This window comes from Pogoniulus pusillus, chromosome 6 (assembly GCF_015220805.1).
Source record: "Pogoniulus pusillus isolate bPogPus1 chromosome 6, bPogPus1.pri, whole genome shotgun sequence".
NCBI classification, from domain to species: Eukaryota; Metazoa; Chordata; class Aves; order Piciformes; family Lybiidae; genus Pogoniulus; species Pogoniulus pusillus.
Window position 1 is genome coordinate 18,170,466 of NC_087269.1, and position 144,179 is coordinate 18,314,644.

The following is a 144,179-nucleotide window of genomic DNA, read 5'->3' on the forward strand; positions in this document are numbered from 1 at the left end:
CCCTGGCGCAGCCTGAGGCTGTGTCCTCTTGTTCTGGTGCTGGCCACCTGAGAGAAGAGAGCAACCTCCTCCTGGCTACAACCACCCTTCAGGTAGTTGTAGACAGCAATAAGGTCACCCCTGAGCCTCCTCTTCTCCAGGCTAAACAACCCCAGCTCCCTAAGCCTCTCCTCGTAGGGCTTGTGCTCGAGGCCTCTCACCAGCCTTGTCGCCCTTCTCTGGACACGCTCAAGCATCTCAATGTCCTTCCTAAACTGGGGGGCCCAGAACTGAACGCAGTACTCGAGGTGTGGTCTGACCAGTGCAGAGTACAGGGGCAGAATGACCTCCCTGCTCCTGCTGACCACACCACTCCTGATGCAGGCCAGGATGCCACTGGCTCTCTTGGCCACCTGGGCACACTGCTGGCTCATGTTCAGGTGGGTATCAATCAGCACCCCCAGATCCCTCTCTGTTTGGCTGCTCTCCAGCCACTCCGACCCCAGCCTGTATCTCTGCGTGGGGTTGTTGTGGCCAAAGTGCAGCACCCTGCACTTTGAGCTATTGAACCCCATCCCATTGGCCTCTGCCCATCTGACAATGTAGACATTGTCATTGTTTCCTTTTCACAGCCTATAATCTAATTCTTTCCACCAAAATATTCCAGCTAGCCTCAAACTAGCACAAGAGGACAGCAAGCTCTAGGCAGGAACTGTTTTTCACAACACCAAGCACAGTTGCATCCTATGTGCTCATCTTGCCAACTGGAGTTAGGGTTGCACAGCTGAAGTGTACAGACTGTCACATAAGAGCACTCAATGCAGAGCCAGGAAAATGATCAAAGGGATGGAACATCTTTCCTATGGGAAAAGCTGAGAGAACTGGGGTTGTTCAGCCTGGAGAAGCCTCCAGGGAGATCTTATTCTGGCCTTTCAGTACTTAAAGGAGGGCTGTGAGAAAGATGGGTGTGGTCAGCAGGAGCAGGGAGGTCATTCTGCCCCTGTACTCTGCACTGGTTAGACCACACCTTGAGTACTGTGTTCAGTTCTGGGCCCCCCAGTTTAGGAGGGACATTGAGATGCTTGAGCGTGTCCAGAGAAGGGCGACGAGGCTGGGGAGAGGCCTTGAGCACAGCCCTACGAGGAGAGGCTGAGGGAGCTGGGATTGGTTAGCCTGCAGAAGAGGAGGCTCAGGGGTGACCTTATTGCTGTCTACAACTACCTGAGGGGTGGTTGTGGCCAGGAGGAGGTTGCTCTCTTCTCTCAGGTGGCCAGCGCCAGAATGAGAGGACACAGCCTCAGGCTGCGCCAGGGGAGATTTAGGCTGGAGGTGAGGAGAAAGTTCTTCCCTGAGAGAGTCATTGGACACTGGAATGGGCTGCCTGGGGAGGTGGTGGAGTCGCCATCCCTGGAGCTGTTCAAGGCAGGATTGGACATAGCACTTGGTGCCATGGTCTAGCCTTGAGCTCTGTGGTAAAGGGTTGGACTTGATGATCTGTGAGGTCTCTTCCAACCCTGATGATACTGTGATACTGTGAAATGTTCTAGTAGGGCCTGTAGTAATAGGACAAGGGTAATGGTTTTAAACTGAAAGAGGGCAGATTCAGATTAGATACAAGGAAGATGGGTTTTTATGATGAGGTTGGTGAAATACTGGAACAGGTTTCCCAGAGAGGTGGTAGATGCCCTATCCCTGGAAATATTCAAGGTCAGGTTGGGCTCTGAGCAACCTGATCTAGTAGTTGTCCCTGTTCATCGTGGGGAATTTCACAAGATGGTCTCTGAACACATGGACCTGATGGAGCAGGCTGAGAGAGCTGGGGTTGTCCTGCCTGGAGAAGGGAAGGCTCTGTAGAGACTTAAAAGCGCCTTTCCAGCACCTGAAGGGGACCTGCAAAGAGACTGCAGAGGGACTGTTTACAAAGGCCTGTGGTGACAGGACAGGGGGCAATGGTTTTAAACTAGAGGAGAGCAGATTTAGATTGAGGGTGGTGGAAAACTGGCACAGGTTGCCCAGGGAAGTAGTCAAGGCTCCATCCCTGGAGTTATTCAAGGTCAGATTTCACTAGGCTCTGAACAACCCGATCTAGTGGAGGATGTTCCTGCTTCCTGCAGGGAGGTTGGACTAGATAAACTTTGAAGATCACTTCCAACCCAAACTATTCTAAGAAGAAGCCACTGGTAGCAGTCACAGAACAAAAGCTTGCCAAAGCTCCGCTGTAAGAAAAAGGAACACATAAAAGGAGTCAGCAAGCTACACCAGGGAGGTTTATATTTGATATTAGGGAAAATGTCTTCACCAAAAGGGTTATCAAGCACTGGAGCAGGCTGCCCAGGAAAGTGGTTGTCAGCATTTCTTGAGGTATTTAAAAGTTGTGCAGGTGTGGTTCCAGGTTAATGATTGGACATGACGGTTTTAAAGGTCTTTTCCAACTGAAATGATTCTGTGATTAATTTTGAAATCCACTGCAGACAGGGAATCCTGGTTCTCTTTTATCCTCCCCTTTTCTTCTGAAGAAAAGCCCTTCTGTATCCCTAAGCACACAAGTCCAATCCCTACCTTCCTCTTTTGACCTCTAGATATACTTTTTTTTTTTATTAGTTCTGAGAATTGTTTTGCTTTTAATTAGGGAGTGAATTTATGTGAAGGCGAATTGCCACGCACTAAGAAATAGTCATTCCATCTAGAGAGAACCCAAGAAAGGGACAGTTAGCAGCATTCAGGGAAGTATTTTTGTAGGACCCTCTGCTAACCTCATTGCTTTCTGGTTTGTTCTCTAAAGAATTCATTAATCCACTATGCTTTGCCTGCATCTGGGGCTAAACTCTAGCAGTTGCTCTGTCACCTGATGACTGCTGCCCAGCAAACAAGGGCCAATGGGTAAAGGATAGGAGACTTAAGAGATGAAAACAGATTTAATGAAGCAGTAAAACTGATACCAATGCAAATATAAAGAACATAAAGTTATACTCAACTCATCCCAGCAAAAGCACAGCAGTCCTCAGGAGAACAAAGAGGAGAAAAAGGAGCTGAAGCAAACAACTCTCAGTCCTCCTCACCAAATTTCTCCCCTTTATATTGAGCATGATGTTTATGGTATGGGATTACACCTGTTAGCCAGCTTGGGTCAGCTGCCCTGGCTGACTCAGAACTGCTAATGGCCTGCATCCCATACCTGGCCCACGATCCTGTGAAGCCAAGACATCCACCCATTGATTTAAATTTAGCCAATGTAAACCAGATATATTTAGGGAAAGCTGCAGTCAGAACCATACGATCATCAATTTATGTGCAGAGTGGCAACAAATGGGTAACAAAGTTAAAAAGTAATGAGATGTTTAGTAGCTGGGCAAAGCACCAAAATAAACATTCTGATAAAAACACAGATTCAGCAAACTACCAAACCCAACATGCTCTTGGGAGTTAGGGTTTATTTGGGTTAACTAAGTAAATTTGCGAAGAATGTTGTCAAACTGTTATAATACTATGGCACAAGACACATCCAAGGACAGTTCAACATGATTTGGATGTCAGAATATCAGGAAATCAGAGAGAAAATCAGAGAGAAAATGCTGAGCTACAACCTGAGCTACAAGCTCAGTTACACTTTGCCCCCATCACACCAGCTTAGAAATCCTTCTAGAAGAGCTGCCCTTTCTCGCAATCTGTACCACTAAACCTAAATGTAGCAATGGTATTTGTGCTCCCAGAACCCTCAGCTGCTGTTCTCCACATTGTGCCTTCACACTTTGTGTGAAATTGCTTTCATTTCAGGAATCAGGGCTCACATTTTGGGGAAAAAAAAAAAATACAGTGATCCAAGTGTATGAAATACTGTGCCATCTTAATGGGACATGGCAACTTGGCAAATAACTTCTCATTAGCTAAGGTTTGGGCCAACCTGTTTCTCATTTTCTGCCGCAGGGCAGGAAATGTTAGATAAATAATACTTTTTGTTTTGGGGAATGTGGCCTCATTATATTTGGAGAATCGAGTGCCAGTGCTGCTAGTGACTTGGGTGCAGATTCTGAAGCTCAGCTCTCCCTTATTTCCCGTACCTCAGCTTTGAATCTGCTCTGTGATAATGAAAGAATATTTTAAGTGGCCAACACTGATGCACAATCCATTGCAACCTGCAAGTGAAGTAAAAGGATATTCAGTAGCATGTTTTTTTCTTGTGTATGTAGGCTGCATATAGAACTACATTTAATTATGTATTTTGGGATAAAGAACATGTGAAAGCAGACTACAACTGCAATTATAAGTCATGGTTGGCAGACATATTTCCAGAGATAATAATCTTTTCTAGGCAGAAATGAGACTTATGTGGCCCCAGACCACAATCAATTAACCCCTCCGCCCCCCAATTTCTAAAGAAATTGCATCAGCAGTTCTAAATGAATCCAAGTGCACAGTGCTACCAACATTTTTTTGCCTTGCCTTCCTCCTTTGCTTATGTTTCTTGCCTTCTCTTGAGCCTGTGTGAGCAGACAGTGACAGGAGCAGGACTTTCATCCAGCTGCAACACAGACTCTTTGTTGGGTTCAGTTTTTTGGCAGTCTAGGTCGAGATAATGCCAGATCAACAGTGTTAGTTTTGAAAGTGCTTTCAAATCACATGCAGATCAAATACATTTTTACTGCTGAAAAGAAATAATTTGATTTATATTGCAGCAGCAGCTCTGGAAGATGTAAGCTCCAGTGTGCTAACCACACATCCATGGTGTGGTCCCTGTTGCCTAGAGCTTGCAGCCTGAAGCCCTGCACTGGCTGGTGGATTCTTGGTCTTGTGCAAGAGAAAGACTTTGGATAGTTAGGAACAGGGCTGAAAAGACCTATCTATATGCTTCCAGCTATAATGCTTGGGCCAGAGCAAATTTTACAGCCTTAGAACTCAGGATGAAGTGACAGTTGGGAAAACACCATGTCAGGCAGCTCTTAGGAGTAGCTTTAGTTGGAAGCAAAGGCTGAGTGCTGTATGGACAGGGAAAATGGTCATGGGAAACTGCATGGCAGTTTTCTTAAATATGTTTGTTGGCTATAGCTGCTTTAGTCTATCAAATCAACATTTCCTAAATTAAGAATGATTGGTATAAACAGAGCGTGGTCTCTATGGTGCTGTTTATGGTCTGTGTGGTGCAAACATTTATGATCATTCTAAAATTAGTGATTTTTTCTAAAGCAGGCTTTTGTTTAATGTATCTCATGGCAGTTTCTATGGTAAATACACAGTTTTGTCGTTCAATAGAGAAACAGAAGCAACATAGAAACCTGCTGCAAACAGTGCTACAATGGTGGCTAATCAATGGAGGGTTGTTCTCATTTTAAACTATGCTTGCTTCTTGAGTGCAGTATGTTCACCTTCAGCCATAACTGGGTAGACATAATCTTGAATGTGGGTAGGTCCTCCAAAATGCTTTGGCAAACACTAAATTTGCACATGACTTAGTCTAGGTAAAGAGCTGCTGTTGTGGTGTTACTGCATATGAAAATATAGATAAATAAACTAAATAACAGGCTTAGATGGAAACAGTTTTCCTGCTTGGAATTCTCTTTAGGCTCAGTGATCAGCTCCATCTGTCAGTTAAAAAAAAATAAAATAATCTCATTAATTATTCTGCGAAGTGAATGGTTGAAACTGAGCTGTCCCAAGACAGCTCTTAATGTCATTTAGGATGGGGTTTAATGTTAAGAGGAGTACTGGCAGCATAGGTGCTTCTGCAGCTGCAATTGCTGAGATTTTCACAGTATCACAGTATTATTAGGATTGGAAGAGACCTCACAGATCATCAAGTCCAACCCTTTACCACAGAGCTCAAGGCTAGACCATGGCACCAAGTGCCACGTCCAATCTTGCCTTGAACAGCTCCAGGGACAGCGACTCCACCACCTCCCCAGGCAGCCCATTCCAGTGTCCAATGACTCTCTCAGTGAAGAACTTTCTCCTCACCTTCTGACAGTCCAAGGTCCTGGCATCAGCATTATTGTGATAACACAAAGCAGATATTCCATTTCCCTCAGAATTAAAAAGTTTTCACTTCCTTGATGTAGGCTTTTTCCTTCCAGCTCTTACTTTGCATCTCAGTCTCTTGTTCAAGAACATGTGATGGAAAAGGAACAGTAGCAGTTATTTTTAACAGAGACAAGAGAAACACTGGCTTATTTTGAAGGATTTTGAAATGTGGAGTTCCTTTTGCACCTCCCTGCGATTTAATATGTTGCTCCTTTGTGCAGTTCTGGATCTTTCTGATTCTTTTTTTGGATAGCAGTCCACACTGTTTAGTGAGCTGTATGCTGCCTGAAATGATTGTCCTTAGCAACTTCTCAGGTCTAAAGCACTGTAGTTTGGGTTTCCTTCTTGTTGGTTGTTAAATGCCTTGGAAAAACACATTGCAGGTACTCTAACAGCAGCAGCTTACAAGTCCTTACGTACAAATCTGAAGGAACACCTAAATATCTGTCAAACCCCAGAAATACAGGATTTGCTGATGTACAAATCTGAAGGAACACCTAAATATCTGTCAAACCCCAGAAATACAGGATTTGCTGATGTACAAATCTGAAGGAACACCTAAATATCTGTCAAACCCCAGAAATACAGGACTTGCTGATGTACAAATCTGAAGGAACACCTAAATATCTGTCAAACCCCAGAAATACAGGACTTGCTGATGTACAAATCTGAAGGAACACCTAAATATCTGTCAAACCCCAGAAATACAGGACTTGCTGATGTACAAATCTGAAGGAACACCTAAATATCTGTCAAACCCCAGAAATACAGGACTTGCTGATGTACAAATCTGAAGGAACACCTAAATATCTGTCAAACCCCAGAAATACAGGACTTGCTGATGTACAAATCTGAAGGAATACCTAAATATCTGTCAAACCCCAGAAATACAGGATTTGCTGATGTACAAATCTGAAGGTACACCTAAATATCTGTCAAAACCCAGAAATACAGGACTTGCTGATGTACAAATCTGAAGGAACACCTAAATATCTGTCAAACCCCAGAAATACAGGACTTGCTGATGTACAAATCTGAAGGAACACCTAAATATCTGTCAAACCCCAGAAATACAGGACTTGCTGATGTACAAATCTGAAGGAACACCTAAATATCTGTCAAACCCCAGAAATACAGGACTTGCTGATGTACAAATCTGAAGGAACACCTAAATATCTGTCAAACCCCAGAAATACAGGATTTGCTGATGTACAAATCTGAAGGAATACCTAAATATCTGTCAAACCCCAGAAATACAGGACTTGCTGATGTACAAATCTGAAGGTACACCTAAATATCTGTCAAAACCCAGAAATACAGGATTTGCTGATGTACAAATCTGAAGGAACACCTAAATATCTGTCAAACCCCAGAAATACAGGATTTGCTGATGTACAAATCTGAAGGTACACCTAAATATCTGTCAAACCCCAGAAATACAGGATCTGCTGATGTACAAATCTGAAGGTACACCTAAATATCTGTCAAACCCCAGAAATACAGGATTTGCTGATGTACAAATCTGAAGGTACACCTAAATATCTGTCAAAACCCAGAAATACAGGATTTGCTGATGTACAAATCTGAAGGAACACCTAAATATCTGTCAAACCCCAGAAATACAGGATTTGCTGATGTACAAATCTGAAGATATACCTAAATATCTGTCAAACCCCAGAAATACAGGACTTGCTGATGTACAAATCTGAAGGTACACCTAAATATCTGTCAAAACCCAGAAATACAGGACTTGCTGCCATACTTACGTGGCTCTTGAAGACTCTATAATTCAGCACTTGTGTGGTAACATGATACTGAAATTTCACCTGTCTCTTCTGTTCAGTAGTGTCACTTACATGTAAATAAACCATTTGCAGCTCACAGATTTCACTGTTTGAAAAACAGGCCTTTCTTTATTCCCTGATTATTAATAGTATGTACATAAAGCAGCCTGTACTTATTTGAAAGCATATATAACCCCTGGTGAGCTGTGGTGGGTAGAATGCTTCTGTGACATAAACATGGTAGTTTCTACAGCCAGAACCAGCAGTACTATTTCAAATGTGCTGAGAAGGGGTTATGCTTGATTATGCAGTGCTAGGTTAGGGTTTTGGTTTGCTGTAACAGAGCACATACCTTGCTGTGATCTTCAGCCATGGCCAGAGTTTCTGGCTATTAAAAAGTAGTTGCAGGACTGATAACATTAGTCATACAAATTTTCTTTCTTGTCCTTCAGCCTAGTAGATTTTATTCCCCCTCCTGAAAAGAAACAACAACAACAACAACAAACCACCAACCAAACCCAAAACCAAACAAAACCTGCTGGCATTTTAATTCTTACCTTCATCACATTAAGAATGGAAAAGTAGCTATAGTCTGTGTCTTTGCTTGAAATTTTACTGGTGTCATGCACAATTGTTTCTCACAAGTTAATTTCTTAGTAATTTTATCACTGTTGCTGAATAAATTTTGTTTCAGCATGTTTGGGAAAACTGACAAGTGTTTGCCAAACTATCTGTAACAAACTATGGAATGAGTTGTCAGGTTTGTTGGAGTCATGAAAAAGGTTTACCTTTAATTACAATTCAAGCATTGCAATATGAATGATTTATCTACTAAAAAACCACCTCACAGCTTCCTAATCTGGTCTCAGCAACTGGCCTCCTCTCCCAAAGCCAAAGGAATCACTTGTGCTTCAGGTAATTGAGGTCTTGGGTCACTTTCTGCAGATAGCAATTGCTAGATCATATGGAGAAAATCGCTGAGCTCAGCTGTAGAATTTGCTCCTGCTTCCATCACCTTGTATTATTTTTGCAGCTGCTGGATCTATGTGTGCTGCTGCAACACCTTGCAGGACTGACTCTGGCTGTAATGAATACTGCATTCTGTTCCTTTCCTCCTCTGGCAGACACTGTATGTACACAGCTAATTTAGTCCACACATTACTACTGTGCTGGGTTTTTTATGCTGGGTTTTTTTTCCTTCCTAGCCATCCTACCTCTTTCTCCTTTTACTAACATCTGCACATTTTTTAAGTGTTTCTGATTATACCCATCTTCATCTCTTTTCCATCTGCTCTTGCAGCTCCTCTTTTGCCATGAGCTGCATTTCCTGTATTTCTCTCTCTTTGCTTGTTAGCATCCCCTGTCAAGATTTGCTGTTGCCATTGTGTTGCTGCTATGTGGGAATCAGCCCTGGAGGGAATGGCTGCATTGTGCTATGGGTAAAATGAAGTCCTCCCAAATTAAATCAAGCTCTATTTTGCTTCCTTTCAAAGGACATTTTATTTTGCTGCAATCCACTGCAGAACTAAAGGAATTGAGTATCAAGACCATCAGAAGATTTCTGGAGTTTGTCTGCATAAAATGGCTTAGACTATTTTCTTAAAATCAGGCAAACATCAGGAAACCTCTTAAGAAGTACAGCAAAAGCTTATGGAAGTACAGAGAAAGCCCATCTGAGAATTAAATTTTATTGATTGGAGTAGATGAGGATCGACTGTTGTCCAACATCTTGAGAAATGGCTGGAACTGGTAGGAGAATTGAAATTTCCCTTTCTGGGACATTGCAAAAGAAGATATAAAGGAAAAACATCTAGCAGCTACTCAGGAAGGTAGAAAGACACAGAAGCCACTCAGGCTTGAACAAAGCAATTCTGGGTTTTGGGGATCAACTCTTGCTTTTTTAGATACCTGTATAACGCCTGGTCATGTTCAGTGATGCTGGATGCTGTCCACATGCCCTTTGCCCTTCTTGCATTCTGTCTTACTGAAAGTCATCAGGGAGATTAACTAAGGAAATATGTATCAGTGGTTCTGCAGGCTCTGCAGAAAGAAACTGGGGAAGTAAAATGAAGAATATCGAGCATCTCCTAGGAGAATTGAGGGCCTTAGCCTCTGTTCCAGGCCTGAACCATAAGAGCTGAAATATCCTTCCCCATTACCACACTACTTTCTTTACCTTCTGAGTTGCCATCCTTCCAATATTATCAAGTAAAACAATAGCTTATGTTATTTCTTGCATGCCTGGGTAAAATGGAGCTGTAGGAGCTGCCCTGGTAATTTCTGGGAACCAGCCCTGTAGTCTAAAGAACAAGTCCCTTGCTAAGCTGAGTTTCTAATTGAAGTACATCACATCTGACAGTAAGGGCTCTCCTGACTGCTGACTACATGAGCAGCACTTTATGGGAGGCTCTATAATGATTTACAATAAAGTTTCAGTTCCCTCATTTGCTCAAGACATAGTGACCACCACAGAAACAAGCCTCACATTGCTGTTTCTGGGAAGATAAAGTTGCCCCTTTGCTGCAGACTCTGCTGTGAAATGAAAACCAAGGCACCAGCTACACAGCAACAGCCCAAATCCCAGTGAGCAGGGTCTTCAGCTGCCAGTGGACCATCCTTGGCAGGAAGGAAACATGAGAAGAGTGAAGATCATGGACTTGTGGAACCAACATCAGTCTCACTCAAGTTTGTTCACTGTTTAATGTGTAACTGAGAGACTTGAGTCTGCACAATCTGCCTTTCATTTATGTTTAAATGAAAATATCTGGCATTTTTGTCACCCAGTATGCTTTTTTGTTATGCCACCTGCAGTACCAAGAGGCTGAATGCAACTCATGCAATTTTTTTTCAGCTGAGAGCTACCAGCTTTGCTCAGCTGTAAACTCTTGTGGACTTTGTTCTCTCTGGTTGAGAATAACTCAGTCCTATACACTTTTTCTCAAGCTACACAATCCTTTCCCCACATGGCCATGTAAGCACATCCACAGCAATATATATAGGAACAGAGCACTGAGAGGAAGCACTGGAATCTGCTGCTCACTCCTGCAGTAGAAAGAATGTGATCACATGGAGCACACCAGATCTGGTGTCAGAAAGATAATTTGTGCCCTCTCTGCAGAAGTAAAAATAAATAGGGTTCAGGCTAAGTTCAATAACCCAAGGTTGCATATGAGCAGCTTACACAGTTTTCCTGGGAGATGAGGTTCATTTTTAGTTCCCTCTATGAGGGAAGCTGTCCCAGTGCATGGATGTAGGGCACAGTGCTTGCACTGAAGTGACTCATACTTCTTGGTCGTGACTTTAGTGGGATTTTGTGAGCCATGACTACAGCATCTTTCGACAGGACTGCCTTGAGTCACTGGTCTGTCTATTCAAGATCTATAAATCTGTGAAACCTGAGCAAGTTTATAGAATAGACTGTTCCTGTTCATGCACCGCATTATGAATCGCAAAGTGCAACTGTGGGTAGACTGTCAATTAATTTCTAAATTAGTCTCTTTTGAATAACAAACATGTACTAATAAATAGTAACTACCTTTTTGCCAGATCTTGCAAGGAAAAGCTACTCAGTATAGAAATACCAAATGAGAGTAGGAAACAGCTGTGAATTACTACAAACTTTCAAATCCCTGACCAAATTAGGTCATCCAAGCAGCATCTGTTCTTCTTCTGCCTCTTTTGCATTCTCACTCGCTCCCTTGTTATGTTGCCTATAAACACAGACTGCAGAGCAAGGGCAAAACTAAGTGCTCTATGGTCCTCCACTCAAACCACTTTAGCTAATGTCAAGTGCAGAAGCAATTTAAATTCATGTATGACAATTTTCCATAAAGACAGAGAGCTGACAAACCGTAAAGCAGCCAACCCACTGCTAAAATTCAGCCTGCCTGAGCTGACAAGCTGAATGATTAATGTACACTTGCAAATGGGAATGAATCTGTCCAAAATGGAAGGAACCAGGCAGTAATCACTGATGGGAGAAGCAGGTTCTAAAAAGAATTTGAGATCACCAACTAATTGGGACCAACTAATTGGACACCTTATCATTGCTTATGAGAACCTGATGGTTGATGGTGAGAAGTGAAAAAGAACGAGCCCGTGATTGGGCTTTGAGAGGACAAGATGCAACAGGCAAAATCTGAAGCACAGGAAATTCCCCCTAAACATAAAAACCCCCTCTCTTGCATGGTGGGGTGAGAGAATATTAGAACAGGTTGCCCAGAGAAGCTGTGGAATCCCTGTCCTCAGAGGTATTCAAAGTTGTACTGGACAGAGCCCTGGGCAACTGGCTCTAGGCGACCCTGCTTTGAGCAGGGGGCTGGGGCAAAATGATCTCCAGAAGTCCCTGCCAGCATCCACCTCTCTGTGATCCTGTGAGGAGTTGACTGTGCTTTTTTAGTTCCCACACAGAGTTCACAAAATGAGATTAGAAGGACTACAAAATTACTTATGTGACAAGATTCAGGAACTTGGAGCTGACACTAAATGATTTGAGTAAGACACAAAATTTTGACCACCAGACTTACTGGAGGCATTTGCTAAGGTCTATGGTGGATAGTCTCTTGAGGGCAATTTTGAAATCAAATTAGACATTATTTTAAACTTTGTAATTTTGTTCTACTAGGACCTAATTCAGTAAAATCTCTGGTATTGTGTTTAGGTTCTTTTAAATAATGGTCATTTTATTAATGTTCTATTCTATACAAAGCATATTCTTATACTTTATAAAAGCACATTGCTGCTTGGGGCGTATGCTCCACTGACCTTAAGTATCCTTTCAGCTCATGGTTTTCATTACAATCATTCAGCCACAGAAAAATGAAAAAAACTTTTTTTTCCCCACCATGTAGGAAAGCTCTGTGATGATCAGCTGATGTATTTTTTTTAACTCCATCAATGTGTCCTTGAAGAAATAAAAGTACCTATGAAAAAACAAAATACAGCAGAAGACATCCCTGCACAACCCATATCTCTCCCTGGAGTACCCTGCACTATTGATCTTCACTGGGAAAATGGCACTGGCCCATCTTTTAGGCTGTGGTTTTAAAAAAGATTTAAGGATGAAGGAATCTAATGTAAGTACAGCTGCAGCCACGATGCCAAACTTCAGCAAAACCTGTTTGTACATTTATGGAAAGTTTGGCCACCTCCTCTTGAAGAGTGTGCTGGTTTGAGGCTAATTGCAATATTTTAATGAGAGAAGTTAGATCATTGGCTGTGAAAAGAAAACAACAGTGATGTCTATATCACCCTTTGGTTTTGCTGAGAGATTGAAATAGTCATAACAATAACAGAGTCTCTCAATTTTTGGCCTGTGTGCTTTGCTGTGTTTTGCCTTAACTCCTTTGCTTGGAAACCTATGCAACTTGATCTAATAATTTCCTTCTAATCCCTTATCAGCTCTGGCATCTCACCTCTGCTTAGCTTCAAAATTAACCATGTAAGCTTTTAATGAGGGCTTATTTTGGTTCTTTCTGAGATAACAAAGGGTGGGAAGAAGGAGGGAGATGGTTGGGAACCCTCCTGGGCAGTCTCAGTGTTTGGGAGGGGTTTTGAATTTCTGTTATTACTTCTAACTTGTATATAATTGCAAATACTTGTATATATTGTGTACATATGCTTACAAGTATATGTTGTCCTGTAGGTATAGCTTCATTTTAACTTCCAGCCATCTGAGTTAACCTGGTGATTCCAAGTGGGGGGGGGAGGAGGAACTCCCTAGCTAGAGAGAACGCTATGGTGTGATGGGCACAGAACCAAGGCTTACAAAGGTTTTGAGTTTTAAGCTAGGTTGAAACCTGAGGACATGTGCATCTGAGTGGTGCCTTTTCTGGTTTACTGTGTCACTGGGACAGCAGCCAGTGCATGCAGCATGCTGCACATGAACAGAGTGCCTTAAGGCCTGCTATAGTGCAAGAATTTCTTTCGTAATCCGCACATCGATTGGGCCTATGCAGCTGTCCATCTATAGTCAGCTGTGAGAATTCAGGTTACAGTGCCCAGTTTGTTCATAGCCTGCTGCTATGAAAAGCAGAACACCCTTCTCATCTCTCCTTACGACTGGCAATTTTCAGAAGTGAAGCTTGTTGGCATCTTCTGTGCATTACTTGGATAGTCACCGCCTCAGCTCCACAAAGGCATGCAGAGGACCTGGAGAGCTGATTTTAACAGCCTTCTGTCAGGCAGACAGACCAAATCCTTTTAGACATAAAGAGGACATTTTTAGGATAACTAATGTTCAATCAGTGACAGGTCAGACTAAGTGATGTATTTTAGAGAATTGCTGCCCAGAAAGGAAGGCCAACGAGAGCAGGGAAAGAGAACTCTCAGCTCTACAGACTCATGTTAAATACTGTCAAACTGTTCCAAAAACAGAAGAGGTAAAACTAAGTTGGCTAAAACCACCAAGTACATTTAGTCTTTTTTTTTTTTCCCCTATAAGCAAGATCTTAGACTTGAGTTCTCCCTCTTGTGAAAAGAATAAAAGAAGTTGTTCACTTTGATACATTTTTCCTTTCTGCAGATGAGGAAGATGATTGTAATGTAAATGATTGCAGTCTTTTGCCCTAACTGATGTGGCTGGAAACTTGATTCTAGATGGGGTTGCATGACAGAACTATCTCCCCACAGAAGCAAATCTCTGCATTGCTGATGCTTTGGAGCACCCTGAAATAGACCTTTGAATTTGCAAGAATCAGGGCTTAGGAATGGCCAGTGCATCTTACCAGCTTTGCCCTCTATCTTTCACTCAACCTTCATTAACAGAAACCCAAGCAAAAATAACACACAAAGAAAGAGGAATATAAAGAACGTTTCTCAGTCTTACACACCCAGACTCCCCAGACATCAAGTGAAAATTATTGGGGAAGCTGCAGAAAACGTGCTGTGAGAGTTCAGAAAGGGTCTAACTCACTCTCTCACGTAAGTGGATTTCTAAACATCCAGAAAGGGTAAATTGTGTGCTGGGATTAGTGCTTTGTTTGTGTGATTAACCCACAAAGTTCATTTTGTAAAAGAAGTGCAAGCAAGCACCGCCATTTCTCTCTCTAAATCCGAGTCTGATGACTAGCAGAGGTCTGTACCGGCTCCTCAGGCTGCCAAATGATAGGTTCCCTGCCAAACACAGAGTTAAAAGTGTAGTTCACAGTGTGTGAAAAAGAATTTTTTTTCATCCCTCCCTTTTATTGGTAAATAGAAAAGAAAATAGGGAAGGGGCAAGGGTGGGAAGGGAAGGGGAAGAAAGAAAAGGAAAAGAAGAAAGAGAAGTAAACCCCTCCCACTGCTAACTTATGGGAAAGAGAAATGGGAGAGGGAAAAGGGAAAGGGGAAAGGGAAAGAAGGAAGAGAAGTAAACCCCTCCCACTGCTAACTTATGGGAAAGAGAAATAGGAGAGGGAAAAGGGAAAGGGGAAAGGGAAAGGGAAAGGGGAAAAGGGAAAGGGAAAGAAGGAAGAGAAGTAAACCCCTCCCATTGCTAACTTTTGGGAAAGGGAAAAGGGAAAGGGAAAGAAGGAAGAGAAATAAACCCCTCCCACTGCCAACTTTTGGGAAATGGAAACGGGAAAGGGAAAAGAAGTAAACCCCTTCCATGGCTAACTTGGAAGGGAAAGGGAAAAGGGAAAGGGAAAGAAGGAAGAGAAGTAAACCCCTCCTACTGCTAATGGAATGGAAAGGGGAAGGGGAGAGGGAAGGGGAAAAGAAGGAAGAGAAGTAAACCTCTCCCACTGCTAACTTTTAGGTGGTTTTCTAAAATGCACCAGCACAATGCTTAGCTAGAAATGGTGAAAAGAATTCTTGCAACCCATCAAAGATGACATTTTTCCTTTTGTTTTTTTTTTTTCATAATAAATCTAAACTCAGCTGCATTCAGAACCCAGGGAGCACAATTTTCTTGATCAGCCCCCATATGTTTATTAACATCCAGGTGGGTAAAAATATATACAGGTTACCCACGTTTAATGGATCAGAAAGAAACTGTAGTGTCAGTTAAAATTTAACAGTTGCCTTCTCGCTTGTGTGGCTTCAGACTTTGAAGCCATGCCCAGAATAAAGTAGGAGTTCTTTGCGAGACTAACCTGATTTGAGCATGGTTGGAGGGCAACCTTTGAAGGACTGCCAATACAAATGGTCTTTGATAACATCTGCCTTGAGCATGGTGAAATATCCCTTGGATCCAATTCACTAAATGCTTCTGTTTGAGGACCTTTCAAGTTAAAAAGAAAAACCAAACCACACAAACCACACGATTTTAGTGAAAAGTTCACCCTAGTCTAGATTGTTGACCTAAATTGTGGATTGCCCAAGCAGAATCTTTTATCACTTAATCTACATTTGCTGCTACAATCACTCCTTTAGATCTCTGCTTCAGCTCTCTTATGATGAAGAGTGATGAAGGCTGTGTGCAAAACTAGTTAGATTTGCTTGCTGGAGCTGGGATGTAAAGGCACTGGCATTCCAATTCCCTATTTTTCTCCTTTCTTCCCTAATAGAAAAGTATCATTTTTTACTCTGAAAGTACCACAGAGGGCAGATGTCATAGTATCACAGTATCACCAAGGTTGAAAGAGACCTCATAGATCATCAAGTCCAACCCTTTACCACAGAGCTCAAGGCTAGACCATGGCACCAAGTGCCACCTCCAATCCTGCCTTGAACACCCCCAGGGATTAGATACTTCTAATTAAGAAAAAAAAAAAAAAAAAAGACTCATTCAGTCTAATTTGGTTTTATTGATTCTAAAGTAGTTGTGTGTGTGTGTGTGCATTAATCACTTAGTGTCTTGCTCTTTTTCTCTCTTTTTTTAACAGGAGATTAGGCATTTACCAGTTTTCCTCCAAACTCATTGAAGAATTTTGGCTCTGTCCAAGGCAAGAAATGCTGCTGATAGGTTGGCATGGAGTTCATGTGGGGAGTTTGCTCAAGTCATGTATACTGTCAGCACCAAAAGCTGTGATTCCCAGTGTTAACAGCAGACAGCTACTTAAACAGGCAGAGCCATCCTCCATCCTAAAGGTGTGAGTTCATGCTGGGCAGGAATCCACCCCAAGGTTTCATCTCCACATTAAATCCTCATTCTAACAGCCCCAGGGATGGCGACTCCACCACCTCCCCGGGCAGCCCATTCCAGTGTCCAATGACTCTCTCAGGGAAGAACTTTCTCCTCACCTCCAGCCTAAATTTCCCCTGGTGTAGCTTGAGGCTGTGTCCTCTCGTTCTGGCGCTGGCCACCTGAGAGAAGAGAGCAACCTCCCCTTGGCCACAACCACCCTTCAGGTAGTTGTAGACAGCAATAAGGTCTCCCCTGAGCCTCCTGTTCTCCAGCTAAACAATCCCAGCTCCCTCAGCCTCTCCTCGTAGGGCTTGTGCTCAAGATATGGGCAGCTATAGCTGTGCAGTAGAGAATTTTAGTCCACACCAAACTTTAGATTTCTGGTTTATGCAGTACTTTGTCAAATGGGAGCCTGAACATTCACTGTAGGCAGCTTTGCTGGGAAGGTGGAGGGAAGCACAAGGTACAGCTCTTTAGTCCATTTTTCTCAGTGTTTTTTATGCTGATGTGCATATTTGAGGAGGTTTCATCTGGAAGCCCAGGCCAAGCATTTCCCTTCATTTGGTACAGGATTTCCCAACCTTCTGAAGGGTGCTCCTCTTGCCTCAAGAAAATAATGTCCCTGGCACTATACAGCTGAAGCCCTGCATGCTTCCTCTCCATTCCTGTTCCATCTGGCATACTCCTGAGGCATGTCAGCAGTGGGTAGCACTTTGTTTTGTCAAATACACCACCTCAGGTTGCCATTTAAAAAAAAAAAAAAAAAATCAACCCCTACAAATTTCTCTTTCAATGTCCCCATTTTAAGAGGTTGTTTCCAGGGTTAATATTGGTATTCATTACACCTGTATGCCTTGTGTATGACATAGACTTCTCCTGCTATCATTTCAGTGAAACATTATCATGTTTAAATCCAGTTATCACTAACTCAAAACTCAGCCAGCAGTAGATGGCTTGTCTGTATTTTCAGAGGCTAGAGTGGAAGTATCACAGGTGCAACTCTCTGTCTCTGCTTCTGATAGTTAGGTGTTGACTTCATTCCCAGGAATGAAAGAATGAACCCTCCCCTTTAGCTCAGGTGCAGGGCCCCTTGGCATCACCGAAACATTACAGGGATCTCTGGAGCCCTGGTTGGAGATGCCATGAAGCAAACTTCCACTAGACTAAAGAATCTCTGCTTTTGGTAAAATGGGCTCTAACCACCAAAGCACATCAGCACATATGCAGTGCTCCAATGCCAGCTGCCCAGTTCAGCAGCATACATAAGCTTGGATTTTGTGATACAACACTTAACCAACGTAGGCATGCAAGGAAACAGTAATAAACCCATAAACTTTGCCTTTGGCCTCTTCAGCATTGATGTTACTTCAGCCAAAAGCAGAGATGATCTTTCTGGTTATGGAAGAAACACAACTCTTAACAAAATCTTGTGCCATGTATGAACAACACAAAATGTTTATGAAATGTAAGGTTCTTCTTTTTCCTATTATTTTAGAACGTGTTCTCCCACTAATGTCTTCCAGAAACATAGAGGACAATCCTGCTGCAGCTTAATAAGGTATTCCTTTGCTCTGTGCTTTGTGTATTTCAATATGCTTTCCCAGATTCCACTGTCAGGAGATGGCAAAACAAAAGTGTAAACAGTCTGAAGTTTAACGACCTAAAACTGTGGCATGAAGTAGAAGTCTTCCCTTCCTCCCCAAACAAGCATTTCAGTTGGCCTCTAAGCAAGTATTTAAACTTCCTTGAAGGCAATATTGCCAAAGTTAAAGTGCCTTTCATTCTATCTTCACACCAGTAGCTATTATAAATGTGAGCATCCTGGAACTTAATAACTGGCAGGCTCCTTTTAACTAAAGAAGCTACTTTGTATACTTCAGTGTGGGGTAAATGAATATTGCTGAAAGAAAGGGAAAGACAGAGCTAGGGAAAATATCCGGCCACTGAAAGCAGAGGAAACCCATCTGAGAGTACCTGTGCCTATCATATCTTTGGTATCAAAATGTCCTTGCTTTCAGCAGGCAGAGAAACCTGATTTTGAGTTGAGCCAACCTGCTCACACGCCCCATCTGTTTCACGACATCTCTCTTTCCTTTCCCCTAGTCACCCAATCTAGAAAGTCCAGGTGAGCTCCAGCTAAGCAGGGACCGCCCCCGGGACATGGACTCTTCTCTGACTGCAGTTTTCCCCTTCTGAAGTAGGTTCAGGATTTTCTTCCCCAAGCATACCCAACAAAAAGAACTTTTTGGAAGCTCTGCAGTCTTTAGAACTGATTAAAAAAAAAAAAATCTAAACCACACCCCCCCAGACAAATATGCATCTACAGATCATCCTTCTATACACTGGTTTGGATTCATTCTAAGTGAACTGAACAAAGTCTTCTTTTGGACACTGGGCTGTGCCTACGCTGGCATTATCAGGCTGGTGGAAGGTGTCCCTGCCCATGGCAGAGGAGTGGTTGGAACCAGATGGTCTTTAAGGTCTCTTCTGACCCAAATCATTCTGTAATTCTACACTGTTTTGCACATCTATTTGTCCCGGCTAGAGAGAGAAGTTGGTAGCACAGAGATATATGTTCCAGCTTCCAGACTTGTTCTGCTAATGCAATGCTAATAGAACATGTCCTGGACAAAGCTCTTTCTTTGGGGAATATGAACAACCCTTCTGCTTAAATATGCTGAAGATCTGAACAAAGAATTATTCCATGTGTAAGCAAAACCTGTTGCTGATTTAAGAATGCTTCTAAAAAATCTGAACGTGGATTAATCTTAGAAAAGAATGTTCAAGAACACCCTTCCTGGGCTGAAAAGGTGATACACTAATACCTATCCAGCAGCATTCTTTATTGATGCTATTGGGTTTCAACAGCTGACTCAAAGCTGTGTGTTTAGCAGCCCTTAAGCATGGAAGTGGCAGCGCCATGCTATTTTAAGAGATTGCAAAGGATGCCCAGAAACACAAAGCTTGTTTCTTAATCTGTGAAGACATAGTTGGGAGCTGGCCCAACTAGATGCAGTGAAATATGAAACAACCATATAAAGGCAAAGAAAGGCTGTTGTAATCACTGGCTGAGGTAAACCTGTATTTGTAAGAAACACATAAACTCAGCAAATGGAAGTTGGCAGCTATGTGTGTACAGCTAGTTTTTCCAAGGAAGGCCAAAGGAAAACTGGAGTGTGTTTATTCTGGCATCAAGATACCTTACCTCAGCTGAAAGCTCAGCTATATTTTTAACTAAGTCTAGAATTATCTCCATTCTATTCAGTATACTATTGTTATTTACAAATATATATACATTGTTAAAACAAATCATAGTTTGTTTTTGAGAACAGTTAATTCTGGTGACGTTACCTGAGTGCTCAGCAAGCACCTCCTGCAGTTCTCCATTGTCTGGTGTCCTTCATTATCCAGCTTTTACTAAAACTCTGCACTGCTCCTACTCTGTCCTATGTGGAAGCTGAAGCCTAGGGAGATTGCACGCTTTACTGTAGGGTCAACAATTCCCAACCTCGTTGCAGCCTCATTTGAGAACATTGACAACATACCACAGTTCTCAGGTAAAGGCTATTGGCTTTCAAAAAAAGAGTGATAATGAAGCAGAGCAGTGTTTACAAAAGTAATGTCACACAGAAGCTATGCACCTCAGGGAATGAGTTGGCTGCACTAAACTCAGAAGCAAGATAATCATATTTACCTTATTACAGAGAGATCTGTGTCTTCCCTCAGTTACAGAGGCTTTAGCTGGAGAAATTACCTGGAAGCTGCAATGAGGGAGACTTTGAGATGAGAACGTTACTGCAGTTCAGTGCCCTCAGGCTCAGGTCAGCTGCTACTACATCTCCTAGATAGCTGGGAGGGCTAGGGGAGCCACCAAGCCACAACCAGAGCCATACTCCAAGTCCAACATATCCCATCTGCTCCCCATGCCTCAGAGGGTTGTGCCAGCTGCTGTCTAATCTAGGTCACACAAAACCCCCTGATACAGAGCCAGATGCTGAGTCCAGATCTCCAGAGACTGATGCCTTCATCATAACCCCTCCTTAATTCCCTATCGAATTACTTGCACTTATTCTCCAAGGTGTATGTAAGCCTGCAAACAGAAAAAGAAGAGCAGGAAAAAAATGTAAAAGAAACTGAAAGTCTGTGATTCCTTAATGGAAAAATCTTACCAAAAAAATAAGGCAGAAAGTAAGATAAGCAGACATTATAAAAGCTGCAGAATTTCGTTAAGAATTATTACTTGTTCTTTCCCTTCAGAGTTGTATCCCTGCCACAGAATGCTGCAGCAAGCCTGAAAAGACCAGTTACAAAGCATTCAATTATCATTTGGTTCTTACCTGAAGAAAGCCAGGGAAATTATTTCTTCCTGCAAATAAGCAATTTCACACTTGAATGAGAGAGGGCTCACCTTGAACAAAGTTCACTATCATAACTGAACAGTTCTCTGGAAGATGTTTTTGCATTTCAGGTGAAGTACTGCAAGATGGAAAAGATTAATACCTTTGAATCTTTAGATATTTGCTCATTAAATACATGTTAAAACTTTTTTTTCTCTTCCAGGACACCTGCATAACTGATAGATCATGTAATATAAATGCACATTGTCATACTAAGCTCCTATAAACATCATTTTTTGCTCATAGCATGAAAAGAGTTAAATTCAGAACTAGATCTGTATCTTTATTCTGCAATTATATAGAGACATTAGTAACCAGTTATCAGTCCCAAAATAACAGTCAATTTAATGGCCTACCAGGCAGGTTTTAAATAAGTAGATGCTTTATCAACTTAACACAGCCACATACAGCATGTGGTTGCTGGAAAGGGTTTTGGCATCTCAGTGGTCCACAACAAACTCCTTTCCCAGAGAAGACAGACACAAAATGTATCAGAGCCTGAATCTAAAGTGCAGTATGTATCAGTTTTGAATTGAAAGCCTATGTTAACTGACTTCTGCTCACAGCATGTACTCTGCCTGGAAGATTTATTTTCATTACCTTCTTATTTGATTTTTATAATGCTAATCCTGAGACAAGCTTGAGAAAGCAGAACACCATTTAGATACCCACCTGGGTTTGTGGAGGTTGCAAAAGGGCTTAGGAAAAGACAATTTACCCTCAGGTACAAAGCTTTTAGATAATGTTTATTAGCAGGTCTGCTATGATGACCAGCATTAGAGAAACAGGACAGACCTCGCCAATGACATCCTTGTGCAGTTGTTGCCAGTAGTTTTTGCTATATCCAAGACCTTATGATTTGCATGAAATGCTGCCTCTTGTCATGAGCTGCTCAAGACACTGTTTTTCAGTGGCAAATTCGCAAATGAGGGATGAACAGGCCCCTATGATGTGCTATGGCTGATGTGGCAGATTAGCCACTTCCATTTGCTGAGTGGTTTTTGCTTGGTTTTGCTTTTTTGTTTGGTTGTTGCTTAGGTTTATTTTTCCCCTCCTGGCATCTGATATTGTGTTCTGAATCCTGTGAGCACTCATGGTCTTACTAAACTGGCAACAATACAGGACTGGAGAATGCACAGGGAAAGATGATGTTTTACATTGCCTGCCATTTTCCTCCTCATTTATCTGTGCTTGTTCAGGAAGAATCCTAAGTCTATAACTCTGGTGAGTGGGCTCAGCCAAAGACACTTTTCATAGAATCACAGAAACAGTCTGGTTGGAAAAGACCCTCAGGATCAACAAGTCCAGCCAATAGCCCTACTCTACAAGGTTCACCCTAAACCATACTCTCAAGCACCACATCCAAATGCTTTTAAACACATCCAGGGCTGGTGACTCAACCACCTTCCTGGGAAGCCTATTCCAATGTCTGACCACGCTTGCTGTGAAAACATTTTTCCTAATGTCCAGTCTAAACCTACCCAGTAGCAGCTTGAGGCCATTCCCTCTTGTTCTATCACTATTTACCTGTAAGAAGAGACCAGCCACAGCCTCTCCACAATGTCCTTTCAGGTATCTGTAGACAGCCATGAGGTCTCTCCTCAGCCTCCTCCTCTTCAAGATAAACAGCCCCAGCTCCTTCAGTCGCTCTTCATAAGATTTATTCTCCAGGCCCTTCACCAGCTCCTTTGCTCTCCTCTGCACCCATTGGAAGCCTCAGAAGTAGCTGCTGTCAGAATCAAGGCCTAATGTGAATCTAAATCCACATAATTAGAAGTTTAAGGTAAGAAAAGCATAAAATCTGTTTTGTCTCACTTCATGCCCTATCTCTTTGTCAGCCACAGTGTTAGTCTTTAAGAGAAGTGTCTGCTATATGCCATGACACTGAGAATATTTGAACTATGCCTCAAGGAAAATCTGAAATAGCATTTTCATTTGCCTGAAGCGTGCCTGGTAATTGCCAAGTCACACTATCACACTGCCTGCAGAGCCCTGATACCGATAGGGCAGGCTGACAGCATCGGCATGAGAGAGTGGTCCTTCAGCTGCAAATCCAGCCCAGTCACAAATAGGCTCTGGATGCTGCCTGGAGCAGCCATGGTGGGACACCTCAGTCCCTTCCCTTCAGGTTGTTGTCAGAAGACTCAGAGAAGCACAGCAGCACTGCCAAGGGAGCATTCCCTGGAATGGGCACCAAAGGTGCAGCCCTCTGTTAGGAAAAATCTCACATTGACAGACCAGACCACCTGTGGGGACAGAGGAGGCAGGCCCTACAAGAGCTATCTTTATATAATAGGTGCCAGAGGTACCAGGGTATTCTGTACTATGAGCAGCCTGGTGTCCCAACATTAAGTGGAATCTTTACTGGGTTTCCAAAACGCATTAGTTGTACTTAAAAGGTGATGCAATTAGATAATGGTCTTAGCTAATGGAAAAGAAAAGCTTTAACATTAATTAAAGAAACTATAATATAAGACAGGGTATGTAACTGTAGATTAAATTCTTTCAAGAGGTTCTAAGCACAGAGTTTTAAGTTTGGGGTTTTGTTCTCCTCCCCCCCCGCCCCGTCTTAGTTGTGAATGTTCTTCTGAGCAAACACTCTTTCACATTAGAATGAGAATTTAATGTGGAGATGAAACCTTGGGGTGGATTCTTGCCCAGCATGAACTCACACCTTTAGGATGGAGGATGGCTCTGCCTGTTTAAGTAGCTGTCTTCTGTTAACACTGGGAATCACAGCTTTTGGTGCTGACAGTATACATGACTTGAGCAAACTCCCCACATGAACTCCATGCCAACCTATCAACAGCATTTCTTGCCTTGGACAGAGCCAAAATTCTTCAATGAGTTTGGAGGAAAACTGGTAAATGCCTAATCTCCTGTTAAAAAAAGAGAGAAAAAGAGCAAGACACAAAGTGATTAATGCACACACACACACACAACTATTTTAGAATCAATAAAACCAAATTAGACTGAATGAGTCTTTTTTTTTTCTTAATTAGAAGTATCTAATCCCTGGGGGTGTTCAAGGCAGGATTGGATGTGGCACTTGGTGCCATGGTCTAGCCTTGAGCTCTGTGGTAAAGGGTTGGACTTGATGATCTATGAGGTCTCTTCCAACCTTGGTGATACTGTGATACTGTGTGATTAAGGCGATGAGCTATACAAGTCCATACTGAGATAGCAATACAAACATGTACCTACAGAAACTGCAAAGTTTACACATTCTGGACAGTGATTTACTTCATTAATTCATCCTGATCATTAAAAAAATGTAACTGTTCAGCAGTAGTCAGTAGTTCTGGAAGACAGTGTTCCTGTGGAAGTTATTGCTTGCAGCTCAGTGGCTGGATCTGTACAGCCTGCAGCGGCTGCATCCTTAAGCTAATTGTGCAGAAGACAGCAATGAGGAGTTCAGGTTGGGAAACGGCCAAATTAACCTCAGGCAGAACCTCATCTGGAGGTAGGGGAATTATATCAAAAAGTGATTAGGCACAACTAAGCCCAAACATAGAACAGAAGCAGCTAATTTATGGTGCTATTAATTCCTACTGCATAAGGCATATGTAAAAAAACTAAATGCATGTTGCATAAATACCCCTGGGAAACAGGCTCACAATTGCTCATTTTCTTTGTTTTCTTTGCTCCTAGCTATAGTCAGAATCACAGTATTCCTGAAACTGATTATGATCACTCCCATCAGACTGTGGAGTTAAAAGAGTTATTTCACTCATCTTGGCAAAAATCAGTTCATTAAAGAATGAGAGGTGCACAGGATTTGGTGCATGGGGAAACCCAACAGGAACACTGTTTGCCTTCTGATACTTGAAAACAAATACCTCCTCAGTTAAAATAGAGTATTTGTGTTTCAAGGGTATTCTAAGAAGTAACTTAATAATAAGGTAGTTTTAGAACTATTTAGAAGCAGTAATATCTTTTAATGTTTCTACTGTGCTCTACACTTTGGCTATAAATGCTCACAAAACATCCAAGCTTGATGGGGGGGTGGGGGAGATATTAGAAGTTAGAGCTTTAGAAATGCCTTTTCATTGTGCAGACTCCAATTCTAAACACTAAGTTATGATTTTCATAAATAAGGAAAGAATGAATGACCAAGTTTTCAGGCTTGGGGAATGTATTTTGTCAACTAGTGAGCATATAAATAGTCACACTAAAGTCTTTGCCAATCAGGCTGTCAAAATGAAATTTCTACAGTCAAAACTTGAGCTCTCTGTTGACAGCATTTTTACAAGTTGACAAATATGGGATTCATCCAAAGCCTCCAGAAATCAGTGAGTGTTTTCATGGAATGGAGTAAGGATGATATGCTTCATAGTGCAAATGACAGAGCATTCTCAATGCCTCTCTGCAAAACTGCTTGAAGCTTCATAATCCAAATGGATTGTTTTCGGCTTAGAAAGCATGTAAAAACCTTCAAAAAGCATCATGGAGAACCCAAATACATTTTTTTCAACACTGTACTCTTCAAAACTGTCTTTATTTATCTGCATAAAAAACCCCAAAGCAACAAAAAACAAAATGACCAAAAAAAAACCCCAAACCAAACCAACAAGAACAACCACCACCACAACAAACAGCTAGAAAGTAGAACAGAGAACCAGAAGTCAGGAAATCTAGGTTAGGTTCAATCCTGTATGTGATTTTGTGCAAAATGCTCTGTTCTTCTGTGATGAAAATGGTTTAAAAATGGCATAGGCATGCTCTCCTCCAGCACTTAAAGGGCAAAGGTTTTCTTACTGAAAAAAACAAGAAGCATATAGCAAACAGAGCAATGAAACTTATTTCTTTAGCTATTGGCAATCCAGAACAGAGTTTTGCAGAAGAAATGGCCTAGAAAGCATTCTTCAATGTCTGTTGGCTTCTGCAAACATCCACTAAAAGAAATACATCTACAAATCTCTCCATATGCTATCAAGATGGAGATTTTAAGATATTTGTTCACACAGAACTACTGTACCTAGTGTGGGGATGCAGGGTGGAATGTTGAGAAGCAGCAGTAAGAACTGGTGGTTAGGTCTCTTGCTCTCACATAAGAAAATGTTTGCTAATAAATCTGTGCCAGAAAATAAAGCCTACATCTGATGGGAAGGACGAGTCCATGAGCCAGAGGTTCCCTGCTTCCTCCACTTAGTGGCTCTTCAGCTCAAAGACTGACTCTACACCAGTCCTCCTTAGTGAAAAGGCAGATTTCTCTGAGAAAAGAATCCTTCCAATGGGTCAAAGGCCAGGCAAGACCTTGTTTGAAGACTTTTAAAGTTATATAAACAAGCTCAATACTGCACAAAGACTATAGTGTTGGTATCACAGTAAACCATGCCATTGTCCAAGTCCAATAATAGAAAAGAAGCTAGTGTTTTGCAATTACCAAACAATTTACCCTGATGCCTTTCACAGTAAGGTGGTATTTTAGTTCCTTGACTTACCACACTTTCCAGAACGCTTTCCCATTCTCAGCCCCTTCAGGTTATACTGGGTCTTGGAAGCAGGATGGAGGGTTTCAGGGATGACTCCTGAGCATGTTTCATATTTTGGTTCAGCAGTCAAACTAAAGCATTTTTGGAAAATAAAGATAGATTGAATCAAGATAAGAGTGCAGTAAAGGGTTCTTTTATTTTCCTGAGGTGTGGAAGCAAGAGGTCTGGTTCACACTGAATCAGAAATTAAACTTTTATTCCACAGGGGGATGTTTAACTAAAGCAACCACAGAAGTTAAAGACTAGAGCTCATACAGCATTCATGACAGTGGGAGAACACAGCTCCCTCTGATCAACTCAAGTGTGCCTACCTTGTGTAAGAGAGGGCCCCCTCTGCCTGCTGCAAACCAGATTGAGGAGTTCACAGGCTACCAGGTTCAAATCCTGCTCCCAGAAGACAGTCAATATTCTGGCCACCTGAGTGTTGGATGGAAAGGCATGACACCTTCCTCCTTTGTAAGCAGATTCTCCTCACAGTGCTCACAAGCTGAAATTAGCCATTAAATTTTATCAGCAAGTTTTGATCAAATAAAATCTCAGATAGGTTCTGAAGGCACAAGGGAGGATTGCTATAGGTTTGAATAACTCTTAAGTATGCAAACCCCTGTAACTATATTTTATAAACCCTTTATCAAATGTAATTTTAAATGTATATTAGGTTATCTGGCTGCAAAAATCAGACACACCTGCTATAAAACTAAGCCATTCATTTTAGTAAGTCATTAGTAAGTGCATGCTTACACTGCTGGCTAAATTTGATACTGAAGGCAGGGAATAGTTACAAACTAGAGCGTTGCCCTAGAGTTACCTTCTGCTTTTTTAATTCCCTGCAGCCAGAGCCATCCTATCTCCTGCTTGTGGGCAGTCTGGGAAACACACCAATAAAAACACTGAAACAAAATAAAAACCCTCTGCCTTCCACCATGCAATAATAAATAAACCTTTTTCCATTATATGCAAGTTGCCAAAGTGCAGTTCAGTATTTTCTGTGTTTTTTTCCATCACAAGTTGTCTATCATAACAAAAATAGTTGAGGGAGGCTTGGAAGGCTGTTAGTTTCACATGATAATATAGACATGCAATGCCCACCATGCACTGTATGTTAAGATAATGTGAGACACATATATTTAGCTGCTTTGAACTGGCAGTATTTAGCAATTGTGATGAAGCTCTGATCTAAACAACACATTTCCACATTCTTTTTGTTACACCACTACTAGGTTTGATAACTCTTCGTTGCCTGGCTGATTTTAACAAGTGATAACAACTCCAAATTGAAGAAGAGGGAAGCATTTAAAGCTGAAGCAAAGGGCTGCAGCCAGCCTCTATGAAGAGGCAGCCAGCTTGCTACATCCCTGGCCAAGTGCTATGAGAACCACTGCCAAGCTCCAGTCCTCTGCAATGGCTCTGCTGCAGCAGCAAGCTGTGTCTGGCTTTGAGTAAACAAGATCTCCCAGGAACATTGGAATCAGGCTTGGTTAAAAGTGGCTCTGTCTAGACAGATTTGAGATTGATATTGTTAACTGTTCAGCTTTCTAAATACTGTCAAATAGGGCAGAATTTCATATGGTCCAAAGCAAATCTTGCCTTTCCCTCCCCCCCCATCTCTTATGTGCTCAATTGCTGGATTTAAATCTGAATTCTGACAGCCAGAACACATGTGAGGTTTGTAACTGGTAGAAATTAGGTGAGCATGGGCTAGGACAAGATCAATAGGGTCAAAAACCCAAAACACTCTCAAGGTCATCCAAAGAACAAGCTAACTGCCAGGAAAAAAAGGAAGAAGACATCAGATTACAGCTCTGAAACTCTTTAGTATTAACCCACAGGGATTTTTCTCCTAGATAGGTTGTTTTCAGTGAGTAGCCTCTGTGTAGCTCCTAAGAAAGCATATCAGCTCCCTATGCTGCATCCTGCTTCGTCCTGCCACCACTGTTGTTTTTAACAAGTCTTTTTTGTTTGCTTGGGTTTTTTTTAAGCCAAAGACAGATTTATAAGTTGCACCCTAGACACACAACAGCTCTTTATAATTTCTTAGCAGCTTTATTTGTGAGTTCTTCATTATTATTAGAATCACTTTGATTTCTGAAAATGTGCTGCATGTAGCTAGTATAAGGACTGTCAAGAGAGCCAGTCAAATAATTCATCTGTGTAGGAAACAACTCAGTTCTAAAATGTCTGTTAAATTCCTCTGTTATCCTGTGTCTTGAGAAAGTACAAAATGAAACCTGAGGTCTAGTAATATATATATATAATTATTTTTTTTAATAGAGAGGGGAAAAAATCCTTCATAAATAGCTTAAGGGATGATTTCCTAATTTAGTGAAATTCAAAGTTAAAGTTTCAATTCCTTTCTTATGCTACAGTTACATATCTGTTTTCTTATGAATGACAATAGCGATCTTGAACATAGTGAAAGTCAACATCACTCTGCAAAATGCACATTGTTGCTATGAGAAGTATAAGAACAAATTAGCCAGGGGTATTGCATGGCAGTACATATATATATATATATATATACACACACACACACGCATATGTATATATATACTGCCATGCAGTACCCCTGGCTAATTTGTATATACACACACACACATACATACAATTACACATATATATATATATATATATATGTTATATATATATATATAAAATTTAGAAATAGTAATAATACAGAAATCCAGAGCTTCCTCCTGGACAAAGAAACTGCCCAGAAGGAGCTCAAAGCCAATCTGTCTCTCCCAGACAGAATCATAGAGTCAGAACAATGAGCAAAGCTCTCCTGTTATCTGGAAATGTTAGCCAGGGTTAGTGGAAGAGATTAGAGGTCTGAAGAGGACCAATGCACTGAGGCAAAGAAGGGACAAATTGTTTATGCTTTGGCTTTTTATCCCTTTTAGCAAACCAGTGAATAATATAGGCTTTATAATTATTTTCTTTTTACAACCAATGATCTAATTTCTCTCATTAGAACATTCCAATTAGCCTCAAACCAGCACAACAGGCAATCAAGAACAGAGCTCAAAACAGAGCCTTTCCACATGACCACTTGAATAAAAATCCACTCCAGATGCATGTCTCACATTTTGGTTATATGCCTACTTTACACACACCCCCTAAAAAAAAGGAATGAGGAATAGAGCACAATCTGAAGTTGTGCTGGGGGAGGTATAGGCTGAATGTTAGGAGGAAGCTCTTCACAGAGAGAGAGATTTGCTATTGGAATGGGCTGCCCAGAGACACAGTGGAGTTGTCATCCCTGGAGATGTTCAAGAGAGGACTGGATGAGGCACTTTGTGCCATGGTCTAGTTGATTGGATAGGGCTGGGTGCTAGGTTGGACTGGATGACCTTGGAAGTCTCTTCCAACCTGGTTGATTCTATGATTCCAGCATAGCTGAGTTGCTGCCTGAGCAGCTTTGTTTGCAGTATGATGTTTGACTCTGAAAATCAAGTACAGTAAAAAAAAGTTTTACTGACTTTTCTAAACTAATTTAAATTGAGATTTTAGTTCTGGATGTGTGAGGAGTTCTCCATGGGCTACTGAACAAATGGAGTTCATTTTTTGAAAGGGGAAATTCATGGCTACAGAATATTTTAGTGTAGGAAAGCTATTTTTAAAAAGCTGTAAAGGTGTGAAGCCCATCACAGTAGAAACTGGGCAAGCATGGGCTAGGAGATGAGCAACAGGATGAAAGCAAAATTGTCCCAGGTAATTAAAACACAGCTGGTTGTAACAGCCCAGGACATTTCAGCCTCTTATCTGGCAACTAACAGAGCAAATGAAAATAAATCATTAACCTGGAATCCTTGTCACAGATTTACAGTAACCTCCAGTAGGAAATGCTACTGGAAAGAGTTTTCAACTTCTAGAATATGCCACTTGAGTTAACAGTTTCATGCATTTCACTGAATATACAGGAATAAGATACTGAATAGGTTCTGAATCCTGAAACAATAACACTCAAGAGAAAGTGCAATAAGGTGTTCATACGCAGCAGGAACAAGTGTGTGGTGTTACTTTAAAAGCTTCAGCTTGAATGAGTACCAAGTGGTTTCAATGCTTGGCAAAGCTTTTCTTACACTGTAAACACTGCCACAAAAGTCAGAATTCTGAAGGAAAAGTGATGCAGAACAATTTAGTGATTTCAGTACAATCAGACAAAGCAGTAAATACTGTGCAGTGGTGCGCATGGGAATGTATTACAGTTTACTCAAGTTTTAACTTTATCTAACATAGTGATCAAAGTAAGGAAAAATTATTCCAGTTTTTAAACTCTCCAAGATTTTAATCAACAGAAAAATTGACCTTTGCCAGCTAGGGAGGTAAAATTGTATTTCTGCAACTCAAAAGCAATTCTGCAGAGCTCCTGCATAAGAACAATCTTTTCTTCCAGTACTAACCAGCTCTTTCCTGCGTTCATCTCTGTCCTGTGTAAGCCACATTTACCTGCCAGTCTGTTAATTTTTCTAACACTGAAGTGAGATGTTTAAGAATTAATGCATTTAGTATTTCAGAACATGTCTTGTTAGGGATTTTCAAAAAATCTGAGCAGGATCCTCCTCCATCTTGGAATTCAGAAGGATTTGGGCAAAGATCCATTTGTAAAGTCAATGAGCAAGGTGGCAAAATCAAATGCTTCCTCTCTTTACTGGGACACATGTTGCTAGCTCATCTATGCCATTCTTTCCTACTAACCAAGGCCAATTATTAACCCCCAAGCAGTGTACATACTGCCACCACAACCCTTGAAAATAAGATGTGCGAGGTTACATATATCACTTTAAGACAACCAAACCCAAGCCCCAGATGCCTGACTTTAAGCTACACTGCTTTCAAAAAGTCTCTGCTTTGGCTACTTTATATCCATCCGGATTGATTTTACAGGAGACAAAAGGCAGTTCTTGCCCTCCACAGTACTGCTACTGACATGAAAAGAATACCAAAGCAAATGAGTGTTCAAGCCCCCTGCTGGAGTGAAGAGATTGAGCAATCGAGTAAACTCACTCATTGACAGAATTGGAACAACTTACATCTAGTTACAAATAGTTCTGTTCTGATAACGGGTACAGAGACCAGCAGAGGCTGGATTGGTATGATCCATGTGGGAGTAGACAGAGAGACTAGTGTAAGGAAAGACTCTGGAAATAGATGCATTTCTCCTGGTTAACATGAAAGCATGCTATAGAGCTGAATAGAACAGAATACAATCAAACAGGTTGGAAGAGACCTCCAAGATCATCCAGTCCAACCTAGCACTCAGCCCTATCCAGTCAACTAGATCTTGGCACCAAGTGCTTCATCCAGGCTTTTCTTGAACACTTCCAGGGATGGTGCCTCCACCACCTCCCTGGGCAGCCCATTCCAATGGGAAATCACTCTCACTGGCAAGAACTCCCTCCTAACATCCAGCCTATACTTCCTCTGGCACATCTTGAGACTGTATCCCCTTTGTTCTATTGGTGGTTGCCTGGTAGAAGAGGCCACCTCCCCACTTGGCTACAAGCTCCCTTCAGGTGGTTGTAGACAGCAATGAGGTCACCCCTGAGCCTCCTCTTATCTAGGCTAAATAACCCCAGCTCCCTCAGCCTCTCCTCATATGTGTTGCTGAAGCAACACATAAACAAGAAGCCCATAAAATTAAACCTGACCATCTTAAATCTACATAATCCAAGACAGATCCTATGGGGATAACATAATAGAAGACTATTCATCGATTATTGCAAATATAAAATCATGAAAATTGACACCAAAAAGAAAAATGGTAAACGAAGCCTTGCTGTGGTAGAACATAAACCTCCTGAAACATGCAACAAAATCACTTAGGTACGCATTCTATTTTGACACACACAGGTATTAACACCAGTACCGCAGAGGAGTCCAGGACTGAACTTAGGCTCTGCCCAACTTACACAACCTTCTCTCATCCCTTCCAGAGTTTAATGACAGTATCACAGTATCACAGTATCACCAAGGCTGGAAGAGACCTCACAGATCATCAAGTCCAACCCTTAACCACAGTGCCCAAGGCTAGACCATGGCACCAAGTGCCACATCCAACCTTGCCTTGAACTGCCCCAGGGACGACGACTCCACCACCTCCCCGGGCAGCCCATTCCAGTGTCCAATGACTCTCTCAGTGAAGAACTTTCTCCTCACCTCGAGCCGAAATTTCCCCTGGCGCAGCCTGAGGCTGTGTCCTCTCGTTCTGGAGCTGGCCACCTGAGAGAAGAGAGCAACCTCCCCCTGGCCACAACCACCCTTCAGGTAGTTGTAGACAGCAATAAGGTCACCCCTGAGCCTCCTCTTCTCCAGGCTAAACAACCCCAGCTCCCTCAGCCTCTCCTCATAGGGCTTATAAAAAATAATGACCCTTCCGCATGACCAACCAGATCCCCATGGACAAGACCCCTTTGTCTTCCTTGACCAAGTTTTTTTTGAATCAAACATCTATTCTGCAGTTAGGAATGCAACTGTAATAAACTTGGCCATACCTGTTGCCCTGTTTATATTTTGCAGAAGGACATAGGGGGATTTAAGGACCTTAATGATAATTAAATTAACAATTTGAAAGGTGCAGATCTGAGGGCCCATTTTTTGCTTGTTAGTCTAAACAACAAACACATTTGACTGAATTAGAACATTTCTAAGACAAGTGAAACAGCTGTGGCAGTCCAAGCTGATCCATTATTATTTTCCTAGACACTATGAATCTTTTAAAAAGCAAAACATTTCAACAATACTTACAGCACAGATCCTGGAGACCTGTCATTATGGAATGGAAAATTACTTGACCCAAAAAAGAAGTTTTCTTTGAAGACAACTAGGTGACAGCAAACTACATGCTCTTACAGCCTGCCAGTTCAGGACATAAAAATAGAGGCTTTCAGGGAACTTCAGGATATTTTTTTTTTCCCAGGGAAGGACTTTGAAAGAACATTTAATACCACAGTTGTGAAAAATAACAACAGACACATCATTTACAGTTGGAGGAAGTGAGACAACACCACCACCAGCTAGCACTACAGAGAACAAATCTCACCACTCTTAGCCAAAAAGTCAGGAGGAAATGCTGCATTTCAATTTCTAGGCCCAGCAATAGCCATCTGATCCTCAGTTGGAACAGGACAAAGCAAGCTAGTTTTCCAATATCTTCCTAAATATCAGTCTTGAAGCTATTGATTATTGCTTACCTCTGAACAGGCAATCTCCTCTCTTTAAGACCTTGACAGAGTTTCTCATTGATCCCAGTAACACACTAGGAATGCTTCAGAGAAAGGAAAGATGTTTTTAAAACCCAGCACTAGACAGAAGCAACTGCTTCTCCCTCCACCATAACCACCTGTTTGAAGCCAATTTATATTTGCTGATTTTACTAATCAGAAATTATTTGTGACACACATTAAAATGACATAACTTTCTTCTTCGTTATTTGTACTTCAAGTATCTACTGTTAAGAAGAAACTCTGACACCCAATTAAGTGGTTTCAATCCTCACCTTTGCTGCCACCTGTAGGTAACATGGGTGGCAGAAAGGAGAAAAGGAGCAACTTCGAATGTGGTCAGGTGTCAGTCCTGTGTCCATGTTCTTGTTACTTGCACCTCCTCATTTTAAGATTAAAATCAGTGAGGAAAAGACAAAACATACAACAGCTTGGCTTTGCCTCTCCTTGTACCTCAAAACAAGCTTGCAACTGAGGGGAAAAAGAAGTAAGGAAAATTGAGAATCCATGCTATTTTACAGCATCATTACACCATGGTATGCGCTGGAGCATCCATGATTTTGACTATAAATGCAGATTATAACTGTGGGTGTATGTCTGGTAGTTGAAACTCAGTTTCTTTTCAGTGAGCCATGCAATTTTTTAGCAAAACTGTTAAAGATTTTTTTTTTTTCAAAATAAAAAGAAGAAAAAAACCCCACATAGTTTGATCAGATTTTACAATCCATTATGATCAGCTTTGGAAATCTGAAATTAAACAAGTGAGGCAAGAAATTGAAATACTTGATTTAATGACTGCACAATTTGAATACATAAAAATAGATACTTGGTAATGAACAAGTTCATACAAACCAGATTTCTTTCGTATGGTACAAAACAATGATGAATATAAAAAAAGATCTGTTGAGTTACAGGGCAAGACAAAAAGAACAGCAAAACATCATCGAGGAAAAGTTTGTAAATGATCTGATGCTTATTTAATAAATACAGTACAACGCTTTCATTTAACAAATACAAAATTTACTGTTTAATTTATCAACATCAGGAAATATATAAAATGTCATTAAATGACACTCTTATTTAAAAACTAATGCAAATACAATAGCCTTCTTAGAATTCTGAGGTAATATTACACAGTAAATCAAAAAAAGCCTCAATAAATAAAACTAAACCAAAGGCAAAGTGCAATTCAGTGAAAATAAGATAACATTTTTATTTTAACAATAACAGATAAATAGTTATTAAAAGTGGACTTAAGCCATTAAAAAAATACTCTGGCTAATTTGCCAGGTTTTCAGGTAAACTGTAGAGCTATTTATTCACAAGCCAACCTTCTATGGATTCTACAGGGAGTGAAAAGGGGGAGGTGTTTGTTTCCAGATTTCTTACCTACATCCACATTCAGCTGTTAGAAATGCGACATTAGTTGAAACTTTTGAAGCTATCTCATTAATTCAGTGCAAAGTTGCATTTATTTCTCAACATCTGAAACCTTGTAAATTAAAACTTAATTTAAAATAATCTCCATTTGGGAGACAATGTAAAATGCACAAGTTTGAAGTGCTGCTTTTAACACTCTCCATGCTAACCAGGCTGAAGTCAATGGCAATTTCATCACTGGTTTTGAGGAGAGCACTACGAGTATAGTGCCCAATCTTTTAAATCATCCCACTATTTATCTGCCTTGAATAAAGCAGCAAACCCACCACTACCTTCTCTTGGAAATGGAATAAAACTTACACAGAACTATTTAAGAAGTCCAGAATGTCCCTGGAGAATTGATGAGGCCCTGGGCAGCCCGATCTAGTTGGAGGTGTCCCTGTTCACTGCAGGGAGCTTGAATGAGATGACCTTTTTGAGGGTCTCTTCCAACCTGATGCTATCTGTGATTCCACAACAGCTTTGAAACAATGGATGAGACAGATTATTTTGCTCATCGTGTGTAAATCTGTTGGTATATGCAAATAGTATGGAGAGGGAAAATAAGAATATTTTACTCTTATTGATGAGAAGTAATTGAGTACAGACACTATGAGATACTGAAGCATCCACGCCCCAGCAGAACTCAATGGGAAAAGCTGACGAATTAGATGTCAAAGTGTTTTGAACAATCTGGGCTTCATTCATCTGAAAGAAAGGTCTACAGAACACGCAGCAGCTATTAAAAACCCCAACATAGTTATAAATTCTTTACAATTAATGAATAAAACTCAGACTTATAATTAAGACTGCATTTTTGATGCAGTTTATTTTCCAGCTCCTAATTTACTAACTCAGAGCCGGCATACCAGAATTCTTTTCACATACTTTGTGCAGCAAAACCCACAAAGCATTGTCTTTAAATGCTGGCCTTCAAGTTAATGAAAGCTTCAGCATTCTACTGAAATGCTATTCTATACACTTTTGTCACCAACTTCAACAAGTAGTGGGAAATTTGGCCACAAAATGCAACAAAGCTGCTGCCATTTTTTTCAGCATGATACGTTATCCCAGTTTTCCCTGTGTTGAGGATTTAATTATTTTTAGTGAAATATTTCACTCTGTGTGGATTCAAATACCTAGTTTTGTTTACTACAATCTGCAGTAAACCTTATTATTTTGCTGTCAAAAGAATTAACTTACAATTTGTTTAAAACATGTATCGTGATCTAGAATCTCCTCAGGCTGAAAAAAAAAAGACCCTTTAAACATTCTTGTTTAAAAGCTGAATATAGAACATTTAAAACTTCTTATTCATAAAAAATATTCTTTCTAGCAATAAATGGCACTATCAAAACCTTATTTCTTCACAGGCAGTTATTTACATGCTGCTTAGACAGCCTGTTTCATTGAGAAAGAAAACCAGAATACTAAAACTGCATACATTTTATAAAGACTAAAATGTCTATTTACTCTTGTGAAAATATGGCTACATGCTGTAATGTTGCTTTGATAGGGGTTTTCTTGTGGTCTGTGGTGGTTTTTTTCCTCCATTTGTTCTCTTTTTTGTTTTCTTTTTTCTTCTTCCATTATTCAGGTTAATCAAAAACTTTCTACCACTGGGATTGGCTAATAAATAAATATTCTCTATACTATCTCCCAGTGGAATACCTGCGATGTAAAAAGAAACGTTATTACAGTGCTATTAAGAAAAACTATAACTTAGAAATTGTCATAGTTGTGTTTCCCTCATCAAATAGACTATAGCTTTGTGTATGAAGAAAGTAACTTTATGTGACACAGCAAGCAGGAAATGTATTGCCACCCAAGGGAAAAAAAGTCACTTCCTATTAAAAAAGAACAAAACAGAAAACCTAAGTTGGGTAAGACTGGCAGATTATTGAGAGATGTAACAACAAAAAGCTTAAAGGCACAATTAGAAGAGTGAATGCTACATAAAAATGCTGGTTTTGAAGCATTTAATTTTATTCTAGACCAAACCCCTCTGCATTTGAAATTCCAATGATCAATTTTTGCTTCAGTTCCTTCTTGCTCTTGTAAGGAGGGAGACAAAGCTGATTGAAGCAGGTATGAGCCACAGGTAACCTAAAATGATTAAAAAAGGCAATAAAACACATTAATAATAATACAATAGAACCATAGACTGATAGGTGTTGGAAGAGACCTCCGCAGATGGAGTCCAGCCCCTCTGCAAAGCACGTCCACTTAAAGGGCAGGTCACATAGGAACACGTCCAGGGTACACTCCATCTCTTCGTCTAGGTAGTTGATGAATATGTTGGTCAAGACTGGACATAGCACTGACCCCTGGGGAACACCACTAGCTACAGGTCTCCAACTGGACTCTGTGCCATTGATCACAACCCTCTGGGCTTTGATGCTTAGCCAGTTCTCAATCCATCTTACCATCCGCTCCTCTAAGCAGAACACTGTCAACTGCCTATATGTCTGCAGTTAAATATTATATAAATAAACTCTGTACAAGGAACATTTATCCTAATATTGTTGGTTCAAGTTCTGTTGAACCCAAGACACCACTGTCACATGCATCTCAGGTCAATTTGTTTTGGAACTTGCATGGAACTCCCTCCCCATTTATTTTGTTAAGTTGTAAACATCTCCTTTCAGGTTTTGCAGACTCCAGGTACAAAGGACTTCAGAATCAGTTTTTCTCCAAGTACAAAATCTGGGTACAATACAAAGCCCCAATATGAAGAAGGAATGTGGGCACTGCTGAAGATTTAGAAACATCTAGATGAACTGGCTACTATAAGGATACAGAACTCAAAGTTCAGCCTGGCAAAATGCATCCTTACAAGCATACTCAAGCCCTGGCAAGACAATAGTTTGGGAAGACAGATTTTGGTCTTAGCCAAACTGACATTTTCAGTTGCAAGCTTATTTTGAGAGCTGAGTTTGAGTATATATTGCAGATATCTCTTAGGATTGCCTGACTGAAACACTGGAACTCTGCTCCTTACTGGAATGGATTGGTTTGATGGGAACTGCTCTACAGTAGCAGAAGCATTTGATCTGCTACCTGTATGAGATGTCATTAACATCCTGCCTCATAGCCACAGACAATAAGCTACAGGACTTTCTTGGCCTTTATATTCTCGAGTAACACATGGGACAGAACTGAGGTTTCAGACTTGACTTTGAGAGAGAGAGGAGAAAGACAAGCTCAACCTCACACTGAGCAAGCAAAGATCTGTTAATCAGACTGGAGTCATGCGCTTTGGCATATGAAAAGTTAAGACAGATTCAACACATTTACGATAATTCATGGTGATTCACAGCACATTTTCATTAGCTCAGCTGTCACGTTAGGAACAATGAAATAAATGATCTATTTGAATTGAAAACATGTCAGGAATCTTTATAAATAAATGTTTACATTTGAGTCCAAGAATTCTAGACCGGTGAAGGAATTTGGTATTAGATGGCTACCTGCAAAGTTAATGCAATCATAGTATTTTGATGACAAACTAGAAGAGTCCATGCAGTTTCCTTCTTATATATTAGACTGGGCTTATTTAAAAAGATCTTCAAGATCAACAAAAGCTCTCAGGAAATAATTTAAGAAGGAAATGCTAAAAACCTAGAGAACTACTTACCAATTAGTAGATGTTTCACTCTTTGAAATCTTGAAATTCAAATCAGCCATTCCTCCCACAGGTACTCTATCACTTCCTGTAGCAAAATGTAGCAGCTTCTTTTGAAGATCAAGAGAAAATCCAAGTACTACATCCCAAAAGTATCTATGGTGAGGGCAGAAGGAAAGAGATTAATTTAAAAATGGTGTAAGGTACAAATTATGACAGGACAACATGAGGATAGCGATGCAGCCATAGATACTGCATGATGAATGCCACTTACCAGGAATTTAATTAACTTCACATTCAAGACATCAGTTGTATCCTAACATCCAAGGTTAAATTAATTTCCAAGGACTTCAGTACAGTGTACTACAAATTTTGGAATGATGCCTTGTCAAATGATGCCCAAATTTACTTTTCTATAAAAATATACACACCTTCTACTCATTAATATGAATGTCCTTATATTAAAACAGAATTGAAACAGAAAACCAACCAACCAACAAACCAAAACCAAACCATGTTTAGAAGACTGGATAATAAAGATCCAGGTTTCACTATGCACAATTACAAGCTACACTCTTTCAACGTGATCACCACTTTTAAAAGGAATTCAGGAATACATTATGCCATTAAGGATCCACCTCTTCCTACCTGTAGATGATTTAATAGTGTCTTTGTTGTAACTGGAAATAGAGTTCTAAAACTTCAGTCATTCTCAGGTAATCTTGAAGGTACAATTCCTGAGAGTCTACCATTCTATGATGTTTTAAAACCTCAGTAACTAGAAGGGGAAAAAAAATTAACCTACCGTATAGTAAGATCACTTTTTTGGTAGCCCTCATATTGGGTACTTCGCTGTAAAGCTGACATATCCAGCTCAGGACTGCCACAGACAAGAATTTCAACCTCTTCTGGACGAAGCAGCTGCCAGAAATTAAGGATAAAATACTCAATTACTGGATATCACATTTGATCATATTTCATTTGTTTCTCACTTCTTTTTCATTTTCACACTACTCTACTGACTTGCTTGACATCTGATTAGATGACAAATGGAAGGAAGACATTTAAGTTTGAATTCTTAATTTTGGTTACAACTTCCATTTCATCATTTACACTGAAAAGCCTGATGTAGGTCGATGAGCAGCAGTTCATGAGAGAACTTGAAGGTTAGTTGTACACACTTCTATGTGTAACAAATACCCATAGCAATAAACTCAATAACAAGCTAAATGTACACCTGCAGAATCCACTTATTTACTGTAACGTTGTTAAACTCTGTTAAAGTACGTCATGGTATTTTAATGAATTTTGATTCTCCTTCCAGAACCTTCCCTGCAGTTAGGCACATCTCACTTTGCTGCAAGTGTGTCATACTTGGCTAATCTCACAGGAAGGAAGCAAATTGTAATTGCCTCTTATTTCTCTTCTTGCAGCACAGGAAATGATGCAAACGACAAAATGGCATTCTAATAGCCTAACAGGAACGAATAAGGAAGAATGTTTAATCTCAGCCTCACAGAGTGCTCCTCCTGCAAAAATGAATAGGTGTTTTCACAGGAGTCACTCACAGGAGAACCCTTGTAATCATTCACACGAGAGCCCATTAAGTTCCTGTGAATGCATCCTAATAAATCTGTGCTGTGGAGTTTTATTTGTCTGTTTTTGATGCAACACTAGAGAGACCAGTGGATTACCTGCTTAATATCTTCTGCTTATGCTGGGTTAATCAACTACCTTGTTTACTATAGATACATCATTGCCACATATTTGAAACAGAAATGAAGAATTCTGTTTGACTTTATTCTTACCAGTAATGCATATGAAGCACAAACACTATGAAATCCGTAATAGAAAGCTGCAAATTGTTTGTAGATTGATTTGTTGAGAAGAAAATCGACATAGAGCTGAACATACTCTAAAAGAAAATAACATTGTGTTATGTCATAATAATTTTAAATCATAATTTGTCTCAAATGGTATCAGATTGAGAAAAAAATTGATTTAATTTTAGATAGTATTAAATTGGTAGGCACATCAGAAAGGAATACAGAATTTTCATGCTTTGTTAAAGAAAGCCTAGGCTTATAAGAAGCAAAATGAGGACAAATTAAATCTACCTTTCCTATTCTGATTTGTGACTGGAATTTTATCTCCATTTGGCTTTAAGTTGTATGATTTTATAACACCAAATTCTTCCTGAAAAACCTGGAGAAAAAGGAGGAGTCAAGCTCAGTACTGGAAAATACATTCATATACTCACAAAAGTCTGCACTTGTTATTTCTTGTAATTGCCCTCTCTTCTTTAGCACATGCTGTAATTGTGAGGGTTGTGGGGTTTAAAATAAGTTAAACATTACAGCTTTTGACAAATTGCTCAAGAATTCAGTATTCAAAGTAAAATAAATGACATCTTTACACAGTGGCATACATGAAACAGATTTGCAGCCTCTGGAGCCACAGAGCTTTTCATATAAGAGAAGAATATAGAACCATCAAATATAGTTAAGAAGTTGGGTTTTTTTTCATTGTAGCTCATATAGGAACACAAAAGTATCTGCTTTACAGAAGTTTTCATATGTTCTGCTAATAAAGCAATTCAAAGTTGAGTTAAAAAAGGCCGATACTAATCCAATACACATTCATAAACCAACAGGTGCTCTAGAACAATGAATAAAAGGAATTGTTTTGCAGCAAGATTAATTTCACAAACCAGGTCCCTGATTGCAAGGCCCTGATGTGAGAGCTGAAAAATCACTAGCAGCTGGCCATGCGACTCCAGCACTCAGATCCACAGTATAAAATCCCATAGCCAAGTCAGACTGCTACCCATGATTAGAGAGTTCTTGAAGAAACCTTTTATGTCCATGCACTTTATATTCCAAACAATCAGCAACTGCACAGTAGTAGGCCATTCTCTTGCCAAAACACTGGTAAGATTTGCTGTACATGCATGACAATCATTTACAATTGTGTATTTAAGTGACCTGAAAAGTTGAATAAAAATCCTCTTCAACATTGCCTTCATAGGACAGAAGTTCACTTAGTCCATGGGCCAGTTCCTACAACACGAGTAAAAACATTTTAGTAAAGCTACAAAACTAAGTGATGCACTTTGTAAAGAGGTACCAGAACACCACTTTACACAGAAAGTAGCTTGGAAAAAAGTTACATGTTCAAAATGTGTGCACAAATTAAAACTCACTGTGCATGTGTTTGAATGTATTTCCTTTTATTTCAGTATAAACTGGTGGGGTTTTTTTTAAATGTTTACTAAGCAAAATGAGTTTGCTCATAACAGATTTTAGCACTCTAACTTCAGGTAGATCAATAAAAAAATCTACTGTGCTGGAAAACATGGAGAATTTCTGTTTTCAACAGAGTAAGATTTTAGCAGTGTGCTGAAAATAATGCTGTTTCAAAATACTTTACAATTTCAACACTATAAAACAAGTTTTATATCAGCAGCTTAGCCTCTTAAAAATGTAATACTTACAGGCATAATCTGAAACAGGTCATCTAATGTGACATCACAGATGCCTACAAGTGTGTTATGATCACATGGAACAATGGGAGGACTCAGTAATTTCTTGTAACAGCAAGGTGGGAAACGAATATCCAAGGTGATGCTATTATATACAGCAAGTCCCATAAGCTACATATGTCAAATGTTAAGGGTAAATCACATATATCCTCATTATAGTTAATATTTTAAGTAACTTGGAAAAGATATTTTCTCAGTATAATATATGCTAAATGAACAGAAGGAATGGAAATTACATATTTTTTTTACTCACAATTTTAAATGCAATTTCGAATTACAAATAAGTACAAGTTAAAATCATAGAATCATAGAATCAACCAGGTTGGAAGAGACCTCCAAGATCATCCAGGCCAACCTAGCACCCAGCCCTAACCAATCAACTAGACCATGGCACTAAGTGCCTCATCCAGTCTTTTCTTGAAGACCCCCAGGGACGGTGCCTCCACCACCTCCCTGGGCAGCCCATTCCAATGGGAAATCACTCTCTCTGGGAAGAACTTCTTCCTAATATCCAGCCTATACCTACTCTGGCTCAACTTGAGACTGTGTCCCCTTGTTCTATTGCTGGTTGCCTGGCAGAAGAGGCCACCCCCCACCTGGCTACAATGCCCCTTCAGGTAGTTGTAGACAGTAATAAGATCACCCCTGAGCCTCCTCTTCTCCAGGCTAAACAGGCCCAGCTCCCTCAACCTCTCCTCATAGGATTTGTGCTCCAGGCCCCTCACCAGCTTTGTTGCATTGACAGGACACCTGAGAATCTTCATCATTCACGTATTTCTAGAATAAATTGTTCCAGAGCATTGTTATGGAAAAAAAAGTTTTTAAAGGGAACTATAGATACATTTTTAAATAAAAAAAAATCTAGACAGCTATCAATTTTTCTTTACATGAATCAAAAAGTACAAAGAAAAATGTGCAAGGACACTACAGCTTATTAGCTAGCACATTTAAACTTATCTCAGGAAACAGATCTGTAATTATGCCAAAAATTGGAAGAACAGAGTTGATTATTCAGCTTCTCCAGTTTAGTTGGAAGAGACCTGCAACAATCACCTGGTCCAGCTGTGGTCAGTAAAATGGGGGCATCGTGAACTCATCTGAGTGGAGTTATAAGCACACATTAGGAATGAACAGTTGTTTGAGGACTTTATAAAGGAGCAGAAGCAAAAACCTAGGCAATACAGTTATCTCAAAATAGCATGTGGCTTCCATTCAGCAAAAATAAAGAAAATTTAAAAAGCCACACTGATAAACAGAGACTTAAATGAAATATTAATACATGCAGGCTTATTTCTGTCCATTGAAACTCAATGGTTTAGTACATAAAAAGTACAATTTATAAGCAAAAAAGCTTATAAATAAGCCTGTTTAGTCTCAATTCCAGTATTTTCTGACTGTGAAATGTACCATGTGCCCACACTTCACCATTTTCTTCCCATTTTTAGTTCACTTGATTGAATGACACTCTTTTTATAGCTCTGAAAGTGAGCACCCCGGGCTGAGGCTCCCCCAGCAGCTGCACGCACACCGCCTCACCTCCTGCCCCACCAACTCACCCCGCCGCGGCCCCCGCAGCGCCGCCTAGCGGACACAAAAGGATACGGCTCCGACCAACCGGAATTCAGAGTAGTTATCACATTTGAAGCTGCTGAACCAGTGGCAGTGCGAGTCCTTGTGGTAGGTGAACATGCCTACAGAATAGGAACGGCGGCCTTTACAAAGCCTGAGCTTCAATAACAAGTCATACACTCCCTCTCCCTCTTTCTCACAGACACCCTTAAGAGTATTCCTAGGAGTGACTGCATCTCCGTACTTGTTCTCAGCCCACAGCAAGAGCCTGGGAGAGAACCACCAATGGCAGCACAAACCCAAGGTGGGCCCAAGCCCACAGTGAGTGTACAACCAAAGCTCTGAGCAATGCCAAAGATGTCTTGTGTCCAGTAGCTCACCACATCTGTTTCAAGATGAATTTGGAGAAATACTTTTAAATGAAAAAAAAAATCAAAACTCCTTCAGATTAGATTAAAAAAATCAGCTGATATCCCAAACACTTCTAGTTCATACAAAAATGTGAAGTTAAAGCTCTGCTTTTCCTCTTACTGTCTTGAGCAATCTAACTTTATCTTTTGAACTTTCAAAAATGTGCTCATCACAAAAGATTTAGCCAGTGCTTTTACCAGAAGCATCACAATAGTTGTGTGTAAAGCAGAGAAGGTTGACATACTGAAAGATGGCAGTGAGGTTGGAACAAAAGTTTCAAATCCACTTATTAACTATCTGCACAGAGATAAAGAAAACACTGTAACACACACAGGAATTCAGACAACTGAGTTAGACTGGGATCTTTTTAATGTCAGGTACTAAATCTGCACGATCAGCTAACCCTGAAAGGGTAATAACCATAATATTTTCTTCTGTTTCTCCCTTTCAAGCTTGTGACATACATTATTTGCAACCTAAACAAAGACACAAAGAATAGTCCCTTTCCAAGGGAATAGAACATTTCTGAACTCCTCCCACACTTAGCTGGTAGTCATATCAATGTAAAATTTTACGCTTTAAAATGGGAAATCATGCCAGAGGTAGGGAAAAGAAAAACCTACTCTCAAATGTTTCCAAACTCATCAGTTACCAAGCTGTGCTGACAACACAATTTTACTAACAGAACAGAGAACACTTTCTCCAAGATAAGTTGTTTCCTATTAAACTTGTTATCACCAGATGTCATCTTTCCACAGAGACTCTTTTTAAGACAAAAAGGGCTATGGGCAAATAATGATCTCAGCTTATTTGAGGACATAAATATGACATAAAACTCTGCACCCTATTTAGAAGGACCCTGATAAACAACAGAGGATCATACATTTAATGGACATAACACTTGTAAGCAAAGACAGACAAGCTCTTGCATTCTGCTAATGACTATCAGCTGCATGTTAAAGCCCCTAGAAACCAATGTTTTTAATTAAATGGCCAGCCCAGGAACACCTTAACCCATTATAACATCAGTAACACATCTGTGGGCAATTGAGGAAAGATGACTCATTTGAGAAACACTAGAGTACAGAAAAAACCTCACCCAGACTCATCTACAGCAATAGAAAAAAAAAGTAGATTGAGCTGCTTGTTTACAAATAGTCAATCATGCCTTCCAACCTCCTATTTACAGAAAAAAAAGGGCAACAACAGTAAAAGCCAAAAATCCACAAAAACAACAACCAAAGACTCAACAACAGCAAAAACCCAAACACCAAATGAAACAAACAAACAAACAAAAAACCCCACAGCAGAAGCAGGCTATTTCATTCAGTCTCACATCTGCCTGACTCTGCACCTAACTGAAGGACTTTTCTCTCCTGAAAGCATCTCAGATCACTCTGAGAATATTTGGCACCCAAATAACCCTAGCATAATATATGATGAAAAGGATTCAGGTAAGTACTAACCTCTACCTATACTAATCACAGAAGTGGTGCTAGAACTTGCAGACGCTATCAGTGCATAATAACAGTGTCATAGAATCATAGAATCAACCAGGTTGGAAGAGACCTCCAAGATCATCCAGTCCAACCTATCCCCCAGCTCCATCCAGTCAACTAAATAAATTAGGTCTCATTCATTTTTCAGGAGAGATGTCTCAACACATTAGCTATAGGCAATCATTGTAGGTTGATGAAAGTGTCACCTTTATTTTTATTCACAGACAATTCCTGTACTCTATGACTTCCCCCAAGTTTGTGTGTATATACATTGAATTACAGCATACTGGTGCTAGATTTACAGCATTAGATATCTATGTATTTCTTTGGAAAACAGTCTAACTGAATCTACTCACAAAACCCAGGAAAACTACCCAAAGCTAGCAATATGAGGTTAGCTGAGAAATGGAAACTACCCTTTCAAGGGCCTGATTCCATCTTAGTTACAAAAGATGTAAATTATCCTTGTCCTGCTCCGTAAAAGAGTTGGCCTTCTCCCATCTGCTCAGAGATATGTCAAGATCCTGTCTCTGGATAGAAATGAAAACGCTGTAACAATACCCACATATCAAAGACTTGAATGTCTTTTCTTCGTATCCAATATGCTCAGTAACACAGTGATGCTAACAAGCCATTGTGCTAGTTTGAAGCTAGCTAGAATGCTTTGGTGAGAAGGACTAGATCATAGGCTGTGAAATTAAACCAAGAGTGACATCTACTTCCCTCATAGGCTTGCTGAGATGTATAAAAATATAAGTCAAAACATAGATAAGACACTTGGCATCACTCTCGCTGGGGCTGATGGCTGAGCCACATCTTATTCTCTAACCTCACCCTCCATTTTTGGGACTAATCCACTTTGCTTCCTAACCCCCTGGCCGAACCTCCATTCTTCCTTGGGACTGGGATAAGGTTGAGAGGGGCAGGGGGAACGTGAAGGGGAGGTGGAGAGCCCCTCCTGGGGATCTCAGGTTTCTGGGAGGGAAGTTGTGTTTCTGTATTACATTTTATTTTGTATATTTCTGTACATACTGTAAATATCTGTTTGTATATTGTGCCAGCTGTAAATAATAAGCTTCATTCATATTCCCAGAGCCATCTGAGTCTAGTCTGGGTGATTTCTGAAGGGGGGGGGGGGGGGGGGGGGGGGGGCAGGAAACACCCAAACCATCACAGCCATAAACATTGAGCTTTCATTTTCTGAAAGGCTTAGCATGACTAACATCTTAAAAAGCTGATTCCCAACTTTTTTTTCCTAAACTTTTCCATTGATCAGATATTTGTTCACCCTGTAATTTTGCCATACCACTCAAGCAAAAACTGTTTTTCAGCAAATGCTTGAAACGCCTTGTCAAAAGCCAGGATCTTCAAAGCTGTCCTACTCTTCCACTATAATCTTGGCATCTATATACAAGTCCAACTTGTCCGCTTTTGTTTTTACATCAATTATTATCTGGTCTGCCTAATACTGGATCACTGAAGAACTCTTATGATCACTGTTTTGACAATTTAAAATGAACAGATTTTCACACTAAACGTAATGAGGACTCACCATAATCTGGGTGAAAAATCTGTCGAATCAGAAGAAGAAACCACTCTTTTGTCAGGCCACCCATATCAAGACCAGCTTCCCCTACAAACGTGACTTTCAACTTCTTTTTCAGATCTGCTCTCTTTCTTGCTAGCTATTGCAAAATAGATAGAGAAGAAAAAGGAGCTTTAACATATTGCTATCTCTAGCCATAAATAACACATCACTCTATCTCTACCGTTCTTGCTTAGTTTAAATTAGTAATTTGCATCATCTCCTATCACTAGGTCAAAACTACATTACAACAATGAGTCTGTCTGGTTATGTTTTGGACCTATACAAATTTTTGCCCACACAGAAGACATTCTGCCAGGAAGAAATGACAGACTGAAAACAAATAATTAGACACCTTTTGGAGATAGTTAGAAATACAGAGGCAGATAAAATTTCAATATTTCAACACTGTTCTGATCAGCATAAGATACCTGCCAACAAGAATAAGATATTTTGTAAAATGGTTTTTAAGACAATGGCAACAAGCTCTTTTCATTCCTTTGCCATGAGACAACATTTCATCCAGGTATGCAATAAACCTACTAAGAATTAGGCTACAGCCACTCACAGTTACCAGTGATCATTTTGATTATGTCTCTATAGAATTTTCCAATAAATTATTAATTACAGGCCAGCTCCAGAGAAAATGTTTAAACCAATCAGGAAGATACATGTGCTAAAACAATTTCTCTATTGTTGGCCGCCCAAGTAAATTTCCAATTGCACAAATTTTAGAACTATAGACATTTACAGTATTTGACACAAACTATTTATTAGCTGAAGTGATTTTCATTTGTATTTCAAAGTGAAAAGAAATTACAAAGAAGACATCTTTCTCCAACCTCTATTCCCTGTATTTTTGAGAATACAGATAACATTGTACATTCTTACTCATTCCTGAGATGGACAGAAGTAAACATCAGGAAAAAAAGGAGGGTAATGTGGCTATCAGAACGCTTGTAGTTGCTTTCAGGAAAAGTGTGGTTAAAAAACCTCCCTATAATTCCTGAGTGAAAGCAGTATTACTACTTTTTATTTAAGGGGAGAAGACCACAATAGACAGACTTTCATCAAAGGAAAACCCCCACAACTTTTAATCTATGTTTTCCAAACATGAGTAATCCAAATTTGCTTGGTCTTCTTTTCACAACTTGGACTTATTTTTCAGGATAGAAAGAAAGAAAAGGCAAGGAGCTTGATTTCATTAAATAATTTTAATTAGCAGAGTTCAGTGGATGCTGAAGAATTGCCTATAATGGACACATCTGTTGCATTTCTAAAAATGCAAAATAAATACATTGAGGAATATGAGAAATCAGTTAAAATCAAGGTAATAACTTAAGAAAAGAAAGCCTAAAATACTTCTTATAGGACAGAGAAGCTAGTTAAGAGAAAAAAAAAACCAACCACATTCCAGGAATTAGAACAGAACAAATTCAGTGATTATTCATCTACTATCCATGCTCCTATCATGGATTTAAGCCCAACATAAGCTGATAATTATACACTGTATTCTTAAGACAAAAAACTGCAAACAAATATGAACTACGTGGCATGCAAACATGGATGTTTGCTATGGGCTTAGCTAGAGTGCTATATGGAGGTGGAAAATAAAGTTCAGAATGTCTGACGCAATCTGTTCTGTAGCACTGCTATTGTGAACTGTAATTCAGTTCTTTTTTATTTCATATTACACAATCTCATCAGTGCAGAAAGAAACACAACTTATCAAACTGAAATCTAAGTGCAATAGGTATTCTACACCAACACCATCTAATTGTATCTTTTGTTACCTCATCAAGTGAGTCACTAACAAGGTGCGTCCTCCTTACTTTCACATTTAGGAACAACATATTCATGTCAGGTTTCTGTCTTCGAGAGACTTTATCCACAAGGCTTTGCTATTTACATGAAAAAGAAACATACATACAGTATCTTCATTTAGAGGACAAAGTGACAAGCTTGCTAAATATAAAAAGTCTTTAATGCAAGATATTAATGACATTACCCTGGTACAGTAGTTGCTTCAATACCTTCTAAGAGATGGTGAGCTAAGTTTTTTTCTACTGCAGACAGCATTTACACAATATTTGAACTTCTAAGGAAGTTTAACAAGAAGGTAGCAATTGTCTAGCAAACTTCTGGATTCCTCAAACAATTAAAAACATATCCATAAGATTCTAGAGACTGGCTCATGCCTTACTTATCTATTCCCAAGACATATCCAGTAAGACAGAAATGGTGGTGCTGTCACAGCACCAAAGAAACCAGTAGCACCTGATGAAAATTACCACTGTGAGAGGCAGACAATGCCTCTTTCAAAGACAGAAGAGGCCACTCAGAAGAAGTGCCTCTTCTGTAATTTGTGACCACACCGTTCATCTTGGTATTCCATGGCAACATATCTTTGCAGGATAAAACAGCAAACAGTCCAAAATTCTCACAGAATTATTTTTCCTCAAGCATCTTAATAACTTAATGTGCTAGCACAGTATGCTTGTATCTCAAACAAACAAACAAATGAAAGCCACCAACCAACATAAAAGCCAGAACAAAACCCTGTATTTTTTCTTGACAACATTGGTATTTGTAAATATTCTAAAGAAAAGCATGTTAAAAATACTCAAACAAAAATGCCAAACCAATCAACCAACGACCCAACAAAAACAACAAGCACATCTGAGAGAATGTAGCATAGACTAGCAATCATAAAATGGCTCAAGCTCTTTTTTTTCAAGGTAGGCAGAAATACTGGAAGTTGTAATGAAAGCCTCTGTACAACATCAATTTAACAAAACCTTTAAAAAAAAACAACCAACAAACAATGGATGACACAAGCATTTATTACTCAGTGACTTACCCGTGCAAAACTTATCATCTGTTGTTCTGAGTCCCTTTGAATAATAACTTTTTTTGCCGCTATAGAAATAATAAATGGGTATTGACAGAAAGAAAACCTAACAACACGAGAAAAGAAGAGAAAGTAATTTCCTTTTTAGCATATTATTTTCTTCTTAAAATTACAGGATGGAATCTTTGCATTATCATTCAGTAACAACCTTCCCTCCACTGATAGTAATTTGCAAATAACTGTTGAGTTTCTTTGTGTGTTGCATATGTATAGATGCTAAATTCGGCAGAACAAACTGTTATTCGTAAGTACTACTACAAATTGAAATTAGTAATAACTCTTCTCAATAAAGCTCTTTTTTATTGCTTATAGTTTTCAACAGACCTCATAAAAGCTGGTCATCATCTGCTTTAAGTATTGAATTTTATTTGCTACACTGAATTAAAGAGAACTACTAGACCTTCTTATTAAGTACTAGAAACACAGCTATCTCAGTGTAGCATTCTTAGGTATACAGGAGAAATATTCCTAGTTTGGCTTATGTGCTGCAGAATTCATTAAGTAATTGATTTTCCACATCCTTCAGATTTAATCCAAGCTTACAAGTGTTTAGGACATAGCCAGGTGGGGGTTGGTCTCTCCTTCCAGACAACCAGCAACAGAACAAGGGGACACAGGATCAAGTTGTGCCGGGGGAGGTATAGGCTGGATGTTAGGTTGAAGTTCTTCCCAGAGAGAGTGATTGCTATTGGAATGGGCTGCCCAGGAAGGTGGTGGAGTTACAATCCCTGGAGGTGTTCAAGAAAAGACTGGATGAGGCACTTAGTGCCATGGTCTGGTTGACTGGACAGGGCTGGGGGATAGGTTGGACTGGATGATCTTGGAGGTGTCTTCCAACCTGGTTGATTCTATGACATTCACAATATCTGATCATAGCCACACCCCACTGCAGTCAAGTTTAGAAGAACTTCAGAAATCATCAAGCTAAATGATTTTTTTGCTGATGGTTATTTTGGTAAGACTTCTTGTTGATTTAGCTCCTGGATGGTCTAGCAGAAGTTCATACCAAAAGACCCAGGACTTCAGACTACGTGTCCATCTTCAATCCATACTGCATGTGCACCCTGAATAGTACCTGTCAGCAGTTCTGCATTTTAATGTCCTTAGGAAAGAAAGGAAAATGAGGAAAAATATTCCCACTTGGTCTCCTGAAAACTCTAATCCAACATGTTTTATCAAAGAGTGCTGACTTCAAGATTTATGTATTTAAGCTTGAAGATTTATGTATTTAAAAACATTTCACGTGGAAGGCAAACCAGGACTATGCCTATAGTCTTGCTTGTAATTCCTCATTATTTTCACTGTTGTTATGGTTGGGTTTGAGTTTTGGTTGATATGTTTGGGGTTTTTTCATTTGTGTTTTGGGGGTGGGTTGGGTGGGTTTTTTTGGTGTTTCATTGTTGTTTTTTGTTTATTTGGGTTTTGATGGTGTTTTGATTTTGTGTGTGCTTGTATGTTTCATTGTGGTGCTCCGTTTTTTCCTTCACAAGCAGTATATTGGGTATCAGACAGAAGCCTAGCCCAAAGCACCTCTTTTGGTAGAGCAAATTATGTTTTTCATGTTTTCCTCAATTGCTTAAAGGCAATGAAAGTTGCACATGAAATTGATAAAAAGCTACATTAGATAACTGATGTATTAAATTAGATTACTGAAAAATCTTGCACTATGAGGAAATTGTAACTGATCTTGTAATTAAAACTATAAAGACTGGTATGCTGAGAAAACAGCTACATAAAGTGAAATTTATATTAAGAAAAAACAGTGGTTATAAAGAAAACTTTATTTTTTTTTAACTTCAGCAGAAAGATTAAATGCCTGTTTCTCTAGGTGTTTCTAAATAATACTGCTGGCTGCCTCTCACAAGAAGAGAAATATCTTTGCAAACTCTGAGTTGGTAAAGATTTGTGTGTTTACTTTTGAGCAAAATAAAAACAGTGCAGTTGATTTCACTGAAACAAATATGACTGGAGCCACATATGCACAGGTAACCAGACACATTTTCATCATTAAGTGGCAAGTATGCACACAATATCACTTTCTATGATTATATTGGAGGTTAAAACTTCTTTGTAGTAAGACACAATTAGAAATATATATGCTAATGAATTAGAAACTCATTATCATCCATCTACATTTTATACCTTTTCTCCAATTTTTAAATGCAGAATAAGATTTATTACAGTCAATCTTGCATCCATGTAGTAGAAAGTATGTCCTGGGCTGTAGCAAGAGAAGTGTGGCCAGCAGGCCACTCTGCTCTTGACCTCACTTGGAGTACTGTGTACAGATCTGGACACACCCAACCCAAGAAGGACATCAAACTGTAGGAGAGAGTCCAGAGGAGGGCCACAAAGATGATCAGAGGGCTGGAGCACCTCTGCTATGAGGACAGACTACAAGAGTTGGGGCTCTTCAGCCTACAGAAGAGCAGGCTTCAAGGAGACCTTGTAGTGGCCTTCCAGTATCTGAAGGGATCCTACAGGAAGGCTGGGGAGGGACTATTTACAAGGTCTTGTAATGACAGAATGAGGGGTAATGGGTTTAAACCAGCAGAGGCGAGATTCAAATTAGATGTTAGGAAAGAGTTATTTACAAGTGAGGGTGGTGAGACACTGGAACAGGTTGCACAGAGAGGCTATGGATGCTCCCTCCCTGGAGGTGTTCAAGGCCAGGTTGGATGAGGCATTAAGTGACCTGTCCTAGTGGAAGGTGTCCCTGCATATGGCAGGGGGTTGGAACTGGATGATCTCTGAGGTCCCTTCCAACTTAAACCATTCTATGATTCTATGCTTTTCCAATAAAATACAGTATTTAATGTGTCTATATATAAATGATATGTATACCATATATTTGCACTATCTATAAAATAGACATCCAGAGCTTAGATACAGTGCTTTGAAATACTACATGAGAGCAAAGAAGCAGTTATTCCTCTTACCGGTGAGAATTTCCATAACATTGCCAGTTATGATATTCTTCCATAAGATCAATATGATCAAGTGTAGAATTATAGAAATCCGTGTATGAAATAATAGGAGGACTGATCAGACTATTTGAAGCATCTACAAAGAAAACACAAGTCTCTCAAAATACTGCCTGGGTTAGGAACATCTCTTTTCTAGGCATTCTGAGCAGCAACCACCTGAGAAACTTTAAGCCAAATCAGCTGCTATTAACTTTGTCTATCTTAGCTACAGAACTACAACTATAATGCAAGACCATATGACATCATATTCATTACTGTGGAAAATAGTAAATCCCAGGCTCAGCACATTTATGGTAACAGAACCTCCATTTGACTCTAGCCCACTTAATGATATACACTAAGTTAAGGTTTCAGGGGTAAAGAATGCTATGTTCTGTTGGAATCAGTGAAAAGCAGTTTCATAGATGGATTTCTTAAACACCTTCATTTAATTTCAAACATAGCTACAGATTAACTCTATATGCTTTCCAGTTAGCAATTATCTGAGTTTGATGCCTGTTTGCAAAAGGAAAGGAAAGGGAGTGGTACAAAACATGATATGCAAAGATAAACCTGTTTCCTCAAACAACTGCTATGCTAGACCCGTTAGAACAAAAGCAAAATACTTAACCAAATCAAGAAAATCAATTAACATTTAAGGAGACTATCTCAGCATGTAACACTCACGTATTGTCCGACAGCTCATAAGGTTTCTTTGTTTGCACATGAACATAACAATCTCAGTCAGACAGAAAGCAGTGAATTTTGAATTATTCAGTACCCTTTTCTCCCAGAATTTAAGGAATTAGCCAGTCTTTTGTAGATGACTAGACAACATGTCTTGGATTTAGACACAGCTGAGCTTGTGTCTGCAAAGTGCTTTAAAGTTGACAGTGAAATGAAAATGGCCCCATTCTGATCCTAATTTTCACTTGGTAGTTTAAATTTCTCCTGGAAGTAAGAAAGGGTTTTCACCCCTCAAGTAAAAGTGACTGACATGAAGCCTCCCATTTCCACAGTAAATGCTCTAATCGCTGAGCTATTGGAGATGAGTAGAAGAAAACTGGACAGGGACTTACTTTGTGTTGTAGTTTTGGACTTAAGAGGCATATTGCATTGCCTAACTTTTCTTAGATGCTAAATACTTGTGTGGGATTAAGGCAGTCACAGAAGAAATTCTGGCAATTGCACACTTAGAAGAGTTTCTATTATAAGTCTAAGGGACACCTTAACCATCAGTTACTCTGGGGATTTTTGTTTGAAGGACCTCCAGTTGTTACAGGAAAATTATATGCAGCAATTATTCTCTACTGGAAAGCAAAGACAAAAAATTGCTAACAGAAGGCGAGAACTTTTGATTACTATTTTTTGGCATTTTATTGTAGCTCATACTGTGCCATCCTCACTGTCAGTCTCCCCCAAAAGGAGTGGTATAAACGATCTCCACCCCATACGTATACACACACACACACTTGCATACATACACAGCTCAAGAAAAATACCTACTAAATAAAGACAGAACTTTGGTTGCTGATGGAATCCACCAGGTACACTTCACCATAGGTGGAAACTCTTCAGGTTTTGCAGGAAACAGACGTAAAGAAATAAATTGCAGTAACCTGTCCACCAGTTGCTTGAACCTCCTTTGTGTGATCCTAAAACAAACATGCTGCAGTTACTCTCATGCGACCACTGTCTACAAAAGAGTTTATATTATCAATATTACTTTAAACAAACAAAAAGCTTTTGTTCTACACAAAATCAACATTCCAAATATACATTTTAAGAAGCATGCTTTAGAAAAAAGTTTCTCTAATAAGACAAGAAGCAATACAGAATCAATACTTGTTCTTGGCTTCTAGTAAACAAAAAAGAAACAAAAAATATTTAGCTATTTCACTCCACAATCTGAATAGAGAGAAATTCTGGAATTTTTATTTTCAGTTACTTGGTCCTACTGAATTAAGAGTAGAAAGTACTTCATACATTTGTGACAAGAGCACATTTTAAATGATGTGCTGCATTGCTTCCATATCACAACAGACATGTTTAGATACTACTGAAGTATCCTTTTCTAAAGAAAAGCTTTTGATGGTTTAGATTTCTAATGTATTTTGAGACTAAAAGCATTACTATGCCTATTGCATCCTTAACCAAGATGGTTATAAAAACCAATTCAAATGAAATGTTACCACAAGTTTAGGCACATTAGATATATTATGGGGTGGTGGGAAGAAAATGTGATTTATGTCACTGCAGAGAAGAAAAGCCTTTATTAACATATCCTCTATGAGATGACAGAACTGTAAAATATGGCCATTCAAACCGTTTTTTTTTACTGCAGATGGAACTATTTGCCCATTCATTATGTGGAAGGCAACCTGCACATCAACTTAAAAGCCTGCTCTTTGGGTAGTTATTCCCATATGATTCTAGTAATGATGTGCCATTAGAGTTATGTCAATTAATTAAAAATCTAATAGCCTAGCCATGTTCTCTCACCACCTCTGTTACACTAGCAATCAGGGACTCGCTTTCATTTCTGTTTTTGACACAATACAGTAAAGTTGCAATATCTTTTGCAAACTATGCAAGATAAACCTTTATTTAAACAAAGACCATAAAGATGTTTGTATTAATAACACAGTTTAAACATGTATCTAAAAAACTTCACATACATATGTTTGCAATGAAGGCTTTTTTGCATAAAGGTATTTTTATACATTATATACAGTTTGCATCTATAAATCAGTATCACTTAGTGGACTATATCCAAATGTACTTTGAAGACAATTAAAACAATCTCTCTTCAGTCAATGAAATTAACTTCCATTTAATTTATAATACAGTCAACATCAGTGGAAAGACAATAACAATTGTAATCCTGAAAGTAGAATTTTAAATTTTATTTTGTTATGGTTTTTTTTACTTTTTAGACCAGTGCACTAGGAAATGATGGTCAGCTTCTGTTAAGGCTGCTATCTGTCTTAGCAAGTGAGCATAGATGACATAAGTAGAAGTGTTACTAAATTGAGGATTCTGAAAAAGATTAAAAAAATGTGTTAGGTTAACAAACTGTATAAAGGGAAAAAAGGTCATTAGGATTTTTTTTCTCTTATGTTCGTTGTTGCCAATACAATTAACTCAGGAAAGTAATTTACAGAATTGCTCTAAACAGTGGTAAACTATGGGAAAAATATTTTCAGCTTCTAGACAAATAAAAAAATACATAAATTCTATATTGTAAAAGTATGATTTTGTTGTTGTTGTTTCAAAAGAAGACCCACAGGAAATAAAGGCAGTGCTTAAAATATTTTTCTGTATTAGCATCTACTCTGTAGCACATAAATAACACTCCTCTGAGTGATGTGCTTTCCATCATGGTAATAAAGATTCTCCCAGCTCCTGTCTTCCCTCACATCAACCCAAACTTATTCCCTCCTCTTACTTATGAGTTCACACATCCCCACTTTTCAGCAGTATATCTTCCTTATAATTCACAGCTATGATACTACTCCAGAGATGAAAACTATTGTTTTAATGGAAAAAAAAAAAAAACAACCATCTGATCTTCTCCAAAACCAGATGAAACCTCTCCTTGTGTGAAGAGGTGCTAACTACACGGGCAAAATTTAAAAGCAAAATTTGCTACAAAGGCAGGTTAAGTAGAGTAGCAGTGATAGATCAATGCAGGTAGAAATCAAACAATGTAGCCAGTCAGGCAGAAGGGAAGATTGATGGATAAAACACAGCACTGGAGAAAGTTACAGCAGCATCAAAAAGTGCATATACTGAAACTTTTCTGGAAGGATCAGAGCTACAGCACACTACTAAAGCAAATCTGAGAATAAGGAAGAAACAAGAACAAATAACCTGCTAACACATTTGTTCTTTCAACCCACAAAATGATAGGAAACAAATACACATCTATTAGTTCATCATTTTAATCTACACAACCTTTCTCCATCGACTATCTCTCGCAAGCTCCCATTCCCATCATGCACACTCTACCCTAGACTTTTTCCACGTTATAAAACATTCTTATGACAGGAAATGTGAAGCATTTCACCTATACAAAGTATCTTGTTTGCATAGTATACTGGTTTATAGATTGTAAGTTAAGCAGACATATACTTCAATAAAACCACTGCTTTTTCTTACCTGTAAAAGTATACAGTATGCTCTAAGATCATCTTTTGTTCGTGGCCTATGGATGTAATAACAAGCAGAACCACATGTATATATATCATATATACACACTGAAAGTCATGAAATCATGCACTCTAGAATTGAAATCTGCTTTGACAATGCATGCAAAATATCATATTTAAGGATTTTTGTTGCTCTCAGAAACAGAAAAGGGCACTTCATGATTCTGACTACTCTGAAGGTGGTAGGTTATTTTAGCATCTGTCTTTGTGGCATAATACAAGAGAGCAAAAAGAAGAGTCAGAACTGAAGGTAAGAGGTGCTCCAGAGAATGAAGTCCTTGCTGTTGTCTATCTGGGGTGACACTACAGAAGAGTTTATTTGTCCCATATTTGATATTTTCTGCCAGAATTTTCCATACACCATTACTACTGCAGCCTCTAGTTCTTGCAATTTTTTTTCTACTTCAAGGGCTTTACACTCCCACAAATACAAATGCAGAAAAGGTAGTACAAGGTGGAGACCAGAATAGCCAAGGGCTGGGTCACAGGTGAGTCACAACAAGATGCTGCCTCTTGCTTTTTGTGAATTAAGCTACAAATTCTTACTTCTATTACTTCTTGCTAAAATGTCATCTCCAATCTTCCCGCCTTTGGGCTATCCTTTTCTGCATCCTGCACTGCCCTTTCTATGCTGTTGCCACACATGAACAATACTGTGAAGTAAACTTTGAATCAAGGTTAAAACATCCTAGTTGTTGTTGGAGGGGTGAGTGGGGAGAATACCTTTCACTCCAGATAAATTTCTTAATACGTCTTACAGTTGAGATGCCCAAAAGATGGCACTGGCTCACATATTGCGAGGGGAATGCATGGCTAGGTCTGGAGTCTGCCTCTCAGAGGTTCAATATCAGCTTACAACATTAAAGACATACTTCAGCAGATTTGCTTGCCAAAAGGAGACAAGTTCTTACAAGTCAAATGCATACTATCAGAATGTTTTCTTAGTAAAACAATATAGACCAAACATATCTCAGCTGTAAGTGTTGGCACAGGACTAATGCAAACATTTTTTAGCAATTACCCCTTCCATTCTTGTAGCAAACCATTAATTATTCCTTTTAGGACTGACTTCTGAACATCTTGAGGCTATGGAAAAATGAGAGGAAAAAAAAAATCACATCTGTTGTAATTACACATATTCTACACATGATACTGTGTGAACAAGCAATTTTGTTTTGCTTATAATTTAAGCCAGCTAAGAAACCTTTTGTCTTTTGATGCTGAGCTCCTAAGACCCTTTTCTCTCAGACTATTAGCTGGAGTTTTGACAATAAGGGCTTTCAAAATTTTAAATAATTTAAATATAATTTCTTGTCCTTTGTTTGCTATTCACAGTAACGACTTTTTTGCTGCCTTCATCCCTCACATTTTCCTTATTTCCACCATGCATTGTCCCATCGCTGTCATGTCATATCTTGCAAACTGTGTCTTACTAGTAACAAAAATTTCCTCCTTTTACAAGAGCAGTTTTCATGGTTCTATGGCAATTCCCACGGGACCATTTTAAGTATGCTTTGAGAGATTCTTCAGAAATCATGCATATCTAATCAAAACTTTTGGTACAAATTGTTTCTTAGCATATTTCTTTCCTGTAATAACTGATACAATGTTTCGAAACAGGAATTCTTTCCTTCTACTTACAGTATTTAATAAGGCATCATAGACAACATTCACAAATTTTGCATCAATTCCAGAGTCCTCAATGGTGTTAAATGGAGAACTGGTGTCTTTCTGTAAGTTAGAGAATACATGAAGCATTTTGGTAGTGCAACCTCTCAAATATTTTAGCTATTTTTGAAGAATAGAAGTTCAACGTCGAGTTTAAAAAGAACACAGAGAGATAAAACTTTATTTTCATCATCAGAACATAAGTCCTCTCTATCTTCTCTGCCCTGGTGAGGCCACATCTGGAATACTGTGGGCCTTTCAGTTCAAGAAGGACCTCAGAGGACTGCTTGTAGGATTCCAGTGCAGAGCCACATAGATGACTAAAGGAGTGGAACATCTGCCTTATGAGAATAGGCTGAGGGAGTTTGGGCTCTTTAGCATGGAGAAGAGGAGACTGTGGGGTGGCCTCATCCATGCTTACAAATATGTGAAGGATAAGTGTCAGCAAGATGGAGTCAGGCTTCTCTCAGTGATGTCCGAGGACAGGACAAGAGGCAATAGGTGCAAACTGGAGCATAGGAGGTTCCATAGGAACATAAGGAAAAACTTTTTCACTGTGAGGGTGACAAAACACTAGAACAGGCTGTCCAGAGAGGCTGTGGAGTCTCCTTCTTTGGAGACATTCAAAACTTTCCTGGACGCATTCTTGTGTGACCTACCCTAGGAAATCTCACTCTGGCAGGGAGGCTGAACTACGTGATCTTTGGAGGTACCTTTCAATCCCTAACGTTCTGTGAATCTAAGTTACCTTTGTTAATGCATGAAAGATAAAGCTAAACAATATTAAGCCTACATATTGGCAACATTCAGGTGATGTCATTATCTTATTCTAATTTAAAAATGTAAGAAGGTTTCTAATAAGAAATTAAATTAAATTTTCATTGTTGCAAATCTATCACCAGGCAAGAGTAACAAAATAATAAGCATCCAATAAGTATTAAGTAACTAAAATCCACTGGTTATTGTGTCTGGATTCAGGCTTTACTGTCCATGTTAAATATAATGAACACACTTTAATTGGCAATAAGCTGGAAATACTGATTTAGCATAAATTAAGAAAGTTTTCACACGAACATGATCTTTCCCAAGGAAAACAGAATATGCCATTGTGACACAAACTATACTCCTTGAGCCCATATCATACTTTTTTCATGGACATGGAGGATTTGCTTCCATATTTGCCTGGGCCTCCGTATTAACTACATTAGCTTGCATGTTTTTAAACTGTAATCTGTACAGAAAGCATCTACACAGTCATAGTGGAATTCTTAAGCTCCACATAAAGGAATGCAGTTATGGATTGTCTCCCAAAAGCAAGTGAGATCATAAAATGATCATAGTAGGCTTGAGTAACAAGCTTTTGTAAATATTTTGAAGATACAAAGCACTGCAACTACTAAATAGTATTATGAATTATCTTCTACCTTAAATGCAGCATTTATCTCCAGGAAAGAATCAAATGTTGTGGAATAAAAATTATGTACAGCTTTCCAATCTCCTGATGACTTAGCCTTTTCCAAATCATCCCTAGAAAGAATACAGTAAAAAATTGGAAATAAGGGTTCAATCTTCCCAACCACTTAAACTTTAGAATATGCTGTAAGCTCTAAGCTTTGCTCACTAGGAACACTTAGATATCAGACAAGTATAATATCAGTATCTTCCTAACATCATCTTTGTCACTTTAAGATCATGGTATTATAAGAGAACAAAAGCATGCTTTCTGTTTGATACACCTAAGCAATGCCTCTCATTCACAGTATTAATTCATGGTGTCACAGTTCAGAATGCTAAGACAATTAGCAGAACATAATTATACTGAAGATACACTGATGCAATAAGATTTCTGAGACTAATTTATTCAGGTATGCAGACTCCTAAACCAATCAAATTCATTACAACTCATACTAAATCTTTTTTCTCTTGAGAATTTTCATCTCAAACTGAAACTCTGTATGCAACTGTATGCATTCCTTAAGGGGACAACAAAATCTATGGATTTACTCTTAAGGTATTTTTAAATACTGGACCTTAAAGCAAATACCTATATATAAACTTCTGTAGAACATCATACATTTAAAAACAAACACACACATACAACAACCCCAAATCAACCAACAACAACAAAAAAACCCCAACCCTACTAAATAAAAAAAATCCCCCAACCAGCCTTTGAAGGAGAACTTTATTTTAAATATCTACAACACTGATGACAGAAATCCCAGTTTGCTCCCCACCCCCAGTTAATTTCTTGGTACTAACTACGTTTTTTTAAAGGTACCAGTTGCACATACCAAAAGTGCTGATGACTTCTTAGTACTCTTATTTGTAAGAATAAAATTCTAGATAATGAAGTCATTAGGTAGCAGTCAACAGATAAAAAACAATCTGCATACAGAACAGATTTCATCTCTTCAGATGACCTGAATACCAATGAAGATTTACCTCTTGTCAAATTGTCTTCTACATCTGTTTCCTTTTCCACCAGCTACACACACTGACTCATCAAAACAGCATCACTTTTCCTCACAGAATGCACAAAATCTCAAACATGTGGAGAAGAGCACTGAATAGTATATGCTCATACATCTCTTAGAGCAATGATGATTTCTTTATTTTTTTTCCCCATCTGTTTTAAACCCAGAAGAACCAAACTTCTTCACAGGAATACTTCTCATTTCCTAAGAACACATCCACACTGCCAATATACATTCATGCAGTGCTGGCAGAATCCCCTAGTGCAGGTGCACCTTATGCTATTAGTTTTTCAATAAAATTATGCTATTTCCTCAAATGAAAGTGTCAACACCAACATAGGTATGTTCTCCAAAGTTGTAAGTGAAGAGAAAACTGTTCCCTATTGCTTTGTGCCCAGAGCAAATCAAAGAGTACATGGGAAACAGGCTATACTATTTAAAAACAATTCAGGTAGACTTCCTGGAGACTTCTGCTATTCAATCAAGTCTCATGTGCCAGGTATAACAGTGCTGGAAGAAAAAGTGATGCAGGTATAGTTTTGATTAAGGGTCTGTACTGATCTGGAATATTGGAAGTGGAAATCTATTTCACATCAATTCCACTTCTAGCTGAATTAGCGTTTATGGGGCAGCAGCACAAATATTGTTTGTGCAGAGCTTTTAATTTTAATTTTTTTAACTTGAAACATAGTGCCTCTCAGAGAAGTGCAGCAATAGCTTACACTTACAACACTTAAAACTGCATACATAAAATAAGTATTTTGTTTTGCTATAAAATGAATACTGAAAACTAACATGCTGTAATGTAACAAATGAAGAAACACTTTCTGCACTTTTAGCCAGTTACAATCACCACGCCAGGCCCTCAAATATGATACATTTGAATGTCTGATGTGCAGTGTTTCACACAAGACTGAGAATGCAGGATGGACAGGACACACCACAACAAAATACCCAAGATCAAAAGGGATTTCCCAGCCTACAGTAGGACATACATATTCTTTCCCTACACTGAAGGGCAGGAATTGAATTTCTAACTCTGAAGTACAAGCTTTGCCATTCCCTGAACACAGTAGCACTTACGCTAGAGAAAGTATTTTCATAAATTTCACAACAACAGAAATAATCAATCCTAGCATCACGAGACTAACTTCTCAGTCTTAATGAACTGTTTTCTCACTTGAGATTAACAAATTCTAATGTATGAATTAGGAAAAATAGTAAGGACATCCAAAGAAAGAGAGTACACCCTTAGAACAACCAGGGTAACTTACTGAAAGTCTTGCACAGTTTTGGTTCGGACGGGAAAGGAAGGTTCAGGAGGAATTGGTGCTTTTGCTTCTTGGGGTAATGTATCTATGGAGATGCGCTGCTTTTGTCGTACATCAAGGCAAATGGGTGGTAGGTCTCTCACTTAAAAAAAAGCCAAAACCAAACAACAATAAATACATTGCAACCATACACATACCAGTCAGTGAAACATAGATATATAGAAGCTAAGAAAAACACAAACACCACACACTGGTTGATTCTGCATCTTTAGACCGATATTCATACAAGTACTTATCACAGTATCACAGTATTATTAGGATTGGAAGAGACCTCACAGATCATCAAGTCCAACCCTTTACCACAGAGCTCAAGGCTAGACCATGGCACCAAGTGCCACGTCCAATCCTGCCTTGAACAGCCCCAGGGACGACGACTCCACCACCTCCCCAGGCAGCCCATTCCAGTGTCCAATGACTCTCTCAGTGAAGAACTTTCTCCTCACCTCCAGCCTAAATTTCCCCTGGCGCAGCCTGAGGCTGTGTCCTCTCATTCTGGCGCTGGCCACCTGAGAGAAGAGAGCAACCTCCTCCTGGCCACAACCACCCCTCAGGTAGTTGTAGACAGCAATAAGGTCACCCCTGAGCCTCCTCTTCTCCAGGCTAAACAATCCCAGCTCCCTCAGCCTCTCCTCGTAGGGCTGTGCTCAAGGCCTCTCACCTTATCACATGCTTACCATAGACGCGATAGAAACTCATTAACTGAGGGGAAACAAAACCTCTGAAAGTGTCCTAGAAAGAGTTCATAACTACATCTTTCTGCACAATGTGCTCCTTCCTGACAATGGAGAGAGAAAATTCTCCAGTCTGTTGCCTGCATAAGGCCTTCTTAAAGAAGGGAATCTCTACTATTTAATAAATGAAGTGAATTGCTACTATGCTGCTGGGGAAAATCGAGGAAAAAAAATAAAAAAAGAAAAAGGCAGCAAGCTGGCAACCTGTGTTCCAACTCATTATCAGGGAAAATAGCAAAATACTGTATTTACATAAGATGTGCTGGCATAAGACGTTATGTGTTACATTATTAACACATACTAGTATATATACAACAGTCTAAACATGGCACAAAAAAAAAAAACAAATTCATTTATAGTTTAATTTTAGAAATGAATGCTGCAGAATTTTAATTAACTCCTCCTGAACATTAAGCCTTCTAAGCTGTGTCTATTTTGGACATCACATCGACCTGAAGCTCTGAGAAATTCAAGCTAAGCAAGTTAGAATATAATTACCTAAAAGCCAAATGATGTCATGGAACTAGAGCTACCCAGAGTGATTTTGTCATATTTGCCATTTAAAAGACAAACCAAGGAGTCCATGACTGGTAATCGTTAGTTAAAAACAGTAGTGTTTGTGTAAACACTGTACATGCAAACTGTAAGACTGGTGTTTTCTACATGTAAGAAAAAAAAACAATATCTGAAGCACAACTACACCAAGTCCAGCTATTTTCTGATGTACAAGGGTAAGACTTCAGTTAGGTTTTCTACGCTGTGATATATCATTTTAGCTAGAGCTGACTAGGCATCATCTACAACCTCCTAAAATAACCTTTCCAATACATAAAATGGGAAATGCAGGTTTTCTGCCTTGCAGACAATTACTGCTGAAGCAATAGCATCTTTAAACATTTCTCCTCAATAAATCTGGCTGTCCATTCCAAGTACAAACAGTGGTGCCTTAACATGGTCTTTCTACTCCTTATTTTGTATTAGGTGCAAGACACAGTATTGTGTTCATGTGAAAAGGTTTTGGCAGCAAGGTGGCTGCCAGGGTGGCCCCTTCAAGAGGAGAGTTGGGAATGTCAACTCGAAAATATACCCACCACTGGTCAAAGCTGTTGCGGAGGGCAGTAATAATTCGTGGCCGAGAAGAAAATTTATCAAAAATAGATATTTTTTATTTTTACAAAACCCGCCCCCACAACTATATATACAAAGATTAATTTCGTTTGATAAACAGGTTAAGTTGCATGAGAATTCTACGAGGATACCATTAATAATCTGACTATATATATTTGGAAGTCAGTTTTTGGAAAAGGCTTTAGCTATTAATTAATAGCGGTTTTTTACTAAATTAAGCTAAGCCAAATAACTCACTCAGGCTGGCTCGTGCGGTCTGTCTTCCTCCTCCAGCGGCTGCAGGAGTCGTTAAGGGTCGTTAAGGGTCGTTAGGCAGACAAAGGTGTGTGCCTAACACCAAAGCAAGTCCTTAGTCTCTCTGCCGTCCAGGCACAGGAGAGTGAGCGAACTCGTCCAGGCACACGTAAAATCCAAAGCGGGAACCCCAAAGGCGGGAAGACCCCCAATATTTATACCCTTCGCTAGACAAAGGGCAGAGTTACCACACTTTAGGCGCGAAAGCGCACGGCCAATCCCAGCCTGGCTCCAGCGCGGGAACTCACGGGGCAGTCCCCGCCCCCTTCTCGGCTGCAGGGCAGGCGAGGGGGGGGGGAAACCAGGCGGCTTTTCCCCTTCCCCCCCGAAGTCCGGGCAGGAGAGGAATTTAGGGGTACAGGACTCCAGGACATCCCACCCCGGTGGTAATGAGCATCTTTGTCTAGAACTTGAGTGAGAGGTGATCCCCCTTCAATTTAGGAACCTATTAATATATATATATGGCTTAGCCTTTTCCAACATTAACAATACATTAATCGCCCCAACAATATTTAACAATACTTAACAAGGCTTAACAATAGCCCAAACAGTATTAAATAAAGCTACACAGTCAATTTGAAGATTGCTCTGTTCCTGGTAGAGCAACCAAGTTCATGGCAGAGCCTTAGATGCTCTGAGTTCATGGCTGGAGGTCACAGTCCGTGGGTCCTGATGCCATCATCCACTGGCCACCCCGGTGATATGACTCCATCCCTTGTGTAGCTGGTCCTCCCTTTCCCAGGTGCTGGTCAGGTGGTCAGGAACTGGTCCTCTGCCTCGACCTTAACCTGTAAGGAGACAAAACCTGCCTCGGCCTATAAAGGCCAGGCTTAGCAATTAATAGTTGGGGACGATCCACCGTGCACTAATCCGGTGGCCTTTTGTACTGGGGCAGGTGGTCAGTGACCACGTGGCTCACCTAGGCAGCAGGTCTTTATTCTGGGGGCTTCTGTAGCTCTCCCCGTGACTGCTGACCATTAAAAGCTGCCGAGCCACTATTACACTAATTCAGTGTTTTGCCTCCCATGTGGGAGACGAGAAAGGGTTAACCTTTCTGTCTGGGGACGAGCTGCAGTTCCCAGCGGGGGGGCTGCCGCTTCTGGGCGAGCCGCTCTGGGAGCCACCGCTGGGCGTGCCGCTGGCCCTGGGTTTCTCACGGCTGCCTCTGGATTTTGCAGCCGATTTCTGAAGGCACCGCACTAGATCCTTCAGCTGCCAGTCTGCCAGCTGCCTTAAAACAGTCTTTGGTACCCCTAAAGTCAGGGCTTGTCTATACCAGCTGTTCTTTTCTCTGGGTCTCCAGTCACTCTGTGGGTCTCTGCTCCTTCCCCTCGGGGAGAAGCCTGAAGGACCGGTCCCCCTGCGGGGGCAGTCCTGCACTGGCCGGACCTGCCTGCGCAGAGTCCTGGGATTTTCTGGGGGAGAAGCACGAGACTGTCTCTCCCCAGCCCCTTTTCCTTCAGGAGACCCAAACCCAAACTGCAGCCCGTGGGCATTCAAGTCAGTTAACAGTTCAGCCCAAGTCATTACGTGCTCTTTAGCACCATCGTTCTCTGCATTTTCTCCAAGCACACGTTCAATTTTCTCAACATTCTTCATTAGTTGGATTTGCAGAGTTGCTGGCAAACCCTTCATAATAGGGTGCAGTCTCTCCGGGTCCACAGGGGCATAAAACGGGCAATCATAATGTCCCTTATCATAGATAGCCTGGACACAGGCAAGTCTGCGGAGAGCAGTGATGAGCTCAGAGGAGCTGGTGACCTTTAGTTCCGTCGGCTCCCCCCGGTAGGCTGGACGGACACTGCTTGCCCAGTAGGCTATCCGGGCGGTGAGGCTGTGTGTCCCCTCGGGTTCACGTGTCAGGAACACATCGTCCCCCCAGTCTCCAGCAGCTTCCTGCGAGTCTAGAAGGACCCGGTCCCCACCGGCTCGGGACACTCGATACACATAGTCAGCGACTGAGTCCCCAGGATCTCTCGCATATTTGACTTGTAAGTCACTGAGCTGTGCGTCTGTGAACTGCTTTTTGATCACGGTGGTCCCTGCACCGCCTTTTCTGCCCTTCACGGACTCAATTCTTGTAACAGGCAACACGTGCCTCTGCACCGTGGCGCCCTCCTCACCGGAGCTCTCTTCTCCGCTAGCTACGGGAGAGTCCGGTCGGGACCTGCGCTTTCTGCGTGGCTTTGAGGCTTTCTGCCGCGCAGAGGCATGTGCAGAGGAATTCTCTGAGTCTCTGGCAGAGTCTTTTGTGCCTGGTTTCGGGGAACTCCTCTCCCCCGAAGAGCCCCTCGGGGCATTCTCTGCCTTTCTCCCCGATTCCCGCGAATCACTCCATTCAAATTCAGACACGGAGACCGAAGAGGTGGTGTCTGCAGGCGTTACAAGCCTTTCTTTCATCCGGGCAGTCAGTGCCGCGGTCAGGCTCTTTGTCTGCGCCAGCATGCTTTCCCAGATACTTTGGCATTTAGCTTTTTCGGCTAATAAATCCTTTTCCAAGGCCTGAATTCTTTTTTCATAATTTTCAAATTCGGCCAGAGTCTGGGTCACGACTGACCCCAGAACAACAGAGAAATGCTCCGTTGGAGACTCAGAAATCACAGGGTCTGAGCGCTCAGCTAATTTCTCCAGGATTTTCTCCGGATTTTTACAATTTTTCTGAGCCCAAATTAAATCAAGCCCTGTGATTAGGCATCCCTTTTCTTGTAGAAATTCTATGATTGAACTACCCTGCATACACTGCGCCATAATGTTGCGGAGGGCAGTAATAATTCGTGGCCGAGAAGAAAATTTATCAAAAATAGATATTTTTTATTTTTACAAAACCCGCCCCCACAACTATATATACAAAGATTAATTTCGTTTGATAAACAGGTTAAGTTGCATGAGAATTCTACGAGGATACCATTAATAATCTGACTATATATATTTGGAAGTCAGTTTTTGGAAAAGGACTCAGCTATTAATTAATAGCGGTTTTTTACTAAATTAAGCTAAGCCAAATAACTCACTCAGGCTGGCTCGTGCGGTCTGTCTTCCTCCTCCAGCGGCTGCAGGAGTCGTTAAGGGTCGTTAAGGGTCGTTAGGCAGACAAAGGTGTGTGCCTAACACCAAAGCAAGTCCTTAGTCTCTCTGCCGTCCAGGCACAGGAGAGTGAGCGAACTCGTCCAGGCACACGTAAAATCCAAAGCGGGAACCCCAAAGGCGGGAAGACCCCCAATATTTATACCCTTCGCTAGACAAAGGGCAGAGTTACCACACTTTAGGCGCGAAAGCGCACGGCCAATCCCAGCCTGGCTCCAGCGCGGGAACTCACGGGGCAGTCCCCGCCCCCTTCTCGGCTGCAGGGCAGGCGAGGGGGGGGGGAAACCAGGCGGCTTTTCCCCTTCCCCCCCGAAGTCCGGGCAGGAGAGGAATTTAGGGGTACAGGACTCCAGGACAAAAGCTGAGCCCATCAGTGACACATGTAGTGCCCCTGTGGAAATACATTCAAGAAAGGGTGCAAGACTCTGAAGAGCAGATAGGGGTTGAGGGCAGATAGCGAGAGGAAGAGCCAGAGAGATCACCCTGCAGACATCTGTGGTGACCGGAGAAGAGGGAAGAAGGGCTCCAAGCACTGAAACAGACTCCTCTGCAGCCTGTGAAGAAAATAATGGTGAAGCCCATAGTGGACCATGGTGAAGCAGATTCTTGCAGTGATAGAGAGCTGCTGGCAGGAACTGCAACCCGTAGCAGGGACCCATCATGAAGCAGTATGTTCCTAAAGAACTGTGCCCCACGGAAAGCACCCACATTGCAGAGCATCTTGAAGAATTGCAACTCATTGCAAGGACCCACACTAGAGAAGCTGGTATAAGATTGCATCCCATGGGAAACATACACTGGTGGAGCAGGAGAACAGTGTGAGGAGAGAGAAGTAGCAGACACTAAGTTCTAGGAACTGAGCGCAAGCTCCACTCCTCAGCCCTCAGTGCTCCTTGTACTGAAGGAGGCAGAAGAGTGGGGAGCAAAGGAGACAAGGTGAGCCTAGGAAGAAAGAGATGCAGAGGGAAAGTGTTCTGAGTTCTGTTCAACTAGCTATAAATTAATATCCTCAAGTCAAGTCTGATTAGCCTTTGACGGTAATTGGAAAGTGTACTCTGTTTTTACCTCAATCTATGATCTTTTTCATCCTATTTTCTCCCTGTGTCCCATTGAAGAGGGCAAGTGACAGAGTAGCTTGGTGGGTATCTGGCAGCCGGTAAAAGTATTGCCACAAGAAGTAAGAAAAAAAAATTCAATGTAGTACACACAAACATCCATTTTACTGACAACACCTTTTCAAACGCTCCTAAATCAGACTAAAAATGCTTTTTACTCCACACTTAAAAGCATTTATATAAACTACAACATACATTTGGGATAAAATACACTATATAAAGTAAGTGTCCTCAAAAGTCAAACATGTTAGACCGAAATCCTTGATGAATTGTCTAAGAGTCCTCTAAATCTTTCCAGAGAATTGTTTCTTTAAAAAAAAATAATCACTAAACATCAAAGTAGTATCACTGCTCTGATGTCTATCCCATTTATCACAGCAGGGAAATAGATGCTACCAAAATCCCCAGAACCCAAAGGCAGATTTTTCCAGTCGTGGTAATGACAGTGACGCTGTCATTGTGACTTAACTCAGCCACCATTTATCAAACAACAATAGATCTGATTTTCCCTCAATCCCTCGAGTATGGCATTGATTAGAGATATCGAACCTTGTCACTCTGGCAACTGGAATTTAAAGCTACTTAAAGAGAAAAGCAGCAATTTAAAAACCAAAGTGGACACATAGGTAGTAAATTAATTCAAGCCAAGGTGTCAAGCAATCTCACCATGCAAGTGCTCTGCTGTTGCACAATATTTGCTGAAAACAAGATGGACCAACTTAAAAGAAACTAAGACTATGTCCTAGTTTTATACTTGGAGAAAAACAAGTCATGGTCGTTTAGCTCTCATTCCGTCTTCTCAATTTTAAGGGGATTAAACATTGTATTATAGTCACCTGAATACACTGAAAAGAGGACAATATTCTCTCCATATCTGCAGATGAGACAGCTGTTGTCAGAAGACGTTTCTCACTTCAATAAATTGAGGCTGCAGGTGCTAAGCTGGTAACTTGCACCCTGCTAGTGATGTAGTTTTCTTTGGAATACATTCAGCTTAAATTAGATACACTAAAATCAGATTTTAATAATGTGTTTAATAAATACTATCAAACACAGTATGTTTTTCCATCATTCAAGTTGATTTGTAAATAGATTTATTTGCTTGTCTGACATTCAGAAACATTAATTAAGATCTGCTACTTGAGAAATTCTCAACTTTATGTATTGAGTTGATAAGCAGCAAACACAATAGTACAAGACAAGAAAAAACCCAATTATTTCTGGCTGTTTGCCCAGTTACAACAAATAAAGAGACTCAGCAATGCATGACTGCATAAGGCATGATCAAAACCTTTGTGGAAGAAAATCTCATTCATATAATGCAGAATTCGCTAGCACAGGGACATTTGGGATGAATCTACTTAGAACAGTAGTTGTTTTCATGGTGACCAACACGGCTACTGCCAGATGAAAATTTTCAAAGTAAGGGAAACAAACCTTACTTTTATTTGCAACATTATAAAAGAACTAGAACCACCTAGTTAATATAGAGATTCCATAACAGATTGCTGTTGCATTAGAAGACTTGTTATATAAACACAATCTCTGTTGCAGCTACTCAACAAATACCACCCTACACTTCATGCTGTATTTATCAGCATTTTCTCCATGCTTCTGTTTTCCAATTAAATTAACATTCTTCAAACTCAAGCTTGAAATATTACCAGTATATACATCTATATATACACATGTTATCCAGAGAGATAAATGTATAGGGTTAACACTCCAGGGGGAGTAACCCTGAACCTGACCCTAGGTGGTCTTGACCCCTCCCCAGGGGTGGGTCTGAACACCACCAGGTGATGGTTTGCCCACTCCCTCTTCCTGTCCCATAATAGCAGGAGGACTTCTTGTTTCACTCTCTGCACCCCCCCGACTCAGTTATAGCACCATTACCATCTGCTCCTGGTTTCTCTTTGCTCTACCACGTGGCCATCACTCACGAGGGGGACAAAGCCATCACCATCACAATCGGTTTTATTTATACATTTTGTATGTTGCTATTTTTCCCTTCCCTATACCTTTTGTAACTTCCCTACCTCAGATACCTCTTTTAAGTTATTGTTAAACTTTTCAACTCCCAAATCAAGTGAGATTGATTTATCTGGGTGTGCTTACTTCTCTCTCTCTCTCTCTCTCTCCATCTAATCCCTTTCTTTTGGGAAAGGAGGGGAAGAGGGAAGGGCACTTTATAAAATTATTATTGGTTCTATCAAATTCATCTGAGTCTCTGGAAATTTAAATTAGAACTGAGACAATAATGTACATGTAAACTGAAAAAAAATTCACCATCTAAGCACCATTCTTGAATTCTAGAATAGCAGTATTTTTAACTGAGAATTTTAAGAAGTATTTTTAGCTGAGAATTTTTAAAAAAAAATGTTTTTTTTTCCATAGAATACACATACCTCTTAAAAAATGTTTGAGTGCACTGGGGACTGTCAGTAAAAGTAATCTGTTTTTATACCAGCAGTTTATCATGATCCTGAAACTACCAGCATATCTGAGGGATGGGTGCCAAGTGGACAGGGCCCATCTCTTCTCAGTGGTCAGCAGCAATAAGACAAGGAGCCATAGCTACAAATTGGAACAGAGAAGGCTTTACCTCAACATGAGGAGAAACTTCTTCACAGTCAGGGTGTCAGAGCACTGGAACAGGCTGCCCAGAGAGGTTGCGGAGTCTCCTTGAGACTTTCAAAACCCACCTGGATGTGTTCCTATGCAAACTACTCTAGGGGATTTTGCCTTGGCTAAGGGGTTGGACTCTATGGTCTCTGGAGGTCCCTTCCAACCTCTAATGTTCTGTGATTTGCTTGACTTTACACATTGAGGTTTATTTCAATAATATATCCTTGACTGCTGCAACAAAAGTAGCATGGCCAGCAGGACAAGGGAGGTTATTCTCTCCCTCAGCTCCACTCTTCTGAGACCTCACAAAGCCCCTAACACAAGAATAACATGGAACTGTTCAAGTGAGTCCAAAGAAGGGCCATAAAGCTGATCAGAGGACTAGAGCACTTCTCCTGTGCAGACAGGTGGAGACAATTTTGGTTGTTCAGTCTGAAGATGAAAAGGCTTGAGGTAGGCCTTATATCAGCCTTCATTTTTTAAGGGGTCTTCAGCACAGGTAGAGAGGGAACTCTGACAGAGGCATATAGTGATGGGATCAGGGGTAATGGCTTCAAATTGGAAGAAATTAGATTTACAGCAGGCATTAGGAAGAAATTCTTAACCATGTCAGCAGTGAGACACTGGCACAGGTTGCCTGGAGAAGCTGTAAAAGCTCCAACCCTGGAAGTGCTCAAAGGTAGTTTGGATGGGGCTTCAAGCAACTTGATCTAGTAGAAGGTGTCCCTCCCTGCCCAAGGCAGGAGGATTTGAACTACATGATCTTTTAAGGTCTCTTCCAACCCAAACCATTCCATCATTCTATAACAAATATTGCCATTCATTAGTATGGCTGCCCAGGGAGGTGGTGGAGTCACTGTCCCTAGAAGTGTTCAAGAAAAGACTGGATGAGGCACTTAGTGCCATGGTCTAGTTGACTGGATAGGGCTGGGGGATAGGTTGGACTGGATGATCTTGGAGGTCTCTTCCAACCTGGTTGATTCTATGATTCTATGTTAAAAATTAACAACTGAGTACTTAATGAGGCAGCAATTACAGCTGGGACAGCATGATGTGCAGCAAGAGCGAAGGGTACCTCTAGAGAGTGCCATCTAAAGTTTACCATGTATGTCAGGTAGAAAAAAAAAGTGAAATTAATGAAAAGAATTGGTACTGCATTTTTCACACTAGCTAACCCAATGCTAGATTTAATATTACTTTGTTCTAATTTTCATTAAGCAGGCTTTCATATCATAAGATTGTGTGGTGGACTGGGAATTTCCCCCCTACCCCCCCAAATTAAAATTTACCAGATCAGCTGAGACAGTTTGGAAGATAAAGCAAAGCGAAATTTACAAGCATACATACAAAATATATTTACATGTATTTACAATTACATACAATTTAGAAATACAGAAATCAAATCTTCCCCCCCAGAGAGAGAAAGGCCCAGGAGGGACTAAATGTCACCCTCTCTCTCTCTCCCAGATACAGCAAAGCTCACATGTTATCTGGTCAGTTAAGATTAGTGGAAGAGATTAGAAAGAGAAGCAAAGGGACCCAGTACCCAAAAGCAAAGAAGAAAGAATTGTTTATATGTTGGCTTACCAACATATTGTCCGTATATTGGCTTAGCAAACCAATGAATGATATAAGCTTGATCATTAATACTCTTTTACAAACAATGATATAATTTCTCTTATTAGACTATTCCAATGAGCCTTAAACCACTACAGAATGCATTAAGCAACTAATCAAACAGAAGCTGGACAGGAAACAACTAAGACTTAAATGATGAAAGACAGGATCTTGGAGTCTATGAATCAACTGCATGCATGTTTAGAAGGCTAAAGATTAGTTAATACTGACAAGAGGTCATATTTAGGTTCTGAGAATAATGGTACCTGGGAAAGGCAAATCGTTTTATCTCTCTGAGGACTTTCAGATTCCAATAATATTGCAGTTGTTTACATGCAATTCTTATACAATGATGTTTCTTCAAAAACAAATGGGTGACAGCAGTGGCCACCTGACACTTGTTCTTCTTGCTTCGCTATTTCCATCTTAGACTACTCTGTAAGAATCAGCAGAACTCTGACCTGCGTTGCAGCAGTATTGCCCTCAAGAACACCACTTTTACCTTAACTCCAGCATGTTAAACAGCAGTGGAAGTACTCTTCACTGGCCATGTGCAGCCACCTTGACTTCCTTTGTGCAGCACAAAGCTACTTGAGCAAAGTACGAAAGCCCTGTTCAGCTATCATTTACACATAATTGCCTTTGACGTTTCAGTAATTCAGTAATTGGGGTGGTGGATTGTTTCTTAATTTTTTAAAAGCAAAGCAAGCATATTTTCTTGCTTCATAACAAAAATTGCTTAAAAAAACAAACATCTTGCACTGACTTTTACTTTTGAGCATAGCTAGTGAGGAGACAGATTATTTTAGTAAGGATCCAATCTTGCAAGGTATGTCACCTTCTTCTGAACAGCTCTGAAACTAACTATACCTGTACATAATTTTGTTTCAAACTCACTGTTGTGGAGAGACTGTAGGCCGAAAAGCAGGCTTGTTTATGTCTTGCCTGGACATGTTTTTCTGCCAGGACCCCTGGCTGTAAACAGGTTGTGTAAGGCCCCACACACCCAGCTCGTGTCTCCAAGGGGTAAATCCATGTGATCCCCATATCTGGGAAAGTCCAGGCAAGAGCTTCTGCCTATTATGGTAAGGTTTGGCTGACTGCCAACCTGATTGGTCATTCTAGTGGCCAAAGAGGCCATTAATCTCGGCCCACAGTCAATAAATAGGGGTGCACAGGTAAACAAAGTGCTCTGACCCTACCTGCAGCTCAGTTCAGACCCCACTGCAGTGCCCTGCTGCTCTGACTCACCTGCACGGCTCAGACATAGCTCTGACCCTCACTTGCAGCGTTCAGAGGCTCAGACCTCATGCTTTGATTCATTCGCAGCTCACCTGCTCTGCACATTTTTTGCCTCCTAAGCCAGCTGTGCACATCTGCACGCTATTGTACTACCAGGACCAGATCCTGCATTACTTTACCTACGGAGCTCAGACTCCCAGCAGCCACGCACACTTTGCATGCCTGCTGCCTATTATTGCCTGGTAAGTGCTGTTGCCGCTGAGATAACCAGGAAGCAGACTCTGGATTGTCTGCACACACGGCCTGAAGCCGTGAACAAACGTGCCAGAGACAGCACTGATATTCTTCTCCTGCTCCTGAAATCCTGCCAGCTGACAAGCCCTGGACAAAGCATCCAGAAGAAGCCAGCAGCACCAAGGCAGAGATCATCCTTCGCTAGGAGAACAAAGGTTAGAGAAAACCATTATTTCCCCAGAGACTGGGAAGATTTATCCTCTCCCCTCAAGCCGGGAAGATTCCAGCCTCCCAAGTCCACAGGCAGAGACCCTGGAGAATTGGACAGTAGGCACAGGCTGTGACATAGCCCCAGAGTGTGATTAATAATTAATAATACTTGCGAGTAAAAGCTTTAATACCTCTGTAATATAAGTTGCCTCTGCCGTAGAGCAGAAAGAGTTTCAGCCCACTCTGCTGGGCAAATAGCATAAAGATCCCAAGCAGCATTAAGCTGCAGGGAAAACTCCTCTCTCTATTTATAGTTTGAATGTTTGCTAGTTGATTAACAAATTCCCTGTACATATTTTATCCTAAATTGCTTTCATAACTGTGTATGACCTTTAATATTAATATATAGTGGTTGGGAGTGGCGAGAGTTCAGAATATTGAATTTAATAAATCTACATTTTTATATAAAATTTATATTGCCCCAATTAATTTCTTCCCTCCGCCAAATAGGCGTAGGTACCAAGAAATCCCCCTTCATAACACTCACACTATTGAAATCTCTTTACTAATGCAGCATTTTTCTTTCAAGCCTTAAATTCATAGAATGCTTAGAAATACTTAGATAATCACAGAATAATGAGGCCAAGAGGGATATGTTCAGAGGCAAGATCAATAAATACCTGACAAACTGTTGTACAACCTGTTTTCAGAAGTCCTAAATTGCTGAAATTCTATATCCTGCCCCCAAAATCTCATTAGAGTCAGAATGTCATCTCATTAGAATCCAGCCTAGCCTACTATACTGAATACACAGCTCCACTTCCTATTATTACCTCACCATGCCACACAAACCTTCCATCTCACCTTTAAAGCTCTTCAGAACTTAATAATCTTTGCCTGTAAACATTATTTGATGTCATTACTGGCCTTCATCTTCACTGAAAAATAGCAGTGAAAATGCCCTCTGCCTGCATCACTCCTGCCATCCTTCAGGAAAAATCTTCTCCACCAAGTTCTGACACGTTTTCTTGCAAAGTTGCAATCTGATTCAATTTCTACAAACAATATTTGCAAACAGACTACTGAACCCATAACTTTTCTTAAAAGTTCAGACGATTATTTTATCCTTCAGGTCTATTTGGTTTTTTGTTTTGTTTGTTTTTAATCTAGTTTGTCTCTATGACACAATCTCTACAGAGGATGGACTGTCATGCATATCACTGCCCATGTAACGTACAGCACAGCATAACTGAATGAAATCTAGACTTCTGCCACAATACAAATATTGGCACAACACTAAGCACCTTAAATTGGTAACTAAGTAACACAGGATTTTAATTCTCTTACCATTTTTGATGTTGGGTATAACAAGTTCTGTGGGTGAATTTCTGTTTCCGATGCCTTCCTTCTTTTGGTTGATACTTGTGATGAAACTGCTGAAAGTGGAAAACTGATTTTTGGCTCCTCTCTCCAATCCCTGTAATTAAAATGGCAGCATGCTATAAATTACATTACCGCAAGAGTAATCTTACCAAATTAAGTATTACAGAAAACACTTACGTAACTTTTATCTTGAAATTACAGTAGTAATACCTAAATCAGACACCAATAATGATTCTGCAAGTCTGTTTCAAATTGAATCAGGAAAAGTATCATAAAATTCCTTTCCATTACATTCAGAACCACAAGTATTAATTTAAATTAAGGAGTATAAAGTTATCTTTGGGTTACTGTGAGAAAAACACGGTATGATTAGAATGCTTTCAACAATATTCTAACTTTGTGTGTCCTCATTTCTAACTACTTTTATACTCCTCACTACATCCACCTCAGTTTAAGCAGATGATAGTGTCACATTCCTTTTTTTAAACAACTCTAATATGCTAAAGTAGTTTAGATGAATTTCCCAAGACTTGAAATGCAGGGCCAAAAATTGTGTGTGAGCTAATCTGCTAACGAAATTTAAACCACGGCTACCCGAGTACAAACACCTAACGATTCACAATTGTCAGCATCAACTGCCACTGAAGAAGGGCCAGACAACAAACATTTGTTAACACAATGTTCAAGAGCACCTACTTGACTGCCTGTATGTGCTACCACCAAGCCTTTACATTAACACATTTTAACAGTGAACAGAAGTTAAATCACGCAAGTTTCCACAGAATTGCACCAACTGGTCTGACACTGAATGCTATTCAGTGGGCCCAAGACAACAGAAGCTGCACGATGGAGGATGTTAATTTCAAGCTCAGATCCAAGTCAGTTGATATCAGGCGAAGATGGATTGACTCAGAAAAATGTACAAACTCTCCCTGCACATGATGGTTTTCTGCCTCACATTAACCTAAAGATGCATTTACTTAGTATGTTAGCTCCACTCTCAGAAATACAATCAAAACCACAAAACAACCACAAATGGTTTCATGCAAATCAAACCTGTCATTCCCCAAAGTGCAACAAAAGTTCTAGATTAATTAACATAATATCCTGTCTTATTTTCTTCTTCTTTTTTTTTTTTTTTTTTTTTTTTTTTTAAACCCATACATTTCCTTTTCCCTGTAAGAGCTGTAAATTTGGAATAAGACATGCAGGCAGAGTTCTGAAGAAAGTACTTCACTTTCCCCACAACATCCTGAAATACCACCAGGAGGGTAATAACAGAGCCCATAAACCTGCCATGCCACAGTGTGTGTAACCTGGTACGCTGCCAGGAATTTCAAATAACTGACACAAAAGCTGTTTTTCCACTGCTTGTAACTCAGCAAATTATAAATTTGAACAATCAGCAGGACCTCCAGCTTTAAAAATACCAAGTTTCAATTTCTTGTTCCAAATTCCTTGTATGCAACAAACATTCAAACAAAATGTAATTACCACTGTAATTTCCACATTAACTTCTTTTATTCTATAACCTTTGAAATATCATTAAGATATTTCTTAAGAGTCACCTGGAACATGATTGGAGATAAACAGACCCTGGACAAATATGCCAAGACATGACTGACTGGAAAAGGACTTTTAAACAAATCCATGCCTGAGGTTAGTCTGCTGTGTCACAGAACGTATGCTCTAGGGAGAATGCCTCTAGAGCTTGGACTTAGTCTAACTATGATTAATAGGGAATATATACCATAGATAATAAGGAACAGTAGGTTTTATGAAACAGACTATCCTGACAGCCTTTTTGACTGACTCAGCTTTCTAGGTTTTACTCCAGCCACACCATTGAAATAGTACAGTTATTTAAAAATGTTCTTAATGCCATCCCCCTCAGCAGTTATCAGAAACAACAAAAGTTGTACATGATAATTAACTCTATCATCCTGCTCCAAGCACGGTTCCAACAATATTAAATAAACACGCAGGCAAAGGCTTTACTGGAAAGCCCTGAACAACACTGGAAAACTACATGCTCATTAATGAGGATCTCTGACATCCTGGGAAAGTTATCTAGGACAAGCATACAGCACCATGTCATACTTCCAAGATTTTGTACAAGGTCAGGGAGACTCTAGAGCCTAAAACTCTACACACATACTGCCATCAGAAAAACAAACCCACACATAGAGAATGAGTATATTTAGAGGGAGTAAATGGATCAAAGTAATCTTTAGTCTTCTTTTATTAAAGAGAATATTGCTAACTCACAACTCCACTGGCTTGTTAGTGGAAGTTTTCCAAAGCATCAAGCTCTCCATAAGACTGGTGACATACTAGCATCATACTTTACAAATCTATGATTTTCATTATTGACGTTAAATTAGATGAAGGAAATAAGTCAAACTGCAGAGCACACATGGAGTGCTTTTTGGAAGAGGCAAAAGACCATCTCACTCAAGACCCATACTTACACAGCAAGCTGTGGTCAGTGGGGAGTCATGTTTTCTGTCCTTGTGCAAGAAGGCATGGAGGACACTCATCACCTAAAGGCAGCTGTCAATGCAACAGCCTAGACAAGAAGTAGGATCTTCATTTCCATTCATATCTTGAAATGTGACTATAGAACTGGTTTTGCTTTACAGAAGACTACTTATTCCTGCTTACTAGGGAGAAGTTATTTAGCTTCCCACACATTTGTTTTCAGAATCAGCATACTGAACTTCAAGCCACCGCCCCTTATATATTATTTCTAGGCACCATTTAGCCTATAAGGAAAGCCTGAACTCCTTGCAGGACCATGTTAATGGGGTAATTTCCACAACTTTCCTTAGCTAAAAAAGAGCAAAGAAAAAAAAAACCATTCTTTCACAATCCCACATGGCCTTTGGTGAGGAAAGGCCACCATATGAATGACAATAGTCACAGGATCATCTTATTCCGATTTGCAGCCATCTTAAAGGCATAGTGAGACATCTTTCACACATGTGGTCTTAGGTGAGAAAGGATACCACATTTATCTATTGACTTAAAATTCTTACCATTTCCACAGCTGTTGTGGAAAACAGAAACTAAAGGATGTCAGACCTTTATGTGGCCTTTGATGAAGCTCTGGTCACACCACATTAGTTATACAAATTTATGGTGAACCTCCAGTAAACTGAAAAAGTCAATTACACAAAATACAGGCAGATGATCTGAGACAAGGATATCTGAGGCTCACACCCTATAGAACACATATATAGTATCTGTATCACTGTGGTCATCATACAACAGTTATAAATTTAGAAATAATAGGCAGAAAGAATATGAAAACTAAGGTAATCTGGGGTATCATTGTATGTATGTATGAGCATGTATTTTAAAGGCAATTTTAATCGGAAAACCCCCAAGAATTAGCAATGATAGGATGAATCTCACAACACACTTTGAAGTACTGGAATCACATGTAAGTTGACCATGACTAGGGCTTAGCAGACCAGCAGTCCAATACCTTCTACAGCAATTCATACAGGTCTTGCAAAAGCATACCTGCATTCCCTATTTGGTATATCTGGATCAAAACCTGTATTCTGTTACCTACAACCAGTGAAATCCTGGGCTTTGGAGATGTTTATTACCTCTGTCCACAAAACTCTCTCTCTCTGTAGTAAACTATTAAAATCCATATACAGCTCTTTGTAAATTCAAAATCCTATGTGTATTTGACAAGCAAGCACATGCAGCCAATTTGAGCTTCTCTGTAGCAGGTCAGCTTAGACAACTTATGTCTGTAGGCAACAGCTTAGAGGTACATGAAGGATGCACATCTACAAACTCTTCTGATTCTTTAAGGCAATTGGTGTTCTACATGGCTGCCCAGTTGGACACATTCTTTTCATTAGCTGAGCCTTACACAAGTCAGATCAATTGTATCTTTATTCTAAAGGACTGGCATTTGCAATTCAAAGTCTGAAGCAGAGAATTCAAAGGTAAAAATAACTCCTGGGCACTTGTCCATTACAGACTTCTCCCATCCAAATATGCGTTTGAATGACAAGAACAAACACATTCTTTCTCATTCAGACAGATTTGCAATGCTGAAAGTCTTTCAGAAGACTGGAACATTGTAAGCAAAACACAAAATTGGCAGAACTGCTCAAAGGAGTTTGCAGTTTGCCTGTAATTACTTTGTTTAACATTATAATTATTTAATGACAGTTATAAACATTAGATGCTCGATCTTTTAAACACAAATTATGTAAATTTGTAATTTCGCAAGACAGATGCTTATCAGAACTGTTGAATTAAAATCTAATAACTGTATTACAGGGCTGGTAACATTTTTGCTCTGCTGTCGGACTGGAGTAACTTCCAGTAAGCTAGAAGAGTGGAGCTAAGCAAGATACTCAACTCATGCCAGGAAAATGGTATGTTCTGTAACATCGTATGGTCAGCAAAAAGAAAATCCTAACTCCAGTGAAATTAAAAATCTCAAACGAGGTTCCTGATATTAAATTATTCTGTAAAATAACGTTCTCACAGTGCCTTTACCCATGTGAACTCATTCATCCATTACTAAAACGTTTTTGCCACCTTTGCTTCAACATAAAGTGAAAACCGGAAAAGACCTTTCAGGAAAAAGTTAAAAACACAGCAGTGCCCTCCCGCTAGCTTCCTTAAGCGTATTGAGAGCTGAAACCCTCCACCCCCCGAAAAGCCCTAACCAACAGTCAGTGCCGCAAACCCTCAGTCATGACTAACCCAGAAGAGCAGACCGTTGTAAAATGTTAAAGAACTATAAGTAGGTGGGGAATTTATAGCTTCATTATGTCACTGCTTACAGATGCACTTGTTATTTTTAAGAAACTTGAATGAAAGCCTCTCAGCGGAAAAGAATTTGAAAGAAAATTAACATGATGTGTGTGTCCCCCCCCCCCCTCTATTCCCATCGCCACGAATAAAGCGGCAGACAGAGCGAATGGCAGCGGAGACTGCAAGGACGGTGTCGCTTCCCGGGGCTGAGACCTGGTGGGCAGTAGCCCGGGCACTGACGGGTCGCTCGGCACCGCCGGCTGCCGCAAGAGACCTACCCCGGCTGCCGCGCTGGATCCTGTCCGGATGGGTGGCAGTGTCTCTCGCTCCTTTTCTTTCTCTCCTTCTTCCTCCTCTTCCTCTTCATCCTCGCCGCCCTCCGGGGCTGACGGGGGCGCCGCGCAGTCCTCATTCAGCTCCGCTCCCGCCGCCAGCCCCTCGCCGGAGGGTAGGTCGGCAGCAGCAGTGGCCGCTGACGGGCTCTGCAGCGACATGGCCCGGCTACCGCCTGGCCGTCCCGCTCTTCTCTGCTCACGTCAGCCTCTCGGCTCCCACTGGCACTCGAGCCCCCGCACCCTCTTCTTTTTCTTCTCCTCCCTGCCGCCGCCGCCCCCGAGCCCCTCCGAGGAACCCCCACGGGCACTCCCAGCACAGCCGCTTCTGCTTCTCGCGGGGCGGCCGCGGCAATGCAGCAGCCGGCCTGCTCCCGGGCGCTCAGACACCCCCGCACGGCGGGGCGGAGCGCAGGCCGCCCCCGCCGCGGCCCCGGAGAGGAGGGGGAGAGCGGGAGGCAGCGGAGCAGATGTGGCCGGAGCCGCCTGACCTGCTGCCCCTGTGCCACTGCGCCCCCTACAGGTCGCGGGCAGGAAGCAGGTCTGCTGCGGCCATGTTGTTTCTAGGCGGCCCGTGGAAACGCTTTTGGCGACCGGGCGCGCCGCGCGGGGGCAGCGGAGGACACGGCCACGGAAACCGCGGCGGGGAAAAAGCGTTGGTGCCGGGCAGGCGTGCGGGAATAAGCGCTGTCCGCCGCGCTCTGCGCAGCCGCCGTGGCAGAGGGCGAACTTTGCGCGGCGCTAGCGGCCCCATGGGGCTTCGCTTGCCAAGGCACAGGTCAGGGACACCGCCAAGCCCCAGGGGTGGCGAGGACACCCTGCAGCGCCCATCTCTAGCGCCCTGCGAAGATCTGCCAGGCGCAGTCTCCTGCCTCGCAGCGAAGTCGTACCCACCGCGAGCGGGGAGCGGCCGGGCTGGGACATGGCAGCGAGTGAATAAACGAAAAAACAAACAAAAACCTGCCGGGACCTGCGCCTGCTTCACACGGGGCCGATGCGGTGTGTTGCACCGCTGCCAGGGACTGCGCTGTCGCACCGCCCTGTCACCTCAGGGTACCTTGGTCACGGCTTCGAGTCACGCTCTACCAAGTGCAACACCAAAAAGAAGTGTGAAAGCTTAGTCTTGTCTCTGCTTCCCTGGCAATGCCTGAGCGGTACCAGGCGCTGTGCGGATGGGCACAGGTCTCAGCCATTTGGGCAGGGTCTGGGGAAGCCTGAGGTAAGGTCCGCTGTCAGAGACGCTGTGCAGCAGCCCGGGCTTGTGGAAGCTTTCTTGTGTAGCGTAACCCAAAATCTTCAGACGCGCTGTGCTGACTGGTTGCAATACGGTATCTAGAGTAGATGTAACGCAGCATTTGTCTGCGGGATACTGACCGTCACTTGGCTCCGTACGCGAAGCTATGCAGCCCTTCAAACCATTAGCTGCCAGACAAACAAGCTTCTCTCAGCTCACTCTAATTTTGTGTCTGGAGAAGAGGCCCTCTCCCGGGACCAGGATCCCAGCAGTGTGAATAGCATTAGAGAGCACTGGAAACAAACCTTCAGCATTGTTTTTCAGCTGGAGGTGAGCCACGTGATCGCTTTTCCCGGCATTGGCATTACACAAGGAGCTCCTGCAGGCTGGGGCTGGGGTAAAGATCTCTGTCAGCGGCATAAAAGCAAGGGCATAATAGGTACTGCAGCGTCAATCTAACACAAACACTGAAAAATGCTTTCTCTTTTTGAAGGAACTGGCAGACCTGGAGTTTACCACGTTTCATGAAGAAATCGCTTTGTCTCCTTGCAAAGTTAAATATGAGAGCTGGTTTTCAAAACCTTCATACCTCACTGTGCTTGCTTCCCAGTTGCTCTCAGTAGTTTGCATGAATAAGTGGCCTGCTGCACTTAAACAAAGCCCCCCAAACACACACTCATCTTTTCCCTTTGTATGTCAAGAAACAGCATAATGATAGTAATTTCAACAACTTCAGTACAAGCAGCTGTACACCCAGTAGCAGTCCCCAACTGGAAGTAATTGACACAGCTTGTGCCAACTTGAAACATGGAAGGATCTGCTTCCTTGTGCTTGCAGAAAGAGGTGAAGCCTAGAGAAGTAGAATTGTAGGAAGGCAAATACACAAAATTAATTCATAATGCCTTCCCCCACCCCTCCCCAAATTCCATTGAGCTGTAAGGTCTTTGATAGCTTCAAAAACACTGAAATAGCTTTCTATCAGGATTTTTTTCACAAAAAACTATTACAACATAAAGGCATCAATTTTTACTGTCCATACTGTTCTGTGCTATTGATGCTGAAGTGTTCTGCTGAACTGAACTAATTAGGATTAATATCCTGACCCATGATAATTATGAAAAAAGGCACAAAATAAAATTAATTCCTATTTTTTATGAGAGTAAAAGGACCACATAATGAGGGACAAGCAAACATATTTTCATATTTCTAACAAAGGTAGCCTACAGCTGGTGCCTACAGTCAGTAACTAATTCATAGATCCACAAGGCAGCCAAAGATGTAGCCACAGCTGGGAAAAGCATGTCTAAATTGGCTTTCAACTTTCTACCAGGGATTGATGCTAACTGGGTGTAACAGTGTTGCAGGTCATGAGGCAGTGCATGTGAATCCTGAAATCATTTGTTGGCAAAATTATAAACCAGGGTAGTGGAACAGTAAGAAAACAGGATAAAGACAGACTGTCTTCCAGTACAACAAGATTTCTCATGTATACAACATGCCAATTTTTGCAAAACTGAACAGAGAGGGGTATGTAACTGACATTTTAGAAGATTTCACAGAATCATAGGATCACAGCATCATAGAATGGTAGGGGTTGGAAAGGACCCCTGGAGATCACCTAGTACAAAGCCTCTGCTAATGCAGGTACACCTTAGATCAGGTTGCACAGGAAGGCATCCAGGCAGGTTTTGAAAGTCTCCAGCTCTGATTACACAACCTTTCTGGGCAGCCTGTTTCAGTGTTCCATCAGCCTCAAAGTAAAGAAGTTTCTCTTTTAAGTTCAAGTGAAACCTCCTGTGTTTTAGCTTGTACCCATTGCCCATGGTTCCATTGCTGGCCACCGCTGAAAAGAGCCCATCCCCTTGACTCCCATCCTTTAGATACTTACATGCATTTTTAAGATCCCTTCTCAGTCTTCTCCATGCTAAAAAGCACCAGGTCTCTCAGCTTTTCTTTCTAAGACAGATGGTTGTGTCCCCTTAATCATCTTTGTGGCCTTCTGCTGGACTCTGTCCAGTAGTTTCCTGTCTCTCTTGAACTGGGAAGCCCAGAAGTAGATACAATACTCCAGGTGTGGCCTCACAGGGCAAAGTAGAGGGGGAGGAGAACTTCCCTCCACCTGCTGGCCATACTCTTCTTAATGCGTTCTAGGATGCCGTTTGCCTTCGTGGCCACCAGGGCACACTGCCGGCTCATGGTCCACCAGTGCTCCCAGGTCCTTCTCCACAGAGCTGCTTTCCAGCAGGTCAATCTATAACCAGTACTGGTGCAAGTGCAGGACTCTACACTTGCCCTTGTTGAGCTTCATGAGGCCAAATTCTTCAGCTTGTCCAGGTCTTGTTGAATTGCAGCACACCCTTCTGACGTGTCAGCTGCTCCTTCCAGTATTTTGTCAACAACAAATTTGCTGCAAGTACACTGTTCCTTCATCCAGGTTGCTGATGATTATGTTGAACAAGACTGGACCCAGTACTGATCCCCAGGGGTCACCACTAGCCAGAAGCCTCCAACTAGACCCCGCACCATTGATCACAACAATCTGTACTCTGTCATTCAGCTAGTTCTTAATCCACTTCTCTGTTCACTCATCTAACCATAGTTTATCTGTGAGGATGTTATGAGAGACAACGTCAAAAGCCTTGCTGAAGTCAAGGTAGGCAACACCCACTGCTCACTCCTCATCTACCCAGCTGACCACATCATTATAAAAGCTATCAGATTGGTTAATCATGATTGTCATTTCAGGAATCCATGCTGACTATTCCTGATAATCTTCTCTAGAGGATGATCTCCAGAATGAGCTTTCCATCAGCTTTCCAGGGATGGAGGAGAGGCTGACTGGCCTGTAGTTTCCTGGGTCCTCTTCTTGTTTGTTTTGAAGTTTGGAGTAATGAATTTTTTGGCCAGACAGCCTAAGATTCCTAACACTCAAACACACTCAATGCCTTTATTTTGAAAATATTTGCAGGCTTTTTGTTTGTGTCACCTTTCACAATATTTCCAGTTCTTCCTTTGAGGCTGATAATGCCTCAAATTGCTTTCCTTCATGGTTGCTTTTTCACTTGCAACTCTTATGTTTCCTCCTTTACCTTTCTAAGGACCCTTTCCTTGATCTCTTTGATCTTTTCTGAGCTGCCTAAAAATATTAAATCACACAGTGCCAGCTACTTCACAGCATTTTTTGGTGATTGAGAGGAAAAGTAAAGTTCAGTCAAAAACTACTGCTGATGCCAAGTACATGTTGTGTGGGCCTACACATCCATGCTGGTTCCTGGATCAGCTTGGCCTGCACTGGACCCCATGCTGGTGTGTCACACTACTGGCTCAAATAAGCACATGTACATTGTGGTAACACCTCTGAATGACTATGGGGTGGGGACACACAGGGGGCAATCTTGAACATATTTCCCTTGACTTGCAGGAGAGTAATCTTGCCTTACCAGGTTACTGACCATTTCAGCTAGAAGACAACCTTCTTGACATCTAGGCATTTTAGAACTGTTCACAAATATATTTTTTTCTTACCCAAGAGTTTAAATTGCCAGGCAGGGAAAAAAGTCAGTGGCACATCTCTGTGCAATGACGTGGCCAGGCACATACTGCCACTAGGAATGACAACTGGAAACAAACCAAATGCTAACATTTGTTCGCAAGTGATTAGTAAATGCTTACAAGTAATAGATACAGTTGCAGAGACTGGCATTTGGAAGTGATGCTACATTCCCTAGTTAGTATTTTCATGACAAATAATTGAATATACCTCACACATTTCTCTGTAGTCAGAAGTCAAAATGCAGCCATAGCCAAAATCAGCCCAGATTTAATTCAGTAATATTATATGTGGTTTGGGCCCATGATGGATTTTCCACTGGCCCTCAAATGCTTTGCTTGTGTTTGAAATCAAAGAGTATCAAAGATCCTGCTGCAAACTGGCATTGCAAAAACTGAAGTGGCCTGTGTCCTTTAGAATCACAGAGTCACAGAACGCGAGGACAAATTTCTTCACTGTGAGGGTGACACAACACTGGAACAGGCTGCCCAGGGGGGTTGTGGAGTCTCCCTCTCTGGAGATATTAAAAACCTGCCTGGATGCGTTTCTGTGTGATCTGATATAGGTGATCCTGCTCTGTGGGTGGTTGGACTTTCAAGGTCCCTTCCAGCCCCTGACATTCTGTGATTCTGTGATTCAAATTGGAAAAGACCCTCAGGATCACCAAGTCCAACCCTCCTCCACAAGGTTCACTCTAAACCATATCCCCAAGCACCACATCCAAACGACTTTTAAACACATCCGGTGTTGGTGACTCAAAAGAAAAGGTAGGCTGAATTTCCTGTTCAGTTGATGATACACTGTTGTCACGCAGATACACTCTGTGTCTCTTTTTATCGAGTAGTACTGTTTCTTTATCTTCTCACTGATTGGAGACCTCTTACAATCCTCAATACAAAAATCTACCTAACAGATGTGTGCTTTGTGAGATGGACCCTGAGTGGGCACAAGGTGAAGCACAGGATGGTTGAAACATTGAAAGGGGAAGTGAAAGCTGAAGACAACACATTTCCTCTCTATGGGAGTAGGAGAGAGAGAAGTGGTTGGGAGTTTTCCAACACAACAGGTTTTCAGCAAAACACTTCAGATTTAACAGAAAGGCCTGATTCATTCAATAGAAATGTTTTACCAAGAAGCATCTTTTCAAGTGACCTTTTACCAGAAAGCAGGCAAGATGCCACTGAAATCTACCTGTTACTCTGCTGACTCAGTTGGAAAGCTTGCTACACTTGTCATATGAATCATCTAAATCAGAGACTGCATGACTTCTGGGCTCCCTGGCCAACTAAATCCCAAGCTGCTCTACCCTCCTGTGCCACCTGCCCACGTCACCCATTAGGGAAGACGGAAGGTCCTGTTTGCGCACAGGTCGTGACTGTTCAGAGACTGCACAGTTTCAGAGCTCATAAGGCATGACCCTAGTCTCATCTGACAGTCCCTGTCATCTGTTTCCCTTGAAGTTGGACTAAGGTATACATTTGGGGAATTTTGTCTTAAAGAATCCATTTGCCTGTGAATTGGTCTGCCCCAGATGACAAGCTAGTCCAGTTATGTTTGCTATTCTTGATGAATTAGGCTCTTAGAAGACAAAACTAGCATGATCTTCTCCAAGGTACAGCAAAACAACAAATTAAAGACTAGGAGATAACCTTCTTTGTTATCTGTGATCTGGACATTATTTTAAAATGAGATGGAGACAGATAATTAGGATCTTATTCTATTCGAAATGGAAACAAGAAACAAGTATGCAATGCTAAAGAAAGTTCAAATGAGGCAGCAATATATAATGTTTCGTTCAGAAAGTTCCAAATGGCAACATGCTCTTAGTTAAGTTTTCTATTTAGCATGGCTATGCAAACTTTTGCTAGCTGCTGGGTTAACAAACTAACCTAATTTCTTTGAAAAGAGAACATTCTTGAACTCAAGTGTCAGCGAGAGAGAACATTTAAATAATTTCAGTAGGCTCATCCTCTCTGTTTATGAGGCTGTAGCCTAAAGGAGCAGTGCCGGTCGAGTGCATATAACGAGGGCTGCAGCTCCCTCCAGTGCTGGCACAGCAGCGTTTCCAGCCGCGAAGGAAGTTGTCCTTGGCTGAAACAGCATCACCCTTGGTTGCCCTCCTGGCTCCTAGCATTTGGAAATCATTTGTTAGATCACAGATGTGTTTGATATCCTAAAAAATCCTAGATTTTGAGCCTTAAAGATAATAAATGTGGGGTGAGATCGGATCATGTATGCAGTAATTTGCATGAGTATCCTGGTATCCTGATTGCCAGGGCAAACAGCATAGACAAGATTGATCTCATATGTTAGTTTGGGCAGGATTAAAATCTGGATGACTGAGAATTACAAGCTGGATTCCTTTTGAGAATTTAATATCTTAATTCATTATGTGGTATTCCCTTTATAATGTCTAAAAGGGGTGGGCACTGTGCCTTGGTTAGCTAACTCATTTCCTTTGTATGGTTAACTTCTATAACAAGACGAGATAGCTGAACAACTTACAGAGGTCTTGAATCTCCCAAGGAGGAAAGGCCTCTGGCTGACATATGAGAGTAACTAAAATGAGAGGGCTGGGGCAGTTGCTGTCCCCTCCCATTGAATGGTGCTGTTCTTGACAACAAATCTGCTCCTTTCCTGTAGATCTGTAAGATAAATAAGCTTTGATTTTAACCTGTTGCTTCAAGCATACAGGAACCTAAAGTGGAAGGGAGACATCTTCCACAGTGCTAGTGAGCTGCTCCTGCAGCAGATCAAGCTCTGAGGACAATTCTTAAATCCTGTTCCTCGTATGCAGCTGCAGCTGGGCATGGATTCAGCTGCAAATCTGTAGCACATGCACCAATCAGTCCCCAGCTCAGCACCTAGCCAAGTGTAACTGTTGGTTGCTGTGTCAGGCAGGCACCTAGATTCCCAGTCTCAACTTTTCCTATTCCAGGGCTGCTTCATTTTCTCTTCTTCCCTGCTCAGAGTATGTTGTTTGAGAATGTCTGTTATTTCAAAATGTGTTTGAGGGCTTCCTCCCATGTCTCCTACAAACAATATCAGCTTCAAACCAAATTCTTCCACTTTGATGAGAGTTTCTTAACTTTCCCACACTGATATCAGTTGCAGACTCCTCCTTGGACATTGCTATAGATCCACTGACTGCCTTTCAACAGCTTGTCTGGAATAACTGTGAGAGAGAGTAAAGACATAAAGAACCATGTGCAATGCTATGGCAGCCTCTGACCAAAAGCACTGAAGAAAGAGAAGAACTCTCAAGACAACCTCAACATGTGTTGTAGCATCAGCACAAGCCCATTGCATTTACATACTGAAATGTTCACCATCCCTCTGAGGAGCACACCTGAGATCTCACATCAGATTTGTGAGAAGATAGCAGCTCCAGGGCACGCTCTCAGTCAGCATGGACCAGAAGCTCCCTGTATGCCAGGAGGCAGAAAGGAACACAAGTCACAATTTTCCAGGAGCACTAGAAGCACTTACTGGATTGGATGGGTGCCTTGGGCATCCCTGTGCTGTGCAGTGTGGATGCCTGAACAGCAGGTAGGGTGCTCCAGTGCAGGTTGTGCTAGCACTCTCCCCAAGGGCCTTTGAAAAAAAAGATGCACAAATATAAGTGACTCAAAACCCGTTTCTTCAGTGTTAATTCTAGCAGAATTGAAGACACGTAAAGCACAAAAACCTCCTGTTGGTGTGTGTAGAACAAAAGGAGGAATGGAAACACAAGTACTGTAATGGTGACTCTATTTACTTAATAAATGCACAAGTCATGCTGTTTTGCTGCTGTCTTCTTCAAAGGAAATGTTCACCAAGTGGAGGTTAATAACCACATTTTCTGTCCTTGCAGAAATGCAGAGTATTGGTTTTGATAATCAGATTGATATACCTGAGTTCTTCCTGTATAATTTGCTTTTAAGAAATGGTGGGTTGGTGTTTGGGGTTTTTTTTTTTTGTTTGTTTGTTTGTTTTTGTTTTGCTTTTTACTCTCCCTTCACTTATTCTCCTTAAATTTCTGACATTTTCCAAAGATTTTCACCTCTATAACCTCTGACAGGGTTGTGATCACTGGAGTCCTTGAGACACATAGTAAGGCAGTAGAGAATCCTGGAGTTGCAAGACAATTTTAATGTATAAATAAGAGATACTAAAACAAAGAGCTGTACCAGGTCCCTGTATGAATTATTACAATCTTTTAAACTGAAAACTCCATCTACTGGTAATACCTCTGTAAGCATTTTGCCATGAAACTGGCTCCAGCTCCTGGCTTTGCAGGCTAGTGCTGGTACCATCAGCAGGACATCACTTTGCTTTTCAATCTGAGTGACAAAATAGGATCATCCTGTTCTTCAACATTGCACCACTCCACTTGACCTCTGGAAAAAAAGAAGAAGAAGAAAGCTCTTGCAGGGCTTCCTGTGAAGCATCTGCCCAGGAGAAGAGGCAATAAAGACATGTGTAGATTTTCCCCATGCTGCAAAGCCTGGATGGGGGTGAATGGGGTGCCTGTTCTGGCAGGGCGCAGAGAGAAAACTGGGTGAGGATGGCCCTGCTTCCTCCAAGGTGTTAAGCTGGCAGCTGGAGTCTCCAAAATTTTCAGCTGATACTGCAGAATTTCCTGTTATTGAGTACAGAAGTCTCTGATTTGCTGAAGTACAGGCTCCTTCCCAAGACACTGGCGCCAATTTATAATATCATTTGTATTCAACCAAGTACTTCTATTTATAATAACCTTACCAATCATATACTTGGTAAAGCACTTCTAAAGAAGGAGATTACTTTCTGTCTTTCCAGGGTATGAAGTAGTGTACTATATAAGTACTGCAGCTTAAGTACTGTCTATTTTGAATGTCAGTTAGGATCAGGTAGTGTTTATAAAGTCCTGATTTTTAGCAGTTTTTATTCAGTACTTTTCAAATTTGCATCAAACTGAAACTTGGCATGTAAGCTGTCAGCACAGATGCTAGTTTTAGTCCAAAAATAGAGTATGTTAAAGCTTTTAAAGGTGTCAAATGGCTTATTTATGCAGTGGTTGCAGATGCTTTAGCTTTCTGGCTCTTTCAACTGTACAAAAGCTTACTTTATCACCTCCCTGCCTCCACCATTCTCCAATGATATAATTCCAAGTGGTGAGGAACAAGAAGACAAGTAATCACACTGAAATAATAATCCAAGGACAGCATGCCCTGGAAACAAAAGCAGCACCAATTTTGGAAGACACAGAACTATCCTTACAGAGTCACTGCAAAGATAAAAAAGATTGAGAATGTACTTGAAGTGAGCATGTTATTCAGAATGATGACAGTGAAAGGAAAGACAAAATTGTCAGCACTGTGAAAGGTCCCTAATGGTCCCATTTAGACAAGGAAGACGCTCCTCCAGTGATTAAAGCTATTTTGTCTTCATCTGCAGTGAATATTGCAGAGCGTAGGTCCATATCCACCGTATTTGTGGAGTATGTGTATTAAAGTTTTAGGCATCACACTTTAGAAAATTTAACGTAGATCACTTATATTCAATGATCTATAAACATTTGTATGGCAAAACCCCTGCCACTTGCATAATAAATCCAACCACATCCACAGGTGAGCCCATTTGCTCCATTTTGCAGAGGCAAATAAATGTCTTCTGAAGTTAAAAAATCTGAGTTCTGCTGGACTAGCAAATAAAATCAGATTTTTTAAACAGAACTTTTCATGCAGAATGTCCTGCCAACAACTTCAGGAGAGACCAGATCACTGTAAAGAGGAAATACACTCTGTTCTCTTTATTTCCTGGAAGACAGGATGGAAGGCACAAGAAAGTTGGGGAGGTCCTGCCTTGTAAGAGATCTATCACCACAGAAGTTTCCGTTTATAACAAATGGAGGCATAATACACATAGTTATTTGCAAGTATGTTTAAATGTAAATCAAAAGTATCCCATACGACAGAATCACAGAATGTGACAGGTTGGAAGGGATGTCCAGAGATCATCAAGTCCAATCCCCTTTATTAATTTTTCTAAGTTTTAAGAATACTTGAAGGATGTAAAAGTTGTGAGGAGATTTCAATTGAACTTACTTAACATGATCTTCAAATTCCAGCTGCATTTCTTCCGGTGAGCAGTTTACTCTTGGTAGGAGCACTTATGCCAGTACAAGTTAATGTGCATGACTTCTTGTGTATCCTACCTCTCTTGGGGAGGCACATTCCATCTGTTTGTAAAACCAAGAGAATTTGCCACAGTGGTTACAGACAAACATCTTAAAGTTTAGATCCTTTAAAAACCACTGAATCCAACTGGACCCAAATATAACAGAGACCAATTACAAGATTATAAGCGTGAAGCATTTGCTCATACATCATATAATATATTAACTAATCTGTGTTTTTTTTTTTTCTGAAGGATGGTAGCATTTCAATATTCTTTGGCTATACCTCTTCTAAAAGATTTTCATGAGTAATTTCTCCTCTAAAATTTGCTCCATATAATATTCATGATACAATATTAAGCTCTATTTTATAGCCAAGATTTAAAAGCACACACTACAGCACTCATGGCATGCAAACCTTTTAGTCCTTCCTGTCAGAATGAAGCAATGTGAAAAACCTGGGCTAATTTCTTTGGGTTTCAGGCAGCTGTGGATGAGAAGCAATTTATGCTCACGTTTTGAAGTTGTGCCAGCAGGAGTTTGCTCTTCAGATACTTCAGTATACCGTTAGAAAAGTCACATCTCATGTTGTCAATTGGTTGAAACCTGGTCACAAGTCTTTTTCCCTCCTGTTACAGCCATCCTTGTGAAACAGCAAGCCTGTTTTTCTGGCCAGTGTGTGCTCTGTGAATGAGTTCTCTAAAACTTTATTTACTGAAAACTCAGATATGTTTTATTAAGCCTACAAATCTGAAGGTTGAATCAGTTCATGTTTGATAAAAAAAGAAGTCACTATGCTAAAATCAGAATAGTTTTTAATAATTTAAAAAACATTACATTTATTAAAAAAAAAACCACAACAAAACCAACAACAAAACAAACAAACAATCAAACCCACTCCCAAAACAACCAACCAGACAAACCAGACCAACCAACCAAAAACCCCCTAAGCCATTGTAAGGACAGGCTGGAGGAGCATACCTTGGCCAGATGCTTTTTGAATCTTTTCAGCCTTCATGAATCCCAGGCCTCATTGTGACATTTCTCCTCACAGAATCATAAAGGCTGATACCAGAGCTTTCGAGCTCCTAAGAGTTTCTGCTGTACCTGTTTCCAAGTGAGACAAACAGAAGGTGGGGTTTTCAGTAGGTTGCTCTTGCTGTTGATAGCCAGCAGTGGCTGTAATGTCGTGATACTTTTAGGTAGCATAAACCAGCTCTGGTGTTGAAACGGGCTATCCACTCTTCCCCACTCTCCAGTTACTGGTTGTTACCCCACCACTCCCTTGCCCTGGTGTTTGCAGGAGCACTGTGTGTGGTTTCATGGAGAGGTGGTTGCATTTAAACCAGAGAAAAAAGAAGAGAGGTTAGTAAATCATTAATTAAAAAATGGGGAGGGCCAGCAGCAGCAGCAGCAGGGCCTAGGCTCAGTGGTGGCTCAGTGCAGTGTCTGAAGATCAGGCATCAGCTGCAAGGCTGGAACTCAGCACATTGATGTAGGTGCTGTACAGGAAAGGGCAACTAAGTCGATCCTTGACTCAAACAGGACGTTGCTGCCATTCAGAGCTCAGATTCTCTTCTGATGTCTGTCTGCCTGCACCACAGAAGGGGAATATGCACGTAGGTTGTATTTTGCAAGAACTGCCCAAAAAAGGAACAGTGAATATTTTTTGCCCATGGTGTGATTTGACACATGACAGGGCAACCTTCCAGGGCAAAGAATGCAATCCTAGTGTGTATCTGATATAATTAAGGAAGTATGACTTAAGTACCAGCTCATGGCAACAGTCTGGAGTGATACCAGTGGCTTGAGATACAATGCTGTGGTTTTGCTTCCCATCTAGGGAATTGCAATATATGCTAAAAATACTGTTTGGCACATGGAAATAGAGAGTGTTATCACATGCAAAGGGGGAGATGAAATGTCAGCCCCAGTAGAAGTCACCACGGAAGACAGAAAACATAGCATTAAGCACTTTGAAGTAAGCCTTTTTGTGTTGCCAGCAAAATAAACTGGGACTGGGTTGACATTCATTATTCCTCTCTCCCCCTTTGGTCCTTGCATGATGAAAAATGATATGTTTAGAAGTGAGTCATAGGTAAATAAAGCCTGTATAGGCAAGATTTTTTTCCGTATTAAGTATTAGTTTTCTGCCACACATAGTATCTGTGTAGCTACTGAAGATATTTTCTTCCCTGTGTTTTGTCATGGGAAGATGTCTTTATTTTTCAGCTGTATTTGAAGTCACTCATCTCTAGGGAAACATGGGAGGGGATGTTTGACATGCAAGGACCATGGTGACTCATCCTCCCCTCTAATACCACTCTGTACCCTGGCTCTTCTGTCTCAACTCTGGGTGGCACACAATGACTGTGATTTAAGAGAGCATCCAGAAGAGAAGAGTTCTGACAACCTTTTCAGAAAAAAGTACCCATGACTGTGTTTGAAATTGTGATTACAGACAGTGGCATCTGATGAGTTATTGAAACTGATATATTCAAGTTCTATGATCATATAATCAGAAGGGAAGGAGGAGAGAAATTTATACAGAGTTACTTGTGAAGAACAATAAGGTAACAAACAAAGTGGTCTGGATAAATAATAAATAAATAATAAAACAGATTTCAGCCTTGGAGAGCTGTAGAGACAAGTCCTTCCCATTTTACCCATATGAGTGGTTTAATTAACAACAATCTGCTTCTTAGTAAATTGAAAGTTACAATAAAGACAAATAAACTTGGTATTTTGCTTCTCTATTGCTCTGTGATTTAGTAATTTGTCACAACTATTAAAAAAATCGTGCTTTTCTACTTCCATGTTGCACAATACTCTTCACATGACTGTTAAACCACTCAATCCCCCTTTTCTGTCTGAGTGTTAATATAGCATCCACAGATGAGGCAGAGACAAAGTAAATACATTCATGAAGAACAGGTGCACAAGCAGGATGATGCAACTGTCTGCTCAGTCTGCTCACAGGAGCAATGCGGCACCCTGGGGCCCTGAACACAGATCCAGAAAGTGGGACTGAGCAAATTCCATGCCAAGTTGTTGACAATAACTGCTATGTGCAAGAGAGGTGCCAAGTGCCCAGAACTGCATGTCCTGCTGAACATATCACCAGACAACACCAAGGAAGTTAGATGTGCACACAGTAATAATTCATTTGCTATAAAACCAGATGCGCCTCCTAATTGCCTCTAAAAGGTGCATTCTGAAAATGTAATGGTCCAAACCTGTTATCAGATAAAGGGTTTCTAACTTTAATAATTAATTTGGAAACATTATTCTCTATTTACTTAAACTGCAAGTACCAATTTTAGTACTGAATGGCATCTATGAAGCTTTTGTGTTTGTGTTTTTTTTGTGGTTTTGTTTGGTTGGCTGATTTTGTCACACTTCTGCGTTTACAGGATCACAGGATGTTAGGGGTTGGAAAGGACCTCCATAGATCATTGAGTCCAACTCTTCTGCCAGAGCAGGACCATAGAATCTAGCGCAGGTTACACAGGAATGCATCCAGACAGGTGTTGAAAGTGTTCAGAGAAGAAGACTCCACATCCTCTTTGGGCAGCCTGTTCCAGTGCTCTGAGACCCTTACAGTAAAGAAGTTCTTCCTCATGTTTGGGTAGAACTTCCTGTGCTGTAGTTTATACCCATTACCCCTGGTCCTATTACAGGGTGCAGCTGAGAAGAGTTTGTCCCCTCCTTCTTGATGCCCAGCCCTCATATATTTATAAGCATTGATTAGATCCCCTCTAAGTCTTCTCTTCACCAGACCAAAAAGCCCCAGGTCCCTCAACCTCTCCTCATAGGGCAGTGCTGCAGTCCCTTCATCATCTTCACGTCCTTCTGTTGGACTCTATTGAATAGATCTCTGTCCCTCTTGAACTAGGGACCCCAAAACTGAATGCAATATTCCAGGTGAGGTCTCACCAGGGCAAAGTTGAGTGGGAGTTTAGAATGACTATGCTACAAGGATAGAGAGGTGACTGTGCATTGGCTTAGAGCAGCAGGTTTGCTTTAAAAGAGTTGTTTGTGTATTTTCTTTTACACTGTCCATGAAATACTTCGGGCTAGTCAGGATAGCTAGCTAAAAAATCCTGATCTTTGATATGCATATGTACAGTCTGTATTCTGTGAAAGCGAGTTGGCAGAATTTTGCATGAAGCTGTGGGTAACATCTCTTTCCTGAGCAATGGTACATCCAGGAAGTAGCTGCCAGGTTTCTATTCTGCCCATGAGAAATTATACTCCAGAAGACTCCCATTATGCCCATTCTTTTTAGAAGAAGATGACTTGCTTAGTGATGTGACAACTTTGGAGGGAGAGCTTTTACTTTATTGTCCCTATGAAAGTGGGAAAGTGAAGTACATTAATTTGGGGTTTTATCTACGCTTCAAAGAGTCACACTTGAGAAGCTAACATGAGTTGTGTGCAGGAATTATTCATCCCTGTTTCCAGAACCCCTAAATCTGTTGTGCTGAATGCTGTACAGAACAGGAATAGAAATGCAGGCCCACAGAAAGCTGATACAACAGATGACAAATGAGTGCTAATAGATGGAAATAAGGAAGTAATTCTGTTACGGGCTGCTCAGTGATCTGAAGCAGTAACCAGTTCTGAAGAACTGGTATGCAGGGAAGGTAAGAGGGCATTAAAAACTTCCTGTTTTCTAGCAAAAAGACTACATCCAGACTGAAAGATTTTGCTCATTATCTTTTTACAGTCTAATTGGAAATTCCCCTTGACACTGGTGGGTATTTAGCGAGTTTGAAGTATTTCAGTTTATACTTTGTGCATGTTTGATTAACTATTGTGGAAACCTTCTGGATGGCCACAAAGTTGTGATATCTGGATTAATGAAGAATCTCTAAACCTTAGGCGTGTGTTCTAAACCTGGATCTGGTCTCAAAAAAGTTCATCACTGTATGCTGTAGTGGTGCTCTGTAGCCAGGAATCCAGCACCTTTGGCTCTAGTATAGGTTTATCAAGGGAATAAGCCAGAGACCAGGCTGCTGCCACTGTCCATGGGTCATGCCAAATTCATCTCAAGCAGAAAAAAAAAAATCTCCTGGGTCTTTGTTTTGCACCAAGGATAACACAGTCCCAATGCAAGCTGAAGATCCACCACACAACTAGGAATTATAAATGGTAACAGACTGCTGTACAACTGAAAACACAGGTCAAGGACACAAGATGTCCTTGCCTCAGTAGTTTTCCATTTGCTCATGAAGCAAATGTCTCCAATGACTATCTGAATGTTCTCTTGGCTTGTTCTAGTCTTATGGGCAAAGCATTAACTGTGATGAACTTGGAGTTCATGCGAGGTCAGCTTACATGGTAAGTCAGACACCAAACTCCCAGTCTGTGGGAGTAACTCCACTGATAGAACTTCCTTAAGTAGAGTTGTAGCACTGTGCCCTTTATTCTCTATTGTATGAACTTGAACTCATTTTATCTAAAGAATTCTGCTCCTAATTGTTTGGCATAGTAGAGTTTTTGCTGAAAAAGGATTGAAAAAGGAGAAAGGAAATGAGAGGAAGTGAAGCCAGACTCTAAGTGGTGTGAACCTTGTTTTCCTTTTCAAAGTAAAACTAAATATATGATTTTTTTTTTAAATGACAGGTGTCTTTTGAAATATATATAAAATGTTTCATTTTAGTAAGAAGAAATGCTGACAATCTTTTTGTGCTACCAAGCTGACACGTGACTGACATTGGCTGGCAGCCTGTTACAACACAGTGGTACAAAGAGAATTTTCCCGACATTGCCACAGTACATGTGTGAAGTTTGTTGGTTTTTTTTTTCAGTTGAAATCTTACTACTATAAAGTCAGTCAACTGAGAAAAATTACTCATGTTTTGGGAGGTAATAAGTCTTCCAGAACAGTGTTAACCCAAACCTTGGGAAGTTTTGCTGGTTCATACTATCCTCCATCTCACAATACAAGTGGCTGAAAGGGAGAAGGGGCTGAGCTACACATTTCAAACATTTCCTTCCTAGTCCAGTATCATGTGACTACATGAGAGAAATGGCAAGGGATGAACCAATAATATAAGTAGTAATCTACATCTCAAGTTTTAAGGTAAAAAAGAAAGCAAACCCAAAACTGGCTCTTCCCTCCTGATCCCTACCTAATTGTTCAGCAGACTCTGTGAGAAGTCTTGGAACAATTTAGCTTTTCAGCACTTCTAATTTAAATGACTTACCAAAAATGAATATTTCATGGCATATCAGAACTCTGTTCTTCAAAGCTTCTCTTTAGTGATAATTATTCCAACAAGATCTATACTAAAGGCAAATCCTGTCATTTCTCTATATCATCTGCATTAACACTGTAAAACTAGCTTCACATAGATATCCTGTTTCTGGTATTTCCTCATTCTCACTTTTTAACTTCTTCTACATAAAATGTGACACAGTTTGAAGAGGTGTAGGGTTTTGAAACCCTACAGCTATCCAGTTGTGGACTCAGGAGGAAAAAAAGCAAGACTGCTAAAATGTAATCCTTTCCTCCTTTTCTTGTCAAGCCAAAGCTACCTTCAGTTCTGTACTGGAAACTCCAATAGCAATATCCATAAACAAAGTGATGTTTAATCCTCCAGGTCAGTTTGAAACATTGCCTGAGCAAGGAAGCAAGGTCTGCTCAAACACCCACATGGTTGGAGGTAAGAAGCATAGAGAGCTTCCACTAGACCTCACTTCTTTTGTACTAAAAAAACCCTAAATGATCAACCTTCCACCTGTATTATTTTCACAGTCTGAAGGGCCCAGAGGTAATAAAATAACTCCCCAAACCCAGCACTTACATCATGCAGTACAAAGCTGAAAATCTTTTCCATGTGCCTTGGACAAAGTCAAGACAAGTCTGTGTATAACCTGTCACCTCAGTTATCAGTGTTTCAGGCACACTTTCAGAGGCTCTTGACACAGTTCCTTCATGCACTGTACACACAGGAAAACAAGTATAAGGCAGAGTCCAGGCTCTTCATCTCACCCTTTAAAGTTCCCTCTTCTTCTGTGATGGATTATGCACAATTGATAATCTGTATTAATTTTGATATCCAGGCAAAGATTGTTAATAATGATGAAAACGGCTTATTAACATTAAAACTCGCCAGAAAACTTATTCACATGGTTCAAAAACCACACGGTTTGGAAATTTATGCACACAGGGAACAGGCAAAAATAGAACACATTTCTTAAAGCGTGTAACGCAAACATTATACTGGAAGAGAAGACTCTTGTGGTTGATTACACTGCCTATCCACTAGAGGACACGGGAAGCTCTTTTCTGCTTGTGGCAAAAGGCAGTTGATGAATTAGAAGAGGCTTTTAAGTATTTACTCACAAAATAGTATCAGACAGTACCCAAAGCACGTGGAGGGGTTGCTGTCGGCGGTCTCAAAGCTGTTAGAGGCTTTGGAGTTTCCCAGGCTCTTTTCTCAGGAAGCTGGGGGTCTGTAGCGCAGTCTCTCACCTGGTTCCTCGTGGTTCCCGATTCAGTAGAGTCCTTGCAGAGGGGCAGGCAGGATGCGATGCGACGTGCAGTCTTGGCACAATGGCAGGCTGGCTCTGCAGGCCGATCATGTGCAGGCATCTAGAATCTGCTCCTGGTAAACTCGAGGCAGTGGAGTTCTCAGGCAATTTCAGGATGCACACTGTGCTACCTGTTCATCCCTTTCTATCCTCACAGCCCAAGACTAATGGAGCTTTGGACACAGATTAGCCAGTCAGAATGGCACTTTCCAAACTTGACCATATTAGGTGAAACCAGGGCTTTTGTTTCCTTTTCCTGCAGTTGCTTCCCTCCAAGCAGGGGGGCATGTCTGGACAAGCCAGAATCCTCTTTTCCATGGTTGCTTCTCCCTACAGCACAAAGGGGGAGAGCAGAAAAACATACCCAGGCATGCCAGGGCATGGATAAGCCTATTTTTGGCCTATCAGGCCTACTATGACATCTTCCTTATACTCAACTTTCAGCTGCCCATTTCTCATTATTTTCAGGTAGGAAAGAGCCTTCCTTTGTTTTGGCCTTTGCCTGACTCTCAAAGTCTAGCTAAACATCTAGGTTGACCCTTATACTGAGGAACTCAAATAACAAAAGCCACTGGGAATGTCCTACAAGAGAACAGCACAGGAGTTCATGGTGGCATTCCTCCCACTACTTGCTGATATAATCCCCCAGATCAAAGCATTAAAGGTTAATGGATACTCAGTGTTGCCAGATGAGCATAAAGGAAGACTAGTGCAGCCAAATAGCCATGAACACTATGAGCAACAGTAACAGTAATTTCTTCAGACTACTTTCACTGAGCAGTCCAAAGCTGGGGGGGCTCACCTCAAAGGAGGAAAGAGACAGAGTTTCAGACTTCCACTATTTTCCCTTCAACTTCTGAGCTGAATGACCTAAATCAGTTTTGACTTTCTGAGACTGGTATTCACAAGAACCATACTTCACTGTTTCCAATACTCAAGACTGCTTTTCCCTCAGTATGACCTTCACTCATGCACACTAATTTTTCTGATGGAGAACTAAGACACTTTGCATGACCTTACACATTCCCACAGCCAGTCTTTCAGGTGCCTAGCATCCTTGTCCAGAGTAACCAGACAAGTGAAAGTAACACTTCAAATCCAGTTTTCCAAAGTGCAAGTTTCTGTAGAGATGTACTTATCACAAAATATCTTGCTGTGTATTATCAGGCACTACAGGTTTTGACAACTTTATGAGTTTTAGATGTGGATCTTAACAAACTCCCATTCCTTGACTGTTACAAGAGTGGCTTTGGCCTCTTAATAAACATGATGAAACAGTAAAGTAGCTGAAAAGAAATGTTGTGGGATTAGCTCTGCATGTGAACTGAGCTCTTGTTGTATTATTTAACAAAGAAAGATAAATGCTTGTAAGGTGGTTCTTTTGAAATAACAAATCAAGTAGGATAATTTGTGGAGACATGGTGTGAGTAGGATTAAGCTCTACAGAGGAAAGCCCCTCATGATATTCTAGCTGAAAAAAAGCAAGGCGTAATATTTACCGTTTGTCCACACAAGCTATCGCAACATTTTCTGCAACAAAGCTGAAACGGCATCTGCAGGCAGCTTTACTTAATGTTTGTGTGTATGACACATCCTGGTACACATAGATGTTAGCATAGAATCATAGAATCAACCAGTTTGGGAGGGACCTCCAAGACCATCCAGTCCAACCTAGCACCCAGCCCTATCCAGTCAACTAGACCATGGCACCAAGTGCCTCATCCAGTCTTTATCTTCTGTGTCACAAAACATTTGCAGTAGTCCCAAAACATTCAAGAGCACTGTTTATGACTGAGGGCCAGATTATAATATGGACCTCAATCATAAACATATGATGAGGTGTTTATGTATGTTTATGTTCACAGCTATTTAGTTTTACCCTAGCCTTTCCCAAATTTTCTTTTCTTTTGTCCCACTTCTGTTGGGCTTGTACTACACGAACATGGATTACTGTCAGGCTAGTCACCCTGTTAGAACTGCCAGAATTTCACTGGGCTGCTTAACTTGCAGTTTGATAGCTACTTCCAGGCATAACAAGGACATCCACTGATGTCAGAGAGGCTATTTGTGAAGCAAGGCACCATTCAAAGGGAATAGGGTATCTCAGAGTTGATCTGCCTGGTAGGAATGTGGAATTTAGGGGAGCAACAACAAGCAGAAACATTAAAAATTATTTTTGTATGGTTAAATACTTATTTTGGGGATTACAAAATACAGAAAAATAGGGAACAAATATATTAATTTAGTGAAGACTAGATCAGTGAAAATGATTCTTCACATGGCCTGCATCAGGAACAGTGTGGCCAGTAGGACAAGGGAGGTTATTCTTCCCCTGTAATCAGCACTGGTCAGGCCACACCTTGAGTACTGTGTCCAGTTCTGGGCCCCTCAGTTCAAGAGAGATGTTGAGGTGCTGGAATGTGTCCAGAGAAGGGCAACAAAGCTGGTGAGAGGCCCTGCAGAGGGACCTGGACAGGCTGGATGGGTGGGCAGAGGCCAATGGGATGAGATTTAACAAGGCCAAGTGCAGGGTTCTGCACTTTGGCCACAACAACCCCAAGCAGCGCTATAGGCTGGGGACTGAGTGGCTGGAGAGCAGCTAGGAGGAAAGGGACCTGGGGGTACTGATAGATAGTAAGGTGAAGATGAGCCAGCAGTGTTCCCAGGTGGCCAAGAGAGCCAATGGCATCCTGGCCTGCATCAGGAACAGTGTGGCCAGTAGGACAAGGGAGGTTATTCTTTCCCTGTACTCAGCACTGGTCAGGCCACACCTTGAGTACTGTGTCCAGTTCTGGGCCCCTCAATTCAAGAGAGATGTTGAGGTGCTGGAACATGTCCAGAGAAGGGCAACAAAGCTGGTGAGGGGCCTGGAGCACAAATCCTATGAGGAGAGGTTGAGGGAGCTGGGCCTGTTTAGCCTGGAGAAGAGGAGACTCAGGGGTGATCTTATTACTGTCTACAACTACCTGAAGGGGCATTGTAGCCAGGTGGGGGGTGGCCTCTTCTGCCAAGCAACCAGCAATAGAACAAGGGGACACAGGATCAAGTTGTGCCAGGGTAGGTATAGGCTGGATGTTAGGAAGAAGTTCTTCCTAGAGAGAGTGATTTGCCATTGGGATGGGCTGCCCAGGGAGGTGGTGGAGGCACCGTCCCTGGGGGTCTTCAAGAAAAGACTGGATGAGGCACTTAGTGCCATGGTCTAGTTGACTGGATAGGGCTGGGAGATAGGTTGGACTGGATGATCTTGGAGGTCTCTTCCAACCTGGTTGATTCTATGATTCTATGATTCCTTCTGTTAATACAACCATAGTTTTGGTTAAGCTCATAATAAAACTTCAGTGTACTAGAAAAGAGACCATTCTGTTTTGCAACTGCTAGAAGTAGTAAACTTTGCTATTGGCTTTGGTATGAAGTCACTCCTTTAAAATCCTATGTACACTCTTTGTACTCTTTTGTAATGAGAATTTAAAAAGTCATTAATTTGGCTTAGTTTTCATGGGAGTGATGTAATCTGGACAATGTGCAGAGCAGTGTTTAAAGACATTGTTTGCAAGGCTGCGCTAAGTGGCGGCAGCACTTTGATTTGTCAAACACTCAAAATGTGCTCACTCTGGCACAGACTGGAAGAAACAAGGAAAACAAAGTGATATTGGTCACTCAGCTGCAGCTACAAAGGCTTACCTTGCACATGGCCAAGTTTTTAACAGAGTATGTTGATGTAGCACATCAACGGACACATCAGGGTAGATCTGGTACTGGACAGAATCACAGAATTACAAAATGGTAGGGGCTGGAAGAGACTTCTGGAAATCATCTTGTCCAATTCCTCTGCTAACACAGCTACACCTACAGAGGGCTGCACAGGACTGTATCCAGGCAGGTTTAGAAAACCTCCAGAGAAAGAGACTTCACAACCTATCTGGGCAGCCTGTTCCAGTGCTCCCTCAAAGTAAAGAATTTTTTCCCTGAAATTCAAGTGAAATGTCCTGTGTTACAGCTGGTGTCCATTGTCCCTTTTCCTGGTGCTGAGCACCACTGAAGAGAAACTGGCACCATTCTCTTGACACCAGCCCTTCAGATATTGATAAACATTGATAATCATAGAATCATAGAATCAACCAGGTTGGAAGAGACCTCCAAGATCATCCAATCCAACCTATCACCCAGCCCTATCCAGTCAACTAGACCATGGCACTAAGTGCCTCATCCAGTCTTTTCTTGAAGACCTACAGGGACAGTGCCTCCACCACCTCCCTGGGCAGCCCATTCCAATGGCAAATCACTCTCTCTGTGAAGAACTTCTTCCTAACATCCAGCCTATACCTACACTGGCACAACTTGAGACTGTGTCCTCTTGTTCTATTGCTGGTTGCCTGGGAGAAGAGGCCACCCCCCACCTGGCTACAATGTCCCTTCAGGTAGCTGTAGACAGCAATGAGGTCACCCCTGAGCCTCCTCTTCTCCAGGCTAAACAGGCCCAGCTCCCTCAGCCTCTCCTCATAGGATTTGTGCTCCAGGCCCCTCACCAGCTTCGTTGCCCTTGTCTGGACATGTTCCAGCACCTCAACATCTCTCTTGAATTGAGGGGCCCAGAACTGGACACAGTACTCAAGGTGTGGCCTGACCAGTGCTGAGTACAGGGGAAGAATAACCTCCCTTGTCCTACTGGCCACACTGTTCCTGATGCAGGCCAGGATGCCATTGGCTCTCTTGGCCACCTGGGCACACTGCTGGCTCATCTTCAGCTTACTGTCTATCAGTACCCCCAGGTCCCTTTCCTCCTGGCTGCTCTCCAGCCACTCAGTCCCCAGCCTATAGCGCTGCTTGATCCCCTGTGTCTTCTCTTAGCCATGCTAAGGAGCCCCAGGTCTCTCAACCTTTCCTCACACGAGAGATACTCCATAATCATCTCTGCAGTCCTCCACTGAACTCTCTCCAGTAGTTTTCTGTTTCTCTTCAACCGAGGAGCCCCAAACTGGACCCAGTACTCCAGTTGTGGCCTCACTAGGGCAAAGTAAAGGGGGAGAAGAACCTCCCTTGCCTTGCCAGTCATACTCTTCTTAGACGCACCACAGGATACCGTTTGCCTTCTCGGCCACAAGAGCTCACTGCTGGCTCATGGTGAACTCGTTGTCTAGGAGGAGTCAGGTTCTTCTCCGCAGAGCTGCTTCCCGGCATATCAACCCTTCACCTGTACTGGTCCAAAGAAACAATTTTTACTTAATCTGCAATGCCTAGCAGACAAATTAATGTCACTTTTTTTTTTTTTCTTTAACTAGATTCTGAACTAAAATAATTTTCACTTCACTGTAACTAGAATAACAAATATTCTAAAGGCATGAACAACTGGTAAGACATGAGTAAAATTACTTCCATGTGTATGTATGATTCAGTTTATTAACTGAAATTGGCTGGATTACAGTTTGAAAACAAGACACACATGTTGGCAACTACTGTGCTTCACTATATTTAGGCCTTTCAAAAGCATATGTCACATTTTTTTTCCCTGTAAATTGTACCCTTTTTAGTTGCTAGAAGATTCTGAGAATTATCTTTTCAAAATGCATATGCAAGCCTGACTTCTGAAACCGCATTCAGACATGAGAGGGTAGATCCATCAGTAACGTGGGCTGGGCTACAAGTTAGAAAGGTCTTCCAGCCAGTCAGGGCATACCAGAGAAGAGGACTAGGTATAAATGTTTCAGTGATTAGTGTGTTTCTCTATTTAGCTTGTATCCAGGGCTAAACTATAGCAGTTGCTCTGTCACCTGATGACTCTTCTGCAGCTGAGAAGAGGGATCAGGTAAAGGAAATGAGACCCATGGGTTAAAATGAGAACAGATTTAGTGCAACAGCAAAATAAATATTCATATTAACACCAAAATAATGTATACAAGGTGATACTCAGCCCAGTGAATGTACAGGAGTCATAATAAATGGGACCAGAATTATGAGTGAGCCCCTCTAAGAATGTGGGCAAGTGGGAGGAGAAGGAAGAGAAGGAACACATGCTCCCATCCTCAGCCATCTACCCTCTTTATAAAGAGCATGATGTTTATGGTATGTGATAAACCTGTTAGCTGGATTGGGTCTGCTGCTATAGCTTTTGTCCTTCCCAGCTTGAGCTCCTGGCTCCTGCTAATGGCATGCAGACCGTGTCTGGCCTATGATTCTGTTCCAGCAAAACCAGGACAGCATGCTTGCCTATGGCCTGTCTCACTCAGCTATGAGACCAAGAGAAACACAATCTAGTTCAAATAGAAGAGCTGTGTGAGATTTTTTTTTTTAATTAGGGCTGTTTTGTCTTGCAGGATGGTTGTTCTCATCTCCTGGTCTGCAAAATGGTGACAAAACAGACCTTCACTACTTCCCATAGATGTTATTAGGGGAACTTACGCTGCCAGGCTCTTAGGCTCTAGTTGCCAAAGAAAGGCAGATTATTTTTTTTGCTGTTCTTTAGAGGAACTTTGAGAGAAAAAAGCTTCTCTGCTTGTTATAAATAAAGAGAGAAACCTTCTGAACAACAGCAGCCTGACAGTGCTGGGATGTTCAGGCCAAGTTCTCATTCCCTGTCAGCCAACAAGGCCAGTATTATCTCTTCTCTCTGTGTTTCATTTCATTCTACAAGACCAAAGATTGTTTTGGCTACAAAACCAGAGATTGTTTTCTTGTCTTTATAAAATGAAAGCAAGCCCTGCCCTGTTGTATTAGAAAGTGTTGATCTTTTTATACCAGCTATCTGTTCAGACAAGCAGAAAATTTCAGATAAATCCTTTCTTATTATCTTTCAGATAAAGAGGCTTTTTTTAAAAACTGTTGGTCTAAATAAATGGTTAAGGTATTTATTTCTTGGAAGAATACTAGATGAGTTTTCTCTTGCCTCGGTGTTTGTGGCCATTAATCAGTGACAGCAATTAAAACAATATTGCCTTGTAAATGGTTTCCATTAACAGCCCAGTTCATGTGTTGGAGGGAGGCAATGGTTAGTAGGGTCACAGCACTCAGGGGATTTCTGAGGATAGCAGCCAACACTAGTACTACTGCTGTTATGCCTTTCTTTCTGTGATGGACATACACTTGACCAGAGCTTCATCAGCCTTTACAGTATGAGTGGTGGCATGCATCTCATATCACCATCTCTAAAGGCTGACATGATTGTCTCTACTTTCATGTGTTAGGCTAAGCCACAACTCAGCTAAAGGATTTGTCAGCCACCTGCAGAGGATTAGATGGACATCATTTGGCTATGGTTTCATAGCAAGCCTGGGCAGCTCATACTAGCAGCAGCTCTGGCATGTTGGGAGCTGAACTGCAGGATCCTATGGCCCCCGCAGAGATTAGACTACATTTATGCACCCAAGCTTTACAAAACAAGCATCAGTCACTGTTTACACACAGGGGACTTAAATGGGTTTTGATAGCTGGGTCCACTCTCTGTATGCATTATAGTCTGGGTGGGACCAGGCTGTAACCACTGTGTTACAAGTCAGAGATGGAGACCTGGGAAACCGGTCCTGAGACAGAGACCATCACAGCAAATCCCATGCCGAGAACTGCAACAGTGCATGAAGAGAAACAATTTTATTACCTATAAAGTGTTAGTTCTGTGGTTCACATGGCAAGAAATGTATTATTAATAGCAATTTTGGCCCAGAGATGAGCACCACCAAACCTGTTTTAACCTGGCCATTCTGGAGGAGTTTCCATATTTGACGGCTTTTTTTAAGGCAGATTTACTAAGTTGCCTGGTGACAATAAGGCTACCTAAAATGGAATTTACAGGATTTTGATGCTTGGTACAAAAATGAAGAAGTAGGATCACAAATCTACCTTATGCTGAATACCTCTCTGTATTGCTTGGGTACCCCTTGATTTTAACTTAAAACATTTCTAAGGATCGATTTCCATTTAGGTAGGAATTATATTACTGTCATTGAAATGACTCTAGCAGGCATTACTTTCATTAAAACCAACAGAAGCAAGATTAGATGCAAAGCCAACCAACCAACCCAAACAAAACCCAAGCCCTGTAATTTATAAAACACATTCTCTAGTGCAGCTCATGCACAGCTCCGTGAAAACCTTAAGGGAGTATATTAAATCCTTTGCAAAGCAAGTTCTAGATGGAAGACACTTTATACTGGATCTACTCTGATTTTAAGGCATTTAAACTTTAGCAACTATTTGAGATGTCTTCAGGTTCTCTGACTAAAATTTATTCTTTTCAGACCAAACATGGAAATTCTTAGATTGAACAATGTGGATTAATAAAAACCAGAAAAATGTCTCTTTACCCTTTACCCTCTTAACCCCTATTGTGCAAAAACCCACAATAATGAACTGAAAATCAATACTCTGCATTCATACAGAAAAGAGGAGTAAAGAAACAAGTACCATGAACAGTCAGGAAAGCCGAGTTCGAGCACAGCAGTGAAGCTGCTACTGCAAATAATTTACAATGGAGAAACAAGCTTTTAGTAGCTAATAAAAAAAAAATACCTTTAAAAGAAATGGTGCATTACCCAGGCCAGCATTATGCTTCCCCTCTGATTTCCTTCTTTTTTGCACCCTCTGCATATTTCCTTTTGATTTGCTGAAGGCTGTAATCCATGAACAGAGCCAGTAAGGGTCTGCACGAATGTAACAGTCTAAACTTGCCTTTTTTTTTCTCCCATGCAGATTGAGTCCTGAGGATTTAATGATTTACAAGACAACACCTCTTCTCAAGGCCTCATTTCAGCATTTATTGGTTAAAAGCGTGTCTTGATTCAAAGTGGAATTTGTGAGGTGAGAGACATTGCATTCTCAAGTGTATTTGAGTGCCATATAATAAATGTAATTTAGATCTCTTCTGTACTCACCCCTTTGGTGGCATAAACTTAGAAAGTGTCAAAAGGTCTAATGCCTATAAAAATTGGGCAAGTTACAGCAAGCCAATAGGAAAAAAAAAAGAAAAGAGATTATGTATTCTCTCTGGAAGACATCTAAGGAAGCTATGGATGTAACTGCAGCACTCCTTGGCTTCGGTGCATGTCTACAGCAGGAAGTATTTGGGATGTCCCTAGGGAAACTTACAGAAACAAAGGTTATAAAGTAAGGGGAAGATAAGAGAATTGATATAAATCCTTAGGAGAAATGAATTTCGTATTGGACTGAGAGTCTAGAAGAGGAATATCATCCTTCTGGAATTAACAATATATTACAAGAAGAGAAATTAGATCCTACAGCAATGATGGGTTCCCCCAGTGCAGGTACTGGGACCTCTCATGCTATTTTGTTAGTTATGGCTAAAGATTTAGGCAAGAGAAAGAATTTCTAATCCACTCAAGGAAGTTGTCAGAATTCTATGATGGACTACTGTTTTGTGATTTATACAGAATGAGTGGGACAATACAATGGGGACTCCAAATCTTGCCCCCCTCACCACTGTCTCTAGAGCTGCTCCTACTGTGGTGCTGTTAAAGCTTATGCTTACTACTGAAAATAAAACACTGCTGATAAACATGGATTCAGAAAGTGTTCATAGTCATGTGGCCTCATGTCTGACTTCTTTTTCCTCGAAGCAGGAACTACCTGGTTAAGTCTATCTTGTAACAGTTTTGTCAGTTGCCTTCTGAATATTGAGAAAGTCTTGCTTTGCTTGCAAATTCAGACTGTAGAACAAATGAAAATAACTTGCCAGCTTCAGCAAAACTACACATTTGAAGCTAGAGGCAAATTTCAGGATACCTTCTTACTTGAAGATTACATCAAAAGGTGGAAATCAGTAAAGTTCAACAATGCTATTTTGCATTGTTCCCAGTTACTGATGATCTGCTACAGGGGTGAGCTGCCCCATGGTCAGACTCCAACACTTGCACTCAGGCAAGGTTTCTGCTTCTGCAGAAGGGTGTGAGTGACCAGCTGCCCCACAGATACACAGTATAGCTTCAGCTTCTGCAAGCAGAGACCAAAGCCTTCACTCCCATGAAGCACCAGGTTCTACTCAATTGTACAAAGAGTCGTGTTTATCAAGCTAAGTTTCTTTAGAGGGGGAGGGAGAATAGAAGCAATTTCCTTTGCAAGAGGAAGATCCTCTTATCTTGCACTGAGTGTGGGTGAACAATGACTACATGGAGCATGTCATCACACCATCTGTGGCACCAACAGGTGTCTGCCAGACAGAAGGAGCTCCCAGACACCCACCCACCACCTCAGTCACCCTAGAACATGCCAGTGGTGGGCTGCATAAGGGGTGGCCAAGCATCCTGTGAGTGGCCTTTAACCCCTGAACTCACTGAAACATTCCCAGGAAAACCCAGCACTCCTCCAGACTGTGCAGTCCTGAGTCCACTAAGACAGGAGGAGATTCTCTCCTCCAGGAGAGGCCTATCCTGGAGGATATTTTTTGCAGCAGTGTGTTAGAAACAGACATGGTGGAGGACAGTGTCATGTCCCTCCTGACCAACCATGGGCTGGATACAAAGCTGCCAGGATGAATGCTGGCGAGCAGTGTGCCTCCTAAAGCACACAGTGACATTCATTCATCGATGTGCACATGTCACCAGCCTTGAATAGTTCTCAGCCACCCAAATAAAAAAAAGAATGAAAACTGCATAAGAAAACCCTCTCAGCATTACTAACTGTGCAGATAGTATTGCTGTCCTTGCCCATTGCTGCTGGGAGGGAGGGGATGTTAACGCTGAGGGATCCTTCCACACGTGCCAGCTACTATTTTTTGCTGTCCTCCCCAAAGGCAAGCACTGGCCATCTCCAGGCCTGCATTTCTGAAGCTGATCCTGGGATAGATATTTCTATGCAGGGACTCCTGAGGGCATCACCTAGGGCCTAGCCTCTTCCTCACTGCACCTTCTGTCTGCACACCCTGGGGCCCTCTTCTGCCAGCCTGCACTTGCTGGATGCATCCTTGCTGAACCAGACAGGACACAGACATGTGCCTAATGGAGGAATTCTGGTGCCCAATGGTTTATATTTCTATTTGTTGCACAGTGTTGTTCAAGGCCCAGAGCTGACTGGTCTGAGTAGTCTTAACAATATTACAGCAGCTACATGAAAAATCCACTGCTGGCAGATCAAGGAGGTTCAAGTAGAAATTCTCACTCTTGCATACACATCTTTAGCACATTATGTGGACCTAAACATGTGAAGAATCCAGCTTTCACCCACAGATGGCAATGAACACAGTCTATGCCTTCCCAAAGCTAGAAAATTACTTATTTAGACTCAAAGAAATGCCAACATATAGCTTAAGGAAAGGGACTTTAGCTTATGTCAAAACAGCATAATCAATTTGGCATGAAAAAAGTGAGAGGCTCACTGGTATAACATCAACCCATTCATCAGGCTTCTGTTCAACCCAGGAAAGCACAGACTCTGTGAAGAAAACTGCCTCATCCTAATAAGGCAGAGCTGTCTGCTAGCAGCATAGTCTGGATGCCTTCTATATGAACTAATGCAAACCATCAGGAGAACTGCTTCTCTATGACCGAGGAGCCATATCATCTTCTCGTCAACAGCAGAGCATGATCATCTTTGCAGGATTATTTGTGCCAAGTTGCACACAAATGCCTTGCTCGTATGCCTGCTGCATGAAAATCTCATGTTACAAGAAAAGCCACTTACTGATGTCCTGGGTTACCCTCTCTGCATCTTCTTCAATATGAAAGCACACAGTGATAAAGCCCCAGTCGTCATGCCCAAACAGTAAGCATTTTTTTCTGCACAGGGAATAAAATGATAGGAAAAAGTTCAATTTATTTTTGACTCTGTACTAGAATGATACTGGTTTTTAGGGTTGACTTGTCAGGATCTTCCTTGGTTTAGATTTAACTTGCTACAACAGAATTCATTAGAAATTACAGATGTATTTTGTAAAGGAAGATCACAGCTCAGAAGAAGGGCATCTATCCAAACAGCCATGCCTCTGTCTATTGGTTAGTAGAGGTGGCAAGCTGTCTGCTGAAGTAGGAGCTGATGCTCAATTATTTTGAAGAAATGTCTTTATTTGTGGATATAACATTCATATCCACTGCTCCACTACATTTCAGGGGCAGCCAGATCTGCCTAATGACATCAAGAGCAGCAGCTGAAAACAGGCAAATCATTTCTGGATTTTAAAGCAGGCTTTGTGGCTGTGTAGGAAAGAGGGGATTTCTTGTTACAAGCACAAATAAGAAAAAAAGTCTTTTACAAAGAAGAAAGCACATAAATCTTGTCAAATCTATCCACATTTTGCTGTAGCTATTATATTTTGCTGCCAAAATATAATCCTTCTTGCAGCAAGGTTTCTGTCTGAATTATTGGAAGATTTGCTTGATTAAGGACTGCAAGAAGGGTTTGAGCCAAAACTTCATTTTGGTCTATGGGCACTGTGGGCTTTTCTCATTACTTAGAAACACCCAAGATAATAAAATGCAGATGAACACTCAGCCACATCTACTACATCTCAATAACACAAACACCTATCCAAAACACAATGACATTCTGTACGTTTGCCTGCAATAATCAAGTACAACTCTACTGGCCTCCTAATTCCCCACTATGTCCTCAATCCAGATTTTTGGAGCGAGGTATTAGTGGCTTGACAGAGTACAAGGCATTATGGTGAGGGTAAAACATGCTATGGTGCTCTCAGGCAAATAAAAATTGCAGTTGAAAATATTTTGTTTAATCAGAGATGTTTATCTCTGAGCAAAAGATGGCATGAGCTTAGTCAACTCACTTTCTTTTTTATCAGGTGTTTTGTTTATCATCACTGGGGCTCCCTGAAGTTTGGTTACAACTAGTTTTCAGTTTGGAGGGATGCTCCCATTTGCTCATCAATTTTTGAGGAAGCGAAGGTAGTCCTGACACTCACATGCAGAAAGGAGTCTCCACTACAAAGCCGCCAGTTCCTGCAAGCAGCTCCTCTAATGAAATACATCTGCAAACCCACAAAATATACAAGACGTGTATCAGACCACACATAAATGCACCTCTACAGCTAATAAACCAGGAAAGAACATTTGGAAGGTACCTCTAAAGCCCTTTTAATGAATGTATGTGCACAGAGCCAAGGAAAATGATAATGGATTATTTGAGGGGTCATTTCCAACAGATGGACCTCTTCTCTACCAACAAAACACATGTAAATTCTACCTGCAACAGGAGAGAAGTTGGTCTTATGACAGGTCTACAACCAGTTTACAATGCCTCCTATTTCACTTGTAATTCTTCAACAGTTCTGCAGTTGCTAAACATATGGAGAGCCCTGCAGAGGGACATAGACAGGCTGGGTAGGTGAGCAGAGGCCAATGGGATGAGATTTAACAAGGCCAAGTGCAGGGTTCTACACTTCAGCCACTACAACCCCAAGCAGCACTACAGGCTGGGGACAGAGTGGCTGGAGAGCAGCCAGGCAGAAAGGGACCTGGGGGTACTGGTAGATAGTAGGCTGAAGATGAGCCAGCAGTGTGCCCAGGTGGCCAAGAGAGCCAATGGCATCCTGGCCTGTATCAGGAACAGTGTGGCCAGCAGGACAAGGGAGGTTATTCTTCCCCTGTACTCAGCATTGGTCAGGCCACACCTTGAGTACTGTGTCCAGTTCTGGGCCCCTCAATTCAAGAGAGATGCTGAGGTGCTGGAATGTGTCCAGAGAAGGGCAACAAAGCTGGTGAGGGGCCTGGAACACAAACCCTATGAAGAGAGGCTGAGGGAGCTGGGGTTGTTTAGCCTGGAGAAGAGGAGGCTCAGGGGTGACCTCATTGCTGTCGACAACTACCTGAAGGGAGATTGTAGGCAGGTGGGGGTTGGTCTCTTCTCCCAGACAACCAGCAACAGAACAAGGGGACACAGTCTCAAGTTGTGCTGGGGGAAGTGTAGGCTGGATGTTAGGAGGAGGTTCTTGACAGAGAGTGATTTGCCATTGGAATGGGCTGCCCAGGGAGGTGGCGGAGTCACCATCCCTGGAGGTGTTCAAGAAAAGACTGGATGAGGCACTTAGTGCCATGGTCTAGTTGACTGGATAGGGCTGGGAGATAGGTTGGACTGGATGATCTTGGAGGTCTCTTCCAACCTGGTTGATTCTATGGTTCAATAGTGGGCAAATTCCCTCCATGAGTTATAGTTTCCAGTTCAAATTTCCACATTTGAGTAAATGGATGAACCCAGTTATTTCAACTTACTGTTCTTGGAACAGTTGCTCTCCATTGGAGGAACAAAGAAAATGATTGCAGTACACTCAGCAAAGAGACCAAAAGGTGAGCAAGCACAGACAATTGGCAAGGCAGAGTGCCACTGAAGCATCATCAAGGTGCCCTGCCTAGGTGCAGTCAGTATAGAAACCTGTTTGAATTTTCCCAGAAAACAGTTTCCACTTGACTGACATCTTCTACATGGTAAAAACATAAAGTTTATCATTTCACCTCTCTCACAAGCAGAAAGGACAAGAACAAATGCTGACACATCAGCATTTCACAGAAGAGAGAAACTGTAATTTACAGCCACTTCTGCATTTTCTTCTTTTGGATAAAAGATCTCATCCTCTGCACCACGGTCTGTCAGCACACACCAAACAATAATGATAGATCTAATTGTAATAATGCAGTATTACATACCTGAGCAAGCAATTCATTCAGTAAGCCAAATCTGGAGCCTCCTGATTAACCTGAAGATACTTGCACCATTATTCCATTGCTTATGCTCCTGTTTTGCCATCCACAGAAAAGCTGACTCAGAAATGCCCACTCTTACGCAAAAGGAAATAGAAGATACTAGAAAACAGAAGTACAAGGGGAAAAAAAGTCTCCTTAAACCCATGAAAAGTCATTTTCAAAACAAATTATTTTGAATGAAGCTGGCTGTGGAGGGAAACTTTTCCTCTGTGTTGCTTGAATTCTATAAGCATGCTCTGAGTCTAGACTGTGGTTGGAAGGGAGCTCACTCATCTTTAACATCAATTATAACGCAGGTTTGCTAGACTGAATTCCCTTATTCTGATTAAGCAATAGTTCTCTCACATCACTGTTCTTCACTCCCTTCTCTTTGCTCTTTCCATGTCACTCTGATGAAAGAACGGTGTGTCCAGTCCCAGGCAATCAGTCTGAGTACACATTTCAACATTGCTATGGTTAATTAACTTGTCAGATAGCAATCCAGGAGCAGTTGGATGTATAGAGCCCTGAGGCATACTGCATATTTTATCTTTGTCACATCACCAATTATAACAATAGTTGTGAAGAGAATGCTGAGATTCACTCATTCCTTGCCAATACTAACTTTCATTTCAGCCTCCTCTCTTTGGCTGCAGTGGCAAATAAAACAGACACCAGTGATGGAGGATGCCTGCCAATGTATTAGGAGCAAGCCAATGCTGATCCCTCTTCCAGTAACATGTTCTGGCTAAGCATGTCCAGACTAAAAAGTCATTACAGCCAGAAGTACACATCCTCAAAAGCAGCTAGTATCACTAAGTACTAAAATGAACAGTGAAGCTTCTTGAACAGACAACCTTTAGTTTAATGGATCAACTGAAAGCAGGTTTAAAACTAACTTTTCCTTATACTGGAGGGCATCTCTTGTGCTTATTTGTGCTAAAAATACTTAGTCCCTTGAAATGCTAATTTTTTCAGAGACTTGTTACAGTCTTTGCAATGAGGGAATTCAGATCAGTGGACCTGAGGAAAACACACAAACAAACAAAACACAAAAACCAAACAAACACACAAACCACAAACCAACCACCACCAACAACAAAAAAAGGCTTGGTGTCCTGAACTACAGTTCACTTTATACATCCAGAACTGGCAGCTTAGACTAAGCAGAGGAGCTCAGCACTCAGCTCTGCTTCAGCCTGCTCTGCTCCCAGAGGCAGGGCCTTATCTCAGCCAGGTGGCAGGATCACTCAGTCACGGTGCAGCTGTTTCCAAGTTTTGGAGATGCAGACAGATATCAGGTATTTCTTGTCCTCTTGTAGAACAGAGGATGAGGTGAGGTCCTCTAAATTCATTATCAGCCTGATTCTTAGTTGCTGCTGCCTGTGGCAAAAAGCTGTGTTTCTGAGCAGGATATCTTTATCACGGGACAACAGCCTCATCCCACCAGCTGAAGTTGTGACACTGTTCAGGGAAGCACTCAACATGCTCAGGGCACTCCAGTGCAAGCAGGGAGTTCTGCTTACTCTCTCTGCTGCCAGAAGTCCTTGCACGTATTACTGTTCAAGTGCCAAACACAACTCATCTTGGGGGAAGAATCACAGCTCACAGCTGCCCTCTTCCTCAAGCATGCCCTAAGCATTAGCCTACAGTCCTGCAGCTTTTTTATTTCTTTGTATCCATGTTTTTGTCTCCTTTTAATTAAGTTTCCCTTGGTGGCACACATTCAAAAGGAGTTGGGAAGGGTGTTATTATTCCAATAAATGCTTGCCTTGAAAATAGGACAAGTGGATTTGAATTCTCTCGGGCTGAGAAGGGAACCGAATGTAAATCCTCCCCTTCTCTGCAAGGGCTGTGACTGCCTATTGCTGCAGGAAAGGTGCACAACTGACACGCATGATATGCCATATCCTGCTCTTGGAAGGAATGGACCTCGGAAGCATCCCTAAGGCAAAGCCAGGAGCAGGCTGCTGCAGGAAGGCCTCTCCCTGAAGTGTAAATCCTGTAGTAGGACATTTCATTCAGGTGACCACTCCAGGCAACTTCTTGCTGAGCAATGACCCTTTCTGCAGGCTTATCTGGCTGTGAATTTAAAATGTTAGGGAATAAAAATCAGCTATTTTGCCTAAAAAATGGTAAGATGCTTTCCAGATTGAGCCAATACCCACAAGCATTATGCTGACTTTACAATTCGGGTGAAATGGTCCTGTAATCTGATTTAGTTACTTTTCTTGGGTAAAAAGTGCTTTTCCCCAGTAACTTCTTTTCAGGCAAAGCTAGTGTTAGCTCTGGGCTACTTGGAGCCAGCCCAATTGCAAGAAAATTGTCCCAGATGCAATCTTCCTGAAAAAATGCCAACAGGTGATCACAAGCTGGGTTTGGATCATGTGCTGAGTTCTGCAGGCTGCTGTGGAAGTGTCAAATAATGACCATTCAGGCATCCACAGCAAAAGCCTAGCGGCTGGAGAGGCTGTGGTCCTGCTTTTAGACCCTTAAGGCTTTAGGCCCTGTGATGGTTTGGGTGTTCCCCACCCCCCACACTTTGGAAATCACCCAGACTAGACTCAGCCTGCTCTGGAAATTGAATGAAGCTTATATTTACAGCTTAGCACAATAAACAAGCAGATGTTTACAGTGAATACAGTTATATACAGAAATATACAAGGTAAAAGGTAATACAGAAACACAACTCCCCTCCCAGAAACCTGAGTCCCCAGGAGAGCTTGATATACTCACTTTGCTATTCTAAATGTGCTGTTCAGAACCTGTGGATCCTTTGTTGTGTTTTTTGGAAATCTCAAACAACTCTCATGTCCTCTACAATAAACCTAAGCGCACTAGAGGTTCAGTGGTAAAGACTATGTTTGACCATGCCTGCTCTGTAATGAGGGCTCATGAAGTTTCTGACATTGAGCAGTGAAGAACTACTGAGTTACAGTATCACAGTATCATCAAGGTTGGAAGAGACCTCACAGATCATCAAGTCCAACCCTTTACCACAGAGCTCAAGGCTAGACCATGGCACCAAGTGCCACGTCCAACCTTGCCTTGAACAGCCCCAGGGACGGCGACTCCACCACCTCCCCGGGCAGCCCATTCCAGTGTCCAATGACTCCCTCAGTGAAGAACTTTCTCCTCACCTCGAACCTAAATCTCCCCTGGCGCAGCCTGGGGCTGTGTCCTCTTATTCTGTTGCTGGCCACCTGAGAGAAGAGAGCAACCTCCTCCTGGCCACAACCTCCCCTCAGGTAGTTGTAGACAGCAATAAGGTCACCCCTGAGCCTCCTCTTCTCCAGGATTACAAGCCAGCTAGCTTGACTTTTTGAGGCAGAAAATTTATCAGAATTTGCTAAAACTCAGAGCCTCAGGAATCTCCATTACTGTAGACTTGCCATGAGCAGGACTTAGACTCTTAGGCCAGCTCTTGAAACTTATCTTTTGTGCCCAATACAGAGGCTCCCAACTGCCGCCTCACCTTCCCCCTGCCCCTCTCAGCCTTACCCCAGTCCCAAGGAAGAATGGAGGTTTGGCCAGGGGGTTAGGAAGCAAAGTGGATTAGTCTGAGAGACAGAGGGTGAGGTTAGAGAGAGAGATGCACCTCAGAGCTACCCAGCAGGAGAAGTTGTTGTGCCTTATCTATGTTTTGATTCTTCTTCTTGTATCTCTCAGTAAGCCTGTGAGTGAAGTAGCCATCACCACTGTTTTCCTTTCACAGCCTGTGCTCTAGACCTTCTCACCAAAACATTCTAGCTTGCTTCAAACCAGCACAGGCCCTTTAGAGCTTTAGGCCCTACTGTCCTGTATGCGAAAGGTCAAAAGCGACCAAAGTAACAGTTCCTCTGTGAGGCCCTCTTGGGGGGACACACAAATGCACACATTCTCACCTCAGCTCTTCTGTGCTTTGGGAAAAGTGCTGTGTTAAAAGAGATCAAATCCATGAAATCACAGTATCACAGTATTATTAGAATTGGAAGAGACCTCACAGACCATCAAGTCCAACCCTTTACCACAGAGCTCAAGGCTAGACCATGGCACCAAGTGCCACGTCCAATCCTGCCTTGAACAGCTCCAGGGACGGCAACTCCACCACCTCCCCGGGCAGCCCATTCCAGTGTCCAATGACTCTCTCAGTGAAGAACTTTCTCCTCACTTCCAGCCTAAACCTCCCCTGGCACAGCCTGAGGCTGTGTCCTCTTGTTCTGGTGCTGGCCACCTGAGAGAAGAGAGCAACCTCCTCCTGGCCACAACCACCCCTCAGGTAGTTGTAGACAGCAATAAGGTCACCCCTGAGCCTCCTCTTCTCCAGGCTAAACAATCCCAGCTCCCTCAGCCTCTCCTCATAGGGCTGTGCTCAAGGCCTCTCACCAGCCTCGTCGCCCTTCTCTGGACACATTCAAGCATCTCAATGTCCCTCCTAAACTGGGGGGCCCAGAACTGAACATAGTACTCAAGGTGTGGTCTGACCAGTGCAGAGTACAGGGGCAGAATGACCTCCCTGCTCCTGCTGACCACACCATTCCTGATGCAGGCCAGGATGCCATTGGCTCTCTTGGCCACCTGGGCACACTGCTGGCTCATGTTCAGGCAGGTATCAATCAGCACCCCCAGATCTCTCTCTGTTTGGCTGCTCTCCAGTCACTCTGACCCCAGCCTCAGTTGCATGCATCCCACAGCCAAGCCTCTTATGGCAGGGTTTTTCTTCACTTTTCAGTTAATTTACACTGTAGCAGCAGTTCAACCTACCATGGCTGCCTTGGAGTAATACTTCATGATATGGCCATGGCAGATAAGCAGATAAGGCAGATAAGCAGCCTTAGTTTTCTTCTTGGTCCAGAGTGAATAATTCAGCACTGCATGTTTCATAGTCCCAGTCATAAATGTTGAAATTGATTACACAGAGGCATTGGAGTAGTCTCTCATTTTACCTGCTCAAAGATTCACTGGAATTTGTTGAGACATTTACAGTTCCCTTGCAGCACAGGCTTCCAACTTGAAGCTTTTGCTTTTTCCCACCCACTGTCAGGACAGCGACTCCAAGGACACAATGTATGTGTGCAAATTACAAAACCACTGAAAGCCTCAGATACAGCTTGAGAAGGAAATACGTGATGAACAACACTTAAGATGGCTTTCTTCTAGGAGAGGACAGGCCTTGCCAGCACACAAGCATATGCCAGTTCCCAGTACTTTTAAAAATCTCAGTGGCTGTCCCTGTTCTTCTGCCCACAAAGAGTTTTAGTATTTAATGAATTTTCCATTTACAGACATCACCTCTAACATGATTTTTTGCTAGCAGTTGGATCCTCCCAACCCTTTCTGCTCCAGGATTAAAAAAAAAGTCACCTCTACCTTAGCTCTCTTCTCCTCAGCTCACTTTTATGGCTCACCATTGAATCAATGTATTTGTCAATAACTGCACTTGTTTAAAACATAACCAACAAACACTACCAGTCTTCCTGCTGGAAGTAATCCCAAATACACCAGAGTGCAAAATAAGAGATATTAAAGTGCTGTTTGTTTGTAAAAAGGTGGGATTTTGCTTCTTGCCTACAGAATCAGTTGTGATCAACTGGAGTAATTTGTGCCCCTAGTGAAGTCCTTACAGGAAATGCAGTGAGTCCAGCATTGTCCAGTGTTGCTCTTCATACAGATTTAACTCACATGATTCTCTACACTAGATCCAATGCCAAACCAGATTAAGGTTTGCCATTTTGGAACAGAGAACAGAATTGACTTCCCTAAGACACCCCTACTGCAAGAGCTAGTTAATCTAGATAATTGTGCTATGTACAAGTAGTAACACAGATCTTCATCCATCTGGAAGTACTGTGTGAACTTTTTATGCAATGCTTAATTTTATTTTTTTCTCTTCTGCAAGCTGAAGGTACTGAAATGGAGGCTCTGGGGCAGATCAAGGAAACTGATGGAACAATCTCAGCAGCCCACTCATTAGACTTCCTGCATAACCGGGAAGGATTTTTTACACAGCCTGTTCCTCTTCCCCAAACTCACAAGGTGAATTAGAGTACATCAAATTAAGATATAGAGGGAGCTTCAGCTAGAAGGAAATAACCTAATTTGTATTTCACTGGGACATGAGTGTGATACATTCATCTTTATTAAAGCAAACAGGAGAAGGATAACAACACTCTGTGGTCCAGGGCCAGAACACAACCTTCACTGTAAATAAAAGGTTTAAATACTGTTCTTAGAAGGATCATCTGTTTAAAAGTTGTAAAAACCCCTCACAGTCCAGAACTAATGCCCTTGCAATTCTCCTTTTGTTGTTTGCATTTGTAGCATTAGACTTCAATACTGCCTTGGATACACGGTGGCCTTGCTTGGCTTGCTGCATGCCTTTTCAGAAGCTATTTCCTGCTAGAGATTTCTTTACTACACATTAAGATGGGGAGGTGTTTGTAGTGGAAACAAGTAACACTGTTGCAAACCTTTTATACCTTCTAGCTTAAGGTCTCAAAACATTCCCCAGCTGTTAGGTGTAGCCCCAGGGGCTCTTCAGGACATGGCAGTCCTGAGAACAGTGGTACCCATAGCACTTCCAGAGTGGCTGTTTGATCCTGCAGCCTCTTATTTCAAATCTCTCTGGTGATTAGCTGTTTTGGTTTCAGCTCCGCCAGGGAACATTTCAGCTGCATCATTGCAGAGGTGCTCTGTTCTGTTAGAGCATTTCTCTCTAAAGCATGAATTTTAAAAGCTTATTTAGTAAATAGCAGATTTCATATTGTTTCATTTGCCATTTCCCATTCCAATCCCAGGGCTAAGGACAAAATCAATGATTCAATCTTATTTCTGATAAGACTGATGATCTCCTCTCCTCTTCCACCTCTCCCCTTTCCCAAGGTTTCTAAATAAGAAGCATTACCACTTCCCCAGCTACCACTCCAAGTCCTTATCAACACAAAGCCAGGCAAGGCTGTGGCATCTCCTCAGGAACACAAGAGAATGTGAGACCCAAGACACCCATGAAGCGGTAGATGGTAGAAACTACTTCGCTCTGCCTCTAGGTTTCAAGAGCCACTACCAGGACAAAAGACTACAGAAAATATCCTCTATAAAGACTTACAGTAAATGAGAAAGGTTGGTGGTGACACAGCTGCTAATTAGATGGGCTGATGCCTAGCTGTCTGAAACCCAAGCATTTGTCTGTCAGATATTTCATTTTTGGGGACTTGACAACCTTTTATGGTCACAGGACCATAGGATCATAGGATGCTAGGGGTTGGAAGGGACCCGAAGAGATCATCGAGTCCAAGCCCCCTGCTGGAGCAGGACAATACTATCTAACACAGATCACAGAGGAACACATCCAGACAGGCCTTGAAAGTCTCCAGAGAAGGAGATTCCATGACCTCCCTGGGGAGCCTGTTCCAGTGCTCTGGGATCCTTACAGTAAAGAAATTCCCTCTTGTGTTGAGGCAGAACCTCTTTTGCTGCAACCTACACCCATTGCTCCTTGTCCTACCACAGGGAGCAAGTGAAAAAAGCCTGTCCCCCTGCTCCTGGCCAGCCTTCAGATACTTATAAACATTCATCAAATCCCCTCTAAGTCTTCTTTTCTCCAGACTAAAAAGCCCCAGGTCCCTCAGCCTCTCCTCATAAGCCATGCCCTCCTGTCCCCTAATCATCCTCATAGCCCTCTGCTGGACCCTTTCCAGCAGATCCCTGTCCCTCTTAAACTGGGGAGCCCAAAACTGTTCCATGCACTGTGCATCAACAGGGCTAGTTCATACAATACAAAGACATTTCTTTTCCCTTTCTTTCATTAGTCACACCATAAATGCATCATTGTGTTCCCCATTAGGTGTTTTTTCTAGAAACAGTAGGTTAAAGTAGGACAAACCAGCAAAATCTTACATACTCTGAATAAGTGGACACTTCTGACCTTAAAAACATTTTTGCAGGCAGACAATTATTTCAGTGCAAGGGCTTTTTTTCATTAGGAACATGTTCTAGCATTTGAAATGGCCAGTTCAAACATTTTCTGAATTGATTTTTCAGTTCAAAAGTTAACAAAATTCCTGTTAGGGTCATTTGAGTTTGGCATCTCTGAGTTTGCATCTCTCCCCCTTTCTTAACACGTCTCTGTTCTTTCCCTGCTGGAGATAAGCTGGGGGATTTGCATGCTATTTTCTCACTGACTCATTTTCCAAATATGGCCACCTAACAAATATTATTTCTGCAGGCAGCCATCCCCTTCGGATCCCTCATAAAGGAAATTACTCAATCAATAAAGTTAATTTTCACTCCCCCCTGAAGCAGCCACCCACCCCAGCAGATGTTCAGAAACAGACTAAAACAAAGCCAGAAACCTACTCAGATTGAAATATCTCTTGCCAATGTCCTCCTGCAGCTAAGGTTCAAATTAATACTTTAACTACACTGGGAAGCAATGTAAAGAGCAAGACCATGATCTGCTGCTCTAATTAGCTAACTGAAAGATTAATAAACAGCAGCGATGAGCTCTGCTCCTTCCTTACTATGTTTACAGTCAATCCACTTCTATCGTATCTCTTGTTTTCGTGTTGAAACAAATTCAGAGGCAGGTGCCCCAGTGCACAGCACAAATTACCACAGTTCTGAGGCTGGCCCAGTAGGACCAAAGAATTAGCCTTGCTGCATTTGTTTCATCTCAGGAGGAGGTGCTCACTGGAAAAGGATAAAAGACTTACTTGGAGATCCTGAGGAAATCCTGCAGCTTCATTACTCCAGCTTATGTATGGATACCACTGAGGAGACCCTCAAAAACTTCTTGAGAGTCTGTTTTTGCAGCCTGCAGCCTGTAGCAAGTAATGTACGAGAGGATTAATCACAGAAGGGAAGTACACAACATCCTTTTTTTGCATCTCTTTTGCTTACAATAAGTAAAATGAGGTTCAATACCACATACTAGAAAAAAAATCTTTTGGGCATCTACTCTAATCAGCTTTACATGAACATGGTATTCATGGAGCAAGTCAGACTTAAACTGAGAAAGCTGAGGATTAGGTTCTCCTCCAGAAGGGTCTTTGTCCAAGTTCTTGCCGCATACAATCTCCCTCATTCTATCATGTTGGCAAAGACAGCATAGAAGTTGGCCCCAGTTTGAATTTCCTTCAGAGATACACTTGGGAGCACTGGCACCTTTCAGAAGGACTGAATGACTCTGTTTGCTGGCCTTAGATGAAGTTTTGAAAGAAACAGAAAAACAATTGAGTATAATATCAAGAAAGGTTCTTAACAACTGAAGCAAGACTCCCCAGAGGAAAAAAAAATCACTCAATTATGGAGAAGGGGACTTTATAGACAAAACAAGTATCATGAAATGACTCAAAAGTGCAGTACCAATGTCAAACATCCATCCCTGCAGCATGTAGAGCATAGGGTGCAAAGGAACTGGAACCATGAATTGTAAGCCTATGACAAACTAAAATCAGGGGAAAACCACTGTGAATAATGATAGTAAGGTAGAGAATGAAAGGAGAAATCGATCTACCTACTGACTGCCTGTTCAATGGGGTAAAAAAGGAAGTAATACATTCTTAACTGAGTGACTAACCAGGGCACTTGTAGAATGCATCTCAGGGCACTTGTAGAATGTATCTGTTTACATGCCTAAAATATCTCTCCTGTCTCTGCAGCATCAGCGGTGTCAGTACCCTAGGGACTACTGGGCACTATTTATGTTATAGGTGTTGCTATTTCAGAGGCAAAATTAGCCCTGTCTCTGAGGAGTTTATCTCCCAGGGGTCTTCTGAGCTCAAAGGCGGAGGAGGGCAAATCAACTAAGTTGCTCCGTGAGTCAGGGCAGAGATTGGGTGGGGGATGCTGTAGCTGTCTCAGAAATCCCCTGCGGGTTTGTGCCACCTCACACAGATGGGATGGGAATTTTCCAGAGCAGGGGATACCCAGGGAGGAATACCCCATGCTTTAGTGTTGTGCTAATAAGGAAGGAGGAGCTAAAGAAGACTAAGAGAACCTTGATTCAGACCATAGCAACTGCACATACCTGTGACTGCAGCAATTTCCATCCTGCTGACACAGCTGGCACCAGGAGAGCTGGTTGCAAAGAAATTAAGTACTGTAATTTCAAGCAAAGCTATTGCCACTAAAAGGACAGAGACTTCTTAACGATGAACAGAATAAAATCTTCTGTATGATTGGATAAGTCAGCATTTGATTTCACAGTATCACAGTATCACAGTATTATTAGGATTGGAAGAGACCTCACAGATCATCAAGTCCAACCCTTTACCACAGAGCTCAAGGCTAGACCATGGCACCAAGTGCCACGTCCAATCTTGCCTTGAACAGCTCCAGGGAAGGCGACTCCACCACCTCCCCAGGCAGCCCATTCCAGTGTCCAATGACTCTCTCGGTGAAGAACTTTCTCCTCACCTCGAGGTGATGGAAACTAGTAACTCAATACAGCTGTCCTCACAGATAGAACATCTGGTGGCAAGAGTAAACAGAATTACCACTGTTGCTGGTAAAATTAATGGCAAAAGCTCATGACTTTACAAGCCCATTGTCTGCTTGAACTGAGCTCATAACAAAAGATGGTGAGCAACATCCTTCTGCAATTTAAATAAATACCTATGATGTATCATATAGAATAAGCCTAAAGCACTGAGGTCCAGCACACTGACCAACAGCTCCTGAATATGATCCCCGCTTTGCCCTCTTTGTTCTATTTATTGCAGAGCAGAACTATCAGATCAATTTGTGTTAGTTTTTCTACATAACTACCTATCATAAATGCTATCAGAAGAATTTAGCTCCAGCTGCCTGACTTGCTGAAAAGAATAGATCCTGGAAATGAAGCATTTTAAAAGAAGAGAAGTAAAATCTTAGCCACAGTAGAACTAGTGCTGCAAAGTGGTACTTGGTATCTCATCCTATCTGGGCATGCAGTCATTCTAACTAACACCAAGCTCCAAAAAGTCAAGGTTGATGACAGACTGCACACAGGTGGGAATTTCCCAAACCTTAAGATAACTCTCTACACCATCTTCCCAGCTAGCACAGCTGATCTACAGCAGCTGTCTCCTGCCTTTAAACAGTTTTTGCCTAAACACTCCAGAAGTACTACTTCCAGTTCAAAGCCTGGACTTGGAAACACCTGAACCCAGGGAGTGGCTGCTCTGGACTGATCACTAGGAGCAGCAAATCCTACGCTAACAGTTTAGGACTCTGCTATTGTCTTTATACAGGAAAAAGGCCAGATTTTTACTAAGAGATTTTCCAACCTGCAGAGTTCTCTTTCTTTTGCTGCTGTCATATTTGCAGTCTTTTCATAAAGCTGAAGGTTCCTTAGTGCTAAGGGATGAGCTTTGACTTCTGGCCTTCCAGTGCCAGGTCTTACCATTAAACTTGGAAAAAAAGATAACACTTGGGGCTTTTGGGGAACTGTCAAAAAGTGTTTTTGCTTTGAATGCAAACCACAAACTCTCCATATACATTCCACCCTTGACAAAATCACTGGGTGTGGGTGAAATCTAAGCAAGCCTCACTCCATCTGCTCCTGAAGAACCATAGACAAACTTTTCATCCAATTCCTTGGGATGGATGCCTCTGCTTCAGTTCCCTCTCCAGAACCTGGGCCTCGCATATATCCACACTGCTCTGCTGATAGTCAGGAAATCTTCATCTCTTTGTGAATTTTGTAGAAGCAAAACTGGATCATCTGAAGTGCTGCTTCGAAGTGATCTGTGACACTTGAAGCATTCTTAATGCAACTTTCATGGGTCATCACTACACCAAAGCTTGATTTTTCCTGCTTTTCTAAATATTACTGATGCATGAAGAGATAAAAAAATCCCAATTTAGCTTCAGCTCCTGGAATTGGAAATGTCTTGTGGTCAGTTGCATTAGAGATGCTTGTACCTGTAGGCTTTTAGAGATGTGTATAATTGATCCTGTACTGAAGTGGAAGTAAACATACTTGCCTCACAGACTAAATGGAAACAATTGTCAGCCTCTGTGGGGACTACATTTAGATAAGTTCTCTTAGCATCAGGCTACAACCCACTATGCTTTGCTCTTGGGACATGGCATCTTTTCTTAGAAGTTATTAATAGTATGAAGCACTATCTAGTGCTTACTTTCTCACAGAAATGGGTTTACTTCTATTTGCAACTGTGCACTCATTACCACATTATTTTTCACCACTACCACTCCCAAATAAATATTCTTATTCCAGTGGTTGCTTGTGGGCAAATAAAAGCAGACCAGATAATACAGCTGCTTCAACACAGGCAGCCTTACTTTCCCATGACTTCTCCTCCCAAAGTATTTAGCACAAGAAACCTGTGAATCCACAGACCAAGTATTGCACTGGGTTTCACAGCTTCAGTTTCAGGCAGATGACCACACTATCTTGTGTCACAGCTGGAACACTCTCACTATCGGTAACTCTATGGGAAGGCTCTAGGATGTCCGTCAACTGTTTGCCGAGGTCAGGTTCTTCAGTAACTCTTAACGCTGGACTGCAAACAGCAGCTAGAACTAAGCTTTCCAGTAGTAAATCATGAGGACATTTAGGAAACATATTAATATCTGCAGGTCACCTCTTTTAACCAGAGGCATGGCTTGGCAGCAGCTAAGAAATAGACAGTATTAAAAATGTGTTGATTGGTGAAAGGTAAAATACTTTGAAATGCAGTTTTATCTACATACCCCATGGGCAAACAACTCGTATACACTGAAATATGCTGTAAAGGTAGCCTGGCTAGCAATGACCTCAGCTTGTACCTGGGCTCAAAACCCACAGCCACTGCCTCTCTTCTGCCTGTTTCTGCACTCATTGCGCAGAGCTGCCAATAGCTTGAGCAGTGCTGGTACAGGGCAGCTAGGGTAACTGGTTACCTCACTGCTGCTCTGGCAGAGTGGCCACCTTGTGTTGCCATGCTGAGGATTTTCCCCTGCATGATGCTATCTGCTATGCCACATCTTTGGAAATCCGTGGCCCCTCCTGCTGTTGTGCAATTGAGAAAAATGAGAACTACAAGAGCTGATGAATGAATTTTTACAGGCTACTCCAGTTTTAACCAGTCTCTTCGGGTGACCAGCAGTAGAGACAGAATACACAGCTCTCTCAATTGGAAAGACAAGTAGCCTCTCCTGTAACATCCATCCTCTTCCCAAAATCCAGCAGATATTATGACAAACAAAACAAACAAACAAAAAAATGTAGCATGTCTTCAGCTTCTTTAGGCAGTGATTATTGTAGTTTCTCCATGTTGGGAAATGAACCTCTAGTAAGGCTCACAGTAAAAAAAGTTTTTACTCTGTGTTTCCTGATGAGTTACTTTTTTTATGCCTGAGAATTTCTTTGCCATACAGTAGGTCTTGGTCAGGAGCTGCAGGCAAAAGTCATTGTGTTGGGGCTGAAGGCAGATGGTAGGCAGGTCACTGCATGCCATCACCAAAAGGGATTTTCTGTGTGTTTTTCTCCAAGGTCAGGAAACAGTCATGAGTAGATTTAGGTGTGAATTCTGTTTCCACACTACTATTACCTGAAAACTTACTTTGCAGTTGTAGCTAAACTACTTTCTTGTGCTAAGTTGCTGTATTTTACTTCCACCTATAGCCAACATGCTATGGCAAAGCAACTCCTGATTTCTGTCTAAAACACATATCCTACAAAGCACTCTGGATTCATTTGATATCTATTCATCTATTTTCCAGTCAATTTTCTTATTTTGGATACAATCTGTAAAACAAATGGAGAACATGCTACCAGTAGGCCACCTCCTATTTCCCTAACAGCATCACTAAAAGCCCATGCACACACGTTGCATGTTACACAGGTGAATATCCTTTAAGTAGGTGCCTTTTATGTAACATGGTTGTTTTCATGAGGCAACATAATTCTTTGCAGTTATCATAGCAAGTATAAAAAATGAAGCAGCATTTGTCTGAAAACAATAGTGCAGATTTTACCCTTCACTGTACTTCTCTAAGTAAGACAAAACATTCATTATTTATTATACTATTAACACAAATTTCCACTAGCCTGCCCCAGTGACCAAACATTTCTGACATGTCTGTGGATAAATGGTTAAATTAGAAGGGCAACCCTCTGAAAACACACACATTCACCTTCTGAAAGTATTAGCCAGAGAGCTCTTCAAAATATCAATTATTAATAAATAGAAACACAAGTTACATATTGCTTACCTGAAGCAGATGAGCAATATTATTTTACATAGTATTCTGGAAGCTCCTCTTCACGCTAAGAAGGATTCTGGCAGTCATCAGGACATAAGAAGAAGGGTAGGTTGACTGCTTCAAGTCACAGAACTATTTATCAGTACAGATCTGCGATTACTTTTTCTCCCTTGTTCCAGTAATTTTCTTTACTAGAGAACAACCACCTGAGCTGAACATTTACAGAAAAAAGGTCCAGAACAAGTCTGTGAAATAGTTGTTTAACACTGGAGATGAAGAAAGGAGGCATTTGAAGTACAGGTGCTATTCTGGGTGCAATTTTCTTCCAAGGGGTAGCCATAGCGAGTAAACCCCCTTCCTTCCTAATGGATTCAAATATGTTCCACAACTAAGAGAAAATGAACACTGTGTGTGGATGCTGTAACACAGAAAATCTCTGGAATTAATAGATGCAGTAAAACTTAAAACATAATCTACAAACAATGATATATAGTAGTTTATATTTTTAAACAGTAAGAAATTAACTATTTTCATCTCTTCTTAGATGTACCTTTGAACATGCACCATAGTCTACAGTGGTAAAATTATTTTACATCAAGGTGGGTGACAGTCAAACCGTTCACATGAATCAGCTTCAAGTTCACTGTGTTGACTTTTGTGTCCTGTGGAACTAAGGATGTAGTCTCTTATATGCCAAGCAACCTATTTCTTGAGTTGTGCATTATCATCTTATGAGAGAGCATTAGATCTACTGTGCAAAGCTATGTTTCTGCTGGGAGTTTTTCAGGAGTAACAAGATGCTTCACAAATTCAGTATCTTGAACTAGCAAAACACAGAGGCAGCAGCAAACTTCCTGAGCTTGCTTTTCCAGATCTTTGGAAGTCTTTACGTTGAGTGCTGCACAGGGACAAAGCGAGCACACAGAAAAGTCTCTTTATCTGTATTAGTTTTAGTTGTTTAGAGAGAGAAGCATGGGCATAAAACACCTATTAAAAAGTAGCCAAGATAAAGTCATACCACCTTGAGAAAGATGTGGACAGAAACAAAATAACAATGGCCAGGAAGAAGTTCTGCCAGTTCTACGGATGTACTAGGACATTAAAATCTGGAAGAGGCTTCTGGCAACAGAACTGGAAGTCAGCAGGGGCACTGAGACATACAAGTTGTGCATCTTCAATCATCAAAGGATGAAATTAAATCCAAGGAATTTAAAGCGCCTTCAAAGCTGGAATTAAGTATAGCTTTTCCTAAGGAATAGGGCAATTACCGTAATTATTTTCTGCGTCTATAAATGCACTTACAGTAATTATTTGCATACTGCAGGAAAGGATGGAACTTCACCTATAAATAGCTTAGAAAAGACGGAGAGAATGTCTTTGTAAGAATGTTTTCTCTTCCTGTGTTAGTTTAATGGGATAGGTGCCAATGCTTTTATGAATTATGAATGCAGCAGTCTTCTTTCCAAATGAAGATGTTGGAAGTCTGCCACTGGAGTGAGGTGTTCATATTACACACTGCCAGCAAATGTCTGTTTCTTTAATGAAAACTAGATTACTAAATCACTTTTCTTCTGAAAAACACTACTCTTGCCTAGAATGATGCTGCATAGCATATTCTCCTCTAGAATAAAAGAGAAAAAGTAATCAGGATAGAAAGCAATTTGAATGACAGTTCTAACAGGGAAATTCATATGCTGTGCCCTTGATGTAAATAACTGTTTGAATACTACCTACCTGTCTCCGTCAATACAACATGATCTGGGCTTATGACTGAGCAGGCATTTGCTGCTAGTCCCATGCATGCCTTTTTTTCCCCAGAAACAAGTCTGTTTTCAGCTACCTCATAAAGTGATTCTTCAAAATAACCACCACTATTTGAAATGGATATCTTGCTTGAGGAAACATTGCAGGAGCAGGATTTTGCACTTTGATTCTGTTTAATAAAGAATGTAGTAGTGTAGTGTACAAGCATTATATAAAGCTTGTTTATTTTTTTTCCACTGAGTGACCCTAAGTCTCAGGAAGGGAAAATGTTAATCTCTGACCTTTGACAAATCTGCATGTTTGAAAAAGGTTCAAAGCAAGCCAGTGAAGCTGCGCTGCTGCAGCTGCAGTGTACACAGCAGCCAGGGGTGCCACGACTGCTCTTTGCCCGTGTATCAGTAAACTGCACTAGCAGCAAATCCCATAGAAAATGTGTTTCAGCTACTCATATGTACAAACTGCAATATATACCTTCACGTTTTGTGGTGACAAGCAATTGTTAACTTTTGCTAACATCTAGAAGGGTTTTACAAGAGCATTTACAAAATGCTGTTTGTCTTGAGTGATTTTAATCAAAACCCTTTCTATCATTTCCAAATCTGAACCTGCAATGGAGGGGTAATTAATGTGAGATGATATTTTCCCAAAATTAATATTATTCATTTTAATATTTAGAACTCTTGCCACCCCCAGCCACTGATTTTAATACTAATGGGTTCTTTGCACGGTCATGGAAACTTTATACAGATAATAACTAGATCTGGAAATAACCAGCAAAAATACATATAAAGGTAAAGGGTTGGACTTGATGATCTGTGAGGTCTCTTCCAACCTTGGTGATACTGTGATAAACATTAATTGAACTCAATTGAACCGGAGGAGGAAGGTTCTGTGGTCAAATAACGCTTGCCCACTAGATGGACTCTAGGAGCTCTTTCCTACTTATGGCAGAAGGCTATGGTGAATTACAGGAGGCTCTAAGTATTTACTCACAAAAATACTATTTCCTGACTCACAGGGCCAGCTACAGCTTTAAATAGTACCCAAGTGCTTTCAGGGAATACTGTTACTTGTCAGCCAATGAGGCTTCTGATTCTTCCCAGGCTTCACGGAGTGCTGGGAAAGGAGGCAGACAGTCTCTGACCTTTTATCCTGGCTCCTTTGGATGATCTGCGTATCTCCAAGACTTCCTGTGTTGGCAGGAGACTTTCAGGTGTAGGCTGGACGTCTCGCCATGTGCAGTCTTAGCACAACATCATGCTGGCTGCGCAGGCTGATCACATGGAGGCATTTAGAGCCTGTTCCTGGTAAACTCAAAGCAGGCAGTGTCTGGGCAATTCAGGATGCAGAGAGACAGTAAGCAATGACAGCAGGCATGCAAGCATGAATATGACAGCAGAGCACATGGTTGTGTTACCCGCTTATCTCTTTTTATCAATACAGTCCAAGACTAATGGGCTTTTGGACACAGAATAGCCAATCAGAATGGCAATTAGCCAAGCCTGACCATATTAGGTGAAGCCATAGGCTTGCTTTACCCAAATTTGGGGAAAACATAGGCCTTGCACAAGGCAGGCACAAGCTAAGCCTGTGTACCTTGTTTACCACAGGAGCAAAACAAGTTTGGGCTGGCCAGAGTCCTTAGACTCACTGGCTCCAGGTTCTTTGTTCTCTTTCCCATAGTTGCTTCTCCTCAAAACAGGAGGAGAGAGAGCAGAAAAACATGTCTGAGCAAGCCAGTACATGTATAAGCCTATTTTAGCCTATCAGGCCTACCATGACAGAACCATGTCTCAGAACTCATGCAGTGGTGCTGCACACTTCACAGCAGCAGCTCAGAGAAAAGCTATGCGTTTTAACAGCTCTCCCTCCATTGTTTTGCTTTGCCATAACTCAGTATATTGTAAGAGGATTGTTAGTTCACACCAAAGGCTGATTTATACAGATATCTCCTAGCTTCCATTTTGCATGCAAATCTATTTTACGTTACCTTAGGCTTAAAATACCCCAGGGACATAGTAAAGGGTGACCAGAAGGTAAGTGCACAGAACAATAAACACTACTTGAAACCAAGAGAGAACAAAAAGAAAAAAAAAAAGCTGACATGATATCAAGCAAAGAAATGAGGCTTAAAAAAAAACCCCAGTGGCAGAAGCTCCATGGAATTGTCAGCACTGAAATGTACTTTTTGAAAAAGAGCCTCAAACACAGTTACAGTGTGTAACTCACCTGGTTGTATTTTACAAACAGGGTGTCAAATCCTGCCAACTTTAGTGTTAGGCAGGCTTTGAACCCATGAAAATAAAGGATAACACACTCTACAACACCAACAAGAACAAAAGTAGACCATGTTAAGTACCTTCTGATTTTTCTGTGAGGTAAAACATTATGGCATTCCACATTTCCTCTGCATTCCTGCAAGCTGATGGTACGCTTGCATGACTAAGAAGTAACGCCAACCCATGTTTTAATTTAGCTATTATTACAAACTGGAGAGAAGCCAGATAAACCCAGAGGTTTGTTTTTTTTTTTTATTGCACAAAATAAATTATATAGAAACAACGCAACAAACCAACTTGTATTGTAGGCTGCACAACAGATGTTACAACATGAATATATTTATTGCTTTGAGAAAGGAGCAATTCAGTGCTAGTAAGCAGATTAGTTATACTTCTTGCTCATCTAGAGTTTTTATAAAATTAATCCAACTGGGCTAGAGGCATCTTGCAGCATACAGGTCAAACCAAATTGTCATTTGCTGTTACAAAGGTGCTGTGAACATTCTTGACATTAGCATGAAGCACTTCAACATCACGGGCAGTGAGCCATACAGGTAGTTACATAATTAGAAATATTACTATGCCATCAGATAGGTTTATACACAAGATTCTAAAAAGATCTATTTATGGAGTTTGCATGAGTTGTTTCCAAACAATCTTCCTTACAAGTGTAGATTCAGCTTTGAACAGGCACAACTCACTCTACATCATGAGGCAGGTTTTACCAGACACACACCTCCTACCCCCACTCCGGTACCATAACTGCTCACTAGTGCTAACTTAGAGGCATCGCATTTTTACCAGGGCCACACTCGGCTTCTAAGGATTTTAGCAAACTACAACATTCCTTTGGTAGAACCAGGTGAAATGTACAGTGCTTTTCTGAATACTTCAAAACACAACATATTTGGTTCTTTAAAAGATGTATGATTGCAATACTCACAGCACAAATGGATTGAAGTTTTTAAACTGCTACTTTGTGGACCCTGAGATGCTAACCCCCAATGAACGTAGCTCAACAAAAACTACTGAAATAGACAACATTCAAATTGTAAAAGAGACTAAACCTGATCACCTGCAGATCTTTGTGGAGCATGCAAATTAATGAGACAGTGCCATTACAAGTGTCCATGGTGAGGGTGATATGGAAGTATTTACTCAGCTGAGATTTCAGTGCAGGATTCTACTGCTAGAGTACGCACTCGATGTTGCAAAATTTATTTACTTGTGGCAAGGTAATAAAATAAGATGAAATTTAAACAACATTAGCCAACCATGAAAGGAAACTCAGTGAGGAAGTAGGAACTCTGGGTCACTTAAAGCTGTAGACAGAGGGATAAATTGAGAAAAGTGTCTCTGCTGTGGTCAAGCTGAAGAGCTTAACTCAGCATCAGACCCATGGAGTGGACCCCTGTAAAATCTCACCAACACAAGTAAATAGATTTTGGAATGCACATCAATAACTAGAAATAAATCTGGTTGCCACTTTTTAACTGTGCTTCAGTAACATTTGCTTAACTGTTTTTTCCCCACCAAAACTGTTATCACATTAAATCAAAACACAGTTAAGGTTTCAAGTAGTTGCAAAATATGACAAGAAACAAGTTATTCTGAATTGAAGCATAATTACTTGTACAAATGCTCAGAAATGTCAGTGATGCAATCATGTTGCTCACCTGTACCCAGCAGTAGTTTCCTTTGGAGGGAAGTATTAAACTTCTCTAACCTGGCATACTTCTTTTGTCTGGGAAGATGATTTTTAAATACTCTATGTAAAATTTTGTCACCCATTTGTAGAAATGCTTCTAGATACAATAAAACAGATAAACAAATGTAATCTAAACCACCTATTAAAATACAAACATAAAAAAAAAGGGTTAGCATTTTTAACAAGTAGTATTACTATGAAGTAGAAATGTTGCAAGGCAGGATGCAGCTAATATCAAAGATGACAAACAGCACCACAAGTCTATGTTTTGCAATCAGCTTTCTGATCAGACAGAAAATGTATCATCACATCAGATTAAGGTAAGGAATGCATTTAGCCCAGCTGTACTAACTATACAGCTTCACACAGAATAAACATTCCATAAATCAACAGAAAATGCATTTGAGAGAAGAAAAAAAGAAAAAAAAAAGTGATTTCCCCCCCCCCCCCAAAAAAAACATTAACACAGATAGATATCGGACTGATTAAATATCTACAAGTGCTTTTTCCTTTACAAAAATACATATATTCTTAATAGTAGGATAGACTGTCATTAACAATGACCTGTGTTTTTTTCACTTCAATTTGAATGATTTATAAGCTAAATTTTACAACCACAAAAAGGTTTATTTGTAATACGATGTTATCACTTTTGACAAAAAGCTTAAAACATTTTATATTTTAAAACAAATTAGCAACATAATATCACAATATGTTCTATGAGCTCCTAAAGTACTGTGAGGGCTGTTACACTAAAAACTGGTAACTACTGATCAAATGCAAGGAAGCATTAGAACATTATTACTGCTCACCTTAGGCTCCTTTCTTATCATAACTTGGATCACAGCTTATATAAGGACACTTAGGCCCCCATCCCAAAAAAAATCCATTGAGAGTAACTACATCTTCTGTTCAGTAGCCTGGAACATCCAACAATTCAGGCTTTGCATTGATTTTAAAAAATGCAAAATTATTTTCCTTTCATGGTTAAGTCTGCAATAAGGGAAAAATGATGCATTGCTTCATGGTTATTCTAAGAATCTTGTATTTGAGAAAGGAAAATATGATCAGTTTTTAGAATGAGATATTTCAGTCATCTATATAATCAAACTGTCCTATTACTTTCCAGTTTAGTTAACCACTATCCTAGAAAGAAAATCAAGATATTTGGATTTCTTCATTCATTCTATCTTATACTGCACGAGTGAAATAACTGAATCCTTACTAATCGATGGTTTTATGTTAAGGGTAGCAATGCCATTTGCTAAAAAAATATCTATAAAAATCTGTAAAACATATTAAATATCATCTCATTATCCTCCAAGTCTATCCTTTCCACCCTCCAAAATATCACTGACTACACCTAGAAAACCCAAAAGTAGCTTGGTGAGTATTTTGTGCTTTGGAAGGTTTACAGGATTGACAGCACACTAAGGTTGTTATGAGTTCACAGGCCAGGTATAGCAGACACATCAGTAATGCAAGCCTTTGTGCTTTGCTTCAGGAACGTGAGCTATGACTCGTAGGAGCTACTCTAGGTCTGTTAACTCCACCTTTATGCTTCTCCTGTTTGTCTTTTCCTTTTCTGTTCTGTCTTGGAAACTCCTAGGTGTGCCTAATCCTTCAGCCTGATGACACCGACAGCTACCACCAGTTATGTTCTGCTTAACTGATTCCAGGTGTAACTCTGACCACTGCACCCCAGAAAAGTGTCAATGCCTTACTCCAAGTGAGTCTCTGGGTGGCCTTACCTTTGGTACTACATAGGTCCCTTAAAACTATCATACAATCAGATTATCCAGAAAAATAGTTTTATTTTAAAACCCTCTTTTTTTTCTTGTTTTGTTAATGAACAGACTAAATGCCAGCAAAAAGTAATTTAAAATCAATTAGTGAGTGGTATTTTTCGTTAAAAAGGGAGCACGTTTTGATTTACTGCATCCAAATTCATGAGACAACAGCGACAATGTCTACTGTACCTAGTATAATGCAAACCAGAATTTCAGGAGCAGAAGAGCATCATAAAATATGCCTCACACTTTGGTAGTAAACATCTTAATACAACTTAGTTCGTAATACAAACCTCAGTATGTTAACTAGCAGCACAAACATTTTACCGTTGTAGCAATGTTATATATTATTGCAACCTATTCTCAACTCCTACTTCACTTTCTCCTGACTATAATGAGGAAAAAGGAAAACACACAGTAACTACTTCTGTGCACCTCATCCTGTCAACTGTCACACTGTTACCCTTGTTTGAAGCCTTTGCTAAAAATACACATAAAAGTTACTTCAAAGAAAAGCACATCTCATGGTTCAGATAAGCATGTGAAGTCAAACTAATGCCTCTCTTTGGTTCAAATCAATGCAATGACAAAAACTTCACTCTTTCTTTCTAGAACATTTCCTCCATCCTGGGCCTACAGAACTGGGTCTCCTTCCGCAAGTACAAAAAAAGAGCCTGCACATTTCCACTCATCTACAGAGCTCCTCTGTTTCACTACCACACTCGGTTTCATACTGGAAAAATAAAACTATGTGCTCACTCAGTTGTTGTAGTAAACTACCTGAAATCAGAATGCTTATGGTACATACCCTGGATGTAAGAATCTGACAGCCATTCATTCATTAATCAATTTTCTGGTGTTTTAATCTGACTGACAGACAGTGTAGACAGTTGTTAAAAAAAATAAATCAGATCTGCTTATGAAGAAAAATATATTACTATTATAAGACCATCTTTTGGAGGACTTTCCTACAGAAGGACTTTTCAGCTGAGGTCTGAAGGCCAAACTACCAATAACTGGTAAAACTAGCCACAACTGAGCAATTTGAAACTTTTCACATTTCATTTAGGGCCACTCAATCCTGCATGTGTCTTAGAATTCACCCTCAAACATGCTCCAGTAGAATACAATTCTTCCTCCTCAATAAAGTGTTTATGGCTGAATGTGGAAGCATTACCTGGTTCAAACTGGATAAAGTTAATTAAAAATGCAGAATTGTGAAAACTTTGCTGAAATCCTCAAGTTGCCTGACAGACAAAACCTATGAGCTGATTCTTCAAGTGCAGCTTCTCTTTAGAACTCTTCAATGCTTGCACTTTTTGGGCATGAAATGGATGGGAGAAAAGTATGTGAATGAGCAAAACGTGTGTTAATACCTAGAATTAATTACAGGATAGTGTGCCTGAACAGACATTTTAGCTGAGATAACAATAAAGTAATACAGCATGCAGCAAAATGAGAAAGGAAAAGCCTCTGTGATACATATGCATTTTTGATAGAAGCAAAGAGATGCCTTCAGTCTGTCTAGGTTAAGTGAAGAAACAAGCTCTTGATTTAAGCATCTCTTTATATGTTTGCTGTGGACAGGCATCCAAGTCTTAATTGCCTTTGGGCTTTCCTAGGATAAAAAAACAAAACAGTTTGCCTAGTCCATGCAGTTGACCAGTATGTTATGCAGTCCCTCTATAAATAAGGCCCAATCTGGTTATGTTGAGAATGAAGACAGGCTTTGAACAACTATCTCTTCTCTGGTATTTCTACCAGAGGCAGTGTCTGGTTGGGCTGGATATTCATGTTCCTGCAAATACTCCCAAGTATATTTTTTTTCTGGGGAGTGGATGCCTCTTGATGCCTTCACTGATATGAAAATGTACAAAACCCAAAACCAAACCACAAAGGGAACAACATAACTCAGTCACTGGTTCAATTAAAAGGCTAAATTCTAGCTTGCTTTGTCATTTCAGAAAACAGAGGAGAAGGAAAACTTGTTTACTTCTCTCACAAAATTACGTGTAACAATTATACATGGGAGTGATGAGATGAAGCTCTGGACCATTACTTTATCTGCAGCAGAGAACAAAAGCCTAGGCTGTATCTAAAGGGAGTGTGATCAATCTGTCTCTCCTGCAGATGCACTGGAATTCTTTACTGCAACTGCAGAAGAGAAAAGTCATGTCAAATTGTTGGAATTTATGAAGGAAAAAAAGATCAAGGTGCAGAACGCTAGAGTTTCTGATGCAGGAAATAATTTAAATACAAAAGTACTTTCATACAGTTTCTACTGGGATAAGGTTTTTTTAATTTTAAATCATGTAATAGAACACTTTCTTTTTCTGCTTGTTTCCTGTGAAGAGAGCTTCTTCTTGCTGAAAATATTAAGACCACAGGTAAAATACAGAAATTATTATTACCCTACCTAATGCGGATAGTAGGCTTGAAAGGTATTCCGTACTTATAATCAGGCACTTTGCTTTATATAACACTTCAGTTTCAGTAAAGTTAAAATAGTACTTTTTTGCATAATAACTGCAAGTAGCTGAGTATGCACAATATACTTAGCGTGCATACTCCTAGGACCTAAAATCCAGAGGCTTTCATGTGAGCAGTACCTACTATGGGGATGAGTCACTTGTATTATTGTAGTAATCTTATTTGGCATTTCATCCAAATAAAAATAGGTTCAAAGGACTAGACCCTTACCTATGAGCAATGTAGCAATGCATGATGGAAGACATCTCTTGATTAATCATCTAATTCTGCATTGATTGAGATATTATAGGAGTCACTTTGTTAATTTTAGCTTAAAAGTTTGTTACTAGACAAATGCAGCATACCACTACGTTCAACAAAAAGTTGCCTATGACTTTCAGTAACGAGCTACCCCAGAGTTAAAAGCAGACATTAACTTTTCACTTTTAGGAAGAAAAAAAAAAAAATGAAAGAAAAGGAAAAACAAAATTAACAAGTGTGCTGACTGAGAGACATCAAAGTTAGGCAGCAGTATGGAATCCTGTAGGTCTTATTTCCCTGCAACTAGGAACTGCTGATATAGGAAAGCCATAGAAACAGTGGCAGCAACACTTATTTTATCTTTCTATTCTTTACATACATGCAGTGGTGACAGTTTGTCATGGAAATGCTCAGAAAATGTGACTGTATACAGTCCTCTGCTCTATGATGGCATACGGGGCGGTTGCAATGGAATGCTGAGATACTCAGTTCACTTTATCCCATCTTTGGCACGTGGGAACCTGTACATGCATTCTCACATTCCTGTGCTGCTCAGATATTCTTAATTGGCACAAATGAACTAAATATGCTGTCTGTAGGCACATAGCACATACGTACTACACAGGAGAGAAATTTCCTGTAAAGAAGGCAATGCCTTTGTTATGTAAGCTGCCCAGTTAAGATATGTATTTCCCTGGCACTTCACTGCTGCAAAAATTATTAAACTGTAACAGTGCTCAGGCACTGTGCCATCAAATCAGAAATGCATCAAGTGTAGGTGGCTATATCATATGCATTTAATGCCATGATTCTCAGCTGGGAACATTAAATCACATCTGTCAGTGTTTTCCATGCTTTCTTCTCTAATCTAACTTCAAGTTCCATCAAGAAAAGACCATGAATTAAACCTACATCCAATTATGAACAGGAGAATTCATGGTTCTCTGAATTGTGAATACACAAAATCATTAAACAGTCGTATCTGTTAGTTGCCATTCAGAAGGCTACACAAAGCAGTCCTATTTCAGGGGTTGTATTAGGTGGATGCAAGTGAGCTTTTCAGACCAAGTCTACTCAATTTCGTCAAAACAATAAGCACAAACTGTGAGAAAATAACCGTCCCCTTAAAGCAAGCAGGAATTATGCTTAAGCGTACTACCATTAGTTTTGTGATAAACTGAATCAGGCATTTTGTGTCAAGGAAATTTACAGTGAAAATTCTGGTATAAAAACGTGTGAAATATATAAAAACTGTAAGCTGTCATTTGTATGTGTATGTAAATATTTACAAACAATACCCTATTTCTACCGTACAAAACAACTGTATATACTAAAGAGAAGAATGATTTGCAATCAGAGTGCATGCTCTGCTCTTCCAAGCTGCTCCATAAGGAGGACCTCTAGATACACAAAGAATCTGTTTTTCCCTGGAGATTCTGCAGAGAAGGCCCCTTCCTACACGGAGTATCTCCTTGTTTCTGTCAAGTAGCACATTATAGACTGAGCGGGCAAAAAGATGACCCTTCCTGCAGCCAGCATGTGTACCCCTTCCCATCTACAGTGTGGGCTAACCAGTGCCTGTATCAGCACACTATGCCTGGAGAAAGGAGCAGCAGCTTCCTACACATCTTGCTTCCTCAGGTTCACTGGCATCTGCACAATATGTGCAACCTTGACCTGCAATGGCAGGTTTCCTAAACAGACTGCTACTGACAGCATCTTTATTTCTGCATGTCATATGGGCTTTGGAGTGCAATGTTGGAATTCAACCCAACTCTATACAGATTCTTAAAGTCAGCAATGTTAGAACTCCTACTAATATTAAAGGGGCCAGATTTAATCCGCAACACGCTTATTTCTCCTACAGAAACATACTGATGTACATGAACATAAATTTACAATGGAGATACAGCATTCCAACTACCTTTTATACTTGATCCAAAGATAGAATTTTCACCTTGTCTCATCCAAGCGTTAGTTTACTCTATAGTAGCTTCTGAAAAAATGATTTGTTTTTTATGCAAAAAAGCATAAAAAAGTAGTTATCTACAATACTAGCAAAAACAACTTAAAGGTACTGAACTGTAAGTATCTCAAAAGAATCTGAAGTGAAAAACTCAACTGACTTTCAAGCAGAGCAAAGACAAGGGAAGACTACAGAAAACATGTGTTAACTATGCTCCCTGCAACATCACCAGCAACCTCAGTAAACATTCTACACTAGATCCATTATGTTTGCAACACCTAAGGCAACGATCACTCTTTATCCAGCACTATTATGCCTTAGAAATAAAAAACCCCCGAAATTACCTGAACAATTATTTTGGTCAGATTGCTTATCTTCAGTATTGCATTACTTCTAATTTTATGGAAATAGTTTTATGGCGTGACTTTTAACTAATGAAGATTTGTGTAATGAACTGTAAGCTCCAGACAGTCACACTAAAGCTGTATGTTATTTTTGCCTTAGCATGTTTTGTACCTCCAACCAGCCTTAAAAGGAAATGCTTACTCTGAAAGGTAATGATTAGGGAAATTTTTGCCATGGTCTAAGTTTGTTCCATAGGCATTTACACTATTTTAAACTTAATCTCTACAGAGGATTCATTAGAAGAAATGGAATCTGACCAGAAACCTTTTTCCAAAACCAGCTAGTATCCCAAACTCCAATCTTTAGGGAGACCATAGAAAAGTGCAATCACAAAGGCTGCGATGCTTTTAAGCAATGTTAGCAGAATTTGTTTAGAAGATTTACAATTACTGATTCAAATTGCCATGTTCTATGTCTGTTGTTATGGGTAATTAATCTTCATTCACTACAAAAGGACTGTTGCACACTCATGAGTGAGCTATACCTGGACCCATGAGAAGCTTATCAAGAGAAAAAAAAAAAAAAAAAGTAGTGGCCCAATCACCACTTTTCTAAATATACTTTCTATACAAAATATTTTCAAGGTATAATCCTTAGTTCTTTGTACAGTACTCTATGATTTAAACAACAATACTCAGTAAAATAGTGTGTGAAACTGCAACACCACATGGAATGCGCACTCTGTCATTTTGCTAGTGGAATCAATATTAGGACCAGAGAAATTTTCTAACACGCAAGCAGAAGTATTCCATAGTTTTGAATCTTGACTGTACACTTCATGATTTTGGCTATGATTTGCAGCACACTCGTAAGATACACAATTATCTTATGCACATTTCAGTAGCAGAATGGCACTTGGCTTGCTCTAATAGAAACAACAGAGATGCAACTGACAGTTTTCAGAAAGACAATGTCCTTATGTGCATGCTGAAAATCTGGTTGTGTCCCCCTAATCCAGGCACATCCATTCATTGTGCAATCTGTCGATGGGTAAACAAATAGTGCAGGATTCATCTCAGTGGGATCTGGCCCTTTGGTCTAACCGAAGTCAATTCTAGGTCGATACTGAAGTACCATAGGGTAAGACTGAAAACAAAAGCAAGAGAAAAACAACTACTAAAATAGACAAGAAACATGATGACATCATTCATATAAAGCACAAAGAAAATGCAATAAAAAAACTTCCTTAAGAATAATGACTTTATCCCTAAGACACAAGTCTATGACAAGCAGTTTTATTTGTAAGAAATAATTCTGTATGCTTTGACAGTTAAATCCATACCTGTACTTCAAATCTACATTTAATCTCCAGGTCAGTAACTTGCAGTTATTTACCATTAAAAATCCCTTATACGTTTCATGACGTATGTTGTAGGAGACACATATACTTAGGAGTGCTCAAGTGATTCCTCTCATTTCTGTTGCTGTGTTTGAGAAATAACAACCTTGAAATTTTATGGTTTCTAAAGCAAAGTCTCTTTCCAGATCATGTACTTCGTTTGATTTTTATATGTACGGAGGTTCCATGGCTATAGCAGTAGCCAGCACTACTCTGGTATTAAGAGGAAAAAAAGAAGAAATAAAAGAGGGAGAGGAAAAAAAAAAATCAAGTTAACTGCTTGGATCCCTGAACTGGACGAGACTGCTGTGGAATGGGAGACCACAGTGCCACGAAACACATAGGTACCAGAGCACTGGTTGCTGAAAGTGCTTTGTTTCAGATATCTTCCTTTATCAGTCTCTCAGCTCTTCATTTAAGTCTGATGTTTTCCACTTAACAATACTAGGATACCTGACACTTTCTATAGCATAAAACTTCATCAGGAAAATCTTATTCCATCAGCAGCATTATGGGCTAACCTACCTCTCTGCCACACAGCAGAGGAGAGTAGTCTTTATTTTATTGCAAATCTGGAGACTTTTCAAAGAAGCTATCATAAAAGCCAGAAATATTTCACTACATGCTTCCAATGCAATACAGATGAACTTAGTGACCAAATCCCAACGATAACAGTGCAGAGACCTATGCAGGTTAAAAAACCTTCCATGCCACGGTAGTGAAATGATCACCAGAACTAAATGTGCATGCGTGCTGGGGATTTATAAACTGGAGGGCAGAGAAACTACAACATAAGCCCAAATGTATTCAACAGCAGCAGGAGCATTTAGAGACAAGACAGGGACCACTATATGCAGTCTGCATGTGCAATTCTTGTTTGTGTAATAAGTTACTCTCTTGTTTTTTTTTTGTGGGGTTTTGTTTTGGGGTTTTTTTGCATAAGATATGACCACCATGCCATTTAAATGCTATTTCACCTGTTTTTCACTTTGCTCA

At 41.0% G+C, this 144,179-nt stretch overlaps 2 protein-coding genes and 2 long non-coding RNA genes across 9 annotated transcripts in view; 1 reads left to right on the forward strand and 3 right to left on the reverse strand.

Annotated features, from left to right (window-relative positions):
• Window positions 1-34,713: 34,713 nt before the first annotated feature.
• Window positions 34,714-82,588, reverse strand: HECTD2 (HECT domain E3 ubiquitin protein ligase 2). The gene is made up of 21 exons (XM_064144724.1): window positions 81,888-82,588; window positions 76,783-76,912; window positions 63,096-63,234; window positions 60,769-60,871; window positions 59,318-59,407; window positions 58,698-58,762; window positions 57,627-57,672; window positions 56,395-56,504; window positions 54,972-55,120; window positions 53,439-53,562; window positions 50,449-50,545; window positions 49,382-49,489; window positions 47,556-47,688; window positions 44,127-44,215; window positions 42,477-42,635; window positions 41,968-42,042; window positions 41,101-41,188; window positions 40,792-40,898; window positions 39,789-39,904; window positions 38,996-39,139; window positions 34,714-37,464 (listed from the first exon to the last, which is right to left on the reverse strand). The coding sequence occupies exons 1-21, from the start codon at window positions 82,101-82,103 to the stop codon at window positions 37,344-37,346; spliced, it is 2,409 nt and encodes an 802-aa protein (XP_064000794.1). The 5' UTR covers window positions 82,104-82,588; the 3' UTR covers window positions 34,714-37,343.
• Window positions 82,589-82,597: 9 nt separating this feature from the next.
• Window positions 82,598-84,669, forward strand: LOC135176090 (uncharacterized). The gene is made up of 2 exons (XR_010302558.1): window positions 82,598-83,160; window positions 83,669-84,669. It is a non-coding gene; the product is annotated as an uncharacterized LOC135176090 (long non-coding RNA).
• Window positions 84,670-90,836: 6,167 nt separating this feature from the next.
• Window positions 90,837-93,366, reverse strand: LOC135176484 (uncharacterized). Of its 2 annotated transcripts, none has more exons than XR_010302676.1 (3): window positions 93,280-93,366; window positions 92,791-92,924; window positions 90,837-91,104 (listed from the first exon to the last, which is right to left on the reverse strand). It is a non-coding gene; the product is annotated as an uncharacterized LOC135176484 (long non-coding RNA). The 2 variants fall into 2 exon arrangements; XR_010302675.1 differs by lacking the exon at window positions 93,280-93,366 and adding an exon at window positions 93,148-93,270.
• A 46,882-nt stretch (window positions 93,367-140,248) lies between these two features.
• PCGF5 (polycomb group ring finger 5) overlaps window positions 140,249-144,179 on the reverse strand; it is a 67,055-nt gene continuing 63,124 nt past the window's right edge. For 3 of the 5 annotated variants that reach the window (XM_064144726.1, XM_064144725.1, XM_064144728.1), the window contains exon 10: window positions 143,054-143,396. In XM_064144726.1, coding sequence (XP_064000796.1) covers window positions 143,331-143,396 — 66 coding nt within the window. In that variant the 3' untranslated portion in view covers window positions 143,054-143,330. Of the gene's footprint in view, window positions 142,931-143,053; window positions 143,397-144,179 lie in introns of those variants that run through there. The other 2 variants (XM_064144730.1, XM_064144729.1) reach the window with 1 other exon arrangement.

Coding starts and splice junctions, on each gene's coding strand:
- HECTD2 (XM_064144724.1), bottom strand. CDS start 82,103: ATGTCGCTGCAGAGCCCGTCAGCGGCCACTGCTGCTGCCGACCTACCC. Junction 53,563..54,971: donor CAAAGTTCTGTCTTTATTTA/GTAGGTATTTTT, acceptor TTTTCTTTGTAG/ATGCTTCAAATAGTCTGATC. Junction 42,636..44,126: donor AATTCCGGTTGGTCGGAGCC/GTATCCTTTTGT, acceptor TGACATATGTAG/CTTATGGGACTTGCTGTATA.